Below are 144,179 nucleotides of genomic sequence, written 5' to 3' on the forward strand. Positions count from 1 at the left end.
TGTCCTGTTCTCTATCAGATTCTCAAGATATCCAGGAAATATATCTTAAATGAATGAATCAGTGCTAGGCAGTGGACTGGAGGCCATGAGAGCCAGTAGGTTCTCCAAGCACAACCAGTCATGAGGCAGATGCAGATAGGTGGGTTTGCACCCTCTGCACCTGGAGGCAGCCCTGCATGTGTCTTCCAGAGTGAGCCACTGGATTTGATGTCTGTGGTGTAGCTGCCTTTGTGTTTGCTTACCTGGTGAAGAGAGATGGGGAGCAGAAGTAACTACACAGGCAAAAGTACTGGGGCTACAAAGGACACAGTGAACATCAATTTCCGTAAGTTATCAAGGTGCAGCCTAAGAAGTCAGGTGCCTGGGAGGACATGACTGGAGAGGTAAGATCCAGTCATGAAGGTACATGAGGTCAAAAAGTTTGCACTTCATTCTGTAGGCAATTGGAGACTCCTAGGCAGTTTGGAAGCAGATAAATGATGTGACCAGGTAACTGTGGAAGCAGCATGAAAGCAGAGTCAGAGAAAAGGAGGTCATATAATTAGGGAGGCCAGTTATAAGGCTACTACACATGTCTAGGTAAGAGACGATGGGGGCTTAGACCAGCATGTGGTATTAGAGATGGAGAGGAAGCACTGGGGAACAATGAAAGGAGGTGATGGTTGGAAATGTGGGTCTGAATGTTCGGTGTCAAGGGTGGATATTCAGACAGAAGAGTCATATGGATCCTGCTGAGGCCATGGGAAAAACTTAAAACACCTAATTTGAGTAACGTATTATTTAGAAAATCGGATGAAAGCTAAAGACCCTTCCCCCAGAAAAAACATATACAAACATTTAGATACAGTTTCAGAAGCTTCACATATAGTATAGTCCCCCCTTCCCAGTTAATCTCCTCATGGATATTAATTAAGAATCCATGATTGAGAGAAGCAAGAATAACACAGAAAGTGTCCGGAGGAAGGGCCTCACCCAAGGGGTGAGGTGGGGAAGACAATTGTTCCCAACCAGAGACCTATCAAAAAGGTAGGATAAAGAGAAGAGAGGGTAAATAAGGGTACAAGATAAGAAGTTTGGGTGGCTGGCAAGTTGGTGGAATAGGAAAGGCTCCAGTTTGCAGCTCCCAGCGAGATCAACACAGAAGGCAGGTGATTTCTGCATTTCCAACTGAGTGAGGTACCCGGCTCATCTCACTGGGACTAGTCAAAAGGTGGATGCAGGCGGTGAAGGGTGAGCTGAAGCAGGGTGGGGTGCTGCCTCACCTGGGAAGCACAAGGGGTCAGGGAACTCCCTCCCCTAGCCACGGGACTCTGTGAGAGACTATGCCGTGAGGAATGATGCACTCTGGCCCAGATACTAGGCTTTTCCCACAGTCTTCACAACCCACAGAACAGGAGATTCCCTTGGGTGCCACCAGGGGCCTGGGTTCCAAATACAAAACTGGGCGGCCATTTGGGCAGACATCAAACTAGCTGCAGAGTTTTTTTTCATACCCCAGTGGCACCTGGAATGCCAGTGAGAAAGAACCATTCACTCCCCTGGAAAGGTGGCCGAAGCCAGGGAGCCAAGTGGTCTAGCTCAGCGGATCCCACTCCCAAGGAGCCCAGCAAGCTAAGATACATTGGCTTGAAACTTTCTCTGCCAGCACAGCAGTCTGAAGTTGACTTGGGATGCTTGAGCTTGGTAGGGAGAGGGGCGTCCACTATTACTGAGGCTTGAGTAGGTGGTTTTCCCTTCACAGTTTAAGCAAAGCCACTGGGAAGTTTGAACTGGGTGGAGCCTCCACAGCTCAGCAAAGCCACTGTAGCCAGACTGCCTCTCTAGATTCCTCCTCTCTGGGCAGGGCATCTCTGAAAGAAAGGCAGCAGCCCCAGTCAGGGTCTTATAGATAACGCTCCCATCTCCTTGGGACAGAGTACCTGGGCAAAGGGGTGGCTGTGGGTGCAGCTTCAGCAGACTGGTTAGACAGTGGGTGCAGCCCACTGCCTGCTGTCTCTGAAGAGAGCAGTGGATCTCCCAGCACAGTGCTCGAGCTCTGCTAAGGGACAGACTGCTTCCTCAAGTGAGTCCCTGACCCTCATATCTCCTGACAGGGAGACACCTCCCAGCATGGGCTGATAGTCACTTCATACAGGAGAGATCCAGATGGCATCTGGTGGGTGCCCCTCTGGGATGTAGCTTTGAGAGGAAGAAACAGGCAGCAATCTTTGCTGTTTGCAGCGTTTGCTGGGTAATACCCAGGCAAACAGGATCTGGAGTGGACCCCTAGCAAACTCCAGCACACTTGCAGCAGAGGGGCTTGTTAGAAGGAAAACTAACAAACAGAAAATAATAGCATCAACATCAACAAGAAGAACATTCACACAAACCCCATCCAAAGGTCACCAACATCAAAGACCAAAGGTAGATAAACCCACAAAGATAGGAAAAACCACTGCAAAAAGGCTGAAAATTCCAAAAGCCAGAATGCCTCTTCTCTTCCAAAGGATCACAACTCCTCACCAGCAAGGGAACAAAGCTGGACAGAGAATGAGTTACGAATTAACAGAAGTAGGCTTCAGAAGGTGGGTAATAACAACCTCCAACAAGTGAAAGGAGCATGTTATAACCCAATGCAAGGAAGCTAAGAACCTTGAAAAAGGGTTAGAGGAATTGCTGACTAGAATGAAGGTATAGAGAAGAACATCAATGACCTGATGGTGCTGAAAAATGCAGCATGAGAACTTCATGAAGCATACACAAGTATCAATAGCCGAATCAATCAAGTGGAAAAAAGGATATCAGAAATTGAAGATCAACTTAATGAAGTAAAGCGTGAAGATAAGATTAGAGAAAAAAAGAATGAAAAGGAACAAATAAAGCCTCCAAGAAATATGGGACTATGTGAGAAGACCAAATCTACATTTGATTGGTATACCTGAAAGTGATGAGGAGAATGGAACCAAGTTAGAAAACACTCTTCAGGATATTATCTAGGAGAGCTTCCCTAACCTAGCAAGACAAGTCAACATTCAAATTCAGGAAACACAGAGAACACCACAAAGATACTCCTCAAGAAGCGCAATCCCAAGACACATAATTGTCAGATTCACCAAGGTTGAAAGGAAGGAATAAATGTTAAGGGAAGCCAGAGAGAAAGGTCAGGTTGCCCACACAGGGAAGCCCATCAGATTCACAGTGGATCTTTCTGCAGAAAGCCTACAAGCCAGAAGAGACTGGGGGCCAATATTCAACATTCTTAAAGAATAAAATTTTCAATCCAGAATTTCACATCCAGCGAAACTAAGCTTCATAAGCAAAGGAGAAATAAAATCCCTTACAGATAAGCAAAGGCTTAGAGATTTGTCACCACCAGGCCTGCCTTACAAAAGCTCCTGAAGGAAGCACAAAATATGGAAAGGAAAAATCACTACCAGACACTGCAAAAACATACCAAATTGTAAAGACCATTGACACTAGGAAGAAACCGTATCAGCTAACGGGCAAAATAAACAGCTAGCATCATAATGACAGGATGAAGTCCACACATAACAATACTAACCTTAACCATAAAGGAGCTAAATGCCTCAATTAAAAGACACAGACTGGTAAATTGTATAAAGAGTCAAGACCCACCAGTGTGCTGTATTCAGGAGATCCATCTCACATGCAAAGACACACATAGGCTCAAAACAAAGAAATGGAGAAATATTTACTAAGCAAATGGAAAGCAAAAAAAAGCAGAGGTTGCAATTCTAGTCTCTGATAAAACAGACTTTAAACCAACAAAGTTCAAAAAAGACAAAGAAGGGTATTTCATAATGATAAAGTGATCAATGCAACAAGAAGAGCTAACTATCCTAAATATATATGCACCTAATACAGGAGCACCCAAATTAATAAAGCAAGGTCTTAATGACCTACAAAGAGACTTAGACTCCCACACAATAATGGTGGGAGACTTTAATACCCCACTGTCAATATTAGACAGATTAATGAGACAGAAAATTAATAAGGATATTCAGAACTTGAACTCAGCTCTGGACCAAGTCGACCTAATAGGCATCTACAGAACTCTCCACCAGAAATTAACAGAATATATATTCTTCTCAGCATCACGTCACACTTATTCTAAAATTGACGATATAATTGGAAGTAAAACACTCCTCAGCAAATGCAATAGAATGGAAATCATAACAAACAGTCTCTCAGAGCACAGTGCAATCAAATTAGAACTCGGGATTAAGAAACTCAGTCAAAACTGCACAACTACATGGAAACTGAATAACCTGCTTCTGAATGATTACTGGGTAAATAACAAAATTAAGGCAGAAATAAAGATGATCTTTGAAACCAATGAGAACAAAGACACAACGTAACAGAATCTCTGGGACACAGCTAAAGCAGTGTTTAAAGGGAAATTTATAGAACTAAATGCCCACAGGAGAAAGAAGGAAAGATCTGAAATCGACAACCTAACATTACAATGAAAAGAACTACAAAAGCAAGAGCTAACAAATTCAAAAACTAGCAGAAGACAAGCAATAACTAAGATCAGAGCAGAACTGACAGAGATAGAGACATGAAAACCCTTCAAAAATCAATGAATACAGAAGCTGGCTTTTTGAAAAGATTAATAAAATAGATAGACTGCTAGACAGACTAATAAAGAATAAAAGAGAGAAAAATCAAAGAGATACATTAAAAAATGATAAAGGGGATATGACCACTGATCCCACAGAAATACAACTACCATCAGAGAATACTATAAATGACTCTATGCAAATAAACAAGATAATCTAGAAAAAATGGATAAATTCCTGGACACACACACCCTCCCAAGACTAAGCTAGGAAGAAATTAAATCCCTGAATAGACTGATAACAAGTTCTGAAATTGAGGCAGTAATTAATAGCCTACCAACCAAAAAAAGCCTAGGACCAACCAGACCGATTCATAGTTGAATTCTACCAAAGGTACAAAGAGGAGCTGGTAGCATTTTTTCTGAAACCATTTGAAACAACAGAAAAAGAAGGACTCCTCCCTAACTCATTTTATGAGGCCAATATCATCCTGATACCACAACCTGGGAGAGACACAACAATAAAAAATTCCAGCCAATATCCCTGAAGAATATCTATGTGAAAATCCTCAATAAAATACTGGCAAACTGAATCCAGCAACACATCAAAAAGTTTATCCACCACAATAAGTCGGCTTCATCCCTGGGATGCAAGGCTGGTTCAACATATCCAACCTAATAAACGTAATCCATCACATAAACAGAACCAATGACAAAAACCACAAAATTATTTCAATAGATGCAGAAAAGGCCTTTGATAAAATTAAACACACCTTCATGCTAAAAACTCTCAATAAACTATGTATTGATGAAACATATCTCAAAATAATCAGAGCTATTTATGACAAACCCACAGCCAATATCATACTGAATGGGCAAAAGCTGCAAACATTCCCTTTGAAAGCTGGCACAAGACAAGGATGCCCTCTCTCACCATTCCTATTCAACATAGTATTGGAAGTTCTGACTAAGGTGATCAAGCAAGAGAAAGAAATAAAAGGTATTCAAATAGGTAGAGAGGAAGTCAAATTGTCTCTGCTTGCAGATGACATGATTGTACATTTAGAAGACCCCATCATCTCAGCCCAAAATCTTCTTAAGCTGTTAAGCAACTTCACTAAAGTCTCAGGATACAAAATCAATGTGCAAAAATCACAGTCATTCCTATACACCAATAATGGAGAGCCTAATCATGAGTGAACTCCCATTCACAATTGCTACAAAGAGAATAAAATACCTAGGAATACAACTTACAAGGGATGTGAAGGACTTCTTCAAGGAGAACTACAAACCACTGCTCACGGAAATAAGGGAGGACACAAACAAATGGAAAACATTTTAGGCTCACAGATAGAAAAAATCAATATCATGAAAATGTCTATACTGCCCAAAGTAATATGTAGATTCAATGCAATACCCATCAAGCTACCATTGACTTTATTCATAGAATTAGAAAAAAGTACTTTAAATCTCATATGGAACCAAAAAAAGAGTCCATATAGCCAAGACAATCCTAAGCAAAAAAAAAACAAAGCTGGAGGGATCATGCTACCTGACTTCAAACTATATGACAAGGCTACAGTAACAAAAACAGCATGGTACTGGTACCAAAACAGATATATAGGCCAAGGGAACAGAACAGAGGCCTCAGAAATAATGCTATACATCTACAACCATCTGATCTTTGACAAACCTGACAAAAACAAGCAACAGGGAAAGGATTTCCTATTTAATAAATGGGGATGTGAAAACCAGCTAGCCATATGCAGAAAACTGAAACTGGACCCCTTCCTTACATCTTATACAAAAATTAACTCAAGATGTATTCAAAACTTAAACATAAGACCTAAAACATAAAAACCCGAGAAGAAAACCTATGCAACACCATTTAGGCATGGGCAAAGACTTCATGACTAAAACACCAAAAGCAATGGCAACAAAAACCAAAATTGACAAATGGGATCTAATTAAACTTAAGAGCTTCTGCAGAGCAGAAGAAACTATCATCAGAGTGAATAGGCAGCCTACAGAATGGGGAAAAATTTTTGCAATCAACCCATCAGACCTATGGCTGATATCCAGGATCTACAAAGAATTTAAACAAATTTACAAGAAAAAACAAACAACCCTATCAAAAAGTCAGTGAAGAATATGAACAGAAACTTCTCAAAAAAAGACATTTATGCGGCCCACAAACATGTAAAAAAGCTCATCATCACTGGTCATTAGAGAAACGCAAATCAAAACCACATTGAGATACCATCTCACTCCAGTTAGAATGGTGATCATTAAATAGTCAGGAAACAACAGATGCTGGAGAGGATGTGGAGAAATAGGAACACTTTTACACTGCTGGTGGGAGTGTAAGTTAGTTCAACCATTGTGGAAGACAGTGTGGCAATTCCTCAAGGATCTAGAACCAGGAATACCATTTGACCCAGCAATCCCATTACTGGGTATATACCCCAAGGATTACAATTTATTCTACTATAAAGACACACGCACTCATGTTTACTGCAGCACTGTTCACAATAGCAAAGACTTGGAACCAACCTGCCCATCAATGATAGACTAAAGAAAATGTGGCACATTTACACCATGGAATACTATGCAACCATAAAAAAAGATGAGTTCATGTGTTTTGCAGGGACATGGATAAAGCTGGAAACCATCATTCTCAGCAAATTAACACAGGATCAGAGGAAACCAAACACTGCATGTTCTCACTCACAAGTTGGAGTTGAAAAATGAGAACACATGGACACAGGAAGGGGAACATCACGCACTGGGACCTGTTGGGGCGTGGGGTGCTAGGGGAGGGATAGCATTAGGAGAAATACCTAATGTAGATGATGGGTTGATGGGTGCAGCAAACCATCACGTCACGTGTATACCTATGTATCAAACCTATTTGTTCTGCACATGTACCCCAGAACTTAAAGTATAACTTAAAAAAACATGACTATTATTCTCATTAGCTACCTTACAAGATTGTTGTATTAAATGATGTATTTTGTGGAAAAAAAAAAAGAAAAGAAAAAGACTGGGCACAGTGGTTCACACCTGTAATCCCTTTAGGAGGCCAAGGTGGGCGTACCACCTGAGGTCAGGAGTTTGAGACCAGCCTGGCTAATATGGCAAAACCCTGTGTCTACTAAAAATACAAAAAATTAGCCGGGTGTGGTGGAGGGTGCCTGTAATCCCAGCTACTGCGGAGGCTGAGGCAGGAGAATCACTTGAAGCTGGGAGGCGGAGGTTGCAGTGAGCCAAGATCGCACCATTGTACTCTGGCCTGAGCAACAAAAGCAAAACTCTGCCTTAAAGAAAAAGAAGAAGTGTGTTCTTGAGGTCAAAGGTGCCTCATATAATACCAGGGAGACTAAGCACATGGTCGATGATGAAAAGAGACATAGACAAACTTCTCATTTTTTAGATGTTTGGAAAAGACTTATTACTCAAGTAGGAGTAGCCAGAAAACCTCAGAAAAGAGCTCTAGGGGGCCCAGAAGCAGAATCAGATGGAAGTGAAGTACAGAGTTCTCAGAAAGTCCAAGAGAAAAACACTTGCTGGGTATATGGAAGCCTCTTTCTTTAGAAAACTTAGCAAGATTCATTTCTTGAATGAATTAATAACCTCAATTTCAACCACTTGTATACTGACTGTAGGTGTGCAGATGTGTGCAACTGCTGACATGTGCATTATGATGTGTATATGTATATTTACATATAAATACAATGATGCATTTATATAAAGGTATCCATTTGGCATACATACCTATGCATATGCAGTATAAGTCTGGATTATTCTCCTACCATATACAAAGATTTTGCTTTGCTGTCTAAAGGCTCAATGCAATGAATGGCATGGAAAGGGCTCTATTTTCAAGGGGGAAGCAATAGAGAAATGCTGAAGGCCTTGAATAACCTGTGATGGGGTCCCATGAAAGCCACCGGGGACAGCACCAGTAAGCTTATTACTCCTGCCTTAGACAAGGGACTTCAAAGAAAAACTTAAACCCTTTCTCCAGAAATAATCAGGAAGGATCTTATTTTATTCTTTGAGGTTACCACATTCTGTTTTTCAAAATCAAATCCACAGCAGTTTATTGGTAATGTCCCACATTTGCTGCCCCACGTTGGCAGCTGTGAAAGCCAAAGAAGCATAAGACCTGATTCTTGACCTCAGACAATTTACAGTTTAGCTGTGGAGGTAAGACAGGGACACAGAGTATAATGTGGCAATTGAAAGTGTAAATATTATAGATGTACGTACTGAAGAAGAGAGCGGTAAAGAGCTCATTCTGGAGTACAGGAGTCAGTGAAAAGTAATTGTTCACCTGGTAATAACAGAAGGTCTCTGAGCAAAGTCAAAGACTACAAACGTAGGATGGCTAGGAGATAGACAGATTCATAGATACGAATCTTTACCATCCTCAGACATCCACCAACTTGGTTGTTTAGGTTGTAGGGCTTACATGAGGAAGAGTGTTTAATAGATAACTCTGAAAATGTTTGAGCCTTAGATTCAGTGAGTGAGGAAGGGTGTCATTATTTAATATTCTCCTGACTTTCACCTACCTCTTCTGCAGCTGCAGCTGAGGACTTGGCTGTTTATATCACCCAGTATTCATAAGGATTCTCTGGAGAAATTTCTTGTTGGTCTCAGTATCAAGAAAGGGAGATCTTTTGAGCAGTTTTGTTTTTGGTCTTGCATGTGATAGGAATTGAATTTTAGACCAGGCCTCTCTTTAAACTTGACTGCTAGAAATGCAGGAGACAAATTTTGGTACCACTTGTAGCAAGGGTATTGGACCCTAGGAGATGCATTTATTTTGAATGATGTTCATTTTTGGCTCCATCTTCTGTGCCTCATTTTTCATTTCACACTTCTTTTTGTAGGTTATATGCTCTTGTAAGCTATCTTGAATTCTGTTTTAAGGACAAGGTAGCATACAAATATAAGGAAATATATAAATGAAATAGAGGAAGGCTTTCAGGTCCAGAACATTGCGGCAGGGAAGACAGCTATGACTGTGGCTAGAGTGATGATCTGTGGCCGTGATAATGAGTGTGTTATTAGGGCGGTGCAGCAGTGATTACAAGGAGTCAGACAGACCTCAGTCCAAGTCAGAGCTCTGTCTGCTGTTTATTAGTTGTATGATCTGAGGCATATTATTCTCTAAACCTTCATTTTCTCATCTTTACGACAGCGATATCTTTGTATCAGGGAGGGTGGATTAAATGAGGTAATGTATAGAAAGCACTTAGCACAACTGCACTCAATCATTAGCTACTGAAATTATCAGCACTATCATTTGGACAAGCAGCGGGTGGGCCGCCCGTCTTGGCCAGGTCTTCTGCGCGCACTGACGTTGTAGGAAAGCTGTCCCCACGTCTCCCACATCCACCGACGCCAGGCGGCAGCGTCTGGGCCCCATTCGGTTCACGCCTGCAGAGCGCACCTCCACACGGGCAGCCCTCGTACAGGGCGCAGGGCACACGTCTGCGGCCCAGTCCTGAGAACCGCTACCTAGAGACCCCAATGCGCAGGTTAAGGCAACTTCACAACTGTCTTTTTGCCCCTTTCCCCGGCTGGACTCCGCGCTCTGATACATACAGGAGAGGCCCGCGAGGCCACAAGGCGTCTGCACTGCAATGTGTGGAGCAGCGGCCGCAGGCAATGGGGTGGAGGCCGCGGGTTGGCTGCGAGAAAAGAGGTCCCTTGGGAGCCGCTAGGCGCAGCCCGTTTCCCGGGCTCAGGTGGAGGTCGTCGGGCACAGGTGCCTTGAAAGGCGCGGGCGGGGTGGCCGGGAGCCCGCTCCCGTCCCAACTATCCCCTGAGACTCAACCCTTTGGCCGAGAGAGGTGGACGGCGGGTCGGGGTGAGAGAACCGCGCGAGGCGCAGGGTCCGGGCGCCCGCGGGAAGGGGCAGGTTTCGGGGAAGCGGCAGATTTCGGGGAAGCGCGGCGGGGCGCTGCACGTTTCCTGCAGCCGCCAGCATCAGCGTGTCAGGTGGTTGCCGGGCGGGTGTGAGCGCGCGCGCGAGGCAGAGGGGGCGCGCTCGCACAAAGTTTGTGCTTGCGGTGCGCCTCGGTCGGGCTCGCCGGGCTCGTGGGCCGGCGGGCGGCCGGAGCGGCGAGGCCCGGGGGAGAGGGCCAGCAGGCGGCGGCGGTGGCGGCGGGGGCGATGCGCCGCGCCCCGCCGAACCCGTCCCGCTGCGCTAGGTGAGCCGGCTCCGGGAGCGCGGGCCGCGGCCATGGGCACGCTGGGCAAGGCGAGAGAGGCTCCGCGGTGAGTAGAGGCGGCCGTGGCCCTCGGGAGCGCCTGTGTCCTTTCTTGGGAGAGAGGACCCCGCCCGCTGCCCCACATGCCGAGGGAAGTTGAGGGCGGAGGGGGGCCAAGGTCGGCCGGAGTCCGGGGACCCCAGCGCGAGGGGCGGACGTGTCAGGAGTGCCCGGCGCGCTGCGCCCCAGGGTTTTGAGGAGGGAGCTGGGGCTGAGGGGTGGTGGAGGGGCAGCCGCGAGCCCAGAGTTCGCTCGGCTAGATTGGCTAGGGCCGAAGCTCTTCGCGGAGCCGGCGGCCGCCCGCCGACCTCCTCCCTCACATCTCGCCGCCCGGCATCGGGACTCCCACTCGCGGACTTTCCGCGCCGCCCGCACCTGCTGGGGCACGGGGCTCCGGCTGCGCCACCTGGCGGCCCCTCCCGGCCCTGCCCAGAACGGCCGACGGCGCTTGCTGGGAGCCCGCAGAGGTGGCACCGCTTGGTCGCCCTTGCCCTACGGAAGTTTCCAGATCTGTGGGTCGGCGAAACATATCGCCTTCCGGATGGGAAGCTGCACTCCTCTGCCCCTCACTATGATTCCAGAGAGGGTCCTGGATAACAGAAGTTGAAGAAAGAGGGGCAGTGAGTGAAAGGGCTCTTAGCCAGGCAGCTTTGAGTTTGTAACGACAGGACCAGAACTGGGCACCTGCCTGGACAACGGCCTGGCCTCGGCGTAGGGCTGGACAAGGTGTGCACTTCACAGCTCCATTCACATCGACACTGATGGGACTGCGCCTTGCACCGCCATGCCCAGTAGCGGCAGGAAGCTTGCGATGCTGGACTTTCCGTGCTTACCATCCCCAGAACGAAGGGTTCTTGGCCCTGTATGCACGCCCTGCCCCTCCCCGTCCATGTATCCCCTGAGGGTCCACCACTGTACTTGGAACTAGATTTAGAGGGAGGAGTTCAGTACATTAAATGGAGTATAAGGGGGAGAGGACGGGACTGAGTCCACACTAGAAGCCAAGAGAGTCACCTTCCACTGCAAAGAAAGTCATGGAAGTTACAGTTCCCTTACTCCTTTTCATGCCTTACTTTTCTAGGCTGGATCTTATAAAAAGCTCAGCCTGAAACTGACCTCCACTGAGATACCTGTGCCTGGAGAGGATTTCACCTAAACCAGTTTAGACAGTCTCCTTCAGCAAACCTATGGGGCTTTGGTCACTTTTAGGCTCGGAAAACACCTTCAAGTTAATTTGTTTCTGTTGGGGTTTTGTTTTTTAATTTGCAAGAAAACATTTGGCTACTTTTTTTTATATGCCTTTACAGACTTAGAAGTCATTTATTCTATGGATTGTTAAAACACCCTTCGACCTGCCTGTAATAAAGCATTTATAAATCTTTGCCTGCCACCATTTCACCAGAAAAGCCAGAACGACTTGAGGATTTTTTTTTACAAGGCAACCAGTCAAGAGACTGTACACCAAGAAACCCAGGTTTCCTAGTCTATGATGCAAATAATCTCCATCTTCTTAGAACTCTTAGACTGCACTTTGGCTTTTAATATTTTCTCTTCTCCCTGATTTCTCATGCCCTAGCCCTCTGAGTCTCTCTGGGCTCCATACTTCCCACATAGCTTTTGTCACCCTCTCTTCCCTTTTACTAGCCTGTACTTCACCCTAATCCCTCCTAGCTCTGGTAAACGCATCCACCCTCAAGAATCCCGCTTATAAAAGTGATTTCTCTTACTGGTGACACTAGGAAACATGACCATTTAGAAAACAGGGCAGGATGAGGAGTCTTGAATGGTCAATGAGACCAACCAAGAAAGAAAATGGAATTTTCCTTGGATCAGTAGCCACCTCCCCTCCACCCCTAGCAGGAAGAGTTCTGTCTGTAGATACAGCCTCTAGCTGCAGTTGCCTCCAGGATCTGGGGAGAGGTATTGTGAAAAGTCTGAGAGAAAGACTTCCATAATGAATGACATTTTAAAAAAAGTCTTTCCCCTACTCTGCCTTTGGTGGAGGTCTTAATGGTGACAAAGGCAGCAGCTGGGGCAGAAAGCTGACTAATCCCAGCCGTGGATATGTAGCCCCAGGTTTAGAGAGTTGTTAGTGCTTCCAGGAAGGGAAGGGAGCTCACCTGGGGAGCACAGCATGGGCCACAAGGGGCTGGCTTCTAGCCTGTCTCTGCAGTGGTGAGCAGGCACGTTGCCCTTCTGACTCTGGACCTCCACACCTATGGAGGAGGGGTTTGGAAAATGACCATAAGGAATCTGTCCAGCTCTGGGGACCTGAGGACAGTTCTGAGGGCTTGCAAAAGGAATATGGGCTGAGATTCAGCCTTTACATTATCAGCTGTGCTTTTGAAGGATTTTACTTTCATTTTAAATTGAATTGGCCTTTTCAGCCTCTCTGTGATGGTCTACAACTAACCCTAATGTTGTGAAATGTGCAGAGTTCCAGGCACAGTAAATATTTATTAAATGAATAAAGCCAGAGAGGTGCTGAGTACAAATCTCAGATTGATGATATATGAGTTTTATCACCTTGCCTATGTTAGTTACCCTTTTAAGGTTCAGCATCATGAGATGGGAATAACATCCTTCTGAGCTGTTAGCCTACGTGGCATAGGCACTCAATTCATGTCACCATTATTATTTTATTTTCGGAGACCGATCAGATTCTGGGGCTATCCCAGGGCCAGTAGAAAATCAATTATGGCCAGACAGTTGAGTCCTGTTGACTTGATCTTTCAGTAGTTACTGCCTAGGGTTAGCAGATGTCCAGTAACCAATTGTTGATTCAATTTCACTAGATCTGCACCAGGTCAGAATAGAGGCCAGCGGCCACGGCACACCAGCGCTCTGGAGCTAATCTGAAACAACCTGAAGGGCCAGAGTGCCCCTGCACAGGTCCAGCTGTGTACAGAGTGGCCCCATAGTTAAGTTCTACACCATCTCTTAGCAGGCTGGTTTCCCAAAACCCATGTGTGCCTAGGATTTTATTTTGATCTAAGCACTTAGCCCCTTTGATGGAGATTCTATCTTGTCAGAGCAGCTTCCTAGGCACTCTCCCTCAAACTGCCTCTTTCTCCTCTGGGAACAACAGGCTTCTTACTCTTGACACTCATAGAACATTTATTTAACATTTATGTGGCTGTATTTTTATTATCTCGGTCTGATTTCTCAGAGTTTTGTATTAAGGAACTTCTAGACTACCTTTATGTAACAATAGCAATTAATATGTAATGAGTATATAAAGTATGTTCACCTGGACTAGCTCACTGTGGTCCTCCCTGGCCAATCACAATGCCTTACTCATGGAAAAAGCTCTTAGAGGTTAATTGATGACATTATGCATTTATAATAATATATAGTGAGTAAAGTTATAGTTCTGAGGTATATATTTTTTCTTTTTCTCTTTACTGCTTTGTTAGTAAACTGTGAAATAACCAAAGCCACAGTAGAGAGAGGAGAATTAACTAAATGCCCAAAAGAGTTACTAGCAATACTCATCACTGTTAAACCACAAAGATTATAGATATGGATGTGTGTATGTGTATTTTTTAATGGAGAGGACAATAAACTTCCCAAATCGTTTTGCAAAATGATTTGTACAGATGAGGTCGTGACCAGAGATAAAGCTGCATGTGAGTAGATGAAAGCCCGCTGGGCTCTAAGCCATTGTTAGATCCAAACTTGCTTTTTTACGTTGGGTTCTGGAACAACACTCTCACAGCTCTGCTCTCTGTTTTAATCATTAAGGACCCAAGAAAGGATTTGAAAAAATGATGTTTAGTAACAAAAATGACTCATAATGGTTACCTGTATTATCAGCCGTGAAAAACAAGATCTTAAAATCAACCAAGATTTGTAAGAAAGGCAGGACTCAAAATGTAAACACCACGACCATCACCCCTCACTTCCTTCACATGGGTCCTCAGCCTCTGACTTCTCCCCTAACGTTCTTAACGGTGATTCTGAGGCTGACTGACCTTGTGTAGTATCTCAGGTATTGCTCAAAATGAAGTTAGCCCAAGTTGAGACCAGTGTAAACAATTCTTAAGATTCAAGTCAGTGGCTTAGAAGCTGAAAAAATGTATATATTGCTGGGAGCTCAGGACTTCCAGGATAGTCTTACCTCTGCCATTCCCCCTTCAGGAACCGGGAGACAGTAGGACAGAGCAATCCTAATGCCAGGATCAAAAGTCCTAGTTGCAACTCTGAAATCTCACCTTTGCTGGGGAGATGTCTCTTTAACAGCCAACCAGTCTGTTTGGTGCATTTGCCAAGTGGGAGGGGTATGTCTTCTATCAGCCCAACTGAGATTAATTGTCTTATCTCCATTCCCTTCCACTCCAATCTGCCTTCAGAGTGTGGAGCTGCCAATTTGTCCCCTCACTGCCTTCTCTCTTTCCCCAGGAAACCTTCCCATGGCTGCAGAGCTGCCCCTAAAGCAAGACTAGAGGCAAAGACAGCCAATAGCCCCTTCCCCTCCCATCCCAGCTTGGCCCAGATCACCCAGTTCCGAATGATGGTGTCTCTGGGACATTTAGCCAAAGGAGCCAGCCTGGACGATCTCATTGACAGCTGCATTCAATCTTTTGGTGAGTTGGCTAACTGCCCACAGGCATAAAAATCACTCTATTATTTTGTTCTTTAAAAGTGCTTTACAGAACAGCAATCTAGATTGTATTTTGGCTTTAAAAATAGCTTTTGAGCCTTTGAAATGTTGGAGACAGTCTGCAGAGCCTATGGCACATGACTATGTGGGTGTAATAGGTCGTGATGAGAAGTACAATTTTAAAGTGAGAGAAGTTACTGAGGAGAGTTTGCATTTTCATTTTTCTTAGGATGGAGGTTTTTCTTGTGATGAAGAGTATCATAAAATGATATTGTACATCTGGTACTTTGAACCTTTTCTGTCCTAGCATTCTTCGGGCACATAAAGACTGTTGAATGAGCAAACTTTGTTATCAAACAGAAATTGGAATCATTTGGAGGAATAAAGTCCCAGTAATTCTCCTTGCAATCTGGAGGGTAGCTGTGGTGGAATAAGAGAGGACAGGGTAAAGCCAGGAGACTTGTGGCGAGAAGACATTGGTTAATAAACATTGCAATGCAGGGTCAAGGAGCTGGGAAATAAGTGTGGACACAAACATTTCAGAGGCCAAACTCCGTCAGCGCCTTTGCTCACCACGAGGGAGGCACAGCTTAGCATAGCCATCAAGCAGTTATCTGAAAAGATTTTTCAAAATGTTAAAAGCGTGGTCTTTTTTTGGATTTTTATTTGTGAAATAGCGATTGAAAAGTACGAAATATTTCCTCCCTTCCAAAAAAATGATTAAAATTGATGGATTTCAGTGAAATCATTGAATTCAAAGATTTCCAGCTTCGTGTTCCTCCTGTGGGCCCCTTTTCACATCCTTGTGTCTCCTGCGATGAAGCAGAGGAACCTGTGTGGCTCATCTCAGCCATACCAACCCCCGCCAGCCCACCCCAGCCCTGGGAGCTTCCTGGGAAGCTAAGGGGAGGCTTAATCAGATCCCAGGCAGCTCAAAATCCATGGGATCTCAGAATGATGGACTAGTGACTGTGTGTGTTGTGTTTGCTCAGACCTTATGTATAGAATTGAGAAACATTTGACATGTTAGGGATATTCATTTAGTACAATTTAGTACAACATTGAACAGTTTAAACTATTTCAAGATTGGTTTAAAGTAATGGTTCTCAAACATTAGAGTGTCAGAATCACATATGGAGCTTTTTTTTTTTTTTTTTTTTTTTTTTTTTTTGCATTGCTGGGCTCCACCCCCAGAGTTTCTACTCTAGTAGGTCTGGGGTGGGGCCCAAGAATTTGCATTTCTAACAAGTTCCCAGGCGCTGCTGATGCATCTGACCCAAGAGCCCCACTTCTCGAGTCGCTGCTTTAAAGTGCTGTTTGTTGTCGACTTTAACTTGGAAAAGAGGAAGCACTTTTAGCATTACTAGTTTAGCATTAAATTTTCATTAGATCTTTATTTTATACTTCAATCTTATTTTACACCTATTTTACACTTTAATCTTTCAGTTAAGATGGATTTGGGAGCAGAATGAATGGCTTTCTATTTGAAAATAATCTCCTTAGAAAATGTGCTGCCAGGAGATAAACTAGAGGGCAGTGGAGACCAGAGACCAGGAAGGCATGGCCAGTGTCCAGCTGTTGTTCATCATGTATCGGGCTTGAGCTTCCCTCCCAACTTGTATAAGCTGCAAAGTTCCTTACACTATCTCAGCAGTCAGATTTACTGGGCTTCAGCAGGCTGCTGTGACTATCTCCTGAATAAGGATTTTTATTCTTTCTGTTTCACTGTTGAAAAAAGGGGGACCAGAAATGTATTTAGCATACTCCTTCCATGCCAGTTGAGCAACTGTCAGCTGAGTTGAAGACTGTTTTTTTAATCTTCAAAGAATCGTGATATCAACCTCAAAAATACATGACTGATTCTGAAGTCCGTCCCCACAAATAACCAAGCCTAATTCGATCCCCTCTATAGATCCTTCAAAGGCAGTGACAGTATACTGTGTTCTGGAATATGTTGAACTGAAAAAAAGTGGCTTAAAATCCCAAAGCCTTAAAAGTCCCATTGAGTCTAGTAGTCTTTTATCCATTATCAGGCAGCATTGATTAAGCCCTTAATTGTATCTGATGCTGTGCTAGTCAGTGCTCAAGAAGAATTACAGAGACCAAACTGCCCCTTCCCTAAGAGCTCACGACACCTGAGAAACATACTATTCAGGAAAAAATACATACAAAGGACAGGGTGATAAATACCAAAGGCATGCAGGAAGAGTAAGTTTTTAATACCATGTAGAGTTTGACTAAGTGCACTTCAAGGGTGAGGACACAGGTTAAGGAGAACAACCACCATTTGTTCAAGTCCCTCATGGGCCATGGGAATGCTGTGGGAAGTCAGTAAGGTAAGACATCAGAGTTTTGTGTATTATGTACTGCAGAGTTTCTCATCACAATACATGAAAGAGGCAAAAAAGAAAAGACACTCTGTGTCTGGAAGGAACAGAGGCCAGAACCTTTTGTCTGTCTCTCTTCTTGCTCTTTGGTTATCAGTTGACCCATCTATGGGGCTGGGGCATGGAAACTGGGCTGCAGCGGAAATGGAGCCAGGAATTAGCAGCAGACTTTATGACAGAGAAAAACCCATTGCAAAATACTTATCAGTGCTTCTGTAGGTCTCTTTGAGAGGTGATATGACAATAGTACAGAGTAAGGCTAATGCTTCTCCTGAACCTTACCTTACTGGTTATTTTCTTGGGTTTGCATAGAAAAGTGTTGCTTTAGATTAAAGCAGTCTAGCTAGCTTTTTGTTAATGAGTTTAGATGTCTTCTCATTTTAAACCCATGAAAAAGAAACAGTTCAGAAATGTTGTGGGGAATATTATTATCCAATTATTATTGGCACTCTTTTGCCTCAGACCGTAATTTCAGCCACTCCTCCCAGCAACTTGAATAAAAGAAGGAAAGAAACCTTTAAAGAGGAAGACTGAATAATTGTTAATTTAATTTCTACTGCCTCTCAACCTTACCTTCTTGCTTTCAGGAGGTTTGAATTGGCTGTAGCTGTGCTGTCCAATGCACCAGCCACATGTAGCTATTTTCATATGCATTTCAATTAGTTAAATCAAATGTATTTAGTTTCTAAGCCTCACCAGCCGTAGGTGAAGTGTGCGGTAGTCACAAATGGCACCTACTGCTGGACAGAGCAGAGAGCATTTCCATTGTTGCAAAAAGTCAGTTGGACGGTGCTGGAGAGGGCAGATGGTTGACTCGAAGGAAAGAAGAATAGATTTTCTGGAAACTGTGGGATTTGCATTTTGCTAGCATTTCTAGATAAGAGTCTGAATATTGCTTAAAGCATCATGGGCATTCAGAAGTCTTACTGATGGCTATCTCTTTAGCGTTATTAACCTTTAATTACCACCCACATTGTTTTCAGAAGAAGGACTTATATTGCTTTTAAAGTCAGTGGCAAGTGCGTATAAATTAAAAGCACTTTTGAAGGCCTCTAGCAAGCCTCTCAGTGTCACATACAAGGTTGCAGATCTGTGACGAGAAACTTAGGGCCTTGAGTCATAGTTCACTGCTTTAACCATGAAACATCTCACTCCCACCCTCTGTTCTAATCAGAGGTCATGCTTTACATTCTCAGCCTATTATTGCTAGTTAATGCCCTCTTCAGCTGAGCATAATAAGGGGAATCATCACAACCTGGTAACACTTATATCAAATGTATGTGAATCACACCATCTGTTTCAGAGGTAGAAGAGACCTATGAGATCATCTGGGCTTTTAGTTTTTTTCCCTTTACAAGAGGGCTGCCAGCATTTGGGGCCACATGGAAGGCTAAATTAACTGTCTAAATTAACAAAGCTCTTTCCTTGTTTCCCTCTCAATGCAAGACAACTTCTGACAGCACCAGAAAGAAAACTGCACGCCTCCCTCAGAAAGGGATGCCCCCCCAACTCCACCCCAGGAAGGAGACCTCCTACTCCCATTGAGATGTAGGAAGAAACTCCATGCTTCATGTAACCTGTTAGTGTGAAGGGAAATGCTTCCTAATATCTTCTATTTATGCACTATCTTATTTTTTCTTAGAGTTCCATTTGTATTGATTTTCTTTTATACTGCGAACAGCTCTGAAATAGGCAGGTCAGTTATTACTGTCTTCGTTGAACAAACAGGAAAATAAACCTTTGAGAACTGAAAGAATTTGCTTTGTGCCCCCAGTCTCAAGAGGGGACGTGCTGCTCCTGTTCTCCTTCCCCTACCCCTAGTGGCCACTTGCAACCTCGGCTGAGGCAAGCCTGGATCTCTCTCCTAAGGCAGGTCTTCCTATACTCAGGGGAGACTGCATGCCACAGAGGACAGGCCTGCACCCGGTGCCCACCCTTCTGCAGTCCTGGTCTCTCCCCAGTTAGAAATGAAACTCCATTCAGTGTGAGAAATATTGATTGGACCTCATCTATATACCAGATGTCTGCCTGATATTCTCTATTGAGCAAAGTGTGAATCAGTAAATTCCTGTATGAATTGTACTAATGCTATCCAAAGACCTTCCAAGCTAGAAATACCCCAAAACTAATAGGTATGTTTTCTCTGCCATGGAGCAGTTGGATGTTAAAAGCATTTTATAGGCCTCAGCTTATTGAAGGTAAAACGTTCCATATGTTTGTAAAATTGGAGCCACAAAAGGCAAACACACACTCAGGGCCATGGCACTCTCTGTGGCAAAGGAAAGATTAGGTATTTCTTGGCACTCTGGCAACTTGGTCTGTATAGGAAAGCAAGGTGCCCAGAGGGCAACAGGAACATAAGATCAGAAGCCAACGGCCATGACATCACTGGGCATGTAGACCTAATAACAGGCAACACCAAGGAACAAAGTCAGTTGTAGTGTCAGGAAGGGCCCGAAGCCTTAGCCACTGTTGACAGGCCCTGTGGGAAGAGCACAGCTCTCTCAGAAGCCTCCTCAGTGGAATCCCCCCAATCGCTGGGAGTTGTGGCTACAAGATTTCATGTGTAAAGGATGGTTCTCAGGGGCACTTGCATCCTGAGGCTTCTAGTCATCAGAGCAGCTCCCAGGCTGCTCTTCACCTTCTAGAATGAATGAGCATTATTATAAGACTGGACACTATTTATTCCAAGGAGGTCTTTGCTGCATCTTTGAGGAACAGACATCACCAGTGTCCCAGGCTGGTTTGCCCTCTCATGAGCATGAGTGTCAGTGACTGCCAGGCCTGAGAAAGGAGGAGATGGGAAATCCCCTTCACTCATATCTGTGCTCTCCTGCTTGGCAGTGTTTATGGCAGGCCACTCTGTAGAGAACAGAGACAGCCTTAAAAATGCTTATACATAAGTTAGACAGTGTCTGAGGAATTCTGAGCAGTTTAATTCAGTAAATCCATCCAGAGAGATGAGTTTTACTGCTGAGAGAGCTGGAGACAGGGAGGCAGACAGACAGTGGACTGACAGTAAACATGTACTGTAGACTCTGTAGGGTACTGAGCCTTTGCCTGACTTGACCCAGTTAATTCTCCCAACAACTCTATGAGGTGGTTGTTATTTTGCTCCTTTAACGAATAGAGAATTGAAACTCAGGGAAGTTAAATGACCTGTACAAAGTGGTTCAGCTCATTAGTGAGAGAGCTGCTGAGATGTGAACTCTGGTCAGTTTTTCTCGGAGGTTCGTGTTCTTACTGCTCTTCAAGAGATTCTCTGACTTTGGCATGAGGAATAACCATCAGGGAGTGTGTTGAACATTCAGATTCTTGACAGTCAACCCTAGAGACTGCCATTCAGCCAGCAGTCACTGGTTTTGATGGAGGTGACCCATGAACGGATGTTGAGAAATACTGTCCTAGAGCACACATGCTTCCTAAACATCCCAGATCATGTTCTCAGGCATCCTAGGAAAACCTGAAGGGCACAAATCTTCAGAGAAGCAATAGAGCATATGGATTTTTCAGCTATGTGAACTAGAAAAGCACATGGTGAAGCCAGCCTCTTGGAGATCTCTAGAGCAATCCAGCCAGATCTGATGAGATGCCCTGCCTATGAACAGGTCTGAAACCCTGGGAGTACTTCTATCACATTTTCCTGCTTTGCTGTCTCTTCTCAACTGTAGTAAGTCCCGTATAAAACATACAGCCTGTCTTTTGGCTATGTAAATAGAATGTGGATGTCTGTTAACAACTACAGTTTGATTCTTTGCATTCAAAGGCCATATTCCTAGAGTACATTTCCACCTTTATTCAGCACTCCAGTTTCCAGGGGTGCTGTGAAGACCTACTCTGTAACTCATGCCCCTCCCCCATGGGTCACAGGGCTATGGTAGTGGCTTAGCAGGGGAGGAACTGGGGAGTGCTTCCCATGAGTACTCACTCAAAAGCGCTAACAGATTATCTAAGGCAGTATGTTGATCTGAAGTTCATGAAGTCTGTAACGAAAACACCTTGGGAAACTGTGTGAAAGCAGAAACAGTCTGTTCAGTAATTGACAGAAACAGCTGTGTTGGACCCTGAGACTCCTGGAGAAGGTCATCTACAGTCCAAGCCCCAGCCCCAGCCCACCTGCTGATATTAGAACTTGTCCACTCCTGCCTGGAACAGTTAGAGCTGCTGGACTCTGTGTCTTGTTCTGGAATTAAGTGAGCTTTGACTGCAACCTAGTTGGGGTTGCCCTAGAGTGGCTGGAAGGAAGAGAGCAGGGAAAGAGTCAGAATGTAGCAGGGCCAACTTCCTGGGTATGCTGCCTCTGAAGGCCCACAGGTTCCCATGCTTGCTTTAATGCTATCACCATCTTGAAATTTTTAATAATTTTTGAACAAGGGGCCATCATTTTTAATTACACGGGGTCCCACCAACTATGTAGTCAGAGGTCTGGGTAAGAGCCACAAGACCAGAGGGCAAAAATAATTTGCCATGTGTTGAACACACAGAATGATATGAATTTATGTCTTAATTTCTTTCTTCATGGAAAGAGGTAATTGTAAAAAAGAATGTTTCATTATCTTCTAGAAGTGGTGTGCTGGGCTTATACCAGCTCACAAGAGCAAATTGTTACATTTTGGGGAATTTTGCAAGCTAGTTGTTAAACATAGCCATGATTACAAATGAAGTTGTACACACTTACAATTATATTAAAGACACAGATAAGAAATATTCAAAACTCACCACTTCCTAATTCATTACTACATTTTAATATTATCTTTGCTTTTGAGGTTATGTCTGTTATGTCTACATGGTACAAATGCTATTCAATGGTATGCTAGCATGCCTCTTTTCCCAGCTCCATGTTCAGTGAAGTCATGTCAGTAGCTTGTTAGTAGTCTGTTGGGAGTATTTACATCATAGAAATCAACAAACACTACTAATTGGGGCATCCTCTTCAGTCCCTCCCTTGGAGAGCCCACTGGTAAACATTCATGAGCACACCACTGTCTTCCAGATACAGAAGGTGCTTACATAACAAAATATTGAGGTGGGAAGGGACCCTAAAAGCTGGATTTCTATTTTTATCTCTTGAGAGAAAGTAATAATTCTGCCATTGTTTGCTGCTTTCATCTGTGTATCTTATAAAACAAACTCTCTGTGTTCTTCAAAGGAAAGGAACAATGGACGTTAGCAATAAGGAAATCATATATCAATGCGGTTGAGAAGTTTTCTTAAAGAAATGACAATGGAACATGAAAACACATGAGAGATTCTCATTCAGGAGTCAAAGTTATTATTATATGTTGTTGTTATAATTCACCTCTAAAATATCTCTAAGATTAACCAGCCCTTTTTTCTGACCAACCAAACCTCAATTTTGTGAGCTTTGGTTCTTCACCTATTATATGCTATCTCTATTTTGATTTCTGATTCCATCTGCTTAATCATTTGCCTTCATTACCCACTGCATGGTAACAGGCACTATTGGTGTGTATAACCAAGCTTTTGTTGAGTGTGTTTTCATAAGTTTGTTTGCCTACTGTATTTCCAGTTTTATGAACGGTCTGTTCATATCCTTTGCCTTTTTATCACTTGCTCCTTAATGCTTTTATTATTAGAGGCATGCAAAAGCTTTTTATATAAAAAGCTGTTCCGAATATTATTTACTATAAGCAATTTTTTCCAATCTCATTTTCATGTTGGTTTTGGTATTGTAATGTATAGAAACTTTATATTTTTATGTATTTAAATTTGCCCATTTATTTTTTTAAAATTCTAAACTTTACAAAAATTCCTATTCCAAAGATTTGATTAATATTCCATTGTCATTTTAATCACAGTTTTACTTAATCCAGTGTATAATTATATATCATAGATGTAATTGTGGATGATCAATAGAAGCTTGTCAATAAGTCAATCCTGGAGAAAAGAAAGCCTCCAGTTTTGTTTCTGAGATTGTCATTGGCTTAAAACCACAGTGCTTGGACTGGTCACTTTATAACTCAGAACCTCCTTTTCCCCTTCCTGTGATGATACCGTTGACATGATGTTTGGGACTAAAAGTGTCTGGGAGAAGGTGTAATGGGGGTCTCCATCATGATATTAAACTTGAAGAAAGTTCTTCAGGAATTTGCATATTTTAAGAACGTGCTTTTTGATCAATCAAGAATATTGATTGAAGAGTCAATATTCTTAGCATGGAGTCTTAGAAACCCAACCAAAATTTTAAGCCAGTCTTTTAAAGTTAATATAAACTGAGTATTTCTTGTTCTTACACAGACTTTGTGAGATATACCTCAGATCAACAACTAGCATAGACTTTAGAAATATTATTTTAGTAATAGCTAACTTTTGAGCATTTACTATGAATACCACAGTGTTTATGTTAATATTTTACAGATGTATTCTCATTTAGTTCCCACTATTTTATAAGTTCTTGTATTGACAAAGATCTAACTCTCCCTCAGCTCTTACACTTACTTTTTAAATGTTAATAACTTTTAAAATGATTCATGTTCACCATAGAGAACATAGAAAATACAAATGGGCAAAAAGAAAACTACAGTAACCCATTTTACCACCAAGAGCAAGATGATCACTGTCAACATTCTTGGGTGTGTCTTTCTTGATTCTGTTCTATGGCTATTTACAGGTATTATGATCACATTATTTTTTGATAATAAACTCATTATAACTGCTTTCCATAATTTACATTTTAAACAATTTTGATCTTGAATTCAATATTATTATTTATAAAGAGGTATGCTAGCACACAGGCTTGCTATTCTATTTTAAAATTGATTTTTAGAAAATAATTCTGCTTAGTCCCTTCAAATATAGGACATAAAAATGAAGGTTGCTTGGCAACTGAAATGATGGTAATGAGGAATTAAAGACATTACAAGAAAAGAAGAGCACTCAGTTCTTTTCAATGCTACATGCTGATTGCAGTAACTATGGCTGATTATAGTTGTAATAAATGAAGGAAATACAAAACTTCCATTAAAAATTATTGATGTGAACTTTTGTTTTATATTATAGTGAAACTGAGATGGAGTTTGTTGAAGAGAAACTTTACTTTCAGAAACAAGAAAAGATCTTTTATCTGTATTAACTTACTTTTTTTCCTTTTGAGACAAAGCCTCACCCATGCTGGAGTACAGTGGTGCCATCTTGGCTCACTGTAAACTCTGCCTCTTGAGTTCAAGTGATTCTTGTGCCTCAGCCTCCGAAGTAGCTGGGACTACAGGTGTGCACCACCATAGCCAGCTAATTTTTGTATTTTTAGTAGAGATGGGGTTTTGCCATGTTGCCCAGGCTTGTCTCCAACTCCTGAGCTCAAGAGATCCACCTGCCTCGGCCTCCTGAAGTGCTGTAATTACAGGCATGAGCACCCAGCCTACATAACTTTCTAAGGGAATATTAAGAAGTAACCACTGAGTGAGATTCATAGCAGAAACACAAAGATGCCACAATTTGGTACATCTCTAATTCTTCAGCAGCACAGAAGAGATGGTGGGCAGTGGTGTGAAGGAAGCCATGTTGTCTACTTGGTTTTTTTCCCAGAGTGGTCAGGGGCCCTGCAGAGATTGCTTGAAGACTCTAGTAAGAACTTTAGCAGAAGATGCTGCTTAGGATGGAGATGAACTTAGAAGGACACCAATGATTCATTGAAATGGACAAAGGGAGTAGAGAATAGAGGGGGAAAAGGGAAGCAGAGAGGAAGAGGAAAGCAGGGATTGCTGGTTTTGTAACAAAAGAAATAATGCAGTCACCAGAGAAGTAAGGCAGTTGGGAATGAAGCCATCCGAGAACTTATCAAAGCTATGTTCTTGCCAGAAAGTGAGGATTTCTAGTTGGAGGAGCAAATGGAGCTATGTCTGTCTCCTCTTCACTCATCTGTCTGAATCATGGTGTAGGACTTGGTTTTGTAATCTTGTGAACAGCCTCTTTTTAAGGGGGAACCCACCATATTCAGGAAGCCAAGAAATGTCCCTGTTAATCATCTATGAGTCTGTCTTGCTAGAATATAGTTACAGACTATGGAGTATCCTTAAATCTGATGAGCAATTAATCATTGGTTAATTTTGCATTCACTTATTAAATGCCAGATACATAGGGCATTTTTTTTATACTTTTTCATACTTCCTGCCCTTCCTCCTTCCCAGTTCATGAGCACCACAATTGGATTCTACATTTACTTCATCCAAACCCACCTTGGTGGGTTCACCATTTACCTCCAGTCCTGGGGAGTTCAGGCCAGACTGTGAGTTACTGCCATTTCTGAGGTGTTACTTCCCAGGTGAGAGCCATAGGACCGTCACCTCTGGCCACTCTTCTCAGCCTTCATTTATTGCCAAGGACGAGCACTTGGCCTCAGGGACGGATGCTGGGGTCCACCTGACTGTTTGGCCTTGCTTTAATCCCTAAAGGAAAAGCTCCTTACATTTATTGTGTCTGTGGTCCCCCAACCCTGTCTGTCTCCTGTGACTTAGAATCTCATTACCTTGTGAGCAACCACCAGTGTCTATCTGAGATGGACTAAGCTTCATTTAACTGAGAAAGCGCACCCTCAAAATCACACGGAAAGATGATGGAAGAGGACCCTTTGGATTAAAAGAGACTTAAGAGGCATTTCAACCAGTCACAGTATGTGAACCTTTCTTCTAAACGTTATGTGTGTGTATACATACACACATAGGAATATAGATGGATCCAAATCTGCTAAATGCTGATCATTGTTAAAGCTGGCTGAGTGCATGGAGGTCCCTTACGTTGTTTTGTTCACTATAGTATTTATGCTTATGATTTTCCATAATCTTTTTTTGAGACAGAGTGTTGCTATGTCACCCAGGCTGGAGTACAGTGGTGCCATCTTGGCTTGCTGTAGTCTCTGCCTCCCCAGCTCAAGCGATCCTTTCACCTCAGCCTTCTGAGTAGCTGGGACTATAAGCATGTGCCACCATGTCTGGCTAAATTTGTGTGTGTGTGTGTGTGTGTGTGTGTGTGTGCGCGCGCGTGCGCGCATATTTTTTTGTAGAGACAGAGTATATGTTGCTCAGGCTGGCCCTGAGCTCCTGGGCTCAAGCAGTCTGCTCACCTCAGTCTTCCAAAGTATTGGGATTACAGGCATGAGCCATTGAACCTGATTCCTAATAAAATATTAAAATTAAATGTGTCCTCAAACCTAAGAAAAATAGATGATTTGGGATTACAAAAAATTCAAAGGGTTTAGGAAATTTCTCTGAATTTTCTTAGGTGGCAAAATAGAGTGGCTGTGTCTGCTTTAAAGAAGGGAGAAGAAAATAAAGAAAATGGTTACTTTGGTTACACATCATGAAAATAACTCACCCTTGTCACGTGCTTGACATCTGATGTCACAGCCCATTCCCCACTCAATGCTGAGATACTCAATTCCTGAGTATCCAAAAAGACAAAAGAAAGGAAAGAGAAAGAGAGAAAAGAAAGAAAAAGGAAGGAAGGAAAAGAAAACAAAAGGAGGAAAGAAAGAGAAAAACTGGAAACTTGTCATCTTTATTGCTGCTGTCAGAGGTGGGAGTTGGAGTTGAGTGACTGAGAGAATGTGATACTCTCCTGCCCACCCTGTCGCGCGTGCACACGTGCACACACACACACGGACGCACGCACGCACAGTTTTGAACAGGGAGATGCCGTGACTGTGGCACAGCTGACTTTGGCTAGCAGTGAAAAGATTACGGAGGCCACATCACGTGGCGGTGTTTGGAATCTAAAACTGATTCTGCCATTTACCACATGTGGATCTTGTTTGCTTATCTTCAAAATTGGAGAATAATGGTAAAAAAATTTAAAGGTGGTTTTACTTTGGGTGAAAATTTAACGAGATTGTCTTAGTTTGAGTTCTCCCAGGAGCAGATTTGAGACAAGGATTTTTAAGTACAAATAATTTACTTTGGAAGATGGTCCTTGAAAAAACTGGTAGGGGAGTAGAGAAGGCCGCTCTTGGAGGGTGTGTTATCAAGTTACAACTCTGGGAGTCACAATAGAAGTCTCTTTTCAGACCGGTCTTATCTGAGAGAAAGGAGCTGGAATATTGATGTACCAAGTCTCATCAGTCATTGGTTGAGGGCTGCTTTTAGAGGGTGTTAAGTTTCCAGCACGTTCGGCCTGCCCTGCACACGGGTGGGGTGTGAAGAGCTTCCAGAAACCTCTGAGGCGGGTGGAAGTTGAGGTGGCGTACATTACAATGGTAAGGTCTGAGAGTGTGTGTGTGGGGACTTACTGGCTCTGCTACAAAGTCAAAAAGTAAATGTTAGATGGTCAAATGTAGGCTACATGAAAATCCAGATAAACAGAGTCAAAGCTAGTTTATAGTCATACTCAAAGTGTATACATATAAATATGAGTATTGACAGATGTCATTCTGTAGGGAAACCATTTATGAGTGGCTCTGGACATTTTCAGCAGATGTAAACACTGTGTTTTTGGTTAGACACACTGTGGGAAATAGTATGATTAGATAAGTCAGAATTCAAGAATGAGAATAAAATAGCACAAAGAACTTAGGCAAACAGGACTTCAATAAAAATAAACATTAAGTCTTGCACTTAAGTGTAAAAATAGTGTTTCCTATATGTTCTAGATGGGGGGAAACTGTATTAACTGTAGTTATTATGAAAAATACCAAGAAGTTTTAGTAGATTGTAAATTCAACATGAGTCAGTAGTGTCATGTGTCTTCCCAAAAATATTAACTTCCTAAAAGTTAAAATAGTTGGAGATTGCATCAATAGAACTAGCCTTTCCATGTTAAGAGAGTAATGCCTCCATTCTATTCTGAGATCCAGTCCTAATGCTGACCCATAGTAACTTTATTCCCTTAGCAAGTTTCTTAATATTTCTGAGACTCAGTTTCTATCAACCTGAAAGTTAGTAGATGCTTCCCTGGATTGTTGTGAAGTAGATATCTTACTAGAAAGTTAGAATTTGTGTAAAATGTTGTTAAAATTCCATTGCATAGTGGATGCTCAAAAACAGTAGTAATCATTATTAGTATAGACTTGTTAAGTGTTAGTATATGGCTTTTTTCAGGTTAATAATGCAGCTTGCCAGAGGATACAAAATCACTTCATGGAGATACAAGATTGTTGAAATAGCTGTGTCAGAAAAATTACCAGGATAGTATCATAAGAGACACAAATAGCTATGAGCCTGGAAGACAGTGTTATAATTTAAATTTTTACGTGAATTTGAGCTATATTAATGCCGTGTTCAATAAAGAAAACCTGAACAATCTCTCGTTTTTCAAAATATTAATCAGGACAATGACAGAAATGCAACCAGAACTATCTTTGGGCATTTACTAGAAATAATACCGGGTATTTCATGTGTCTAAAACACAGGAAGAGTACAGGATGCCTGCAGGTCTTAGAAGTGCCTGAGATTAGGGACATAATACTTTCAGGAGACTATTGCATATGTTCTGTGTATGTTCGCGTCTCTCTCTCTGACTTGCGTCTCTCTGGTTGTCAGCTAATCATTTGTTTTTGACATGGCACTAACAGATGTAAATCATGCCTGTCTCACAATTAGAGATTTAATGTTTTTTTTTCACTCAAGTTCAATAAAGAAAACTGCCAAGGAAGAACTTTGAGTGGTTCAGATTTGGCAAGGTGGCTACTGCTTGAATCAGTTGCCTGTGGTCACAGGGTTAGAGTCATTTAATAACCCAGCATATCTCTCTAGAACCACATGATCGAATCTGGGGAAGGAACGTTTCCTAAAGGAAGGCTATTTTGCTGGACATACAAAGCAGCATCTGTCATGACCAAGATCTGACCAGACACTAGGGTGCAACATGCTGTTAGATTCAAGTTTAGTTTCTGGGTTTTAAGATGGGAATGGAAAGGCTAGAGAGAGTGCAGAGGAGATAAATAGTTAAGAAATTATACAGAAATAACTTTGATGAGGATATAAGGTGGCAGAACCTGAAAAGAAGACAAATAAGTGGTTTTCCCTTTTTGTTTCCTTACTAATGTTAAGAATATGTATGTCTCAATAGTAATAAGCATAGAAGAGCTAGTATGAGTTAGTTACCTCCGGTGGGACGTATAAAACGTAAACAAATTTAAATCTACCAAAGAACTGGGACTTCCCTTTTAAAAAAAATTAAACCTCAAAATGGGAACAAAAAACAAAAACAAAAAACTCCTCTTGGCTTTCTGGCTGAGACCACTTTACAGATCCTGGTACAGGAAACCAGAGCCCAGTGAGAAGCATTTTGCCTTGCAGACTATCTTAGTTCATTTTCTGCGGCTGCAACAGAATACCAGACAGGGTAATTTATGAAGAGACTTATTTGGCTTATGATTCTGGAGGCTGGGAAGTGCAAAATGGAGGGACAACATTTTGTTATGTCATAACATGGCAGAAAGCATCACATGGAGAGAGAGAGAGGTTGCAAGACAGAAAAAGGGGGCCAAACTCCCAAGATAACTAACCCTCTCCCAAGTTAAGGAGTTAATTCATTCATGAGGGTCAACCCCTCATGACCCAATCACCTCTTAAAGGCCTCAACCTCCTAGTACTGTTACAATGGCAATATTAAATTTCAACAAATTTTGGAGGGACATTCACTCCCTAGCACAGAGAGAACAGTTTGTGTTCAGGGATTCTGGGATGGCTGGCATTTGTCGGGTAGCATGCAAGAGGGAAGGTATTTCCAAAGACTAAACTGTGCATGGATATGATGAGACTCTAGGACCCCAAATAGTTACTGGGGGTCTTTGAGTTAAAGGTGGTCTCATGGTCTAGGAAATAATGCAGTTCCAGCCAGCCTAAGTGGAGAGACATAACACTTTGGGCATTCAGCTGGGATGTGAAAAAGACTGCAACGCAGGAGTTGGGCCACTTTAGCCCTAGAATAAGAGCTAATCTTGACTCACCTTAATGAAGCCTGAATCCAAACTTTGACAGGATTGATCTAAGGTCCCATGAATTAAATACCTCTATAAAGAAACATATTAATAATTCAAATTCTCAGTATTGCATCCACAATGCCCAGCATGTAATAAAAATTGTAAGATAGAAAAAGAAGCAGGAAAATGTGACTCATAACCAGAAGAAAAAAGATCAATAGAAATGAACTCAGAGATGACACAAATGCTGGAATTAGTAGATAGAGAATTTAAAGCGGCTATTATGAATAAATATGTTGGAGGATTTAAGTAAAATGAATAGATGGGTGACCTTGGCAGAGAAATCGAAACAATTAAAGGAGCCAAATGGAATTCTAGAACTGAAAAATAAAATATACCAAAAAGAAAAATTACTTGGATGGGCTTAACACTACAATGGATGCCAAAAAAGAAAGAGAGAGAGAGAGAGAAAAGGAAGAAGGGAGGAGGAGGAGGAGGAAGAGGAGGAGTGAGGGAAGGAAGGAAGGAAAGGAAAGAGCAGTGAAGTCAAAGAGAGGTCAATACCTCAGAAAAGGCTGAAAAAAAAAAAGTCTGGAGATTCAGATGATGTAACCAGAGTTTATGTGGAATTGAAAGGACCTGGAATAACCAGAATCTTGAAAAAGAATGAAGTAGAAAATCGACACTAGCTGTTTTCAGGACTTACTTTAAAGCCGTAGTAATCAAGTCCCTGTGATATACATATAAGAATTGACATATATCGGTGGTACAGAATAGCACATTTAGGAAGAAATCTACATATATGGTCAGTTGATCCTCAGCAAAGGCACCAGAGCAGGTCAATGAAGAAGGGAGTGTCCTTTCAATAAATGGTGATGGAACGAGTTACAGCCATTAAAAAAATGAACTGTGACCTGTGTCTCACAACATACACATAACAAGATGAATCAAATTACTTAACTGTAAATAATGTTAACCTGAATGTAAAGTTAATAAGGCTTCTAGAAGGAAATTTAGGAGAATATTTTTGCAAACCTAGGATATTTTTTAGGACTAGACATAAATATTTAACAAATTTATAACCATAAATAATATATTTAACAAATATATATAATATATAAGCATTAAATAAAATTTCTCATCAGATGTGTGTGTATGTGTGTATATATATATACATACATATATATGATGAGAACTTTTATTTTATGTTAATATACAAAGGGAATTTCCCTGTAGCCCAGATGAATTGCCTTTATTATGACCCTCTGGTTCACAGCAGATTGATTTCTGATCATGCTTTTGAAATTAGAACTAAGGAAGCCCCACCAGGAGTCCATAATGTAGGCACCAAATCACCTGTGTGTTACATACTTCCTGTCCATGATGCCCTGTGAACAGGCGAAAGACTTCACAGCTGATTTCTGAAATTGGAAGGGTCTTCTTGGGGTATTTAGTATAGCTTGTTGATCTACACCGGGGCAAGGACGAACTCAGTGGTCTAAATCAGTCTAATCAAACTTGACTGATCATTTGATTCCTTGGGAGCCTTTTTTTTTTTTGAGTCGGAGTTTCGCTCTTGTTGCCCAGGCTGGAGTGCAATGGCGTGATCTCGGCTCACCGCAACCTCCGCCTCCTGGGTTCAGGCAATTCTCCTGCCTCAGCCTCCTGAGTAGCTGGGATTACAGGCACGCGCCACCATGCCCAGCTGATTTTTTGTATTTTTTAGTAGATACAGGGTTTCACTATGTTGACCAGGATGGTCTCGATCTCTTGACCTCGTGATCCACCCGCCTCGGCCTCCAAAAGTGCTGGGATTACAGGCGTGAGCCACCGTGCCCGGCAGGCCGGGAGCTTTTTAAGAATGCAAATTCTGTGCTCCATCCCTGGATCTCTTGACCAGTTTTGGTTTTGCTTTTGTTGTTATTTTTTAGTTTAGTGGGTTTTTTGTTTGCTCGTTTGTTTGAGACAGGACCTTGCCTCTGTGAAGCCCAAGCTGGGGTGCAGTGACAGTATCAGCTCACTGCAGACTTGAACTCCTGGGCTCCACTGATCCTTCCATCTTGGCCTCCCAGAGTGCTGGGATTACAGGCACTTAATGGGGGAGCTGCCATCCCAGGCCCAGCCTTAGTTTTGTTGTTAAGCTGCTCAGGAGGTCTTGAAAAGTCTCACCTGCATCTTAGTTTGTCAGACTTTGACCCTTCCTTCAATGCCCATCTCAAATGCTGCCATCTTTATGAAGGTTTTGCCATTTCTTCAGTCTAATCTGACATTCCCCTTCCTCTGAACTGCCCCGGTGTTTACCTCCCTCTAGGCCCTGACTGTATCCTGTAGTATAGTATTGCCTGTAGCTTCTTGAGGCTGGGACAGCGTACTTCTTATTAACTGAAATCCCATAGTACCTGTCACAGAGCTCTTTGAGTAAAGAACTCTTGGTCTTGTGATGAGGAAAACCAAGCCTGGATACCAGCTCTGCCACTTGATGGTATTATTATCCATGTGTTAGTGATTTATCCAGGGTGGCATTCAGAATATTTATGTGTGTGTGTGTATATATATATGTGTGTGTGTATATATATGTATGTATGAATATATATGTATTCATTTATATGTATGTATGTACATGTGAATGACAGTGTCTTGCTCTGTTGCCCAGGCTGGAGTGTAGTGACACAATCATGGCTCACTGCAGCCTCAACCTCCCTGGCTCAAATGATCCTTTTACCTCAGCCTCCCAGGTAGCTGGGACCGTAGTCATGAGCCACCATGCTAACTAAATTTTTTTTATTCTTAGTAGAGATGAGGTCCTGCTATGTTGCCCAGGCTGGTCTCAAACTCCTGAGGTCAGGCGATTCTCCCACCTCAGCCTCCCAAAGTGCTGGGATTACAGCCACCACACCTAACCTTCAAAATATTTAATAACCAGCATGGCACATGTCACATCAATCAGACTCCAGCTGGACAGGCTGGGGACTAGCCCTGTCTTTATGCCTTTTCATGAGTAAAATGGATACAGTTCCTACCCACCTCACTAGGTGGCTGTGATGGTCAAAGGAGGTAATGCATATGAAAGTTCTTTGTAAAGTACAAAGTGTTATGCAAATGTAAGTCAGGGTTGCTTGCTGGTTTTTCTGGTGCCTGGGTGTGGGTTTGGTTGCCCAGCCCTCAGCGTTGTCTCCTGCTCTGCTCTACTCAGAGCAGTCTCCCAGAAGCAAACCAGGGAGTTGTTGAGTGATTGAGCAGGACACTGCAAATATGAGAAATTCTGGAATCAACCTGTTGGGTCCTAAGGAAACTCAGAATATCAGCTCCTTCAAGGATGGCCCCTTTTGGGGCCTGAAACATATGAACTTTTCGGTAGATACATTTAAAATCTAAATAAAAACCTAACAAGGCTTTTTGAATTTTAAACCTAAGTTTTCTTCACTTAAGGACTCCTTGTTCTATTGCACAATGACCTTAAAATTCAGAATCCTTAAAGATATCTGGGAATTTCAGACTCATCTGACTGTCACCATATGGCAAGAAGCTGTTCTGCCTAGATCTGTAAATGCCAGAGACATTAACATAGATTAAAGGGACAGTCGAAATCTTAGTCCCTGCTTTGTCCTTATAATTTCTTGCCTCCTCTTTCTACCCTTTTATTTCCTTGAAAACTGTCCTAGTTTCCTCATCATCACCTTCCCACAGCCCTCAGGTCTCCAGATCCTGGAGACAAAAATCATCCTTAGCTCTTTCTCCCTTCCAAATGCATTTTACCCTTTCCTCATATTCAGTGCCCAGTGACTGTTTTGTGTTTATCAGTAGTTGCTAGTCAATGGCTGTTCTTACATTCTTTGATTTAAATGAAGGAACTGGCCCTAGTATAGTGTGTACAGCAGAGAACCAGAGACTGTAGGGAATGGACAGAAAATAGATACAACTCTTTTACTTACTCTTGAAGGATTCCCATTTAAAAGGCAGTGCAAGGATGGGCACAGTGACTCATGCCTATAATCTCAGAGCTTTGGGCGGCTAAGGTGGGAGGATCACTTGAGCCCAGGAGTTCAAGACCAGCCTGGGCAACATAGCAGGACCTTGTATCTACAAAATATAATTATAAAAAAGAATTATCCGGGAATGGCGATGTGTGCCTATTGTTCCAGATGCTTAGGAGGCTGAGGTGGAAAGGTTCCTTGAGCCCAGGAAGTCAAGTCTGCCGTGAGCCACGATTATACCACTGCACTCCAGCCTGGGTCACAGAGTGAGATCATCTCAAAATAAGTAAAACCAGAAGGCAATGCAGGACTATGGTAGATATTAATAACTTTAAAACCTTGAGTCGTAATGATAACATAACCAGGATGATAATTAGTAGCATCTTGCTGCTTCCTAGCTGTGGGACATTGACTAGTTATTTTTACCTCTGGAGCCTGTTTCTTCATGTGTGAAACAGAGAAAACATCTATCATGCAGAGTTGTAGTAAAAATTGAGAGCATCTCTGTAACATGGCTTGCTGCACACTTGGCACACGGTAGATGGCTCCGTACTGGTGGCATTTATTGTATTCTCATTGAGCATGCAGGCCAGCTCTGGAAACCCTCAATAGCCAGGTAGAGGATGTGCTTTTTATCTTTACGCCTGTCAGGGTGAGAGGCAGTGGTGTCTGGTGGAAAGGGCAGGGTTTACCTCAGTACACTGGAACTCAAGTCACAGCACTCACCCATAAGATGGGTGACTTTAGCCAGGCCATACCGCCTTACTCTCTGTTTCCTCTCCTATAAAATAATGCATATAATACCCATCTCTGAGTTGTGAAGCTCAGATGAGACAACATGCAAGGAGAGAGTGGTTATTCATAAAACACTGATAAATACAGGTTATTAGTACCTCAGCAGCAGGGTGAGAGTTTCATGTGCCTATGTGACGGTTGTCAGGCAGCCTAACTATTTGGGACCCACAAGTTAACCAGACATCAGTGGTGTGAACTGAGTTCAGAACCTTGTTCTCCTCAAAGGTTATTAATATTCTTTTCTTATCTTGAGTGATCTCTGGATTCTCTTTATGCTGGGAGGGGTGAGGGTAGGACAATGTCAAGCTCTCATTCTGCAAAGAGCAAATTGAGGCTCAGAAACAATGAGGGCTGTCCCAGAGCCAGGCAGCCTGGGTTTGAATCTTAGGTCTACCACTTACTAGTCGTGTAAACTTGGATGAATTACCTTACATCCTTGCCTCATTTTCTTCATCTGTCAGATGGCAATAAAAGTACCTATCTCACAGGGTTAATATATGTAAATGCTCTCTTGAAACAGTGTCTGGTATACAGGAAGTACTCCAAGTATGTTAGCAAAAAGAGAAGCAGGGGGTGGCTAAAACTTGAATGCAGTTTGTTTCTTTCAACAATCCCAAATATTTCTCCTGATCTTCCCCATCTTCCAATAAGTAACAACATTGTGAGTTTCAGTGTTGTATTTTGGCTGTTTCTGTAGAACAGTGATACAACACATCAGTTTATGACTTAGGATGTTTTGAAACACATTGTTTTTTTGTTTTGTTTTGTTTTTGGAGACAGTCTTGCTGTATCCCTCCAGGCTGGAGTACAGTGGTGCAATCTCGGCTCATTGTAAACTCTGCCTCCCAGGTTCAAGCGATTCTCATGCCTCAGCCTCCCAAGCAGCTGGGATTACAGGCGCCCACCACCACACCCAGCTAATGCAGGGTTTTGCCATGTTGGCCAGGCTGGTCTCAAATGCCTGACCTCAGGTGATTCACCTGCCTCAACCTCCCAAAGTGCTCGGATTAGAGGTGTGAACCACCGCGCCCGGCCCCTTGAAGCACATTTGGATTCAACTCCTGACTACTGAATAGAGACCAGTTTCTTTCTTTCAGGTAGTAAGAGATTCTTCACTCACGTTGCAATTCTTGCTTTCAGAGTGGCTCTCCAGGTCCTCCTGCACACTTCTCTCTAGCATCTCTGTAAACTCTTAAGATTGTTTTAAGGGTTCTGGGGCTGGGGGGATGCACTTAAAACCTGGGATTGAAAGGAAGCATGGAAGGCCAGTGATATAGCTTGGATGTTATTCCTGCCCAGATCTCATGTTGAAATGTAATGCCGGAGGTGGGGCCTGGTGGGAGATGGCCAGATCACAGGGCAGGTTTCTCATGAATGGTTTAATACCCTTCTCTTGGTACTGTCCCCATGATAGTGAGTTCTTCTGAGATCTGGTCATTTAAAAGTGTGTGACTTGGTGCTTTCCCCCTTTCCCTCTTGTTCCTGCTTTCACTACATGACATGCCTGCTTTTTCACTATCTACCGTGATTGTAAGCTTCCTGAGGGCTTCCCAGAAGCAAATGCTACTACGTGTCCTATTCTGCCTGCAGAACCGTAAGCCAATTAAGCCTCCTTTCTTTGTAAGTTGTATTTTCTTCATAGCAGTACAAGAACAGACTAACACAGCCACCAACTAACTGCCAAGGAGGACCCCATGCTTGAGGGAAACCAAGTTCAGTCTTGCTGGCACAGAGTGATGAACCACAGTAGACACTCCTTGAGTGGTGGTTATTGTTAAGTGACAAAAAGTCATGGTCCCAGTCTGGAATATCCAAGGATGAACCAGAACAAAGAAAAGAAAATAGTGCTTAAATCTAGCCAGAGAAATCAGAAAAATTCATCACTGTTATAGTGCTTCACAGTTTACTAAGCATTTTTATATATTTAATCAAACATCATAGAATCCTACCCACAATCCAAGACGTGGAGAGGAAACTTTCAGAATAATTTCTATCTGATTTCAGAAGACTGTTCAGTTACTTTTACCCTTCATGGTGATGTGATGTTTTTGTGTGTGTGTGCAAGACTGTTCGTTGCAGAGAATTATAAGCAATTAGAGGACAGTTTTTCTGGTGAAAAGTGTATTTTACAGTGGTCAGTGGATTTCTGTTTTATGTCAGCATACACTGTTTGCCACCATTTAATTATGCACCGGAATGTGGCTATCTATTATTTAGGCTTGTGGGTCTGATAGGACCAAGTCACTCATTGAGAAAAATTTTCTGAGAAAGGCTGAGGTCATGGCTAACCAGTAATTCTCAGATGAGCCTTATATTATTTTATTGTGTAGTATTTGGGAAGTTCCCCAAGTTGCTTCTAGTGCCTTATTGGGTATGTCTGAAAATATGCAAAAAAGGCCGAGAATTTAACAGACAAAAATGACATGATAGAAATATGCTCCAGTGAACAAGGTAAGAGCCTGCCCCAGATTTTCTTCCCAGTTTGTTTGTTTCTTTTTCTTTGGATCCACTGGCCCTTTGCCAGCCCTCCTCCCAGCAAGCTGATGGCAGCTCTTGTGTCCCTCTGGGAAGCCAGGACAGAGCCCCACTGCTCCTTCTTCTCTTGCCTGACTCATTCCTATAGTGCTGCATGGGAAGGGTCAGTGTCTGTGAGCCATGGGGTTGCAGACATGGCAGCTCACCAAAGAATCAAACTGTAGCACACCTACCCAGCCAGATAATTCAGTTGTTCCTAGAGAGTTTGATGGGGCCCAGAAGTAGTAGCCACTCGGTGTATTCAGTTGGCAGTAACTTCAACAAAAATGCTCTTAGAGTCTGAAGTAATGGCGTTGTCCCAGAGTCAGCTCACTCTCGGTCTACCCAGGACTTGCGGTACCTCCTCCCTGCCCTTGTGTTTATTTGCTAGCCCCAGTCCTCAAACCCCACTCACAGAATTGTGTCCAATTTGCAGAACTGAAGAGGACCGACTTCCCTCCTGACTTCTCAGACTCATGATTCTTCAGACATGACAAATCCAGATCGAGACGGCCATCCCCAAGGAAGGCCAGCTGTCTTGCTCAGCAGAGACAATACAGCTAAAAGCTCTTTCTCACTTTAGGCAATTCATGCACTTGGTTAGACATTTATAGACTGCAGTTGCTCATCCAAAAAATCTAGGTCATTCTTTACATAGAGCTTCACACTTTGGAAGGAACGCCATGCCCAGGGAGGAGCGTTTCTGTTGATGTCTGGTGTGGCTGAGGCAGTAGAGAGTGCTTCTGCTGTGGGAGGAGGGAGAGATGGGCCCCTGCAGGCACTGTGGGCTCTTAAGGGACCTGGCATTTTCATCTCCTGGCCACTGGCTCACAGGCTCTCTGAGTTCTAATTGTCCTAAATGGTGCCAATAATAACTGCTTTGTGTTGATGTCATGAAAAGTGGTGGGCGTAAGGGTTAGGCTAAGGACATTTTTAGAGTATGTACTGTACTTCCAGTGAGAAGGGCTGGGTGGGTCTGTGGGGGTGTAGAGCATCTTGGGGAGGAAGGAAGAGTAGAGGTGCGGCCAAGGGGTTTAGCCATGTAAGATGGATGGCCAAAATGGTAGAGCTCTTCCCGGTATATTCCCACCTGCCTCCTAAACCCTGAGGAGGAGATGCCAAGGAAAGAGCCCTGGGCTGGGCGTGCGAGGGCCCTGCTTGTGGAGATGCCTATACTCACCATGGCTGAGGCATGTTGCTTTGGTTTTCTCATTTTTAAAATGGAGCCCTTGGTCCTGCTGCTGCATGGAGCTGTGGTACAATGCAAATGTTCAACACAGGTGAAGCTGTTTGTTGAACCTAAGTGCCACAGAAACGGAACTTACCATTACCAGGTGTTCACCCTTGAAGTCTTTGTCTCCTCCAGAAGAATTTGTTGATCTGAATTGACTGTCCAGTCATGAGGCAAGGCCCAGAGGGCATGAGATGAGGAGTGAAATGGGTTCCGGAATGCCTGGGGAGCAAAGAGACCAGATAGGAAGGAATAATAAGGAAGTCCAGCGAGCACCAGCCCTCTTGAGGAGTCTTGCAGCTGGGGTGTGTGCATGCTGGAGGTGGCCCACACCTGTCCTGAGAGCTGGCCGCAAGCATCTCTTCCTAGCTCCATGTTCAGTGACTGCATGTTAGCAGCTTGAAATTGGCTGTAGTGGAAATATTTACACCATGGAAATGTATGAACACTACAAACCAGGGTTCTTCTCACTTCTCTCCCAGGAGAGCTTTTCATTAAACTCTTACAAGCATACTGCTGGTGGTAACCATAATGGATTCTCAAACTTTTTCTGTGATGTAGGACTTAATCCTTAGCGGATCTCTTGCTGTGTCCTGAGTGTTCTCCTCCCTGAATCTTGAGGGGCTGGGGACTAACAAGGACCAAAGTGGCCTTGCTTATATGTGTGAAGTGGCTCAGGTTGGAAAAGGTATACAAGGTCAAAGTTTGTATGACCACATTCTTTCTTCACATGCACTTCCTGCCTACGTTGCGCCTGACAGCTATAAAAAACTGAACAACCACCACGAAACAAACTAGTGAGCTTATTTTCACCTTGCTGATTTTTATACAGTCTCCAAACAGGATTTAATGAATGTAATAGTCTTGCTGATACATAGGTCTTATTTCTTTGGAATATTTATCACAAAGTTATTTATTTAGAATTTTGTGTGTATACCTATCAGGTTTAACCTAGACCCAGCCTGTCCATGTTTGTGGAGATACTGACCTCCATTATCAACCTCAGCCTTACCACAGGCTCTGCTTGAACCTTGCCCCCAGGTTTTCTGATCCCGGCTTTCCCATTACTGCCCTTGGTCCCCTGGTTGTGGCACACGTGTTTTTTCATGTTAGGCCCTCGATGCTGACAGCTTGCCTTTCCTTCCTATACCGGTCTGCCTCTGGTACACTCAGAATCCCTTCGCACATCGAGATTTCCTTGGAAACCAAAACAAAGGAGAAGAAATGACTGTTCTGAGTTGCTGCCTGGTGCTGGGCATTTGTTTTCATGTTTCATGTTCATCTTGCAGCGAGGCATTTGCATCTCATCCCCCACACAAGCCTTCACTGTAGGAAAGCTGTCCCCTACGTCTTGTCAGCTAGGAGCAGGGGCTGCATCGCCACCCTTTGCCAGTTTTCTCTCACGAGACTCTGATCATGAGGTCTTCTCTCTCAGAGGCACGCAGCAGCCATGACGGCAGTTTTCATGTAGTTCTTCAGATCTCCTTTACTACCTAGGACAGTGCTTTCCACTGGGTAGATTTATTATCAGTGTTGGTTAGTGGTGTCAAAACATTATTTCTAATTGAGGAGAATGAACAGTTGCTATGCAGAATACTTAGGAAGTTGTGTCCTGTCATTGGAGGGGTCCAAGTACAGGCTGGACAACCACTTACCTGTGATGGTTGTAGGAGGGAATAATGCATTTGGATAGAGAGAAGAGGTAGAAGATGGCTAGTCTTTGACACCCTGAGAGTCTGTGATCCCATAAACTGTGGGATGCCAGCACTGAGTCTAATGGTGGAAAATAGGCTGTTGGCTCTGAGACAAATGATGCTCCAGAATCCACCTGGCTTTTCTGTTTGTTCTCCTGAGCAAGTGGTCTGCAGGTTGGGTGAGTGTTTAATTAATATGCTTCTCTAGCAGCACACATTACTCCCCAAGTCAAATGGCAGAGTATGTAAGATCAACATTGTGTACCCCACTGAGGCTTCAACCTCTTAAAGAAGTCTTTTCCTGTAAGTGTAAGGCGAAGCAGATGGTAATGAAAAAATATGCACATTTTATTATGCATTGCACATTTTACTTATTAGAATTTTTAGTATGACACCCTGCATTTTAAAAAGCTTAAAGATGAAAACAAAATGGAATTATTCATTGAAATATTTAAATCAGCTTACAGCAATTATATCAAAATATGAAAATAAAATCCAGCAGCCTGAAAGGTAGTTCTTCCTTGACCACTCACTTTGAAAATCTTGTCTTTCAAAGGGAACCTCTTCCTCTCAAAAAGGAAGAAGTGCATGCTATACGGAATGAGGGCAGGAAGGGACGCGTCCTCGATGAGGCTGTAGAGAGGCTGGAGGTTGTGTGGGGAAAGTTGGTGATGGGAATGAGGACAAGTGACCACAGTGAGCCATTCACTCATTGAAAAGTAGAACTAGGACTGGAGAGGAGTTACCTCGGAGTTCTGGACTGGGTGTGTAGAGATAGTGTTTCTGTCTGCTCTTTCCCTCACCCCATCTCTGCCTCCCTTTGCTGAGTGAATCACCCCTTCCCGGCCTTACCATTTGCCAGCACTCACTCCCACTTAGCATGTGAGGATTAACAAGCCGCACTGTGGGAACATCACTGAACTCTGTGGAAGAAGCGATGCAAGGTAAAAGTGGAGTGTGAAGATGATTGTGAATCTTAAGCACAGAACCCTGAGTTTTTATCTTAAAGGCAATTTTTAAGATTACTGTCAATCAACCAAAGCTCACAAGAGTTTTTCAGAAATCACCAGAGTACAAAAGTGATTTCACCAAATGTGCAGTGGCTGTGATCTTAGTAGGATTTCTTAGACTTGTCCATAAGGACTGGAAGAGTTTGTAAATCTCAGCTCCCACTTTATTCTTGAATTCCTTATCCTGACAAATGGTCATTCAGCATGCAGTCAGGTATAGAGGAAAGAGAAGGGGTTCTGGAATCAGAGAGACCTTGGGCCAGGTCCCAGCCCCTTCACCCATTGCCTCTTTGACCTAAAACAAATTACCTAATCTGTCTATGCTTGGATTTCTTCAGCTGTGAGTTGTGAACAATGCCAACATGGCAGGGGGGTAGTAATTAGAAAGAACATGGTTAAAGTCTTCAGCACAGCTCCTGGTATTTAGTAGGGCTTCCATAAATGACAGCTGCGATGCTAATTACAGTAATGCTTATTAAGAGTTGCTCTTCAGGCTCTTTTTGAATATCTCTGTGATGGCAGTGCTTCCATAGTCAGTGCTAATGGTTGGAATTTTCTGCCACATGTTGTGCCCAATCCTGTTTCCTATAATTTCTAGCCATCTACTCTGGTACTGCCTTTTGTGGCCCCACAGAACAAGTCTAAACCTACTCCCACAAAGAACACTTCAAATATTGGAAGACAATTTTAATCTCCCACGCAAGTTTTCTTCATGGTAAACCCTTTAGTTCCTGGAATCCTTCCATAGGTGACTTAGTTTTGGTCTCATCCAGGATACGTATAAGCCCCTTTCCCTCATATATGAGCATCCTTGGGAAGATGCCAGCCAGCCATAAAGGAAAGCTGAGATAGCAGGTTTTAGATGCTATCCATACTGAATCATATGAACATTCTAATGCATACCCTACAAGTATATTTCACATTTTCTTCTTTTCACTGTAGTTTCACCATAGTGTTCAGGAATATGAACACTACTACCCGTGAGGAAGGGTACATTGTAAAGACTATATTGTCAAATGCTGCACTGAAAAGTCACCCCCTATAACTGTGGTAGGTTTGATTGCATTATTGACCCCAGATTTTTACCTTCTGTATGTCAATGATGTGTTCCATGTGACTTTGAAGTTCCTGTTCTTTGATTTTATATACAGTAGTGTGACTTGCTTTGACCAAGAGAGTGAGGCAGAAGAAACAGCATGCCAGCTCCAAACCTAGGCTTCAGAGGCCTTGCGTATTTCCAGTTACCCTTCAGTGTTCTGCCATCATCATGAGATAACCCACCCCTACTAGCCTACTGGCCCAAGGAAGCTAGGAGGCATGTGGGCTAGGGCTCCCAGCTGCAACCAGCCTGCACTAGCTGACTCTGACCAATTCATAGAAACTTGAGCAAAAACAAGTGATTACTCCTTTAAGGCACTGAGTTTTGGGATGGTTGGTTATACAGAATTTTTGTGGCAAGAAATAATTATTATGGAAATTATGTGGGCCAGAAAACATAGAGAAAGTAATACTAACCCCACCTGAACAGAGTTACAAGTTTAGAAGAACTGATGAAAGATTTGTAAAACTATAACCAGGCTAGATGAACACCTTATAAAAATGATTTACCAAATTTTAACTTTGAGTTTCTTTTGCAAACTGTGACCAAGAAGAAAATAAATGTGTATATTGTATCTCACCAATGAAATAGGTAATGACAAAAGCAAACTCAACTTCTAAATATATGTGAAAATTTAAGGTGTTTCCTATTTGATACAGTTCACTCATTTGCTCAAGAAATGTTGAATGAGTTGTGTGTCAGGGCCATTCTAGGCCCTGGAAATACAGTGTGGAAAAAATGGACAAGGCCCAGGTCTTATGAAGCTTGTATTCTATTGGACATTTAGAAAATAAAAAAAATTAAATAAAGCAGGTAACTTCAGATAATGATAAGTGCTATGAGAAAACTCTGGCAGGGTAAGGGATACCTTAGGTAGTTTAGGGAGGACTTCTCTGCGGATGTGACATTGAAACTAAGACCAAAATGACATCAATAATTCAAGGGAAGAAAGACTACATTGAAGAGAATAGCAGATGCAAAGGCCCTGAGGTAGGAATATGCTGGGAGTGTTCTAGGTATAATTAGAGATGTGGAGAGGAGCCATGTGGTATGAAATGAAGTGGATGATATTTAAAGAGGCCAGGACATTCGGTGTTCCTTTGGCTAGAGTAAGAAGTCTCTTTTATTCCAAGGGGAATGGAATCCACTGAAGTGTGCTAAGTGTATGACTTGATTTATGGGTTTTAGGAGCTCAGTCCTGGCTGCTGTACAGGGAATAGATTGTGGGTGGACAAGAGCAGAAGCAAGGAGGTCAATTAAGTCATTGCATCATGGCGGCTACAACTAGCGTGAGGGTAAGGATGGAGAGAAATGAGCAGGTTTGAGATATATATTGGAGGTAGAATCAAGTCGTCCTGGTGGATTGGATGTGAAGGAACATGAGAAATGAAGGATAATGCCTAGGTGTTTAGTTGGGGTAATTGAGAGGATGGCTGTTGGTGCCGTTTCTGGAGATGAGGAAGAAGCGAGGAACAGTGAACTGGGGGGAGGGAGAGGTCAGGAGTTTCGTTTGAATGAGTCAAGTTTGAACTTAGACATTGAATTGGATTTGCCCAGTAGGCTGCTGGACATACTAATTGGGTAGTAAAGGCTGAAGATACCACTTGGGCAGTCATCAGCATATAGATGGTATTTTAGCCAAAGGACCAAGTGAGTTCATCTAGAAAAAAGAAGTGAAAGTATTTTATCTCTAATTTTAAATTTAAGAAGTTTTAAATTTTAAAAACTGTTTAAAAATAAATAAATAGAAGAAGCAGGAGGACTCAGCCACAGAGCATGCTGACATTTAAAAGCTCAGCAGAGAAAGAGGAGACAGAAGAAGAGCCTGAGAGAGAAGCTGAGAGAGTGCGATGCTGTGGAAGCCAAGAGAAGAAAGTGTTCCAGGAAAGAGAGTCATCAACTTGGGTTGTGTTGGTTGAATGCTGCTGAGTCATAAAGTAAGATAAGGACCAAGGAGTAACTATCGGCTTTGGCAGTGAAGAGCTGATTGGTAACTTTGACAAAAAAAAGATTTAGTGGACTACGGGACGCAGAAGTCAAATGGAATGATTGAAAAGTGTCGAGACCATCCTGGTCAACACGGTGAAACCCCGTCTCTACTAAAAATACAAAAAATTAGCTGGGCATGGTGGCACGTGCCTGTAATCCCAGCTACTCAGGTGGCTGAGGCAGGAGAATTGCCTGAACCCAGGAGGCGGAGGTTGCAGTGAGCCGAGATCGCGCCATTGCACTCCAGCCTGGGTAACAAGAGCGAAACTCCGGCCCCCCCCCCCCCAAAAAAAAAAGAAAAGTGAATGGGAGGAAAGAAACTGATAATAGTGAGGTTTTGTTAAAAATCGGAATGGAGAAATAGGTAGCTGGAGAGGATGAGAGTTGAAGGCTCTGTTTTGTTTTATTTGGTTTTGAATTGGAGATACAGAGACGTATTTAAATGACAGTGGAAATAAACCCACAGAGAGAAAAGTTGATATTGTGGGAGAGAAAATGGACAGATGCAGGATCAATGTCTTTGAGAAAGGGGGAGACCCAGAGTACAGGGAAGTGTTGCCCTTCCATGCTAACAGCGGAGGTAAGGGCAAGAGAGTGTCAGTGAAATGGTGGGTTTGGTGATGGGAAGATGAGAGACACTGTCAGTTTACATATATATATAATATATATTTTTAATTTATATAAATATATGTGTGTGTGTGTTTATATATATATATATATATATATACATATATATACATATATATACATATATATACACATATATATACATATATATATACACATATATATATACATATATATATACATATATATATGTGTGTATATATATATGTATATATATATATATATATATATATAAATATAGAGAGAGAAAGAGAGAGAGAGAGATAGTTAAGATGGCGTCACGCTGTCGCCCAAGCTGGAGTGCAGTGGTGTGATCATAGCTCACTGCAGCCTCAAACTCCTGGCCTCAAGCGATCCTCCCATCTGGACCTCCCAAAGCACTGGGATTATAAGTGTAAGCCACTGTGCCCAGCCACTTGTATTTTCTCTATGAGCTCTGACTTCAGGTCATCATTTGAGGAGCCAAGACTTCTGAATCCTGAGCCCAAAATCACTGTGTTCTTCATACCATTTGGTACACTTGAAGCAGAATGGACATGATTACCCCTTTAATGTATTTTCAAGAGCAATTCAGATGACAAAACAGTTCCTGTATATTCTTTCATTTGATGCTCTTATCCTGAGTAATTCCAGTCTGGAACAGAATTCAGCTTATATAAATGAAGACACTGTCATGAAGGGACTGCTTGCAGAGATCAGAGTGGAATTAAGAGATGAAACTATCAACAGTCAGGAGTCATTACCCCCCTTGGGGCCACCGTGTCAAAGGAGATTAATAGTGTTAGATCCAATGAGAGCTGGTGCCATGAAGGGAGGACCAAGCAGCATGGTCATTCATTGAAGGGATATGTAGTCACGGTGAGGAGAGTGGTGTCAGTGCAGAGAGGGAATGAAAAAACAATATCCTGACTTCCCTCCACTCCCATCTCTTGCTGGTGCTTCCCAATGGCTAAGGCCAACTGGAAGCCGGCTGGCAAGTGAGTGGGCGGATATTTTTCATGGTGAAAGAATTGATCTGGCAGTGAATAGCCAGCACAGTTCCTAACATTTCATGCCAAAAATGTTGAAAACCTCTCCAAGGAGAATCTTTTTACCCAATGCCAGTGTATAAATGCATCTTATTTGATGCCAGCTGGGATTTGGAAAACCTAGCTAACCGTGTTCTTTAGTACAAGTCATCATGAGTACTTGTAATCCACTTGCAACCTGAAAATGTAATGTTTGCCCATAGTCTTCCTTTATTCCATCCAGAGGAATGTTAACCACACAACTGGAGAAGCAAGTATTTCAGGGCCTCCACTTGCATGAGCCCCTTTCAGTGGGACTCAAGTGTGCTGATGCAGATTTTATCCCTTTCCTGGTTTTACCACTGTGGAGAGGGGTCACTAATGAGCATCAGAATGGACATTCTGCATGGGGAGAATGGTGCTAGGGACAGTGGGAGAAAAGCACTGTGCTTGAAGGATTGCCCCTGAGTCATGGAGGGTTTGGTGTCTGCAGGTGACTCATTTCTCTCCAGGGCCTAACTCATGTGCTGCTCTCTGTATTTTCAGATGCAGATGGAAACCTGTGTAGAAGTAACCAACTGTTGCAAGTCATGCTGACCATGCACCGAATTATCATCTCCTCCGCAGAACTGCTCCAAAAAGTTATCACCCTATATCCTTTTACATAGTGACCGGCAATCCCAAAATGGGAGCCACTAAAAAAGTAGCTTGAAATTTGAAGTGTGCTTTTATTTTTATTGGTTCGGAATAACCCTGAGTGGTAAATAGCTTCGTATGTCCTTTCAGGGGTATGGGTGCCTGTGTTGGGGGTGTATTCATGTATCCTCTGTTGGGAGGGGCAATGTTATTGATGCTGATTGCTCTGGGGGGTGGTCAAAGAAATCAGCATGCCAGCACAATCTTCTTCAGTCTTTTAAAAGTAAAAAATACTTTTTTTCTGTAGAGTGGTCAAAATAGATATTCATCCTGTGCAAATTGACAAAGGTGCAAGTATGACTCAAGGAAAAATTTCTTTCTGGCTTTCTTGTCCAATACTTTAACTTTCTCCAGTTTCTGAAGGAAGATTGCAGGTGCAGCGTCTAGAGAATCTGCTTGTGCCTTATTGCTTCAGGCAGGAGGATTGGCTATATGCCATGCAAAACCTACTGGATTTTAACCTTATAATGGGGTGTGAATCAAGTAGAGTGAAGAAAGTGCCTGCTTTCTTCTTCTCTCTGATGACACTATAAGCAGCAGCCCCCACAAAAGAGGAGTTGTAGGTGGAGTGAGACCGTTTAGCACCCAAGGTGCAGGTCCCTGGTACTGAGCGATGACTTGCAGCTGTTCTAATACTTTCCCACTCTCTTAACTCCCTGCATTTCATCTTATAGCACACAGAGAGAATAAAAATCGTCAGGACTGAATCCCTTCTCTGTACCTACTCATGAATCTTTACCTCTCATTTGAAAGGAGGTGTTTTTCAGTAGCATACCAAGGGTGGAGCATTGGGAGAAGTGCATATAAATAACAGGTGCAGGTAGTAAGTGGGTGCCTCATCTGCAGAGAATTTTAAACCTTCATGAAACCAACTTAGCATCTGCTTTTTATTGACTTGATGTACCAGTAATTGTAAACAATGTCAGTGATTATTCCTCCCTAAAAACTTGTTTGTTGGCCTAGGGACTAAATTGTACCTGGGGTGGCTGAGCATGGTGGCGCACACCTATAATCTGAGCACTGTGGGAAGCCAAAGCAGGCAGATCACTTGAGGTCAAGAGTTCAAGATCAGCCTGGCAAACATGGTGAAACTCCTTCTCTACTAAAAATATGAAAATTAGTGGCTCACGCCTGTAATCCAAGCACTTTGGAGGCCAAGGCGGGTGGATCACCTGAGGTCGGGAGTTCAAGACCAGCCTGACCAACATGGTGAAACCCTGTCTTAAAAAACACAAAAAGTATTTTTAAAAGAAGCCAGGTGCGGTGGCTCACGCCTATAATCCCAGCTCTTTGGGAGGCTGAGGCGGGCGGATCACCTGAGGTCAGGAGTTCAAGACCAGCTTGACCAATATGGTGAAACCCCATCTTTAAAAAAAAAATAAAAAAATAAAAATTAAAATTAAAAAAGAAAATTAGCTGGGTGTGGTAACACATGCCTGTAATTCCAGCTACTCATGAGACTGAGGCAGGAGAATCACTTGAACCTGGGAAGTGGAGGTTGCAGTGAGCTGAAGTGAGACTCTGTCTCTAAAAAAATAAAATAAAATTACACCTTGGGGTTCCTGCCTTAGTGCACTACTGGGTGCCTACACAGTGGGGCAGAACCCCTCTCCTTTTCCCATGATTCCTCGTACTTCTCACAGAATCTTTCTCTACCAGCTGTCACGTCTCCTATACTTTCAGACCCTACCTCTTCAATGGCATCTGCCCCTCAGCCTAAAACACATTCAAGTCTCCTCATCTAAAAATCAACTCCTAGCCCTGCCTCCCCTTCGTTCCATTGTTCGGGTTAAAAATTTGATGTGAAAGCATCTTAAAATGGTCTGTAGTCCCTGTCTCCAAACTCTTTACTCCTGCCTGCTTCATAACTGTGTTAAGTTGGCCTCCAGTATTCGAACTTTCCTCTGATGACATTAGTAACCTCCTAATTGAAAAGCCCAATGAGTTTTTCTCATCCTTATTTCCACTGACCTCCCAGAAGCATTGGGTGTGGCTGACAACGCCGCTCTCCTCGCAGCTCTCCCTCCAGTGTTCCCAGAACTGCACCCTCCTGGCTTTCCTTCCTCTTGGGTTGTGCCTTGTCCAGCTTTTCATCCAGAGGCTTCTTTGAGCTCTTCTTACATCTGGTGGTAATGTTCTGGTTTTCCTCTCACTCAGCTTCCTTTGTGTGGGTGATTTTGCCCCAGAATTTCTACCACTGTTTCTACCATTCTTCTGTGCTGATGGTGACTTTCAGGTCTCATTTCTCTGACTTAAACCTTTCCTTTTTTTTTTTTTTTTGGAGATTGGTGTGGGGAGAGAGGGTCTGACTATATTGCCTGGTCTGGTCTCAAACTCCTGGCATCAATTGATCCTCCCACCTCAGCCTCCCAAAGTGCTGGCATTACAGGCATGAGCCACTGCGCCTAGCCATCTAACCTAAACTGTTTTTCTTAGGTTTATACCAGTTTGTCCTGTGGACACTTAAGGCTTTAATATGATCATTAACTCACTGTCCCCACCCCCAGCCACTACCTCATTAATTCTGCTTTGACACCGGTACAACCATGTTTTAGCTAACTAGGATACATTCTGAGAAGTACATCATAGGTCGATTTTGTCATTATGCAAACACCATAGAGTGTATTTCCACAAACCTAGACGGCATAGCCTGCCACACACCCAGGCTAGATGGTACGGCCCATTGCTCCTAGGCTACAAACCTGTACAGCAGGTTACTGTACTGCATACTGTAGGCAATCATAGCACCATGGTATGTATTTATGTATCTCAACATAGAAAAAGTACAGTAGGCCGGGCGCGGTGGCTCACGCCTGTAATCCCAGCACTTTGGGAGGCCGAGGTGGGTGGATCACGAGGTCAAGAGATCGAGACCATCCTGGTCAAAATGGTGAAACCCCGTCTCTACTAAAAATACAAAAAATTAGCGGGGCATGGTGGCGTGTGCCTGTAATCCCAGCTACTCAGGAGGCTGAGGCAGGAGAATTGCCTGAACCCAGGAGGCGGAGGTTGCGGTGAGCCGAGATTGCGCCATTGCACTCCAGCCTGGGTAACAAGAGTGAAACTCCGACTCAAAAAAAAAAAAAAAAAAGAAAAAGTACAGTAAAAATAATGGTTTAAAAAAGTAAAAAATGGCACACCTGTGTAGGGCACTTACCGTGAGTGGAGCCTGCAGGACTAGAAGTTGCTCTGGGTAGTCAGGGGTGAGTGGTGAGGGAATGTGATGGCATAGGACATTGCTGTACACACTGTAGACTTGATACACACTGTATACTTAGGCTGTTCTAAATTGATAAAAAGTATTTTTCTTTCTTCAGTAATAAATTAGCTTACTCTGGCTTTATTTTATAAACTTCTTAATTTTTAAAACTTTTTGACTACACAGTGTACAGCTCTGCAAAAATATTTTCTTTATATTCTATAAGCTTTTTTTTCTGTTTTAAAAATGTTTAATTTTTGTTTATTTTCTTTTTAAACTTTGTTGTTAAAATCTAAGACACAAATACCTACAGCAGCCTAGGCCTGTGTTGGGTCAGGATCATCAAGACATGACCTGGCATTAGGAATCTTTCAGCTTCACTGTCGTCTTATGGGACAACTGTCATGTATGTGGTCCATCACCGACCAGCATGTTATGCAGCACATGACTGTATTTTCATGTTCAACTTCAGTTAATAGTGTTAATATCTATTCTTGCCTAAACCAGTAACATCAGAAGCACTCTTGACTTCTCCCCTGCCTCTCACCTCCTACAGAGTCTGTCACCTGATCCCAGGGTTTCTACTTCAGAAATGAGTCTTGTCTGGTCTCTGCTCTCCATTCCCATGCCATGCCTTAGTTCATGGTCCTCTCCTGGACCACTGTCCCATGCCAGTCATTATATCTACATAGTTCCCTACCCTGCCTCGTGATAGCTGCCCTTGAAATTCTTTACTACAAGGCAAACTGGGCAGGCCATTGCTTCTGAGCCTCTGCAGACTACAGAGTTATTGTCAGCTCCTTGGCTTGCCAAGAAAAGGGCATCCTCAGTCTGTCCCCAGTGAGTTTTTCCTGCTTCATTCTGTAGCTCTCTGAGAAACCCTTTCCCCTCCACACTGAACTTCTCAACACACTGGATGTAACGGGGCCTCTTATAATTCCTGGCCTTGAAAGCCGTTCTCCCCTCTTTGGTTAGCAAACTCTTTCAAGATCCTTCTGGGAAGCTTTTCCTGACTTCTGCAGCCCTTCTCCTTTTTTAAAAATACTTCTAGTATTTTTAAATAGTATTCTTGATTGAAAATCTATTTAATTCCTTTGATTATAGTTTTGTATTGCTGAAGTCAAAGTGTGTTTCTCATATCTCCGGCCTGGATATAGTCTGCATTGAAAAACTCGCAGAAAATGTGAAGTGTTTTTATTCTGCTAGCTAAGTAAATATATCTACGTAAGCATCAGTCCTTAAGTTCTGCAATGTAATGCCTGTGTACTCTGGTCTCTGTAGATGACCGTCTCAGGTAAACTACAGAACCTTTGTGTCTAGCTGCTGTGATTTGAATTTGGATAATAATATAAAGGATTGCAGGGGTACTGAGAAATTGATTGCATTACAAGTTACTTAAAGATACAAATATATTTTTGTATTTTAAAAGTACATGTGCTCTATTGTAACTTACCTATTTGTGTGTCATCTCCCCAGCTAGAGTCTGTGTCTTTCAAGGGCAGGGAGCAAGGTTTGTTTATCTTTGTATCTAGAACTTAGCTTAGTGGCTGTTTCATGGTAGAACACAATAAATGTTGCATTACTATGGCTGCAACACATTGGGGTACTTTTTTATATTTACAAGAACTTTTATGTGTGATATCTGGGCTTTGCCCAGGTGAAGATGTAACCTGGGGTAGGGGAAAGGGATTCTGAGAGTATGACATAATACTCCTGTAATGGAAAGCCGGGTTAAACATTGAAGGCAAAATTATTTTCTTTCTTTACGCTTGGTTTCCCTGTTCTCTGACCTGGAAGTAATAGAATTTAAGCTCAGATGGTCTCCTGTTTGCCATTGTTAAAAGAAGGGAGGGATACATTTGAAAACATGCTTTGAATAGTTTAGATGCCTGAAAAGTACAGTCAGAACTATACTGGTACTTTGTAACCACAGTACTAGCTATGAAGAGAAGAAAAAGGTATGGGGTCTGAGGGTTCCAGCAAACACTGAAGTTTACCAAGATCAGCAGACGCCTCAGCCTCTTACTACTTAGCCTGCATGTGCTGGTGTTTGTTTCAGTTCCCAAATGAAGTGAGAAAGTGGGTGCCCTGCCTCCCTGTGGGGGCAGCCTTTGCCACCATGGCATAGGGGCTCTGAGGACCTCTGAATGGCATTCTGAATGGTCCCAAGGCTTAGCACGTATGTGTGGACTGCCTGGATTTACACCATTGATGCTGTGCCACATGCAGCCAACGTACAATGTCAGAATATACTTTTAAAGGGAAGGATAAGGAGCCACTGGGAGAAGGTGATTGATTTGATGTTGATTTGATGTATACTTAGCTTTAAAACAGAAGTGTGGTTTTTGTGCCTTCCCTTTTAAAATAAAAGAATAAAAATTTCAACAGGTAGAACAAATGATAAAAATATAAAATCTGAGAGGTGTTTATCTATGTGCCTTATGCCTGAATCTCTTTGCATCGAAGTGATGCATTGTCTTAGTGGCATGGCATAAAGAAACATAAAGCCCTCTCATTCTCACTTCTCCCTTTCCACCCAAAGAAAGGCAGGCAGAAAAACTGTCTACTTCCTGAAGTCTGCCAGTTGTCTGCCCTTATTTTTATGTCGATTACTTTGGTTGATATGTAGGGTTTTGTGGCTTTTTGTTTTGTTTTGGTGCTCTGATCGAAAGGACAGACTTTATAGGCAGTCAATGTGTTAAAATCTGATTTTTAAAACTAGAAGTCATTTTATTAAAATTACAAATTTTATAACCATAGTTCTTGTTTAGGGCTTCAAGATTAGCTTACAAATCTTACTGTTTCTGTAAGTGTAGCATGTTTCAGCAAACATTTTTAAGGGACCTTGAAAAATGTTTGGTTAATTTGAATAATGTTAATTAAATATTTCCAATGGTTTTAAACTACAATTCTGCATTTTATATCTTAATTTTTAAGTGCTTCAGAGACCTCACCGAATTCTAAATAGTTTTTTAATAACTCTAATAGATTAAATTTATAAACAGTGAAGCTAACATTATCTTGGATGTTCCAAAGCTATGCATAAACTTAAGGTTTCAATTTAAAACCACAAGTCTAAAGCACTTAGTTATATTGCAAATTGAAGTTTCAAGGCCATCATTCTAATGGGCTTTTAAACATTACAAGCATATACAATTTCAAAATGCACAAAATGATTCCTTCCTAACAAAAAAGATCAGTACTGTGATTTTTACTGTGTTTTACTTTTCTATATTTAACTCTAAATTTTCCAAAGGTTAAAATATATACACCCACAGAAGGAAGACCACTCCTGTCCCAGTTAATTAAGATTTTTGCTGGGTTGTTCACTGGATTCCTCTCACGAGCCCAGCTGGAATTCACTGAACCTTATGTTGGAGTCATTATCCACAGTTTTTAGAAGGAAAAGAAGGCATGACCTTTACAGGCACACAGCCCGCATTGCCTGATGCCACCGTCTGTTGATGGGAAACAGCAGGACCTACTCAGGCTTATCACTGGAGTTCTCATTTCTTTGACTCTTCAAATAAATGAATTATTTTTTTTCCATTTATCTTTAAAGACGTGAACTTGGTGAGATCTTGCTGTTCTTTCATATTCTTGGAATATTCAGAATGAAAAGGATCCTTGAGGTGATGTCCGGTTGTATTTTAGATTATTCATATGGTTTGTCCGACTTGCCATTCAATTTATGAGGTCAGTCTACTGACATCCTCTAGGTGGATATATTGTCACTTTCATATTATTGTTCTTCATTATCATGACATAGCCACATATATATTTCTTCCTCTTCTTATTCACTGCATGCATGTGTATCAGGTATGAGAAACATTTTAAAAGGTAAATGGGGCTGCTTTTTTTTTTTTTTCTGCTTCGTTTTTTCTTTATAGGGGCTGCTTTTTTAAAAAACTTCTTTCAGTTGGGCTTTTTGTCTTTTGGGCACAGGCAAGGGGTCATTTGCCCCATCTTCACTTTTTATAAGTCACTTGTCCTGGGACCTGTTTACATGATTAACTTTTTAAAAAAAATATGTATTTTATTGCATTTTAGGTTTTGGGGTACATGTGAAGAACATGCAGGATTGTTGCATAGGCACATACATGGCAATGTGCTTTGCTGCCTTCCTCCGCATTAGCAAACGATTAACTTCTTAGTTCTGCAATGCTGCTGGCTCCTTCCGTAAGCCAGGTCGACATGGGCTGGAGAGGAAATCACCGTCATCCCCCTTCTAGGTGATAATATGCATACAGCTCTACATATCAAGTTGGTTTTTGTGTTTTGGCCAGAAAGATAAAGCATCACATTTTCAGTTTTTAGAAAAAATATTTTGGGAGGTAGTTGCAGCAAATACTTGCAAAGATGAAAAGTCGTTTGTTTTCTGTAACAGAGGTCTCCATTTCCCTTAACCACAGCCCTACCTATAAGGATGCTTTGGCAAAGAATTCACCAGGACTTTGCCTGAAGATCTGCTATTTTGTAAGGTAATGTTTCCCTATGTGTTTCAAGACTTTGGGGAGCAAGGTGAAATGAAGGGTGAAGCAAGGGACTTTCCCTGCTTTTTTTTTCCCTGATGGCTGCAGAACACCTTTGGACAGACAGAAAAGGGTAGTCCTTAATACTGGAAATTCCTCAACACAACACAGCGAATTTTCTCTGGTGTACCTGAGCTTAATTATTTTCTACCAACCTTTTTTCAGTCTTTGGTATCAAATGACATAAAGGAGGGAATACAGAAATAATGAATGATCTCTTTGTTACTTTATTTTTATTCTTAATTATACAAGTAATGTAGCTCATTATAGAACACTTTTTAAAATGCAGAAAATAATATAACTATAATAATGATCATTCATGTCCAGTAACCCATTTTGGTGTATTTCCTTTGTCTTGTTTTCATGCCAATTTTTTGAGATGAAAATATATATAAGGCTTGATACCCAAAATTTTCACTTAACTTTATGGCATGAGAATCTTCTCTAGTCATTAAAGACTTTTTGTAAACATCATTTTTAATAGCCATGTAATGGTCTAATATAAAGCATAGCCTATGAATAGACTGCCTCATTTTGGACATTTGGTTTATCTATAGTTCTCTCCTTTATCATCATCTCTGACCCACATGATTGTGCCTGAATCTTTGTCATGCTCCTTTGATTATGATATGCCTTATCCATTTTATGTGGAGGGAAAGAAGATTTTCAATCGATGGGGTTTCTTCCCTCCCTGCTCCCACCCCAGCTCCTTCAATGTACTAATAGACAAATTAGACTTTGTCTTTTTCTGAGTTATCTTTGTGGCAGTAAATTCCTTTGGGGACCCACCAAATCGTGAGTCCTTGGTGTCAGTTTTGGATTGTGTTTTTTAATCCCCTCCTTGTAGGTATTGGATAACAGAATTCTGGGTCATGTTTAAAATGGATGCCAGCTTGACAGACACTATGGAGGAGTTTCAGGAACTGGTGAAAGCTAAGGGTGAGGAGTTACACTGCCACCTGATTGACACAACTCAAATGTGAGTGTCAAGGTTTTGACTTACCTTTCAAAACCACCTCCCTCCTGTAATATAATCCCAGCTGCTTGCTATGTTTCTGACCCCCCGCGGTGACTGCCATTCTCTTTCACCACTCTGAAAAGCCCCTCAACTAGGCAGGTTCAAATTGCCTCACCAAAGTGAAAGCTTGGCATTTAACAGAAAAGCAGAGGCGCCTCATGGTGATGAAGTGGTTGGTGACTTATATGCAAGAGCAGAAAAAGTCCCAGTCAGAAAGAAATCAGTCAGCAAGATATTGACTAAAATTAATCCAGATCATGAGAAACTGAAAGTGCAAATGACAGAACTCACGCTTAATGCCAGGAGGCACCCCTGAACTTGTAAATGGGGACGGGACTGCTAAAAAATGTATTCAGGAGAGGGCTTATAACATACATGAATGTCTGTAAAAGACACTTAGATTTCCAGAGCTGGATGGGATCCCAGGAATGTTTTAACTCATTCCTTGGAGTTCTTATTTATAAGACTGACCCATTCTGGGAAAATGAGTGCCTTTCCTAATTAGCGGGAGGGGAATCATGCATTCTGTATGCTAAGGTTTTCACAGTGTGGCGGCTTTATTTTTAAACAGTCTAAATCCCTAAGAAATAGAATTCTATAACTGATACATATATTCTAGAGATCATTTCATCCAACATCCTAATTTTTCTGACTGGGAAATTGAGGCTCAGCAAGAAGGTGACTCATCTGGGGTCCAGCTAGTTAAGCTGGTGACAGAGCAGTAGCTAGCCTCTGAGGCCCTGTGCATGGTGCACTATGGCCATGCAGGAATGACTTCAAGATCGCATTCCAGAGCCCCAAGTAAGTCTGTTTATCAGTTTGGATTCTCTCTACTTCCCTGCTTAGAATTACATAACTTGAAAGGTAAGAGATTATTCGAAGTAATAGTTTCTTCATTTTAAAGATGAAATTAAAGCCCAGGGCACTTCTCAACCCCAGGTCTCCTTGTCCCAGTATTTCCTAGCTGACTTTTCTTGGTGAAAATTTTCAACAGTATATTCTGTGGGAATTTTTAGTCTGTGAGATATCATTTGTCCAGATATAATTGAGGAATAATGGGTTAAACGTTACTTTTGCAGTGCTTTTTGGAGTGTGTAATATGCTCAGTGGCCAAAGAGGCTACAGAATTGATAGCACTTCCCAAGCTCATTGACCACAGCATGCTTTTATCAAGAGACAAGGTTCCCAGGAATACCACTTTGGAAAAGACAGGCAACCTGCTGTCTTTCAAAACGGCACTGCTTCCCTTTGCTTGTTTAGTGAAGGAAATTGAATAAGAAACACATGGATTGCTTACAAGAAAATACGGGGGCAGAGAAGACTCTAGGGTCAGCTAGGCTTCCTTGGTCATTTCAGTAGCTGAGGACATTTGAGGAAAATGACACAACTCTGCCAAAAGTGACCACATGTTTGTACAGGTGATTCCCTCTACCTTTACGACATCTTCTCTCTGTGGTTCTTTGAGCTTTCTTCCTGGCATGAAAACTGTCTCACTAACCTTGGGATTTCCAACCAGATAGAGTCCCTATCATTCACATGCAAATGAAGGAACACACAAGTGGAATGGAGGGAGCAGGCACACCAGAGGACACACAAAGCAGCCGGGACCAAAAGCAAGGAAACTGACCGATACCTCAGACTCTTTCCTTCCTACTGCCTTAAAGTAAAACTCATTTATCCTGTACCCCACTGTACATTTAAAAGGCTCATTGAAAGCTGGCAAGACCTCTTGGTTGCTGCCATGGAAAAAAGTGATAATGAGAAACTCTATGAATGCACTGTTTTGGTCAAGGAAAGTCAGCTAATGGCGTTTTGTATATTCTTGTGAGAAATGTTAATGGATTTACTGGCAAGAAGCAATTTATTCCTTTTCCCTGTTTTTTCCCTTTCACCTTTACCCACAAAAGCAATGCCCGTGACTGGTCCAGGAAACTTACTCAACGGATAAAATCAAACACCAGCAAGAAACGGAAAGTCTCCCTGCTCTTTGACCATCTGGAACCAGAAGAGCTGTCCGAGCATCTCACCTACCTTGAGTTCAAGTCCTTCCGAAGGATATCAGTATGTACCGAGGGGCAGGAGAAAAATTTCCCCTGGGATAGTTCTGAAAATAAGATGAGAATTCAACAGCCCATCCACTTCATAACCTTAGAGGCCTCCTCAGTATTGGCAGGCTTTCCTGCCAGACATCAGAGAGTCTGGAAAATCAGTACCATCTGAATTCCTTTGGTTGTGCCTCCTGTGCTTCTCCCATGACCCTTCCTCCGTGCCCACACCCCATACCATCCCTCCACTCACTCAAGCTACCATACTGTGGGGACACGACATGCACGCACACGCGTGCACACACAGACACACACTTCTCATACCCCTGATAATCATTAGGCTTCAAAAACTCTTTTTTAATTTTCCTCAAAAAAAAGGGGGAGGTGGGGGCGGTGGAGAGGATATGTCCTCTCAGAGTTTGAATTCATTCTAGGGTAAGCTTTGAATGGCTCTGGGAAATCCCAAAGTAAAGTAGATTCTACTGGCCTAGCCCAAAACATACCTAAATCCTTGAAGTGGTTCTGGCTCAGAAGTCACCATGATTCTAGAGGTAAGCTGTGCTGACCCAAACCTTACGATTGGGGCAACTGAGCAGAGGCAAAGGGAGAGAGATGTCAGTTGATTATCAGAGACAGAAAGAATACACAGGTGCAACCTATCCTCACTGCAGTCCTTGAAACTCCATATGTGATCCCAAAGAATATTAGTTCTATACAAGAACACTGGTCAACATGTCAGATGTCAACAGCCCCTCACTGGCCAATATGGTTTCCTGGGAAGTGAAACCCTTATTCCACTTAGCCCCCACCCCTACCAGCAAATACCGTCTTCACCTTTGTGCTAAAAATAGAGAACACCTAGTTTCTGGGGTCATTTATTAAAATGACTGGTATTCTCCTGGTGAGGGAATGGAGGCCCAGAGGGCTGACTTAAACAAGGTCAGCACAGCTGATCACAGTCACAGCTGGGGCTAGGACTACATGCCTCTCTTGGTCACTCAGCACCCATTTATTGAGTTCAGTTGTGTCTGGAAGGAGACCTGCAAATCGGGTCACAAAGGTTATTTCACATTTTCATTCATAATGCTGACATCCCTTCTGTTTTCACACAGCTGTTTGGCTAGTCAGCCAGGAAACTCCCAGCTTCCATTTGGAAATAACTTTTCCAAGCATTAACTCTCCAGTCTCTGTCCCCCTCAGTACCCCAGACCCACATTGAAAGGCTCCACCTGGGGAGTTCCCATTGGCAGTACCTGCCCAGTCACCGGGGCAGGACAGCAGTCAGAGCTAACAGCCACTGAAAAAAGCCATTTATCACACAGGAAATCTGAGCTCTGCAGGCGTCAAACTGGCAGGGCTGCTTGGTCAGGCCTGCAGGATGTCTGCTTGATGCCAGTGCTCACATCAGTGGAGGCAGAAGTGAAAAATCAGTGCAGAACAAGGAATCCCAGCCAGTGTCCCCAGGGGTTGAGCAGTGCTCTATTTGCAAGTGAAAACATCAGTTTCAACCTTCATTTATTTTGAACGGTATGGTCCCTTCATAGAAGACTATTTCAGGAAATTTTATTTGTTTGTTTTTCCTGTACAGTGCTAAACAGTTTTACCAAACACAAATTTTATCTTCAACATGAGGTTGGAGGGAAATTTATCTCTGCTGTGAATTGAAAGACATTTGATATTTTCTGTTTATTACAAAGCTTTGCGGGCAGTGAGGATGTTACCGGGATAATTCTTTAAAAAAAAAAAAGAAGTGGATTTAATGTTACATTTATAGTGGGAGGTGTATATTAAATATATTCATTGGAATATACTAATCGAATGAATGTGTTCAAAATACATGCATTCAATGAGTTGTGACTACTTTCTTTTAGAACCATTAAGATGTTTGCTTTATATGTCTGTCTTAATTTTGGTTCTACTCATAGGTTTTCCACCCATCAGCAGTCATAGCACAATCAAGTGGCTTAATTTGTGACTATTTTATTGGGTTGTGAATTCTCATCTGTATATTTACTACTTAGGCAGGACTAAGGTGTACTGTAGTAGCAACCCCCCATCCACCCACCTCCTGCACAGTCTCAGTGGCTTAACTAAGCAAAAGTTTATTTTTCACTCACACTGCGTGAGTGTGAGCAGAGGCTGATCAGAGTTCCCCAGGAACCCAGATCCAGGAGGCTTCATCTTGTCAGGAATTTCCATGATCTCTGCAGCATTGGGAAGGCAACATGGCAGATCATTCACTGGGTCTTACATGTTTCCCTCCAAAATTACATCATGTCTACTCAACATTCTTCTGGGTGATCTGTGTCATATGGTCACATCTTCTTTCAAAGGGAAGAGTTCAGAAGGGAAAAGTTGGAAATAATTGGGAAACAGCACCAAAGACTTCCATAGTAATGTTGAAGAAGAACAGACTGTGCCTCCCTCTTGATTATACAATTTGAGCAGAGGGATTCTTTGTGACAGGGACACAATAGCTACAAACATCACATAGACTAGATTTTTATAGACTGGTGGATTCCAGTACCAGGAGGCATTGCATCTCTCTCCCTTTCTTGTGGCTGATCTGTGGACCACCCTCTAGATCAGTGCTTTCTTAGAATCACCTAAAGTATTTGTTTAACACAGTGGTTTCTGGACCAAACCCAGACATTCTGATTACCTGAATCTGAATCTGGGGTTAGGCTTGGAGAGCTATATTTTAATATACCATTAGTTAGCATCAGAGCAGATGATCCAAAGTCAGAGCTGTTGACTCTGAGAAACACTGGTCTAGACCATCCAGAGTTGGAGAAAGATATTAAGTGTAATCTTTTATTTATTTTATTCCACCTTTACCAGACTCTTATTTTTGAGGGTAAGGACATGGTCTTAGTTTTATACATGCTGTTTCACTGTCAGCCATAGTCAATGCTATTGTCAAGTTGGGAAACCATGTCAGCAAACATACAGCTAACCAAGTTTCATGTGCTCCATTTGCTTCTGCTCAAGTTGGTGAGAAGAATGAAATACAAACAGGCTTGTATTGGCATGAGGTTCATAACTACTCCATTAGTACCACCTAACATATATGTAGGACTTTAAAAAGTTAAAGCTTCCACACTTTTTCTTCTTTGATCTTTATAACAATTCTACATCCTAGATAGGGCAGATTTTACAATCACATTTTTTAAGGTAAGAAAGCAGCTGGGGAGAGAGAGATTTGTTTTTGTGAGGGGAATTACCTTTTATTCCCTTAACTTTAGCAGCAAAACTGATCTTTATTCTGTACTGTATTCTTTAGAATTTAGAACAGTCAGTAACAAGATCTACTGAAATACAGTATTTGGATTAAGTAATGTGTCTACACATCCACTTATGCCTAATGACTTTCAATGTAGAGATCACGCTGTGGGTAGAAGAAGAAAGACTTCCCTCCCATCATTCTTGGCCAAGATCAGAAGAGGGCCAGGAGCTCCTCTGCCTCATTGTAGTTCCCAGTCATCAACTGAGACCTGACTTGCCCCTTAAATCTTCTGGAATACCAGAGTACAGTACTGATGTTTGTTTGTTTTCTTTTCCTGCAGTTTTCTGATTATCAGAATTACCTCGTAAACAGCTGTGTGAAAGAAAACCCCACGATGGAGCGATCTATTGCTCTGTGCAATGGCATCTCCCAGTGGGTACAACTGATGGTTCTTAGCCGCCCCACCCCGCAGCTCCGAGCGGAAGTCTTCATCAAGTTCATCCAGGTGGCTCAGGTGAATAACTAGTTTAAGACTTTTGGCTTGAGCTATGAGGTCAACTTTCTATCCACTTTTCCTCCAGCTTAGTCTATTAATTAGAGCGGTTTTTTCCCTTCTGAACCATGGCAGGGGGTGGGGTGGTTTATGTGCCTTCAACTAGATCTTGATATGGTGACTTGTCTATTCTTCCTTACAAGGAAAATGTGGAGGGGGGCCATATAGGCTATATCAGGGGTTAGGGTACAGTTGTAGATCTGTTTTGATCTTTTACATTTTTCAAAAGATGCTTACCAGCCTACATTATTTTTCCGAGTCTGGCCCAGATAGCAAAGGAAAGGGCAATTGTAAGATCTGCCAGAGCTGGACCAGCCTGGATTGTCTTAGGTCTTTGAGCCCATGCCATGCTGAATGGCTGCATTTAATGTTTGAAGGGCAGAGCTGAAGCATTTTATAGGAGGAAAACAGGTACTATGAACCCATATTTGAAGTTCCCCAGAGATTCTAGCTTCCCTGTCCCAGTTACTGTCCTACATATGTACTGGCATTGCATAGGAAAATAAGACGATGTCCTTACCCTCAAAAATAAAAGTCTGGTAAAGGTGGAATAAAATAAATAAAAGATTATACTTAATAATATCTTTCTCCAACTCTGGATGGTCTAGACGAGTGTTTCTCAGAGTCAACAGCTCTGACTTTGGATCATCTGCTCTGATGCTAACTAATGGTATATTAAAATATAGCTCTCCAAGCCTAACCCCAGATTCAGATTCAGGTAATCAGAATGTCTGGGTTTGGTCCAGAAACCACTGTGTTAAACAAATACTTTAGGTGATTCTAAGAAAGCACTGATCTAGAGGGTGGTCCACAGATCAGCCACAAGAAAGGGACAGAGATGTAATGCCTCCTAGTATTGGAATCCACCAATTTGAATTAAGCTGAAGGGAAGAAATGGACAAGAAATTGCAATGCCTCATAACTAGTCTTCAAGCAGTGGAAGGGAGACTCACGGCAAAGAGACGAGAGGCAGCCTCTAAGCTCTCCATGTAACTGACATGTACAGTGACTCTGCTGTCATCTGTCTTCTGTGTCACAGAAGCTCCACCAACTACAGAACTTCAATACACTGATGGCGGTGATAGGCGGGCTGTGTCACAGCTCAATCTCAAGGCTCAAGGAGACAAGTTCGCATGTCCCAAATGAAATCAATAAGGTCAGTGCTACTGTCTTCTCTGGGGCCCTTAGCAGCATTGTCAGAATGCATGCCAACATTTTCTACTTGGAGGGCAACCCAGAGAACATTTCCAAACCACACCATCCCTTGTCAACTGGGCTGTGGCAGGGAGGCAAACCTTAAGGGAACCCATAGGATGGGGAAGTCACATTTTTGAGAGTAACCATTTTGTCTGGCCTAAGACAGTGTCACTGCAAACATTCCTGCTGGACCAGTTGAAACAATGTGTGCCTCTTCCCATGTTCATAGGCCACTGAATATTCAGAGTTTAACACTGATTCCCCCACTCCAGCGATTTGCTCTAAAATGTGTTTTCAAAAGGAATAGTGGTTCAGTTGACCATAGGTCAGTTTGCCCATTGAGTATAGTTATATAGTGATATGTTAAAAACCTAGCTATCCAGAACCCTTGGAGAATGATAGTTGAATTTTACCAGATAATTGGATATGAGTACTTCACATACCATTTTGTAATATATAGTGTTTTATTAATATTTTTCTTAAATGTCCCGTGCATTTTCCTGCATTACTAGATTTTATAAAATATACTTTAATCTTTTATGACATAGGGCTGTTTTGCTTGTTTGGTCCTTTTTTTTTTTTTTTTTTTTAAATAGAAACAGGGTCTTGCTCTGTCACCCAGGCTGGAGCGCAGGCTGGCATGATCATAGCTCACTGCAGACTCAAAGTCCTGAGCTCAAGAGATCCTCTGACCTTAGCCTACCAAGTAGCTAGGACTACGGGTGCGCACCATCAAGCCCAGCTAGTTTTTAAAATTTTTTGTAGAGATGGGGGTCTCCTGTTGCCCAGGCTGGTCTCCAACTCTTGGCCTCAAGGGATCCTCCCACCTCAGCCTTCTAAAGTATTGGGATTACAGGCATGAGCCACTGAGCCCAGCTGGAGCTGTTATAAATATAAAACCACTGTGATATACTGAGGATATAAATGTATGGCATGGGCTAGATAATGACTTGTCTTTGAGCACTTTCATCTCATGTAAAGAGGACCTTACGATACTCAAGACCCGATTCTTCCAAATTGGCATGAAGAGTAACTCTCTTCTTAGGGAGAGATACTTCAGCTCATTGCCCCATCTGTTTTTCCCAGGTGTTCAGCTCCTTTTTGGGGAGTCTTTTATTATCTGTTATCACAATAGTGAGCCTCTAGAAAGGCCCCCCCACTTCCCAATGGTCTGATCAAAAGGGCATCATCTTTAATTCACTTTTCATTCCTTAACAGTTCTGCTGAAACCACGTGGAACAGTTGAAAAGACTGCCCACGTCTCAGAGGTGACAGAGAGAAACAGTCACAGGGATTAATAAGGCTTCCTGTCATTTAGCTTACAAGATAGAGCTTGCTCCTCTTAAGCCTGGGGTCCCCCATGGCAATGCTTCCTGTCAGTAGCTACTTGACCCTCAGGGTGGTCTGCATAGTGAATTAGTAAGTCCAGGCTTGAAGCAAAAGTCCCCAAGTTGTTTTCACCTTCTGAGGGGAATAAAAATCTATCATTTTTAGTGTTACTCTCTTGTTTTGTGAGCCCCTTCCATACCTAGGGCACCTGCACCATTGGTAGAGGTTTATGAGGAGGCTCTTTTGCCATGTCTCAGTGATTTGAAGAGGGCCGACTCCAAGAATTCCAAGTTATTCATTGTGGAGAAATGGTATTTTTTAGGCCACAATTTTATTAAAAGCTTGGGCAGTGTCTAAAAGGGGTATAGCAGTCCCCCCTTATCTGAGGTTTTGTCTTCTGTAGCTTGTTATCCAAGGTCAACTGCAGTCCAAAAAAAAAATTAAATGGAAAATCCCAGAAATAAACAATTCATAAGTTTTATTTTATTTATTTTTTGAGATGGAGTCTTACTCTGTCACCCAGGTTAGAGTGCAGTGGTGCGATCTCAGCCCAGTGCAACCTCCGCCTCCCAGGTTCAAGCGATTCTCCTGCCTCAACCTCCCAAGAAGCTGAGATTACAGACACATGCCACTACACCCAGTTAATTTTGTACTTTTTAGTAGAGATGGGATTCCACCATGTTAGCCAGGCTGGTCTTGCGCTCCCGACCTCAGGTGATCTGCCCCTCTTGGCCTCCCAAAGTGCTGGGATTACAGGCATGAGACATGTTTTAAAATGCATGTTGTGCTGAGTAGCATGATGAAATCTTAAGCCATGCCACTCCATCCTTTTGGGACTCCTTAGAATCAGTCACTAAGTAGCCATTTCTGTCATCAGATTGACCATCATGGTATTGCAGTGCTTGTGTGCAAGTAGCTCTTACTTTAATAATGGCCCCACATTGCAAGACTATGATGTTGGCAATTTGGGTATGCCAAAGAGAAGTCCTAAAGTGTTTCCTCTAAATTCTTAATAAGAAAAAAAATAATATGCTGAGGTTGCTAAGATCTAAGGTAAGAAGGAATTTCAGCTACAAAATTGTGAAAAAGAAGTTCATTCTAGTTTCTCTGTTGCACCTCAAACTGCAAAAGTTATGGCCACAGTGCATGATAAGTGCTTAGTTAAGATTAAAATTTGTGGGTTGAAAACATGCACATTTGTGGATAGAAAACATGAACAGAAATACGTTCCAGTTGACAGCAGTCGGGTTGTTACTACGCACAGTTTCAGGCATCAATTAGGTGTCTTGGACTGTATCCCCTGCAAGGATGAGAGGACTCCTTATGTTGTATGATAACATGATTGGCATACAGTCACTTCATGTCTTTGCTTCTGAGAAAGCTGGTTATCACTAATGGGGAATGGATTCCGTGAACTGCTTGCTGACTTGAATGACATGTGATTGAAAAAAAACCGGATCTGGCTGATCTCTTTTTGTGCTGGTGAGCAGCCATTCCCACTTCAGGGATGAAGCAAGGTGTAACCTCTAATGTCCTCTTTCTTGTCCTTTGCTCGGAATTATCTAGTCTATTCAGTCTTTTTAGTTCAAGGTTTTAGTCTGTGAATGGACCATCACTTGCTTTCTAGATATACATAGGCCCATTTTGAGAATCTTGAAAGGCCCACCAAGCACCTCATAGAGAATACCACACAATAGACTACTGAAGCTCTACTCTTTAAACGCATGCTTTTCCCCATGCCAGTGACGTAGTCAGCATTTCCTGACGTCGCATGTCAACTGCTAATCAATGCAGTGTCTCTGGAGGCATTCAGAAGACATCAGGGAAAAGAATCACATGGCTTGGGTCGACAGGAGTTAGAGGAATCGTTATTGTTCACTATATACTCTTAGAACTTTTTAGTTTTTATATCAGCTCCTTATTTTTGAAAGGAAAGAAATTTTAACATAAAAGTGATAAAACCCCCATTTACAATGTTTCAGTTATGGAATAGATTCAAGTAAAGCATATCTTGTGTTTGTAAATATATTCTGTGATATTTGACATAGCTGAGGTTTTAACTGGGGAGTCATAATCTGTACCTTTTACATGAATTACCCCCTGCTCAACAAATTCTGGATGGGATGAGATCATGACAGGGGAGGCAAATATGCAAGGAGGTCATTACAGACAATACACATTGCCCAGCGGTTACCTGTGATTGGTTTGTTTTGCTTCGTAGGTTCTTGGTGAGATGACTGAGCTGCTGTCCTCCTCTAGAAACTATGACAATTACCGGCGAGCCTATGGGGAGTGCACTGACTTCAAGATCCCCATCCTTGGTGTGCATCTCAAAGACCTCATCTCCCTGTACGAAGCCATGCCTGACTATCTGGAGGATGGGAAAGTGAATGTCCACAAGCTACTGGCCCTGTACAATCACATCAATGAATTAGTCCAGCTACAAGAAGTGGCCCCACCCTTGGAGGCCAACAAGGACTTGGTACACTTGCTGACGGTGAGGCTCACACTGGAGAACAATTACTAAGCACTTTCTGTGTGCCAATTGCCATTCTATACACCTGACCAAATATTAGCTGTTAATCCTCATAAAGGCTCTATGAGGCAGATACTATTATTATTGCCAACAGATAGCTAGGGATACTAAGGCATAAAGATGTAACTTGCCAGGAGACCACACATTAAGTAGCAGAGCCTTGATTCAGACCCAGGTGGGGGGACTCTAGAAGCGGTACCCTTCAGACTTCAAGGACTGTTTCACTACCCCTACTAAAGCAGTCCTAAGCTCTCTGGGAGGAGCAGATGGCAAATCAGGATACAAGACTTGGTAACAGATGGAGAGAATGTGCTCTCATAAAAAGGGCAGGCAGTAAGTAAAAAAACAAAAACACCCAGGGTTATTTGGTTCGTGGCTTGGATCTTTGTTCTTGGAGATATTCAAGAAAAGGGTAGTTGTCAGTGGTATTGGAGACCAGGATTTGCATCTTGAGCGTGGGGTAAGATCAGATGAACTCCCTTCCAGACGTGCGATTCTGTAGTTCACCAGCCTTATGACTATGGGCATATAATCCTCCAAGTTTCCTCTCCTCAGAGGGATCAGTCACTGGGATGACTTGTAACTTCTCTTCCAGTTCTAAAGTTACACAGTTTTTAACCTGCTGTTTCTGGAGAGTGGAATTATGATCATAACTTCTTTCTGCCTCACAGCAGGATTTTGATAGAGCCCTGGGTTTCACATCAGCTGGTTTGTGATCCTAGACCTTTCACTTAACAGCCAGGTGACCTTGGAAGGTCTGTGCTTCAGACATCATCATTTGTAAAAAGATGCACTGAATCTTAACATTATAAATCGTGTGATGAAAGCTGTGAACCTTCTTCCCAGAATAATGTACACAAGCCATATATTTTTAAATATGCATGTAATTTCAAGGAGTTCTGAACTCCTTGAAGCCTATGCATACACTTAAGATTATTCCTAAGACTTTTAAGACTTCTCTCCTAAAAGTTTATAGTTCTAAGATATATGAAACTCATGAACCTTATTTTATTTATTTATTTATTTATTTTTAGACAAGGTCTGGCTCTGACACCTAGCCTGAAGTGCAGTGGTGCAATCTCAGCTCACTGCACCCTCTGCCTTCCAGGACCAAGCCATCTTCCCACCTCAGCCTCCTGAGTAGCTGGGACCATAGGCGTGTGCCACCATGCCTGGCTAATTTTTGTATTTTTTGTAAAGACAGGGTTTTGCCATGTTGCCTAGAGTGGTCTCAAACTCATGAGCTCAAGCAGTCTACCTGCTTTGGCCTCCCAAAATGCTGGGAATATAGGTATGAGTCACTGTACACCCAGCCTCATTAACTCTTAATAACAATTAATATGTCTTACCATTTAAACTGGATTTTATTGCTGGACTCAAAATTTAATAGTCTCAGACCATACACATCATCCTACCAGATCATCTGTCTGCTTTGAGAGAGAACAATTGATGTACTGGTGATCTGTCCAAACAAAGCCTTTAGCCTAAGCTCTATATAGAGGCTTAGATTTAAATCATAGTTAAAAAGAGGGCATCCTAAGATATGTCCAAAATTTAAAAACATTTTAATGAGAAGGAATTAATGCTTGCCCTATTGTAATAGTGACTGTTATAACTGTTTTGTGAATTTTAAAAACAAACTTCTTAGATCCTAGAAGAGTAAACTACTGGCAAGGAGAACCAAGAAAGAAAGAAAGAAACATCAGCCCTGGGAGAGGCAAACAGCATCTTAGCAATGAACCCTGTTCTGCTTTGATCTGCAGTTATCCCTGGATCTTTACTACACTGAGGATGAAATCTATGAGCTTTCCTATGCCCGGGAACCAAGGAACCACAGAGCTCCAGTGAGTTTTTCATGTTAAGACTCCACATGTAACAGGTGCTTTACAAGTTTCTCCTCAAGTTCATTCATCTTCAGGAACAGACTTTTGGTTCTGTTTAAGTATACTCCTTTTCTTAAGTGCTCATCCTTATGCTAGGAACAGAGAAAGCTTTTCAACATATGTGTGAGGAATAGTTCCTGTCCATTAAAAAGCTATGATCTAGTTGAAGGGGTAAGCCTAATGTGTGACCAGTGAATAACTATGCCATCAGAGTGTCAGGTGTGGTGGAATCAGTCAGTGGTTTACAAAGTAGAGAAGGAAGATAGTATTGTGCTCCAGAATGACATCGCCCTCCCATTAAGAAGTGTCCCCACGTAAATTTCTTTTCTATGATTCATTGATAATGAGAGTAATACGCATATTAATCAGAAGCTAAAGTTTTGAAGATTTCCAGGTTGGTAGATACAAAGGCCCCATTTTCCTGTAATGTTCTGGGTGAAAAGAACAGTTTGCTGAGTATTTTGACCTCTTATGCTGAGAAGTCCTCACAGTAGTACAGTCCTGGCCCTGCCTGCCGTAGGAACTTCACAGGTTATCTGCCCTGTCTCTCCCACAGAAAGATCAATTTTCCAGCTTTCAATTGTAATGAAAGACGTCCACTGAAAATGTTTGGTAGATTCCATTTTCAGGTGTTAGAGGCATTTCAATGGAAAGGGTACCTTCTGCTTTTGAAAGATTTTAATTTGGGCTGAGTTTCAAATACAGTCATGCACTGCATAATGACATTTTGGTCAGTGATAGACCAAAATATGACAGTGGTCCCTTTTAAGATCATAATGGAGTAGAAAAATTACTGTTGCCTAGTGACAGAACAATTACACATTTTTTTTTTCTCCTAAGTAGAAAAAAGGTTACAATATTACATTGTAACATTGTAGTGAAACACATTACTCACTATGTCTGTGATTACAGTGGTGTAAACAAACCTGAGCTGTAAAAAGTCTAGGTCATACAATTATGTATAGTACGTAATACTTGATAATAAATGACTGGCTTATGCACTTACTTTACAATACTTTTCATCATTATTTTAGAGTGCATTCCTTCTACTTAAGAAAGTTAACTGTGAAATAGCCTCAGGCAAGTCCTTCAGAAAGTGACAGCTCTATGCCTGTTATTTCCCCTAAAGACCTTTCAATGGGACAAGATGTGGAGTGGAAGACAGTGATATTGATGATCTTGACTCTGTAGAGGCCTAGGCTAATGTATGTAATTGCTTGTACCTTAGTTTATAACCAAAAAAGTTTTCTAAAAATTAAACATTTTTAAAATAGAAAAAGGTTTATAGAATATGGCTATAAAGAAAGAAAATAGGCCGGGTGCGGTGGCTCATGCCTGTAATCCCAGCACTTTGGGAGGCCGAGGCGGGTGGATCACGAGGTCAAGAGATTGAGACCATCCTGGCCAACATGGCAAAACCCCGTCTATGCTAAAAGTACAAAAAATTAGCTGGGCATGGTGGTGCGTTCCTGTAGTCCCAGCTACTTGGGAGGCTGAGGCAGGAGAATTGCTTGAAACCGGAAAATGGAAGTTGCAGTGAGCCGGGATCACGCCACTGCACTCCAGCCTGGTGATAGAGCGAGACTCTGTCTCAAAAAAAAAAAAAAAAGTTAAGAAAGAAAATAACTTGTACAGCTATGCAATGTGTGTTTTAAACCAAGTGTTATTACAAGAGTAAAAGTTAAAAAAAAATTAAAAGCTAAAAAAAATTAAAAGCTTTTACAGTAAACTAAGGTAATTTATCACTGAAGAAAAGAATTTAATAAACTTAGTATGGCCTAAGCGTACAGTGTATATAAAGTGTATAGGAATATACAGTAATGTTAGGCTTTCACATCTACTCACCACTAATGACTCGCCAGAGTAATTTCTAATCTTGTAAGCTCTATTCGTGGTTAAGTGTCCTATACAAGTATACCATCTAAAAAAAATTCTATACCACATTTTTACCTTTTATATGCTAAGATAAACAAATACCATTATTACAATTGCCTACAGTATTGAGTACAGTATTGAGTACCTGCTGTACAGGTTTGTGGCCTAGGAGCAGCACGTTATACCATCTAGCCTAGGTGGATAGCAGGCTACACCACCTAGGTTTCTGTAAGTACACACTGTGGTGCTCACACAATGACAAAATCACCTAATGACACATTTCTCAGAACATAATCCAGTCATTAAGTGATGCATGACTGTATTTAGAAAAGTGCTTGTCCAGGCTTCAGATTATTTTTCTGTGTCTTCCTGCCTTTTAGCTCTGCATTTCCTTATTCACATTTCTACTACAGTGACTAGAGAATAGAGAGGAAACATAAATGATCCACTTTACTCTTTGTTGATAGCTCTGACAAAAGGTTTAATGGAGAGCGAATTGCAACTCAGGCAGATTGAGAATTTCAAATTATCTGTAGTTGCCGATAATGTATGTGAAGAGCACTTTAGAAACCATGAAGCACAATACCTTGTTAGCCAAAATTATTAGTAGTGATTTCAATTGCCTGTGGGTTTTCTGCTCCTTACCACTGAACATAATTGAAAATTGTCCATAAATGTAACTGTCAAGTAGTGGGTAAAGAAAGAGAGGTATATAATGTTGGAATGTAGTCATGAGGATTTTTCTGAATATTTCATTTTAGCCACTAACACCTTCAAAGCCACCAGTAGTAGTGGACTGGGCTTCTGGAGTATCTCCCAAACCTGATCCAAAGACCATTAGCAAACACGTCCAGAGGATGGTAGATGTAAGTACAGCTGTGTTTCAGCATGCAAAAGCAAGGCACTGCCTGGCTCAGTTTTGTACGTGGGGTAAAGGGAGAGGAGAGCATAATGATGGAAATGTAAAGGTAAGACACTTGAAAGGAAGCACTTACTTCTCTTACTGTGGCTTTAGAACAATTCAAAAGTTATTTTGACAACACACTTTGGCCTCATATGAAGGCAGTTGTGCCTCTTAAAAGACCTAGCAGAAGAGCATGTTTAAAGGTTGTCATTTGATTTAGGAGCAGAGAAGTATTGGGATATATTTGACTATAGTAAGGGTAATAAGGTAAACCTAAAACTGAAAAAGTTTGTACTGCTTGATTCAGTTCTCTGTGCTAATTGCTGAGGAACGGGTATATATTCTCATATGTCTGCATTTTCCTTGTGGGCAACTCCCATGTAAACAACAGAAAACTAAGAGCAGAGCAGTGAGAAACAGAAGGTTAAGAGTTGGGACAGTGTACTTCCAACTGGGCTGTTTACAGAAGTTTCTCAAAGAAGGGGAAACTGGAGCTGAGTGATGAAAAAAGGGCAAGAGTGAAGGGGGAACATCCCTCTGTGCAGTGAACTAGAAGTAGCCGATGTGATGGTATAATTGATGTGCTAATGACTGAAAGGACCTGGATACCCTCCAAAAGCTGGTACCAGCAAAGGCCTAAGATGTGACCGGCCACATCTTTGCCTCAGCGAAAGCAGGTTTCCCTATTCCTCTCATTCAGGCTGTTAAATGGCTTTTATCCAAAGGCCCCAGCTCTTTGTCATTTTACTAAAGGCAGAGAAGACCGGTTTCTCTTTAGTAATCACCCAAAACACTCCTTTTTCACAGTCTGTCTTCAAGAACTATGATCATGACCAGGATGGATACATTTCTCAGGAAGAATTTGAAAAGATTGCTGCGAGTTTTCCATTTTCCTTCTGTGTGATGGACAAAGACAGGTGAGGGTTTGTATACAGGAATATGTGGTTATGAGCCCACTGGTGAGAACAGGTTTATGGATATGTCACTAGAAGAATTTGAAAATTCAAAGGTGTTGCTGCTGTGATCACATAAAGAACCGACCATGAAATATGCATGCTTTTATTCAGGGCTGGGCATGGTGGCTCACGCCTGTAATCCCAGCACTTTGGGAGGCTGAGATGGGTGGGTCGCCTGAGCTCAGGAGTTTGAGACCAGCCTGGTCAACATGATGAAACCGTGTCTCTACTAAAAATACAAAAATTAGCTGGGTATAGTGGTGGATGCCTATAATCCCAGCTACTTGGGAAGCTGAGACAGGAGAATTGTTAGAACCCAGGAGGTGGAGGGTTGCAGTGAGCTGAGATCATACCACTGTGCCCCAGCCTGGGCCACAAGAGCGAAACCTGTCTCAAAAAAAAAAAAAAAAAAATCTGAATTGAATATTCCATAAATCTGCCACTTTAGAAACAGCCAACTCTAAATAAGAAAAAGGTTAGCCCACCTTCTTGCTTTATCATTACAGATTCTGGGAAACAACTAATACTTAATAATATTTGCATATTTACTTTTCGCAAGGTTAAATACTATCTTGGTTCTCTATAGGAAACCAATTGTATGGTTAGTGGATTCCAGTTGGGTGCTGTTTTAAGTCAGAAACTGTAGCATAAGACATTTCTCTCCCAATATATGTGTACATTTTACATTGTTTCTTTTGCAAGTCTTGTAGATAGTGGTCAAGTTAGTTAGGAAAACCTAGTTTGGCTGAAGAACAACTGTGGAAATGAGTAACGCTGCCTCACCTACTTATTATATGCCATCTTGTATCCTTGTTAAGAGTAGGGCTCATGGAAGTCATCATGAGGTAGCACATACCATATTACCACTGAAGATAAAAAGAAAGGTGAGTTTCTAAGGCTAGAAGCCACCCTTGCCCCATGCCCCTTAAACTCACATCCTTGCCTTGGTCATTTGCTGGCAGGGAAGGCCTCATCAGCAGGGACGAGATCACAGCCTACTTCATGCGAGCCAGTTCAATCTACTCCAAGCTAGGCCTGGGCTTTCCTCACAACTTCCAAGAGACCACCTACCTGAAGCCCACGTTTTGCGACAACTGTGCTGGATTTGTAAGTTGTTCGTAGGGTGCTTCAGGGTTGAATTTGGGGAAGGGTATGGGGCAGTTTAACTAAGACACAGTCCTTATAAACCCATCCCAGCTTAGAGCCCAAACAGACTCCTAGAATCACCTAGGGCTCAAGTGTGTGGTTTTTACCTGCACTCACTGTCTCTCATTTCTTCCTGATTTTTCTTTTCCATGTATGAGGCCTTAGATAAATGGTACAGAAATGCTAAATTAGGGATATACTTTTAATGTGTTAAATTCAAAGACATATGAGATACCTTCTATCTTTAGGAGATAACCTGGGCTGTGCCCCTCCTCTGTTCCGCCCCTGACCAATAGTTTCCCCCTAAACCCGGGTTCCTGATGCAAGGCTCTGTATCCTTCTCAGTTTGGAGTCCTGAGGAACCTGTTTGCCCTATGATTCATCAGTTCCTGGAGAATGTCTGGGTCATAAAGCTGCTAGTGAGGGCTAGGCGTGGTGGCTCATGCCTGTAATCCCAGCACTTTGGGAGGCTGAGGCGGGCAGATCACTTGAGACTCAGAGTTCGAGACCAGGTTGCCTAATATGGCAAAAACCCATCTCTACTAAAAATACAAAAAACATTAGCCAGGTGTGGTGGCACATGGCTGGTAGTCCCAGCTACTTGGAAGGCTGAGATGGGAGAACTGCTTGAACCCAGGAGGTGGAGGATGCAGTGAGCCAAGATTGCACCACTGCATTCCAGCCTGGGCACGACAGAGCAAGGCAATTTAAAAAAAAAAAAAAAAAAGCTGTATCTTCTGCATCTTGAGAAACTTTGATCAGCATAAACTTTTCTCATGTTTAGTTAAGGTCAGAAGGGACAAGACATGAGAGATAAATAAGGTTTTCATCCCACCTGAGCTAGAAAGTAGAATGAAGGAAAATAAGGCATGTCACTTTGTGCCCTCATATCAGATAATAAATGACATGTGGTACATTCTGTCTCTTGTTTTGTAGCTCTGGGGAGTGATCAAACAAGGATATCGATGTAAAGGTAAGACTCAGCATTGTTGACTGTTTTTTCTGGTGTATCAGTCCATTCTCACACTGCTATAGATAACTGCCTGACTGGGTAATTTATAAAGGAAAGAAGATGTTTAATTGACTCACAGTTCCACAGGGCTGGGGAGGCCTCAAGAAGCTTACAATCATGGCAGAAGGGAAAGCAAACACATCCTTCTTCACATGGTGGCAGGAAGGAGAAGTGCCGAGCAAAAGGGGGAAAAGCCCCCTATGAAGCCATCAGATCTCATGAGCACTCACTATCATGAGAACAGCAAGAGGGTAACAGCCCCCATGATTCAATTACCTCCTATCTGGTCCCTCCTATGACATGTGGGGATTATGGGCACTACAATTCAAGGTGAGGTTTGGATGGGGACACAGAACTAAACCATATCACCTGGTCTTGGAGTCCCTCCTCTAAAACATTTTTTACCCATAGTAGTTGTCCAGTTAGTCCACAGCTTCTCGGCAGAGTTCAGAGTCTCATCCCCAAAGTGGTTTCCCTAGAACGCCCCTTGTGAATGACCACCACACCAAAAACAATGTCTGGTTAGGAAGTTAGCCAGTTTCCCTTTATAAAATCCTCTTTCTGTCTTCGTTGGCCTAGAAACAGGGATGGCTGGTAGGAGATGGTGATCTCATATAGTCATGAAGGGTAGGTCCCCAGTGAAAAGGACAGAATCACTTCTGGAACAGAAGATAAATGATTACTTAAGGCCCTTGTCAGCCTTCCTTTATCAGTAGAGACCTCAGGACATAACTGTCCTTCCTTGTGACTAGGAAGATTCAGGAGTGTAAGAGAGGCGACCCTTTACTGCAAGGAAGAAAATAAGACCTAACAGCCGATCATTTCTGGAGGGTTTCACTAGAGTAGGCAGAATGTGTGGGATACCAGGACACCATGTCTTCCCTCCAAGATATCAGGATGCTGCTTCTGATGCTGAGACTCACCGATAAGGGCTACATCTAGAGTGTGAGCTCTGGGCTTCACCAAGTGAGAAGAATGCTAGGTTCATTAGGAATGTTAAGTGTCTTAGCTCCAGAAGATAGAACAGACAGGTGTCACAAGAGAGCACTGCATGAATTTGGTTGTAAGACACACTGGGGAAGAGAGAAAGTGAAAGAAAGATTTCTTGACCCAGGATGTCTTATCCACAGACTGCGGGATGAACTGCCACAAACAGTGCAAAGATCTAGTTGTGTTTGAGTGCAAGAAGCGGGCCAAGAACCCAGTAGCTCCCACAGAGAACACCACCTCCGTGGGGCCCTTGTCCAACCTTTGCTCACTGGGAGCCAAAGATCTGCTCCATGGTAAGTAGGCACTGGGAACATTCATCTTGGAAAGTAAAGTAGGAAGGGAAAAGTTTTAGAGGAGGAAAGATGACTTCATGACTCTATGTTTGAGTTTCAATTTAACCTGAACAGCTAGGCCAGGGCTGAACCCTCCCACAGCTTTGGATTTTAGCTCCATGCCTATGTCTCAGACTTAAGAAGGTGTGAGAATAGCAGAGTCCAGTTAGGCATAAAAACCAGCAGGTACTTATTGAGCACCTACACCAAGCATAGATGCTGACTTCAGGCCAACATAGTGCCTCAAGTTAACACTGAAGTATCCCCACCCCATCCCCGGCTCCAAACCCAAAACAGTGATAGGGAGAATATGTATGTACATGGGTATGTATGTGTGTGTATATAACGTAAATTAACATATATAGTATGTAAATAATATTAAAAGGCATAGTGCATTCAAAAACAAAGACAAAAATATCACAGGTCAGATATGTACTAGAAGAAACACAATGCAAAGAGTAGAAAAAGCTACTGGTCTGCTTGGCTGCATGTGTAGGAAGCAGGTAGAGGCAGCTGCGAATTAGATTTCTGCATAGTAACAGAGACCACGGTGGTCTATGCAGGAAAGGTGACCAGAACCAGACTTACTGCCTAAAATTGAGAAGGAAGGCTAAAAAAAAAAAAAAAAAAAAACCAAAAAAAAAAACCTGTGACTATCACTTACCAGCAAGAAGCAGACTTAGCCATAGGCATTCTTCTACTAGCTGAGTGACTGTGATATCCCAATTTTTCTCCAGGACAGGAGCCCCAAGCCATTAATTTAAGACCAGGTTCTTGTCTGGGGGACCTTGAGGGGCCAGGTGGGAGATATTTGTCAAAATTCTAGAAACAGAGGGCTAAATGTAGAAAGGAAGAGGGAGAGCAAAACTCCTACCCAAGGGGAGCTTGCAGATTAAAATTCCAAATCATACAAAGAAAATCCTAGGACTAAGCCAACACATTCAACATTCAAAAAATAAACTAGCAAATTCACTTATATTAAAATGCAAACAGCAGTACAATAAGGAAATGATTTTAAACTAAATATGTTTGGGATGCTCCAGGTCTAAAGAGAAAAGAAGCAGAATAGACTACCTCTGTCTTCACGGAGTAGTTCTAGTTCGGGGGAAAGATAATATACAACTATAGAGCAGTTTAGAAACAATGCAAGAATATATGCTAAGAGCCAAACAGGTTGCAGAGACACCAAATGACAGGAGGACATAACAGAGATCACTCTGCTGGGGCTGTTGGGACCTTATGGAGAAGGTGGAATCTCAGCTAAGTTTTGAAGGAAGGGTAGAATTCAGTTAAGAGAGGAGGCGGAGCACATTCCAGATAGGATGTACGGTCGGAGCAAAAGGCAAAGGGCAGAACAGCTTTAGTGCTGTTGACATAATGGGTGAAAAAGGTGTTACGGCAGAAATGAAGGTTTGGGTAAGAGACAAAGTAGAAAAACAAGACACTCTAGAGAGTCTTAAATGACAGGTGTCTGTCTATATGATAAAATGAGCTACTTAGAAAAGAGTGACATGAAGGGTTTGCTGGGGAGGGTTGGGGGCACAAGGCTTCATAGTGCTACACTAGGCCCTGCTCTCTGGGCCAGCTGGTTAGCCAGCATGTCAAAACACTCATCACCTTGACTAACTAAAGAACATATAGGTATTGGGCAAAAATCCAATGCTTATTAGGTTAGTGCCAGTTTTATATAAGAAGTCATGTGACTGACTTATAATTAGAACCCAAAAGGGAAGTAATAAATGAGTTTATTTATATAAAGCACTTAAAATCAGGCCTAACACATGTACCATATGCTAATATCATGACTCTTTTGAAATAAGCTCCCTAAAGTGGTAAGGCCTCTATAGTTGCAATAAATGCCTAGAGAAAACTTGAACTCCACATAGTATATATTCTGCATTTAAAGCACTTCTAATGTTCATTGGTAAATATCAATATGCATTTACTGATCAATTAGATCAAAGCTTAAGTGCTTACGTCCATGCAAGAAATGCATATTCCAGTTTATCACATCAGCCAAGTACAAATTTTCTGCTGTGTTCCTAAATCCTTCCCCATACTATCTATCTAAACACAGGCTGACTTGAAACCTTTGGAGTGTTTTGTACTTAGGGGGAAAAATCCTCTTACAGTCTTTTCTAAGAAAGAAGATGCTAATCAACTAAGGATTTGATGTTCAACTTTTAATAGAAATCACAAGCACCATTGTGAAAAATAGGCCTGTACCCCCATATTTCATCATGAACTCTGTATTTTCAGTTACACATAACCTTAGGGCACTACAATTCTGTCACATAAAATGCAGATTTTCAAGTGGAAAAGGTAGCAGAGAGCAGCCTGAATTTCAAGCCTCAAACGGTAATCCCTGAAGGGTCTGCCGTTAAGAGACTTTTCCTCTCCAGGCCATCTCTCCTCTTTCTCCATACCCTGCCCCACACTGGTAAGACAAGCACTTTTCAGGAAGTAGACCAGTAAGTAGGATAAACACATATGTATCATGGGCAACAAAATGATAATTACTGTGTTACTATAAAGTTGCTAAAAGTCAAGGCCTATTTGACTTTTTCCTTTTAGAAAACTATTAAGTTGCTAGACGTCAAGGTCTATTTCTGCCTAGGCAGAAATGATGATTGGGTATCATCCATTCTAGTTGTTTCCACCTCATTATTATTTCGGATGGTATCTGCTTATCAAATCAAAATTTGCAGTGATTTAGCCCATTATTGTCTTTCTCAATTTCATCAACTTTCACTTTCGTGAAACTTATACCTCTCCCAATTTCTATACCAGTGTGGTCTCGGACTCTTCCTGCAATGTTAAGGGCTTTCTGTTGCTTTTTGTTCTTATTTGCTTTCTGCCTTTAGCTCCCCAAAGTGTACAGTACCCACATTTCTTATCTACTTTCTGCCTTTTGCTCTATTTTGTTATTTGCTTTCTGCCTTTTGTTCCCCAAAGTGTATAGTGCCTATGCTCCCTGTATGTCTAGGAATTCAACCTAAATCATAGAAGGGATTATATTCATAATTTGGCAATTTAGGTTGGTAAAAAGAATATATAACTGTATTACAGAAAAGTTGGAAAATGGAGATATAAAAAATCACCCATAATACTCCTCCAAAAAAGACAGTGTAATTATTTTAGGGTGACCATAACAATTTAAATATTTGAACATTTAAATAACTATGTAATTACAATTTTGAGCTTTCTTGGATAAATATTAAATGTTAATTTAAATTATGTTCTCTTCGGCAAGAATTAAACTAGGAACTTTGTAAAATTTCTAGTTTTACAACTGGTTGATTCTGGTCAAATACTAATTAGAAAACTTTTTTGTTTTTTAAAGCCATCTTGACTATACTAATCCAATGTCTTCAAGGTCAGACTATCCAATGTTTTAATCACCGCTGAGTCTTTCCAAAAAGCAAACTTAGATGATGCCGTTTATCTTAAAGCCTCTCTGTTACCCATCTTAAATACATCTGCTCTTACTCTACTTTTCCAGGAAGTTACTCCTTATGGTTGAAATTATTGGCTGGGTCCTGGGTAGTGGGTGGGTCTTAGATGCAGAAGAAAACCAGAATAACTTACCTTTTTCCTATCAGTATCAAACAAGGGCAATTCATTTTAACGCACATTTCTTTCTAATGGTTAAGCTGTGCCCACTGTACAAATGGGTCCCCAGAGAGTTCTTATCATTTGCTTGAAGGTGCCTGTATTAGGACTGAGACATGAATGCTGACAGCTCCCAAATTTCAGGGTCCAAGGGACTATTTATGGAGCATTTCTGTCTATATATTATTCTTGTTCTCTTTAATTTATGAAACTATAGCACTGAGGCAGGGGCTTCAACTTACCTCCAAAAACAGAAACCCTCTAGGCAACTTTTGTGCAAACAGAAGATGCTCTTTCTCAGGGTGGATGTAGCTTGACACCAGTGGCCATGTCTTGGCCAGCAAAGCCCCCGATTTCAGCCCTCATTTACCATCTAAACTGAGTGCCTGAAAATGGGTCCTCTTTCAACATATGGAACGCCTGTAACAATAAGAAAGGTCTCATTGAAACGAATGGGTCAGTCTTGAGTCTCTGCTTTCCTGAGCTAGAATGTCCTGTATTTTCCTACAGCACCTGAGGAAGGACCTTTTACATTCCCTAATGGGGAGGCTGTGGAACATGGCGAGGAAAGTAAGGATCGGACCATCATGCTGATGGGAGTGTCCTCACAGAAGATTTCTCTTCGGCTAAAGAGGACTGTTGCCCACAAGGCCACCCAGACCGAATCACGGCCTTGGATTGGCAGTGAGGGCTCTTCAGGTCCCTTTGTGCTGTCTTCCCCAAGGAAGACAGCCCAGGATACTCTTTATGTGCTTCCCAGTCCCACCTCTCCATGTCCTAGCCCAGTCTTGGTCAGAAAACGGGCTTTTGTCAAGTGGGAGAATAAAGACTCCCTCATAAAATCAAAGGAGGAGCTCCGTCACCTCAGACTGCCTACCTACCAAGAGCTGGAACAGGTACCTTCCTTTTCATTTTCCTTTTTGTCACACTATCTTAGAGAAGTGGAGCCAAACCATGAGCGTGTGAACTCAAGTTTCTGAAGATTCACATCAGGCTGACTCCAAGCAGTCTTGAAAACAAAAAGAGAGGGGAGAAACGGAGGGAGGGAAGGAAGAAAGGATGGATTGATTCCAGCTTTCTCACAACCCCGGGGGGAGGGGGGGCTTGCTTCATATTACACAAGTAGCACAGGCTTTACAGGGCTCCCTATCACCACACAGGTGGCACTTCAGAGTGCTGGTGCCAGTGCCCAAAGCACTGTTTACTAGGCTCACGGAGAAAAACCACAGTATCTACTGGTCAGCTTTACTGTTCTACCACTCCTTTTCTAGATGGAACTAAAATGAACGTGCCTAAATCCTCCTTCCCTAGAGGTCTCTTTAACATGTTCATCAGGGTTATGGTTTGGGATCATGGTTACCTAAGAGAAGTTAGTGATTTTAGTTCTACAGCAACAACAAGAGAAAGGTGAGTGTATTGTGGCTCACCATAGAAAACACCTACTTCCTAATATAAATGAGGAGAATCTTTTCTGACACATGAGGAAATGTGCTGATCTTTTATACATAGTAGAACAGTGAAAGCGATAGTAGCAGCAAATGCATGGCTGAATATAATATAGGGCAATAGAATCTATAAAATGTTTACAATTATGACAACAGGAGCTGCTTTTTAATGTTAGGTTCACAATATCCTAATTATCAGGTACCTAATAGAGACAATGGAAAAGACAAAGTAAAGTTTACCAAGAAAAGAAGAACAAGAGTTTGGAAACATGATGACAAGCTTTGAGAGAAGGGAACAATGACATTAAAAACAGGAAAAAGTAGGGCTGGGCATAGTGGCTTATGCCTGTAATCCCAGCACTTTGGAAGGCAGAGGTATGAGGTTAGGAATTCGAGACCAGCCTGGCCTCAACATGGTGAAACCCTGTCTCTACTAAAAATACAAAAATTAGCCAGGCATGATGGAAGGTGCCTGCAATCCCAGCTACTCGGGAGGCTAAGGCAGGAGAATCACTTGAACCCAGGAGGTAGAGGTTGTAGTGAGCCAATATGGAGCCACGGCATAACAGCCTGGGCAACAGAGTGAGACCCCATCTTTAAAAAAAAGAAAAAAAAGGAAAGTAGGAAATGGGAACAGCAGAAGGAAGAAGAGCCAACAGGCAACTGTCGAGACACTCAATTCTGTAGGTTCAATCACTGATATACTTCTTTTTGTTTAGACTCGAGGACACAACTCACAGCGCTGTCTCAAGAGGTTACCTTTAATTGGTAATAACCTGTAAATGGTAAGAAACTCTGTCCTACGACAGTAGTTTCCTTTCTTTTTCTTTTTTTAATTTAAGTTCTTTTTTTGAGACAGAGTTTCGCTCTTGTTACCCAGGCTGGAGTGCAATGGCGCAATCTTGGCTCACCACAACCTCTGCCTCCCAGGTTCAAGCCATTCTCCTCCTTCAGCCTCTCGAGTAGCTGGAATCACAGGCATGTACCACCATACCTGGCTAATTTTGCCTTTTTAGTAGAGACGGGGTTTCTCCATATTGGTCAGGCTGGTCTCAAACTCCTGACCTCAGGTGATCTGCCCACCTCAGCCTCCCAAAGCGCTGGGATTATAGGCGTGAGCCACCACGCCGAGCCCTACTATCCTATGACAGTATTTTCTTACCACTTATAGGTAACTAAGCCATTTTAAAGACAGGGAAGCAAGGTTACATTAATATCAATCAACATTATCATTCAGTATATTAGAGGAGGAGGAATGCCTTTCTGGCTTTTCCCAAAATCATCAAGGTTTGCACTGTGTGTCTGGAAGCCTGTCAGTGCAAACACAAAACCAGTATCCAGCTAATAGAATTCCTTATATAATTAATTCTACATTCTGCAGAGTGAAAAACTGTCCATGAGGGTTTCAGGATTCCCTGCATTGTCCTCAATGCTGTACCTTCCCTGTCAGACCCCAGAAATTGGATTAAAGAAACATTTGAAGAAACAAATTAGATAATGTATGTGAAACTCTTGATTTGGTGCTTGTGGACAAACTTATGGAAAAAGAACAGATTTTCTGGATGAATGGTACTCTACCTGCTCAGAGTTATTGTTAAGATGTGTTACAAAAACCAAGTCAATCAGAAGGTAGCAAAACGTAGGTTACACAAACCCCTTCCTCTTCAGGGATAGAAACTGCTAAATGCAACCTTTAAAAACCAAGAAAGAAACCTCAAAAAATGAACTCAATAGACAGAACTTTGGTCTTGGAGGCAAAGATTTGTGTTTTCAGTCCCAAATGTTTCTTACACCAGCTGTTAAACTCTACGGTCTATTTGGTCCTTGTGAAATACAAGGCTGGGATTCCATGTTCTGTAAGGTTTGCCTCAATGACATTTTACATGCCAATGAAAAGGAACAATGTGGTTGGCAACAATGCTTTGAGAGGTGGCTTGTAGAAAGATTAGAATTCCTACTCAGCAATATCAGAGTCAATAAACTCTCTTTGTCCACTGCCTCTCTTAACTTTTTAGGCTTGTCATATAGACCTAAGCGCCACAATTCACTGTGTGCATTTTAGAGGAAAATTATGTGTCCCACTTTCCCATTACATATAATCCTTACAATGACTAGTCTGTGTAATTCAACAGTCTTATCCATAACAACTAGTCAAATTAAATCAGTATTTACAATAATACGTAATATATATTAGTAAGTATTAATGTTACATATTATTTTAAGTATAATGCACCTCTGAACCAACACAGGACAAAAGAATAAGCAAATAAAATCTTTTAGGTTTAGATAAACCAGAGTTCAACTCTGCAGTTTTATACTATATGGCAACATTTTCTTCTGTAAGAGTGAGGTATACCACCTATTTTCAAGGTGTTTGTGAAGGTTAAGGCATTCCATTATCATATAACACAGCACAGACACATAGCAAGTGCTCAGTATTGTATGGCAGCTAATACAGCTATCTAGATAATTCAGCTTGAGAAACAACCCAGTGTATCCCAAATTAAACAGACATTGTATATAGTATTCTCTTGGAGTAATCAGTACAGGATAAGAATATAAGAACACTGGACTCAAAATTGGAAGACTGGAAATCAGCTGTTGGCTGTATGACGATAGCAATACAAATTAGATCACTAAATCTCAGTTTAGGGGTGGGGTAAAATTCTTAGCTTAAATTAGCTATGATACCTCATATTAAAGAATTCTCCATTATGCTTTCATGGCTCAGACCTGACCAGAGACTCTGTTTATGCCAAGTTGAGATCTCCTGAGAGAAAACATCCAAAGGTTTTGTCATTATCCACTGATTGCTCCAAAATGGGTTATTCTGCCCACTAACCACTCACAAACTTTGATAACAAAGACTAACTGCTGCTTACAAATGCTCGTTTGATATTTAACTTGCTATTTTCTATTCAGGGCAAAATAACTATCTTGAAAATAGTTTTTAATTCTCAGCCACAGTGAATAGGAGATGCCAATCAAAAGTGGCACTCTCCATTCGTAATTGATTTGCTATTCATTGCTGCTTTATTAACATACCTCATTCTCCTTTCCCTTTAGGAAATAAATAATCTGAAAGCAGATAATGATGCCCTAAAGATCCAACTGAAATATGCACAGAAGAAAATAGAATCCCTCCAGCTTCAAAAAAGCAATCATGTCTTAGCTCAAATGGAGCAGGGTGACTGTTCTTAGCCCAGAAACTCAAGGAGCACAATCTGTAGATGAGTATATAGTGGAGATCTCATTTCCAAAAGTGACTGTAACACACAGACCTGAGGAACTTCAGACTGACCAGCTTTAAAACAGTACTTTAAAAGGAAAAGCCTCTGTTTATTTACCTAAAAGAATCCTAATGTGCAGCATTGTTTTCTCCTTCAGTCAGTTGACTCAAAGGGGGAAAACTAAAGAATACAAAACTTTTGCTATTCATACTGCTGACGTTTATCAAAAGTATGTGATCTAAAACATGACTGTCGTTTCCTGACGAGGGGGCATCTCAGTGGCCTGCCTGGCTGGTTCTTCCTTAAAACTAAAATCTCTGGAAAATGTATTTGCTTCCTACCCTCTGTTTTCTGTCAACAGACTTATTTTGTTCCAGCCAAAGCTTGCTTATAATAGAGAACTACCCATATCCCAAGAGTAGATTTCCTCTATATCCCAGCATACCTTGTAAACCCGGCCCCTTCTTCACTACCTCAGATCTAATCAATTAGCCTATGTACCCTCCTTCCTCACTACACTCATACACATGAGCATATCTACCTATGAGCGGATTTCTACCAATATAGCCAAAACATTTTAGAGGCCTATTAAACAAGACATTATCCAACTGCAGGTCAACTCATAGTTGTAGCCTTACAACTTACAGTCGTCATAAAATAAGTAGTCAAATTAGGTACCTGAAAACATAGCTATTACCATCTCATATTATTGGTTAATTAAAATAAACATAATGCAAACATGTTTGTCCTTATATATTATACAGTGGACAGAATTAGGAATTGATGGCTTTAAAATAAAAAAAGTCTATGAAGAGTCTAACTCTTCATGTTCCATCTTCTGAAGTAAACTATTTTGAAAGTCCTCTTTTTGAACTGAATTTGTGCTGAACTGTCTTCACTATTACTACTCTTTAGAAATAAGCTAATTGGATCAGTGGCTTAAATAATAGCTGACTGTGTGTACATATGTATATAATATGTATATACAATATCAGGCATGTATGTGGCTTGGAATTTTGTTTCCTCCATAAAATAATGTGGAAGTGAATTAAACAAGTTTTAGTCATTTATACAAAGTCACGAATATAAAGTTCAGTTTGTCACAAGATTAGACTGCTCACAAGGTAAAACTGTATTGTTTGGTAAAATCACAATCCTGTGAGTTTTCTATTATGAAGGTTAATAATAAATGGGCTCATTTAGTTGCTTAGGCAACTATTCACAAATTCCTTTGTCAGCCTCTTTTTAGTTCTCTTAAAAAAAAAAAAATCATACAATCATTTTCCTTTTTCAGGGTACTTGGTTTCCGTGCCTGAAAAGTCTGGTACCAGACTGACTTGAAATGCATAAACAAGCTGTCCAGTTGCCAAGAATATAATGTTAACAATTAAAAGTTCCAAACCTAAAGCCAAGAACACCACGTCTTCATAGGAATACAAAGTATGTATACAGCATTGCTTACCTGGAGGATTCAGATCATCTAAGAATTCTCTTTGATGAAAGACCAGTTCCCATTTGCGTTCCTCCTTGCACTGAGTTTTAGTGACATAGAACTAGGTTGTAGTTAGTGTTTCATTCCATTATAAAGAAACATTTTACACACATATTTGCCCTTTTCTAAATCTAAATTCAGAAATACCCAAAGCAGGCCTGCTTAGGCCCACAAACTGGCATGTAAACTTATAGTAACACTTTGTTACTTGCTTTTTATAGGACAAACATGAGTTAGGACAAACTCTAAAATTCATATTCTTCACTATTTTCCTTTGATACAGACCAAAGATGGAATACTTCAATTTTTTAAAACAGTCACAGAACACATTTTTTTTTTTCATTCTTCCTACTTTCCATCCAAAATAAAGATCCCCACTGAGTTTTTATATAAATAACCTATAATCTATAGGGATTCAAAAGGTTACAGCCCCTTTAGTCAAATTAGCAATGGCTAACAGTATCAAGTACTGCAGAATTTACCACTGAAATGGACAAGAGGAAACAGTTTCACCACAGGTCTTTACAGTCCAGCAAGGGCCAAAGAGGTATAGTATAGTATACAAGTTAACAATGTTTGTGTTGAGCAACATGGGGCTAGTGGGATCTACGGAAATAATCTGAAAAAAAGGTTTTGGTTTCTCAATCCTAGTAGAAATTTTTGCTTCTCACACTGACTTTAGTTTGGCCAGGTATTTATCTGCCAAAACAAGGACAAATCTTGTTTTACTAACAGCAGGGTCACTCCTCATTTTCTTTGCTGACTCACCTTTTACTGACCAGTTGTGAACTTCTGTCTAAAAATGTATAATACAGAACTGCAAGAAAAAAACAATTGTACATATATTGTAAAGTTTTTTTGATACCTAATGTAAGTTTTCTTTGTGTAATATTTATATGATAAAAGACATTAGGATCCCTACAACATAAATGTCTTGTGCTTCTTCTATTTCGTGACTATGTAAACACTTTACGTGAATTTTTACTATAATCCACAGCTAAGACCATTCCCTTATTCTGTTAATCAAACTGAGTTTTCCTGGAAGGAAAGGCAAAGCAGCTATTCAGTTTAAATTTTTCTAAATCTTTTTACAACACGAAGAAGTAACAGTATAGGAATATTAACCTCTTTCCATCTTATTCATAACTTACAGTGGTCACTAAATATTAAGTCTATAAATACTTAACATTAAAGGAGACAGAATTGAGGTTGTCAATTCTCTGTGGCTTTTAATTCCACTGTTCATCTAAGCAAACTAGCAAGTAAAGAAGAGAAACTTTGAAGCTATGGATAAAATTGGTAAACGATAGTTCAATCCAGGTAACAGACCCCCAAGAGGAATTTATTTGTGGTCATGATTATTTAGAGTGATCAGAGATAGCCACAATTTTCCCTTAATCCCCAGCTAAATTTTTGTTTAACCAAACCAATGAAGAGAGAGGAAAAAATTCAGTCACTCAGATTCCCCTGTGGAATGCATTCTAGAACATTTAGATGTGAGTGTATTTATCATTTGGACAGTTCATAATACTTCATACAAAGTAATGAAGTCATATGGACAACCTGGTCCTGAAGGAGAGATTAAACTGCCTGCTCACCTCCCCCAGTTTTCATCCCCCAATTTCTCTAACCTGTGCTCCCTCCAAGCTATAGATAGTATCACTGCTCAGGACATTTTTCTGGTCACAAACTTTTTTTTAGGTTGTTGTGCCTCCTTTTGTCACAAATACAGGTAATAAGATGTTTTTTATTTAAAATGTTTTCCCTTTTCTGTTTAATGAGGGAAAGTTTCCCTGATCTGCAAAACAAAAGTAAGTTAGTTCAAAGAAAACCCTTGTTTCCCTTTTGATGCGTGCTTATGAGTAATAGTGTGGTGATTATGTATAGACAGAATACATGCTCTTTATATGGTCCAGAGGAAAGGTCAGTGACAACTTTAATCCAGAAACTCCCAGTAAGATCGTGTCTATACATCCTAGTAGGTACTAGGCTAGACAAAGAAGAAAAAAGGGAAGGACAATGATGTAGTAAAAAATGAAACTGAGAACCAGGCAAAAAAAGAATGAAAAGGAGATATCAAAAAAGTGTTAGATTTTAGGAATCAGAAGAGTGCCATTCATCATACTCCATGTTGTATTGCACTCAATTTATAAAACATTTTCACACTATGGCCTTTCACATTAGGCCCCAAATCCCCTTCCTGCTATTCTAGATACTGCTCAGCAAACTGTTCTACAAAATAAATTTTTACTGAACAAATATGAAAATCCCACTTTACAGGAAAAAGTAAAATATTAGATTCTACGTGATTCAGCTTTTCATTCAATTAAGCTTTATAGGAATGTGTACCTATGAGTGGTTTCAGCTCCAACATGTTTCCAGGAGCAAGTGCTAAACTTTGATAAGAAATAAGTGACTGTAGTGAATAGCTCAAGAGGCACTCCTATAAAGGTACAAAGAAATCTTATTGAAAACCTTATGAAACTGATAAACTATTGTTTCTGTCATAGTTACCACAAATCTTTAGTGGCAAAAAAGTTGAAGTAATTGTAAATCCCCTTTATCAGAAACTAATGCTAGGAAAAAAAAAGGCAGAAATGTAAAGGTTTTAAATGCAGATTTTTAAACAAATAACTAGAAATATTTTACTCAAATAGCTTTTTCCTTATATAGTTTTTAAAAATTATTTTTCAGAGTTCATAACTATTGATAAAGGCATTTTCTTAATTATGGGAAACCTTTTAGCTATCACAAATGAAATTAAGTCTTTTCATTAAACATAAACACACAAAAAATAAATTTACAAATAACTAAAAAACTTTATATTTTCCTACCTTGAACACATTTCTTCAAAGGGTTAGCTTGAAAAATACATGTCTAAGATTACAGAATATTCAATATTTACTTTTAAGGTTTTAACATTATTTTAGATTTTACCACAGAGATAACCAAAACAACAACAACAACAAAAAACCTGCTAAACATCTAATACCACTTGTCCACTGGTAACAATTCAGCTTTCTATCACCTGAGTTGGTTAGATCACAGAAAGTTGTTATGCAGAGGTATTGACCAGAAGCCTACAATGAGATACAGATTTTACACTGAGATGGAAAACATTTATGTTACCAGCTCTTTTTCTTTAACTCTTTACACTAAGGAAAATGCATTACTTGGCCTACATCTTAAAGCATTCAAAATTGGCCCTCTGTAAGTTTTTAACAAATTGCATTTGTACTTAGGTCTTTATGAAACAACGTGATATGATGGTAAGTGTCTCATTCCTCATCTGACAAATGAGGACAAATCGCTCCTTGAGAACTAAGGTCATTTCAACCCACAGCACCCTAACCTAGTGCCACGATTCAAATTCACAACTCTTGATAACTAAGACTTTGTTCCAACTAGCAAACCACATATAGCCATTCCCTAACTTTGTGTTTCCCAAATCTAGCTGTGAATCAGAATTACCAACGGATGCCTTAGCCCTACCCTTGATCTATTGAAGCTGGAAATTACTGCCTTAATCCCGTGTGATACACGTCAGCCTGCCTTTTAATATTTGGATGTCTAAAGTGAGAATATAAATCATGAAGAGACCAGTTTATAGGACTATTTCTCACACCATCATGTAAAGTTGGTAGGTGTCTTTGCTCTGTTAAAGTATTTCTGACCTCAATCTTTAACTATGCTTTGTCAGTCAAACAAGATCATGAAGATTTCAAATCCAATTAGACAATAAATATGTATAGTGAAAAGTAAACTTGGGCTTCAATTAATGAAACTTTAACAGAAACATGGCTAGAGAGGAATCTCCTAAGAGAAAAAAATGATTCACAACAACTGCCTACTAAACACAACTGTAAGTGCCTTTCCCTATTTTGTAAAATCGAACGAAAAAATCCACAAAACACATGCACAGCAATACAGGTGAGGCAAGGGTCTATATTCCTTTCCATTACAGGTGGGTTCATTTAAGTCTCAAACCTGAACAAAATACAGGTAACAATCTAAATTCAATCATGACAATAAAATACTTTCCATTTTCCAAGTTTGATGGTAATAAATATTTACAGTTTAAAAAATAATTTTTGTTCTTTTTTGTTTTTTAAAAAGACACAACATGCTCAAGGGTACACAGAATATGGAAAAAGTCATCACTTCATTTGAGAGATCAACTGGTAGTAAAAAACATTGTTCTTACATATTAACCAATTCAAGAATGGTATCACCAGGAAGTCTAACATGGTGTTTACCTCAAAGATGATATTCAAGTATGTTATTTAGAACACTATGTCTAACATATCTATAAAGAAGCAAGCACTGCTATCTAGTTTTTGTAGTTTTTAGTATCTTCTATATCCACCCCCACCACCGCCACCACCACCACCTCCATATGGATCTCCATAGCCTCTTCCACCATAGCCCCCCCCTCCCCCACTACCCCCCCCCCCCCCCCCACCTCCACCTCCCCAGCCACCTCTTCCTCCCCCCCCACCACCACCACCTCTACCACCACCACCACCACCACCACCCCAACCACCCCTCCCACCGCCGCCTTCTTGTCTCTTTTGCCAAGGGGGCATTTCTGGGGGTGGTGGTTCAATTTCATTCGGCCGGCCTCCCCTGTCAGGCACTCTTCCCATCAGCACCTGTGTGAAGAAACATTTTCTTTTAGTTTCTAGTATTCTAAAAGTTAAAGTTTACATCAAAGTTTCAAGTTATATTATCCTTTCTAGTAAATAGAAGCCAATATTTAAGGACATCAAAGTATCAGACATGACAGTGCAAATTAATATTAAAAATATTAAGTGCGGAAGGATAAGGAGAAATTTGTTAAAGGATACAAAACGACGGCTAGATAGGAGGAATAAATGCTAGTGTTGTATACCATTGTATGATGACTGTAGTTAATATTTAGCTTCAAATAGCTAAAAGGAGGATATTGAACATTCCCAACACAAAGAGATGACAAATGTTTGAGATGAGGGATATGCCAATTATCCTGCCTGATAACTATACATTGTATGTATCAAAACATCACTGTGTACCTCATACATATGTACAATGTGTTTCAACTAAAAAAGTAATGTTACTTCCTGTTTACCAAGTCTGAAGAAAAATATGAAAAAATATGAAATATGTGTGATATATGACAAATTCCTTAGAATGTTATATTATTTCTAATCTGAGAGAGTATTTCTGAAACTTAAAGCCTTAATTTTTTATCACTTAAATCTGTTTAGCAAATTCTGTAACAAATGTAGTACTCACTTCACTAAGAAATTTTTTTTAGGAAAACATTTTTTATGTATGTAACGACATACCTTATATTCATTAACTTAATATCCATTTATACAATAACAACACTGGACTTTCTATTGCCATTGATTTGGTAATTGATTATCCAATAAAAGATTATATTCCTAAGCACATTTCATTTCAAAAACATATTAAGTATATATGATAACATGTGGCCTTAATGATGTCAAAGACTGATACAAAAACTGTAATTCCAGGTGTAACTACAAAGAGAGAGAAGGATTCTCAATGAACTACTTCTTTTAAGACACTTAAGCTCACGTACTTGCAGTGATGATACTACTACCATATTACTATAAGGAAAACAGAGTTGATGTAATTCATTTACTAATAAGCTTTACAATCCTTTCAAAAATAAACCAGGGAAGTTAAACTTAGTTTAAGTATCCAACCTTCTGTAGAAAGTAGGAGCTTTATATGACACAAGCAGAGGAAAGACAACAATAAGAAATGTATCATCTGCTCACCACAGACAAGGGGAAGTCAATAGCTTCCTGCGAGTGTCTTTCAGGAAAGAAAATAAAACAGCAACTGCCTCAACCAAAATGACCAATGAATTATACTTCCATTGATCCTCTAGTCAAAACCAAGTTTAGGAATTTATGGTACAAATGAAAGATAGAAAGTACAGTATCCTCAATGTGAGACAAGGCTCTAAGTATTCAACATTCTTTCAAAGATGGCAATGATGTCCTAATTACCAAATCCAAAAAACTGCTTTTCTTGGTTCTTATTCTCACTGGTTTCTCTACCAAACATGATATGTTGGTGGACATATGGAGATGCCAGAACTGATCGTAAGACTACCCTCAAATAATAGGACCATAAATTATAAACCCAGAAGAATGGCCAATGTTACTATATAAATAGAACTCTTGATCCAGCAAGACTAAATTATAACCCAATGCAAGATATTAGGTAATAGATTTAAAGAGAGAACAATTTCAGAAGACAGGGTTGAGCCACAGTGGTGCAAAGAGGCAAACACTAGTGATGCCTAACTTAGCAATAATTAGTAAAGTGACTTTAAAAACAACCATCTCTCTGAAAAGGTATCTTATCTCATGCTACACTGACTGAGAAGCGATGCTTTAAAATCATCCAAATCCCTTATTTCTGAATTTTTGCTATTTTGTAAAACATTTCCCATGGAGTGCTCTACCTAAATGAAGAGGACATACCAGTCAACCTGACATAAACATTCTAAATTAGTTTGTTGTTGTTACTGCTGTTGTCAAAAATTCAGACTCCTTGAGCTTAAGACTACTGTCAGAGAAGTGGATGTATACTCTGAATCAGGAAACAGAAGCTCAAAGAGGTTTAGTAACTTGCCCAGGGTCATTTCTGTAAGTAAATAACAGAGCTAGGATGGGAACCCAGATTGGTTTGACTCTAAAGCATAAACTCCTCTTCCCTTTACACCAAGGATCTAAGGAATCTGTCAGTACTTGAAACAATTCCTAAAGATTCTTACTGACAAAAACTGTTACTTTTTGGAAAGAAGGAAAATAATTCTTGCTACAGCTTCAACAAAAGCAATTCTTAATTCCTCTACTTCAGGCAATACTTTTATTTATGAATACACAAATTTAAGAGAACAAACACACACAGAAATAACCTACCTAAGCCTAGACTGAACCCCCTCTGCAACTTTTTTTCTAGGCATTTACCAGGACGTGAATGAAAAATAGATTAAAATCTGTAAAAGCATTAAATTGGATATTATCAATTCACTCTCCACTGTGCTGAAAGAAACACCAACCTTATTAATGGCACATGCAGTCTTCTCCCGGCTGGCACCACTACTTGTCCTAATGATCTTGGATAGATCTTCACGAGCAGCAAGTAGATGCGCCATTGTAATTGTTGTCTTGGGTGACAGAGCATAACGCTTAGGCTGATAAATTCTTGCTATATCATCTGTTTTTACCTAAATGACCAAAGTTAAAGAAAAAAGGAACGAAAGTAAAGTTTAATGAAAGAGCAGAAACAATCATAATCTTAGGAAAGAAACAGAGATAACATATAACCAAGGAAACAGAAAAGAGCAAAAAACACCCAAATATCTGATAATTTATGAATTATTTAGAACAAATAAAATAGAACAGATATTAAAAATATGTAACTACCAGCAACTTACTAAAAAATAACAACAAACAATTCTATTCATATTAACAAAAAATACCTAAAAAATGGTTCTACCAAAACCATACACAGGATGTTTAAAAGGGAAACATTAGTAAATCTTGCAAAAAAACAAAAAGAAACCTTGTCTAAATGGTCAGAAATACCAAGTTTCTGCATGGGGACACTAAGTATTACTGTCAGTTTTCCCCCAAATTTACTTACAATTCTAGAGAAATAGTTTTTGAGAGAAAAAAAAAAAAAAATCTAAATTTAAATCCAGAAACTCAATATGTAAGAATAAGTAACAGCATTTTGAAAAAAAATCCTACCAAATAGCAATATGAAATTATCATCATCTTAACAGTTAACATTTAATAAGCATTTATTAAATATGCCAGGATGCTGTTCACTTATTAAGGCATTATTTATTTAATCCTCAAAACATCCTTTTAGAGTGGTTTTATTATCCCTTTTGCAGATGGGGAAAAAAAAGTGAGGCATAAAAAGCTTAAGTTAGTTTCTCCAAAATATAGAGAGAATCCTAACTCTGCCTACTTACCAACAAAGGATTACGTGATCCCCAAGCACAGGTCTAGTATAGGTAACGGTGTGCTATTCTACCTCTATCTAACTAGAACTTGGGGAAAAAAAAAGACTGATGAAATAGTATATTGAGATTCAGGGCCTCAAAAATCTATGAAAGCAACCAATGATAAAGGAGACATCACAGATCAACAAGAAAAGGAAAGGATTATCTTTAAACGGTACTGAAATGAACTAGTGGCTATCTGTAATAACAAAAATATGGCACACCATATAACAAAGGGAATTCCAAAGAGAATAAAGAGTTTACTGTTTGAGGTTTAATTTTAAAACAAGTACATTATAAAAATTAAAATGTCTATGCTTCAAAAGATATAAAACAGAATCTAATGACAACTGGGGAGAATATTTTCAACAAATAAGTCAACCAGCAAACTTCCTTTATATAGAAAAAGCTCAAACAAAAGGAAAACAGAACTCTACAGGGAAAAAAAATGACAAGATATATAAATAGAAGGTTTTTAAAAAAAGGAAATTCAAATGACTAATAAGCTTATGAAAAAAGTACAACTTTGCCAATAGTAAGAACAGACAAAACAAGTTAGTCTTTTTAAGCATCAAGTTAACAAGAAAATGGATAATGCCCTAACTATTAAAGAGTCTAAGGTGGGACAAAATTTCATTTACCTTGCTGGTAGGAGTTTAAATTCCTATCAACTTAATGGAAAACATTTGGCCATGGGAAGTGAGAGCACTAAGAGACATAATCTTCAACACAGTAAATTTCCTTTAAAGAATCCACCATAAGATTTTACTTTGAAATTTATATAAAAAATTATACATAGAAACATGCCTGGTATTGTTAATACAGAAAAAAATCTATAAAATAAGAGAATTAAATTATTGAATCACTAAATGATAAAACATAATGCAGCCATAAGGATACCAAAAGAAATTTAGTACTGCTACATGCTGCAACATGGATGAACGCCGAAAACATTATGCTAACTGAAAGAAGCCAGATGCATAAGCCACATATTGTATGATTCCATTTATATGAAATGTCCAGAATAGGCAAATCCACAGAAACATAGAGTATATTATAGTAATGGTTGCTAAGGCATGGGGGTAGGGAGTATTGAGCATGACTGCCGAGGGGTAGGTATGTCCTTTTGGGAAATGTTATGGAATTACATATAGGGTTATATAACACAGTGAAGAGACAAAGAAACCACTGAATTGTACACTTTAAAGAGTGGGCCTAGAAAGTAGTGAAGCGGCCAAGGATAGCCATACAAACAGCCCAAATTGCAATAAGTGGTACAAGTTTCTGAGAGAAAAAGTATACAGAAAATGAAGAACTCATTAGAAGACCTAATTTTTCAAAGTATAGTTTTTTTGAAAAAGCATTTTATCATATTGCAGAAATGCAATGCAAGAAAAAATAAAATTCATTGAGAAACCTCTATGTAGGTCAACTAGCCCTCCAAAGATGTCTACATCCCAATTCCTGGAACTCTTGAATGTTACCTTGTGGATGCAGGTGTGATTAAGTTAAACATCTTGAGATGGAGAGATTATTCTTATTATCTTTGTGGGCCTAATATAATCATGAGGATCCTCATAACAGAGAGACAGGAGTGCCAGGGACAGGATAAGGCAATGTAACAATGGAAGCAGAGAGAGACAGTGAGAAAGGCTGGAAGATTCGACTGGGCTACTGGCTCTGAAAAGAGAAGATGAAGCCAAGAGCTAAACTATGCAGGTGGCATTTAGAAGCCAGGAAATGCAAGGAAACAGATTCTGCCCTAAAGCATCCAGGAAGAATGCAACCCTGCCAATACCTTCACTTTAGGACTGCCAATCTCCAAATTTGAAGAGAATAAAACTGTATTACTTAAGCTACTAAATTTGTGATAAACTTTCACGGCAGCCATAGGAAACTAATATATCACATGGAAAGAGACACCATGTGAAAGACAAGAAGGTAACAGAAGTAACACAGCAGAGAGTTAGCCCCAAAAACCCTTGTGAGACAGCCATCTTGGATGTTTCAGTACACCCCAGGGACCAGCTGAATAAAGCTACATAAGTAAAGAGTCCTCAACCCCCAGGCCGCAGACTACTGGTCCACTAGGAACTGGGCCACACAGCAGGAAGTGAGCAGTGGTAAAGGAACACTGCCGCCTGAGCTCCATCTCCTGTCAGATCAATCTTTAGGAGAAGCTGATGCCAGATGATCTGAGGTGGAACAGTTTCATGCCAAAACCATCCCCCTGCCTCCCCACCCTTTATGGAAAAACTGTCTTCCATGAAACCAGTCCCTGGGGCCAAAAAGGTTGAGGACTGCTGGCATAAGTGACCACAACTGATCTAACATGGGGCAGAAGATCTAACTGGGGAAGAAGGACATAATCCAAAATATGTAAAAATAATACCTGAAATTCCACATGTAGTCAAGTAGAGTAACAGACACCAGATTTACTCTCCCACCTGAAATAACTAAAAAACTGGGGAATCCATGTGATGTGAACCAATGATGGTCAGACAGTGGACACCAAGGAACATAGAACAATGATCCCTGAATGAGGAGAAGCCATATAACTATCTCAGCTTACTGCCTGGAGAGTTTGCAGGGTGGGGAGATGCAGGGTGGGGAAAGCAGGGGTGAGGAGTGATCCCAGACAAGGCAATGGATACAGATTAAAGGCATAAAATGGGAGTGATGGGAGACAGCTCTTTAGAAAGCTATCTGAAGAGATTCATATTTGGAAATGCCCTCACCTCCCAACCCCCTCTTCAACTGAAACACATTCCACATTCATTCAGCCTTAAGATACTTTAAAGACCTGTTGGCATCAGTATTACCTGTACCTATCCCTCCTGCTTTCTTGTTATGTTGCTCACTATATCTATCTCATTATCTCATATGATGCCCCTTCTTTTATACAGATTCTGGGAAATATCAAAATAAATGTCAAATGTGGGGAAGAATTAAGTTATATCCAACAGGCATTTATACAAGACCAGGATCATCTTATAGGACCAGTAGTTGGCCTGGGCATGTGGTTGATGAAGTGCAAATGTGGCATGGTTACATAAACAGACAAGCATGCCAGAAGAGCTGTTATAGGCTACCACCTACAGGACACATATGGGAAAACAGCTTTACCTTTGCTCTATCAGACCATCCAAATGACTGGACTGTCACGTCTAATCGTTTCATTAACATTCGCCGGCGGCACTCATATTCACAGCAGAGAGCTTCATTGATTCTTTCCAGTTGTTCCTAAAAAATGTGAAAGCAAAAATTATTAACTTTAGATTCTTTCACTCTGCAAAGAAAAGAAATCTGAAAACTGTGCTAAGTACTTCCTACTGAGTCAAAAGATATTGTACTTACTGACCATTTTCTGTTCCCATGAGACTTTATGGTAAACGATTTAAATACTAAAGCATAATTGAAAGCACATTTATGATATCCAGAAGACATTACACATACAAATTAAACTCTACCTATTGGTAGAGTATACATTATCTGTAATCAAACATGAAACATGATAAAGTAAAACATTTACCTGCTAAGCAGTCTGGACCAATAAGTAAAGAAAATACCAGTAACTCATCTTGCTGGCTTTGTGCCTCTGTTCTTTTCAAATCACATTTGTTCTATAGTGCTAGAACATTGAGCACTATAAATATTCTGGGCCAGGTATTTTTAAAAGTTACTTAATAATTTAACCGAAGAAATGTTAGGACATATACTCCAGAATATCAATCCATTTTAATTCTACAAAATAATGTATGCATGCTACGTATTGCAAAATAGATATTCATTTATAAAATTAAGTCATATTCACTAATTTAATTACAAAAAACTAATAACAAAAAGGAGAATTTACCGCCTGTTCCGATTTTAAATCAATTTTCAGCAGTGGTTTTCCCACATGATTTTTCTGGACTTTTGAGAGAATATCTTTCACCTAAAAGTAAATACAAAAGATGGTAAAAAATGTATATTCCTAATTTAAAACAATCTTATTTTGGCTTAAAGTATTGCTCAGAACATTACGGAATAAAATATTAAAGTGAAATAATTAAAACATACCATCACACAGAACAATACCACTACATTACAGAATATCTACTTTAAAAAAGCACATTGTATTCATTCAAGCTATAGAACACATTCTTTCCCAGCATAAGAAAGAATATACACAAACAACTAAAGGATTACCTATTAAAAGGTTCTACTATGAGAATCTGTTAGTGAAATAACTTTGGAGTTCCTACTTAAGAGATAGCACTTTCTTACTTCCTAGTAAATTTTCAAAAAAGTTACTAAAACCTTTGACCAGCACATTGATTTTTCTCAAATAAATGCTATGTACACATTCCAGTTCTAAGTATTCTCATTACATTGTTCAGCAAGAAAACACATGGGACAAGCCATCTCTCTCAATTATAGCCATCACATATATATTTTCATTACTTTTGCAAAGCCCCTAATTTAAATTACTTGAAACATTTTTATTTTGGTAAACAAGATATTAGGCACTGACTTTTCCTTTAGCAGTATCAGGGGTCATTCAGTAATTTATCCTACTAACGACAGGATTAATTCACCTTCCTAACTGGAGAATCCATCATTAGCTAAAGGAAATATTTACAAAACCAAACGAAATATTTACAGTTTCTTAGTTTTAAGGTAACCAGAGGAAACAATCTAGAGCAGTTCAGATGTTGAGGGGCATGAAGCTTATTTAGTATCAGAAGAACTCTTTAAGGAAAGAATTCAAAATCAGACTGGAAGCAGGGGTTGTAATGTGGAGTAATGTAAATGGGCACAGTTGAGGTTTCTTCTGAGGGTGATGGAAACGCTCTAAATCCGAGTTTGGTGATGGCTGTTCAACTCTGTAAATGCAATAAAATTCACTGAACTATATAAATAAACTTAAAATGGGCGAATTTTATGGTATAATTACATTTCAAAAATGGTGTTTTTAAAAAGCTTAGAAAGAACCTGTGCAAATAAGAGACCCCGAACTTCAGCTTCAGTAGCTTCACAGCAAATCTACCTCTACCATGATACAATTTCTATACTGATATAATTTGTACATATTTTAAAGAAATTATTATTTTCTTAAAAGGGACCATTTCTGTAGATTCTCCAACTATGGTAAATATCTCTAATTTTAGTTTTTTTTCATACATTATAAGAAGTATGAGTTGTAACTCCTCACTCCAGAGGAATTCTGAATGTATACTTGTAGTTTGTTATGTGTAATCACATTCGGCTCCATTCCTAGGATTCAACATTACATAATAGTCTTAATAAATTTGAAAATTACTTGTTATAGAATAAGTTAAAGGCACAGGCTCTGGAGTTGGACTACCTGGGTTTAAACTTCAGGCCTACCACTATTTAGAAACTTGCTTGTTTAACTTATATCCTTCAGTACCTCAGCTTCCTCGCAGGGTTGTTGTAGGTAATACAACACGGGGTGGTCTAATACCCATAACCATAAGTGAAGTGAGAATTGAGTTATTACATGTAAACATTCAGAATCACCTCACATGGGTGATGTGAGAATTAAGTGAGTAATTACATGTAAACATTTAGAATAGTGAATGCTATACATTTGCTGTTATTATACCACCACTATATATTTCTTGTAACTATACCATTATAATTACACATCTGAACAACTTTAAGTTGGAAAATAATACTTTCCTTCCCCCCAACAAATCACATGTAGAAGAAAGAAAACATGAAAATTTTTATTTTTGATAAAAACTGAGTAGAGTAGGAAGACCTTTTAGGTGAATCTTTGGCCAAGATGGCCACAGTAACAACTACCTTATAATCAGTATGCCAGTATTTGAACCTAGGCATTATAGCCTGCTTCAAATAGGGAAAAGAGGTATTTGAGAATGTTGTTAATACTAAATAAAAACCATAAAAGGGAAAAGCCTCTTTGGGAAGCACTAGAAAATTATAAACTCAGAAATCTATCTCAATTTGAAATAGTCCCAGAAAATATAGCCAACCCCAGATTAGTCTTCATCCAGAGAAAAACAGAAAAAAAGTTCTGAAGAGTAACTTGTTAACTCTGTAAGAAAGTTTTTGAACTGAGATTCACAGACTTACTCTCTGGTTTGCAAGTTCTACCAAAAAAATTTTTTTTAATATTCTGTTTTTGTCTTAGTAATACTATAATTCTCTTACATTCATTAAGACAAACCTTATTTTTCATTTCATAAATTATCAATGCAAAAGAGATCTTTACTGAACAAGGATTTATTTTAAGGCACTGTGTCTAAAAATGGAGTTAGGTACTTATTCTTGAAGGTTAGGCAAAAATTTTCTTTTCCTTTAAAATGAATCCTGTATTTATTCCACTAGGGGCCTACATATTTAACAAATGAAACCCAGGAACTAGGCCAGAATATGGTCTGTGAGGGTAGCATCTTCTCTAATATATGGCTTGACTGGGAACAAGAGTTGTTTAGTAACTGGAAAAAAAAAAATACAGGAGCCATAAGATACATAGTTTGTTGTTGTTGTTGTTAACTAACCCATCAGGGTACTAATTAATTCACTCTTCCATTCATTATATAATGCACTTACTCTGACTAAACATTTATATACCAAAAACTGTGCATGCTCATTGCCAAAGAAACCACACTGCAATTCTATTAACATCCATTTCTTAAAAAGTTTAGTTGCCTGTGACTTTGTAGGTAACTCTCTTTACCTCTTTCTTTCCTTTCCTTTTCTTTACCTTTCTTTTTTTTCTTTTTCTTCCCTCTCTCCCTCTTTCCTCCCTTTCCCTCCTTTCCTTTCCCTCACTCCCTTCCTTCCCCTCCTTCCCTCTCAGTCTCTCCCACTCCCTCTTTCTCTTTCTTTCTTTCCCTTTCTCTCTCTCTCTCTTTCTCTCTTTCTTTTCTCTACATTACATCCTTGGTTAGGAAAGTCACGATTATATTTGCTAAGTGATTTCTATCATGGCAAACTCTGGCACAGCTAAGGGCAGTAACTTATTAAGATTTGATTCCTGAATGTTAGCCATTGACCAATTAGGTCACATGCCTATTAAGTCCAAATCCAAAATCTGGTTTACATGAAGATAAACTTTTGAAATAAAATGTATATCTTAAAATTAAAGGGAACAGTTTCATTTTTAATATAGCACTTACATGTTAGCATTCAGTTGAATTTGGGGAAAATAAAAAAACCAAACAAACATAATACCTTTGATTCCACTTGGCTCAGCATAAGCGGAATGTCAGAAGTTGTTGACTTGGGTATACCAAGTATATCAAACATAGCTTGAACTTCCTGATAAATTTCACTATTTTTATCTAATTGAGAATTTTTATGTTTCTTGTTCTGTAATATCTGTGAAGCTTGAAGTTCTGTACTTAAAAATACTACAATGAAAAAGAGAAAATAAATGTTAATACATGCACAAGAATCTCTTAAGGTATTTAACTGAAATTATTTATTCACTTAAAGTGAGTATCAATTAATACCAATAATGCCTAGCTTCAAAGAGTATAAAATCCAGTAGTTGAGACCCACCAGCAAATCAACAATTTAAGAACAGATAAGAATGCGTAAGATGCTGATAAATTATCTGTCTTATATGTACAGAGCAGGCTGGTCAGAGAAGAATATATAGCTCTAACTGATCTATAAGCACAAAGGGCAATTTGAGTCAGGATAAACCACTCCAAATATTTACAAGTCCCTTTACTTTCACCATTACATCTAGTCCTTTCAATAGCCATATTTAAGAAAATTACTCAAAAATCTTAAATGGTTATAGTCTTGTTTTAAAGTGACTCTTCACTACAGTAGTTAAGACTTTTGTTTTGGGCTGGGCGCATTGGTTCACCCCTGTAATCCCAGCACTTTGGGAAGCCAAGGCAGGCAGATCACCTGCAGTCAGGAGTTTGAGACCAGCCTGGCCAACATGGCAAAACCCCAACTCTGTTAAAAGTACAAAAATTAGCCAGGTGTGGTGGCATGCGCCTGTAGTGCCAGCTACTAGGGAAGCTGAGGGAGAAGAATTGCTCGAACCCGGGAGGTGAAGGTTGCAGTGAGCTGAGATCATGTCACTGCACTCCAGCCTGAGCAACAGAGCAAGATTCCATCTTGCGGGGGTCGGGTGGTGGGGGGGGACTTTGTTTTTATTTGTTTGGTTAAAATTAGACATAAACACCACAATTTAATATAGAAGTTTTAACTTCAGCTGAGCAGAAAATACATCTGAAAAACAATTTAAAAGTACAGGTATCAGAGTCCCATCCTCTGAGATTCTGAACAGTAGATCTAGAAGCAGCAGTTGGGAATCTGTGTGTGGTGTGTTTTAGACTCAATGTGATGGTCAAGGTCAGGCAAGATTGAGAGCCACTGCTTTAAAGACTTCTCCAAGCAGTCTACACACAACAGTTTAGAGAGTCAAGTACCAAAATATTAAGACCAATTATTAAACTTTAAGACCAATATTAAGCTCTACTTATGAGGGCTATACTAAGGTCCCTCTGACTTAAAAACTTCATTAAGACCAAGTGTGGTGGCTCAGGCCTGTAATCCTGGTATTTTGGGAGGCTAAGGTGAGAGAACAGCTTGAGCCCAGGAGTTTAAGACCTACCTGGGCAACAAAGACCCCATCTTTACAAAATGTTTTTTAAAATTAGCTAGGCATAGTGGTGCATGCCTGCAGTCCCAGCTACACAGGCTAAAGTGAGGGGTTCACTTGAGCTCCAGAGTTTGAGGGGGTGCAGTGAGCTATAATCACACCATTGTACTCCAACCTGGGTGACACAGTGAGACTCTGTCTCAAAATAAAATAAAATAATAAAAACTTCATTAAAACACATTACCAGTTTTTCAAAAATTTGTATTTTAGACAGAACCTTGGGTGAAGTCTCCCTTCACTTCCATGGAAATCTAACTTCTCTATGTAATAGCACAAATAAGCATTTAGTATTTACAATGCTAATCCATGCAGATGGTAAGCAGTACAGGGAAAAGTAAGCCTTCTTCCTTTTGCAGATCCTTAGATTTCTCCCTCCCCAGAGGCAATTACCATTAATTTCTTGGGTATTCTTTTAGGAGTGTGAGCGTGTGTGTGTGTGTGTGTGTGTGTGAGCGAGTGTGTGTGTGTGTGTATTCAGTATATACATTCACCATCTACGCATTTTTGTTGATTTTATATAAACAAGAACATGCTATACATGTTCTGTATATTTATTTTGTATTTACCAACATCTCTTAGAGATCATTCCATATTGACACATTTGATTTATTTGCATTCTTCCTACTATCTCTCTTGTGATATCACTGCATTAATGTACCATTTCTATTTATCTATATTTATGGACACTCTGGTTTCTGGTTTTTTGCTACTACCATGTCATAATGAACATGCTTTTCACATGTCTTTGTACATTTGGGGAAACAGATATAAATTCATAGACAAAGAACTGCCAAATCAAAAGAACCGCCAAGTCAAAAGGCCATGTGAATATTAATGAGACATTGAAAACGTGTCCTCCTAAGGGGCTCTACAGGTTATTTTCCCACCACAGTCTAATGTCTGTAGTACACAAAAAGGCTTACTCCCCCAAATTTCTATTATGATTTTTCAAGTGAAAAATGGTATCCTGTTATGAGTGATATTGTGCATCTTTTCATGCTTAGAAGCAGTTAAAAATTTTTTTCCGTAGAATGCATATTTATGTGTTTTATACATTTTCCCAGTGAATTTTTATCTTTTTCCTCTTGATTTATAAAAGCTCTTTACATATTATGGAATTTGGCCCTTTTTATTTTATACATGTTGCAAACACTTTCAAAAAGAACACAAAGAAGCTTATTATGTCAATATGATTCAAACAGTCAACTGAAGAAAGAATAGATGCTGTTAAGACTGTGAATTGGTATAACCTTTCTGGAACAAAATATGGCAATATACATCTAGATCAGAGACTATTTTAAATGTTCACAATCTTTGTCTAAGTAACCAAAAATACAAACAAGGAAATCATTTTAAAATAGAGAGAAATACAAATTTGAAATCTGTTAACAAACATAAAGTTATTTGAATAGAACAGTAGCCAATTTATGTTTTCAAAAAATATTAAGTGATAGGAAAATAAAGAGGAAAACAATATATTAAATGAAGACGAGGAGGAGAAGAATCTGTAACAGGATCTTAATCTTATTTAAGAGTGATTGAGAGTGTGAGAGTGTGTGTGTTTCTGTTTGTGTACATAGAAAGACAAAGGAAATAAACCAATATCCTCTCTGGGGAGTGAAATTATAAATGTATTTCTTCTTTATACTTTATGTATTATCTAAGATTTCCATAATAAGCATGTAATTTTTGAACATATAAAATTTACCATTTTAATCATGTTTTAAGTAGACATCATCATCCACCTCCAGAACTTTTTCATCTTCCCCACTGAAACTCTGTACCCATTAAACACTAACTCCTCAGCACTGCCCTCTGGGCACGTATTTTTAAAATCAGAAAGAACAATATACTTCTCTTAAATCTCTTCTTTATTCCTACTTGTAACAGAAACCAGTTATCACTGCAATTACTGAGCTTCTTAGCAGCTAAGGAAAAAAGGGAACCATGATAGATTTCATAATTCTCATTAACTGACATTAAGAATATCCAAGTTCCTCTAGTTAGCGCTTCTTAGGTTCCTTTCTGTCCCAATATACCTAGGAGTTACTGTGACCTCTGATTAACAGTGGTTCATTAAATCAGTGACTCACACCAAATGGGAGGAAGATGGAGAACAGTATAGTGGGAGGGAGGGAGAGGGCACATAACTTCTATTCCTCCTCAACACACAAGACAATTTCAATGCCAATACTTCTATCACCACTAAACATGCACATACACACACACACACACACACACACACACACAATTTCATCTCTAATGAAACAAACTTTACTAACGCTAGTGCCTAGGAGGAATATATCACCTGTAATCTTTTTATAAATGGTATAATCTGAAATAGAAATCTTTCATAATAAAAGGTATTAGAAAAATTCTTACAAATGGTCATTCTTTATAGAAATTTAAAAAATTATAAAATTAAGCTAAAGTAAAACAATGTTGAAAGGATGCAATACAAACATGGATGTATACTCCAAATCCCTCCCTGATAAAACTAGGTACATTTAAAGTATCTTAAAGGCACAAATTTTATCTTTAAAAAAAAAAAAAAAAAAAAAACCCTCATATATTCCTAGAGCAGTTCCTGGTATAAGAGTAAGTGATCAATAAATATTTTTAAACAAATTATCATCCAGTGCCTAGTTTCAGAGAGTTTTAAGATTAAATAGGACTTTGGAGATTATCAACTTTAGCCATATAGTCATGAATAATAGCAGACAGACTAAGATAAAGAAAAAATTACTAAAGTACTATATAAATCACAAACACAGGACATTCTACATTGGCCAAATAAATCACAAATGTTAGAAGGTATTGCTGGTAGAATGTATACTGTATTATATGAACATTTCTGAGACAGCTTTGTATTTTAAATATTAAAACCTTTTTAATATACAAAATATCTAATGCTTCATTAATAAATCTTGACTTGAAAATAATAAAAACCAGATCAAACACATGCATTTAAATGTTCAAGATAACTTACATAGAAGCTTCAAACAGTCTTCCTTCTTTTTTAAACGATCTTTAATGTCTCCCGATATGAGTACAGAATATGGACATGCCATTTCTTTTAAAAAGCCACTTATCTCAAGCTGGAAGCTCTCTAGATCATCTCTTCCTTTAAAAAAGAAAAATTACAAAACATTTACTGAGCATTTATCATATAATCCAATACTATAAAATCTACTTGTTTATTTCCACTTTACAGTCAATTCTAAATTTTCACATTAAATCCTTAAATGTGTGATCATGAAGCTTATTTTAACAACTAAAATAGTAAAAGCATTATTATGGCTATAATTATTAATTCACTTCAGAACCAATGATCCCTTTTTACTGTATTTCTATATACTCAGAAAATAAATGCAACCATCTAATTAACCCTCAGTGTTTATCTTTATTTCATAATACAATTATGTAGGCACTTGTATTTTGTGTTTAGAATTCAAATTATTTTACTTTGCATCAAGTGAACTGTTAAAAAACAATAGAAAAAGGATAAGCTGGGTGTGGCAGCCCGCACCTGAAGTTTCAACTATTTAGGATGGTGGAGTAAGAGAATTGCTTGAGCCCATTCAAGTCCAGTCTGGGCAACACAGCAAGACCCCCATCTCTAAAGAAAAAAATATTATCTTTCAAAGAAAAAGCTACTTTGACCCCTAGTGAATGCACAATAATTTTTACTTTTTCCTTTTATTATACTATTAATATCTGAAATTCTTCCGAAGACCCACAGGACTCCAGTTACTAAGATGGCGATGAATTAAAGAAGCTTTATGAGCTAGTACAGAAGTTTTTAACAGAAGTATTCCTATGTGAATCCATATCCTCCTGAGCTACAAGCTTCAGAACACAATTTAAATTAGGAATTACACACACATATGTATAATATTTTAAGCCTTAATTCAACATGAGCACCATTCAAAAATTAAACTTTTAAATAATCAAATTCAGACTCTACTTTTTCTAAAAAATAATACTAAGGTTTACACAGCAGACATCAGAGCTGTCAGGAAGAAAAAAAAATAGCAGATAAACAGTAATTGCTTATAGTTTGATAGCAAATTTAAATATCAATTTTGGATTAATATAAATTTAACCCAAAAATGTTTACTATCACATACTGAAGTTCTTTGCAATATGTGATTTTTCTTCGTACAGTGGGCACATTATTGATAAAACTATAAGCCATAAGTTACTGGTTTATTTTACTATTAAGCAGAAAGGTAAATAAAACATAATGTGGCAATACCAGCAGACGTGATACTTTCTTCCAAGTTACATAACGATTTTATTTGAGAGCCTAACCAAATACAGAGCTCTGAAAATTCAGGTGAAGATAATCCACCCTCTGCAGCCTTTGTAAGGGCTTGTTCTTCTAACAATGGTCCTTTATACCTAGAAAGGAAGACATACAAGTTAAAAAAAAAAAAAAAAAAAAAACCCAAACAAACAAAAAACCCTCCTATACTCTGTGTCAAAGTCTACTGCATGTTTTTGTAAATAAAATTTTATTGGAACACAGCCAATAAATGTATTAATTTACAAACTGGCTATGGCTGTTTCCACACTACAATGGAAGAACTAAGTAGCTGTAACTGAAAATGATGACTATATTGCCTTTTAAAGAAATGGTCTGCTCATTGCTGCTCTATATAATCAACATTTGGCTTTTTTCCTATATTTTAACATGTTACAGTAAAATTATCTACCAATTTTAAGATAAATACCATAGACATCACAAAGTCAAATACAGCATAAAGTCTAACTTTATATTAATTACAACAAAAATAGTGAGAAAAGCAGATACAAATTACAAATTTTAAAAAATTAAAGTTGAAAAGAACCTATTAGATCACTTTAACCTAAACCTTTTATTTTATTTTATATATATATTTTTGAGGCGGGGATAACTCTGTCACCCTGGCTGGAATGCAGCGTCACAATCTCGGCTCACTGTAACCTCCGCCTCCTGGGTTCAAGATATTTGCTTGCCTCAGACACCACAGTAGCTAGGATTACAGGTGCCTGCCACCACACATGGCTAATGTTTGTATGTTTAGTAGGGAGGGGGTTTCACCATGTTGGCCGGGCCGGTCTCCTGAGCTAAAGCGATCCGCCCACCTCAGCCTCCCAAAGTGCTGGGATTACAGGTGTGAGGCACCGTGATTGGCCCTGTTTTTTTTTTTTATAATTTTACTATTTTAAACATTTCTGCAAATTGTATTTCAGAAGAAACTTACATTTTCAAAACACTTTATATACTACATTAACTGAATTAGATGATCAGTCTTCTACTTTTATGACTCTTGCAACTGAGCTTTTGTTAACACTATACACTTACAGATAATATATTTAATGTGTTTTAATCCATTGCAGTTATTATTCTTTTGATACTCAAATTCTGCTATCTCTGGTTTGTAGTAGCCCATTCATGTAGGCCAAAGGAGCCCTTTAGATTATTCCCCCATACTCTCTGAATGCTTTCCTTGCTTTCCACAACATGTTCCTGCCTTCATCTTGGAATCAGACATTTCTCCAAGGAGCCCTGATTCTTTTTAATGGTATTTAGAGTACAAAATCTGGTACCAAAGGTTGGTCACTGTTTCTATGCCTTTTTAAGACACACTCTATCAGGAGTTCATATTGCTATTTCCAACTGGAATTTAGAATTGTAGGGGTTTTACATATTTTATTTTACATTTTCATTTATCTTCTCTCACAATGAAAATTTTTGTTTTAATAACATTTACAAATTCCTAATATATATTAAAATAGGTATAATTACAGATGGCTTCAGAATAGGAAATCCAGTATACTATTAACAACAAAATTACAGTTTAATTTTTTTATATTTACAAGGTATTCCTGTAAGGATATACAGAAAAACAATTCCATTCCATGTGATTAAACCACCTACTTGATATATCAACAGAAATTTATTTCATTTAGCTTTTAATTTTTAGAGATTTGTTGCTTTTGATTTCATTTTTGTCTTATAATTATGTAAAACATTACTATAGTTTCAAAGTCTAACTTAAAAATACAAGGTACATCAGAAAAATCTAGTTTGCAATTTTAATCTTGTATCCTCCACTCTGTTCCCTCCCTTCCCTATAGGTGACCATATTTATTAGTTTGGGGTTGTCCTTCCATCATGTTTTTCAATATAAATATATGCATTTTTGTCTCCTTTTTAAGATAAAAGGTAGCCTGCTATATACTGTTCTAGTCCTTGCTTTAAACACATATATGCTCACATGCACACATATTTACATATAGTAGAGATCAGTAATTAGAGATATTATTTAACCATATTTACAGTTATATACTACCCCACTGTCCAGGTGCACCATATTTTATTTAATCAGCTTCTACTAAAGGGCACTTAGATTGCTTCTAGTGTTTTGTTAATACAGTTTGGCAAATTTTTGTCAGTTTATATCTGGAATAGATTCCTAGAGGTGCGACTGTTGGTTCAAAGGGTAAATAGATAGGTAACTTTGCTAGATACCATTAAATTCTCCTGCAGAGGGGTTGTACCATCAAGGTACTGGAGTACCCATTCCCTCATAATTCACTAAAGTTGTCAAACTTTTGGATTTTTGACCATCTGATAGCTCAGTAAAGTTTTATCTACATTTCTCTTCTGAGCAAGGCACAAGGCATCTTTGCATATACTTAACGACTACTTGCATTTCTTTTTCTTTGAATTATCTGGTTATATCAGATGAAGGATGAGTCCTGGTATTTTCAAATCCTCATTTTGTAGGTAAAGAAACTAAGACTTCATGACATTAGGAAACCTGCCTTATATAGCAGGCCGGACAGAATTCATTTCATCTTTACAGCAATGCTTTAAGGTAGCATTATCCTAACTCTATCAGAAGACAGCACTAAGATTTAAATCCGTATTTAATCCAAAAGCTCCATCGTTCACACAGGTCTTGTTAGACCTCTGTCTACAACTATAAGGAAACTAAGGAAATAACCTGGTCCAGCTGACATAGCCAAGTAAAGGCAGAGCTGAGACTAGAACATTATTTCTGCACCCCCAGCTCAAGAGTGGTTCTTCATGGGGTTAGCCTTCCTCCATGTCTTACAATGTCTCTCAATGAGATTTAATAGTAAACACCTTATTTCCTCCTACTTGCTTTCATTTCTGCAATAAAGTAATACTCATAAACTCTTGAAAAAATTTAAGTAATTCATACTGGTGTAAGTTTTTTAAACTGAAATGCCAATGATTAACACCAACAAATACTGCTCAAATCACAAAAAATACTGAATTTGGAAAAAAAAAATCTAATCTTTAATGCCTTAGCTCATCAGATGAGGTAAAAATAAAAAAAGGAAAAAATAAATGCATTTAACGTACTTGAACATCTAATAACAATCAAAATCACAATAGTAGCTAACATTTATAAACTGTTAATTGTATGTTAGGTCAGTGCTAAATGATTTATACAAATTGCCTCATTTAATTGCCACAATACCCTAAAAGGTAGATACTACTATTAGCTTCATATTTCAGATGAGAAAGTTCAGGAAGATAAAGGTAAATAAATTCTCTGGGATGGCCATAATCATAGCTAACGGTTGTCTGTAACTGAGTCACACAACCTATCTCCATAGTCCCACGCTCTTAACCCTTATTGCTCTGTCACCATCCAGAAATATATCTAATAGTCTTATGCAATAGAAGTGTCTAAAAATATTCTGCTAGATAACTGAATAAGAATATAAAAGTGGCCGGGCGCGGTGGCTCAAGCCTGTAATCCCAGCACTTTGGGAGGCCGAGGCGGGTGGATCACAAGGTCAAGAGATCGAGACCATCCTGGTCAACATGGTGAAACCCCGTCTCTACTACAAATACAAAAATTCAGCTGGGCATGGTGGCGTGTGCCTGTAATCCCAGCTGCTCAGGAGGCTGAGGCAGGAGAATTGCCTGAACCCAGGAGGCGGAGGTTGCGGTGAGCCGAGATCGCGCCATTGCACTCCAGCCTGGGTGGAAAGAGTGAAACTCCGTCTAAAAAAAAAAAAAAAAAAGAATATAAAAGTACTTTTCTGGCAAGAACAGTGCTTCTGAAACTTTTATGTGTATATGAGTCTCCTGAGGGTCTTGTTAAAATAAAGATTCTAATTCAAAAAAAAAAAAAAAAGATTCTAATTCAGTAAAGTTGGAATGTCTGGGATTCTGCATTTCTTCACCCCATGTGATGATGATGCTGCTACTCCACCAATCTCTCTTAAGCAGCTTAGTACTTATTTTTTTACTTTCATTAAAAAACTCTCAATATTTATCATCACTCTTTCTCCTCTTGCAGTACGTGAGAAATTAGAATGGGCATTTAAGAGTCTATTTATGCTACATTTAGCAACAATTTAGTGTTTATCGCATTTATTTCGTACTTAGTATGATTTCCAATGCCATTCTGCCTTTACTTCCTAGTTTGTTCTACATATTCTTAGTTAATCATCAAAGTGCTAGTGTTACTCCAAACACTGGGAACATCTCCCCTAGGCTTAGGCCGTCCCCCATAGCCTTATACCCTGGAACCATAGTTGCTGGTCTAACACTGCTTTAAGCTGGGCGATCCAAATCTTCAGTCCATTAGGGCTGCTGGCAACTCTCCTCAACAATATAGCCAGGGCCTAATTTACTATTTTCTTCAGCCAACAGATAAAATATAAGACCCTTTCTTTTCCCATCATTTACCCAACCTATTGCCTTTGCCTCTCATCCACCTCTCCGTGCTACCCCAGAATTTCCACTATCTTCCATCCACAACATAGTGGATATTTTGCTATACTGTCCATCTCTTCTCAGAAAGATTAACCCTCTCATTTTTACTCTGGATTCTCCATTTTGGACCTAAACTAAGAAGCTCAGAGCTACTGCTGGGAGATCGGAGCCAGGGTACCCAGGGGAGCCCACGCCCAGGCCACCCACCCTCGGTAGAGGCCACCTCGCTTCCCAGCCCAGGGAGGAAAGGAGAGAGGGTATGTGAACAGCTGTGGGAATTGGAGTCTCAGGAGTTGCAGCCAGCCCAAGCCCGGGCCCCCCAGTCCAGCCGAGACCGTGGGTCCACTGGTTCTTCCACCCAGCCAGCCTGTGTCTGCAGATACGATGCCCTGAGTTTGTTATCTGCAGATAGAGGGAAGATGCCCTGGTGCTCACCAAGTAAGGCCTGGTCTCCAAGCCCTCCTTAAAGAAGCCTCATGGATATAACATCTTCAAGGCCCATTTCTGCTATTTTCACACCCAGCACGTTGGCCACTCAAGCACTTCCACTAAGCTGGTGCATATAAGGAGGAAGCCAATACCACTGCTAAGTCGGATCTGCTCCAGTGTCTCCAGTACCAGTTTTATCAGATCCCAGGGACATGACTGCTCCAAAGGTGACAGATGAAGGTCAAAGGATATGTGTGGTCACTGATCCAGATGAAACTCTTGTGCATCTGTAAGCCCAGCAACAATGCTGGCCTCACAGTATCTACAGAGATTGAGGAGGCCATCAAGCAGGTGTATGTGCTCAAGAAGCCTCATGTGGAAAGAGACGAATGAAGAACTCTTTAAATGTGTTCTCTTCACTGCCAACCTGGCCAAGTATGCCGATCCTGTGACAAATCTCCTGGACCAGGGTGGGGTGTTCTGGGCTCACTTATTCCATGAGTCCTGAGTGTTCCACCAGGGCTGCTAAGTCAGGAACCTCAGCTGCCTGGGGAGGAAGCTGAGGAAAATCCTCATCCTGGACAACTTGTCTGCTTCTTACATCTTCCACCCAGAGAATGCAGTGCCTGTGCAGTCCTGGTTTGATGACATGGCAGATACTGAGTTACTGAACCTGATCCCAACCTTTCAGAAGCAGAGCAGACAATGTCTATCCCAGTTTTGGGTAGGTGTGGGCCCCATAGCCTTCCCTGCTTCCAAGCAGCGGTCATCCCAGTAGGGGTCTTTACTACATCGTGCCTTTATGATGGTCTTTACTACACTGTGCCTTTATGATAATCTGACAGACAGAGTGGAAGCTGGAGCACCTCACCACATGGGCCTGGAAATAGTGAGAAGTGATTGGAAAGAGGTTTAGGACAGCTTAGATGCCAAGCAGGCAAATGCCAGACCAACAATACCGAGAGCTACCTGCTTCCGAGCTGTTGGGTTTCTGAGATGTGTGTGTGTGTGTGTGCTCTGCCATGAACTGAGCCGCAGCATATAGTGTTTCAGTGGGGGAGAAGCTGAAAGACCTAGACTCTTCCCAAAGTAGCTCATCTACTCTCCTGCCATCCTAAAAGCCACTGAGCTCTATACGGAAGACTATTGAATATTCCATCGCCAAACCATGGCCTTTCCTCCGTGTTATAAGGCCTATGCCAAGGAAAAAGGACGGGTATGCCTTTGGGTGCTCCAGGTACACACCTTTCCAAAATCTTTCTCTAGCCAGCTGCTGCAGAGAAAAGTAAGACATTTCTGGGAAGATGTAGACTTGTTTCCAGGCCAGTATCCCAGTGGCCATCAGGTCTTGTGGCCCAAAGGCTATGCTTGCCTCCTGCCAAGTGCTTCGCATGGGCCCTTTCTGTGTCTCCCCAAGGTTGGGTGCTGAGCTCTAGCTCTAGTCTTGAACCTTTTTACCACCTAGCCATAGTCTCGAGCCTGTGAGTAAGGAGGTTTTCTTCCCACCCTGGAAGAGAATAGATTACTGATTTCTGTTATTTTTACTCTGTTGGAAAATTCTTTCTCAAAAAAAAAAAAAAAAAAAAAAAGAAAGAAAGAAAGAAAGAAAGGTTATTATCCCTACCATCTCTAGCTTTAGTTCTTTTTATTCTCTCAAATTCCTAAAGATCAGATAGTAGGGTTTTTGTCCTCTGTACTTACCAAGACAGCATCATTATCACTGCTGTCCCATTATCTTATAAATATCTCCTGATCTCTTGAGGCACAGGCCACTCAAATTTGCCACCCATTCACTTGTGGTTTTCACCTATTACCTCTTGGACACTCCCCAGCATCCCCTTTGCTCAGTTTTCCTCTCTACCTCTATTCTTGCCATTATACTGAGTTCCTTTAAAGTCTGTATGTATACCCTATCTCACACCCTGAGCTCTCCATTCCAACCTGCAACAACATGTCATTCAGCACCCCTTGCACTCTTGCCATTACCTGGAACTACTCCACTTCCAAAATCACTAATCCAAACATGTGGCTCTCTGACCACAGCCTCTTATCTATTCTTCCAGCTTGCTTCTTTGACCACTCACCTACAACTAACTATTCTTTGATATCATCATTACCTCCATTCCTTTGATCCCTCTGCATTCAACCTATTTACCAGCTCTCTCCTATCTTCACATTCTTCTGTATCCAATTTACATTCTAAGGTGTATCATTTCATTTTGGTGCTCAATAAATACCAACTGAAGAAATTAATCTGGTGGGGTATGGTGACTCACACCTGTAATCCCAGCACTTTGGGAAGCCAAAGTTGGAGGATCATTTGAGGCTAGGGATTCAAGACTAGCCTGGACATCATAAGACCCTGTGTCTATTAAAAATTTTTAAAAATAAAGAGAAATGAATCCTTGAATTTTAACATCCAATCAACCACTGAGTCCAGTAATGTAGTTTTTTCTTTAACCACTGCCACTAAGCAACCATCATTTCTTTCCCAGACTATTAACTAAATTCTCCAATCCATTTTCCACCTTGCTGACTGACGTAACTTTCAGACTAGACATCAAATCACTCCCTTTTTATTTAAAATTCTTCAGTCACATCCCATTGCTGTTATGATCAAGAATAAAATCCACAACACAGACTAAAAGGGGCTTCATGTCCTGATTTTCACCTAACTCTTAAATCCAATTTCCCACCACTCTACCCCTCACATTTTGCCTTCCAACTACATTAGCCTACTTCTAGTTCTTCTAATATATCAAGCTCCTTCCCACTTCAAGGTCTTCACATTTTCTTCTCACTCTAAGGGTGTCTTTGTCCCCCTTTTTCATCCATGCAGCCTAAACTAGTTAACTTCTATTCACTCTTCCTATTTCAACTCAAATGTCACTTCCTCAGGAATCTATCACTAACCCCTAAGACTTCTTAGATCCTCCTGTTATATCACCCTGTTCTTTTCCTTTGACACATTTATTATAGCTTATAATTATTTTTGTGATCATGTTTGTTTCTCAACTAGACTGTAAATTACACAGGGGCAGAAATCAAGTCTATTTTGCTCACCACTGACTCCTCAGAACAAGATCCAATATACAGCTGTGTTCAACAAATATTTAAAGGAAACTTCTCTCCATAATAGTGTTTCTCAACCAAGGCTGTGGATCTTTTTAAAAATATACAGGTCTGTACTATATCTCTGAAAATTATGATTCAATCAGTCTGTGGTATATACCAGGCTGGAACAGTTTTCACAGGTTCCACACAATTCTGTGTACTTCCAGCGTTGAGATCTACTATTCCACAAAATCAGAGACTATCAGAACAGAAAGAGACTTCTAAAATCATCTACTCCAGCCTGCTCTTTTCACCGATGAGAAAACTGATTGACTCCTAGCCTAGCCTGTTTTCACCTGTATCACTAAATTGTCCTTTCATATATTTTCCCTTTAAATGCTTCTCATTAATTTATTTTACATGACAAACTCAAGTACCTTCACTTATATCCTAAATATCTTACAACAAAAATACGTTATTCACTATATACATGGATATTTGAAAACAGTATCCCATTACAACACATACTGCAAATAACTACCTTTTTCACATCTTATTATCACAGGGAATTCAAACTTCAAAATTTTGCCCTCATAGTTATTCCAAGAAAAACTAATTTCAGAGTGTGTCAACTGTTTTACTTTCCATGTTGAATAATGTGAAACTAATTTTCCTTGATAAAAATCAAGATTATAGCAATGAATTTTCCAAACCACCTATAATATGAACAATAAGTTCAAGAAATGAAGAAAAAAGAAAAGCACTGCCTTTTCCTTTTTCCTAATCCATTTATGAGATCCCAATACTCTTACCTGAAGTACTTGGGAGCTCAAACTGTTTGGAGCCTAAATAATTCTACTAAGTATTTTCAGTTCTTGTTTTGGTTCCATCTTAACCAAGTTAAGTGAGAATTTCCAAGTGATTTCACAGAAGTAAAAGTGCCCCCTAAATAATCAATGGCACTGTTCTTTATATATATTCACCATCTACTAAGTACAAGACTCTCAAACACTGGGTCACTGTAAAGTAAATATTATAAGGGTCCAACTAAAGAAACAGATCATAGAGGGGCAAATGCAGTTTTAGAAAAAATAAAAATGGAGTGTGGGATTGGTTTTATTTTATGAAGCTTGCTTCATAAAAACACTGCAAAGGCATAGCTTTCCCTATCAAGAAACAACAGCATGTAGCAGGGCAAACACATGTGCAGATGGCTCCAAGCTCTTTATTTAATGTGCACTGTTTGAGTAAACTATCTGGTCCTATACTTAATGCTGTGGAGTCGCCTCTCTATGCTCTGCTTCATTCATTTACTCATTCTTTCAACCACTATTTACTTTAAGAGACTCCATTCTAGAGTGTTGGTGAGAATACATTAGTGAATAAAATATGGAAAGCATCAATTTTCCAGGAGCTGACCTGGGGAGGAGGAAGAATAAAACGTGGGAGAAGGAAAATTCAAGAGACAAATCAATGGGCAGGGAATGATAATTTGGGCAGGAACAAGGGCTGTGTGGAAAAACAGGATGAGGTTGAGGGTGAGATTACGAACCACCACACCTGCTAGTATTAAAATTACCCCCACCTCCACCTGAGAGTTCTCACAGCACTTACCAACCTGCATTGTAAATTCTACTCGGCAGCAGACTTGTAGCCTGCACGACTATGTAAGCCTAGAGTAATCTGAAAACTGTCTTTTTCCCCTGCCTTGGGGAAATTTACAAACGTAAATATGCATAAATGAATACACAATCTAATATATATATTGACGAACGGATGAAATGGTTGAATGTATGAACTCGCAATGAACTAAAACACTTTCTGCGGTCAAAGTAGAAGCCCTTCACTCCAGCCCCCAAGTAAGCCACAAGTTGTACACTGTAGCAGCCAACAGTCCTTAACAGCAGTTCAGGTTCCAGCACCTCCCTCCGGGCGCCACAACTACGTCAACACAAATATCACCCGCGGCCGCGGGATCGCCCAGAAAACCGGTGCTAGCAGGGCCGCTCCACGCCACGCCGCAGATTCCTCCAACAGAGTTTCGAGGCAAGAAGTTTGGAAGAGGGGGCCACGAACCCCAGCTCTCCGGCCCTGCTCCACCCCCCAAGTAGATTTCTCTCCCGCCTCCCGCTTAACTCCGTCGGCGCCGGAGGAATCCAGGCAGGGAAGGAGGCCTACACATGGCCGCCCAGGCCGACAGAGGCCCAAGGGAAGTAGGCTAAGCAGCCAGGCCGAAGGAGAGGTTACGTTTTCAGGAAAAAGGCGTCTCCAAAAGCCCTCACCCCAGCGCCTCCAGTGTGTCCAGCACGTCTCCCTCCATCGTTGGTTCAGGAGCCGCCTCCGGCCCTCTCATGGTCCTTTGGCCCAAAGCTGTTCTGCGCTCTAAGCAGCCCGCCGGAAACTAGCGTCACAGCGCCAAAGTTCCGGTCCGTGTCTCGCCGGTGTCTGCCTAAGAGCACTTCTGAAGACGGGCGCAAAGGTTCCCAGCGCACAGGCAATGAACGCTTGATAGTGCCTAAAACCGCTGTGTGTAACGATAGTAATTTTTTAAAAGAATAGTAGAAATAATAAATAAATAATAGTAATAAAGAGGTCTCTTTGTGTTGGGTCTTTTCTGTGATTTCAAGTAAATTTTAGCAAATATTGTGTTATCCAGTTAATCTCAACCTCCGATTCCAGACCTTCCGTTTAATAACAGAAATCTGAAATGAAATTATAATCTTCAGCTAAAATTAGTACCTAATATCACATGCATACAGATATAATTTTTTAAATCAAGATACACGATGATGCTTCAACTTTAAGGAAAAAATGAAGGGAAGTAATTTATAATAAAGTAATATTTTTTCCTTATGAAATGCAGAAGACCAATGAAGTGATCAGATGCTTGCATCTATCTGTGTAGAATTTCCTCAAACACATATTCAGATTATGTGCCTCATTGCTAACAAAATATCAGTTGTATAAGTAGCAATCATAGCATAGGCAGAGTAAGACAGCTGGTGTGATTTTCTGAAATTGTGGCTAATTCTCCATAAAGTTCCAAACAAACAAAGCAGAATATACCCTCTGTGCACTATCCGTGGAGAATTCAATCTCTACCTAACAGATTTAAAATATATATTTTGGGGTTTATGTGTAAAAGGTAGTAAGAGTATAAGGTAAGATCATTATTACAGCATGTCACCTACATGAATATTCCAGCAAGCTGTTGAAAGTCCTGTAAGAAGCATAACTATCGATCCCTTGTAAGGAACTGTCCCTTGCTTTGCAGACTACATAGCATCCCTAGCGCCAGTCCAATAAAGACAAGGAATGCTCTCACCTTCTTAATCATTGTTACAAACAAAAAGCATACCCATAAATTTATAAAACATTCATAGGTAAGCTGTCGTAGTCTACTGTCACATTGCTATAATGATATACCTGAGACTAGGTAACTTATAATAAAGAAAAGGGGTTTAATTGGCTCATGGTTCCACAGGCTGTACAGGAAGCATGATGCTGGCATCTGCTCCACTCCTGGGGAGGCCTCAGGAAACAGATAATTGTGGCAGAAGGGGAAGGGGGAGTGCAAATATCACACGGCTACAGTAGGAGGAAGAGAGAGGGGGCAGGGAGGTGCCACATACTTTTAAAAACCCAGATCTCATGATAACTCAATCACTATACAGTGCCAAGGCACAGATGGTGTCAAACCACTCAGGAGAACTCTGCCCCATAATCCAATCACCTTCCACCAGGCCCCTCCTCCAACACTGGGGATTAGAATTTGACATGAGATTTGGGCAGGGACACAGATACAAACCATATCATAAACTCACTCATAAGTTTGTGTGACTACTATTACTACATATTTTAGTGTTGTACAAGCCTTAAGCATAAAATTACTTGCAACTTAATGTATCTGAATTCATCTCTAAATAAGAGATAGGAGAATGTATATTAGTGGTTACTGCCTCTCATCAAAGAGTTGGAGTGTCATAGAAGGTACTAGTCTAAGTAATCTTGGCAAAAGTGTCTGTAAAAATCAAATAAAAATGAAGTAATCTTTCTTTATTATTGTTGATCTTGAGTGTTTTGCTGATGATTTTCTATAAAAATTTAAATAAACAAATAAATAATAAAAGTGATGAACAGAAAAAGAATTTTAAAAAAAAAGTGTGACTGACCAAGCATGGTGATCACTTGAGCCCAGGAGTTTGAGACTAGCCTGGGCAACAAAGTGAGACAACATCTCTACAAGAACTTTAAAAATTAGTCAAGTATGGTGGTATGCACTTGTAGTCCTAGCTATTGAGGAAGCTAAAGCAGGAGAATCAGGATTGCTTGATCCCAGGAGGCCGAGGCTGCATGAGCTGCAATCAGATCACTGCACTCCAGCCTGGGCAACAGAGTGAGATCCTGTCTCAAAAGAAAAAAAAAAAAAGCACGACAGATATATGAAAAAACTAAAAAGGTCTAACATAGTAAATGGAATAATTGGACTCAGGACCATTGAGAAAACGAGACAGAAGTAAGAAGAGACTCTGTTAAAAATTTCCGGACAAAACAACCACTGATTCAAGACCACTGTTAATGCCAAACAGGACATATACAAAAAAATTCATGATTTAGGAAAATTTCAGTAAAAATGCTGAAAGCAACTGATAAAAGGAAAAGCTTAAAAATAGCTTGAGAAACAAATCAAACTTTAACAGTAACATAAGCTGACTTCTCGAAAGAAACAACGAAAGCAAGAAAATAATGGAATAACATCTTTTATATACTTTAAATAATCACAGATCCAGAATTTTACACAGTGGAAATACCCTTAAGAAATGAAGGCAAAATAAAGATGTTTTCAGATAAAGGAAACTAATGTAAATTGTTTCCAGCAGACCCATGTCAAAAGAAATAGTAAAGAGGGTTCTTCAGGTTTAAAAACATGATGCTAGAGGAAATCCAGCATCATTTCATCTGGATTTTTTAAACCTGAAGAACCCTCTTGCAGGTAAATATGTAAGTAAAACTAGATAAATACTGACTATTCAAAACAGTAATAGTAATGCCTTCTAAAATCTAAAATATAGAGAGAATTCGGGGGGTGAGAGGCTGACAAAGAGAGTTTAGAAACTATAATGTTCGGCTGGGCGCGGTGGCTCACGCCTATAATCGCAGCACTTTGGGGGGCCAAGGCAGGTGGATCACGAGGTCAAGAGATCGAGACCATCCCGGTCAACATGGTGAAACCCCGTCTCTACTAAAAATCCAAAAATTAGCTGGGCATGGTGGCGCACGCCTGCAGTCCCAGCTACTCAGGAGGCTGAGGCAGGAGAATTGCTTGAACCCAGGAGGCGGAGGTTGCAGTGAGCCGAGATTGGATTGCACCATTGCACCCCAGCCTGGGTAACAAGAGTGAAACTCCATGTAAAAAAAAAAAAAAAAACTGTAATGTTCTTCCATTGTCCAGGCAGTGGTAAAATAATGAATTTACGATAGCAAATCAAGGTTGCATATTGCCATCATTTAGGTAATCACTAAAGGAATTATGAAATAGTATATAACTAACAACTAAGAAAAGGGAGAAATTGAATAATGAAAAATACTTATTAAATTTTAAAAAAGGCAAATACGGAAAATATAACTCAAAAGATAACTGGGTAGCAATATTAATATCAGAAAATACAGCTATTAACACAAGAAGTATTATAATAATACAGACAGATAAATAGGGATATTACATAATGATAAAAGGGTCACGACAGCAGAAAACTATAAGAATTCTAAATGTTTATTTGCTTAATAACCAGCCTCAAAATATATAAATTTTAAAATCCAACAACTTAAAGGAAAAACAAAGTCACAACCACATTAACTAATATAACAAGCAGTCAAAAAACAAATCAGTAGGCAGAAAATATTCCAGGTCCATAAGACTTGGAAAACATAATTTATAAATTTGAGCTCACTGGTATACATAGATCTCTACCCCCCAAAAAAAACTTCAGAATATGCATTCTTCAAGTGCATATGTAATTTATAAAACTTAACCCTAAGTGGATCCTAAAGTAAGTCTCACCAAATTCAAAAATTGAAATCATAAAGAGCATGATCTCGGTCTAAAGAGGAATTAAAATAGGAATTAATTCTCTGAGTACGAGATTCTAACCAAAAAAATAATAAGAAGAATTTAAGAAGAAGACTAAAAAATCCCTTAGCTAATTAATTGGAATTTAAGCAATACACTTCTAAATAACCAGGCATGAAACTAGAAATTACAATGAATATTAGAGAGTTTTGAACTGAGTGATAATAAAAATAGAATACAACAATTCATGCAGGATTCAACACATGGGCTCATTCTTAAAGAAAAGTATATAGCATTATATGTGAATATTAGAAATGGAAAAAGATTAAAAATTACTTAAGTATCAATCTCAAGAAGCTGAAAAACAAATTGAATTCAAAGAAGCAGATAAATAAAAATAATAAAGAGTAGACACCAATGAAATAGGAGGAAAATGCAATAGAGAAAATTAAGCCAAAATCTGACTCTGCAAAACTAATAAAACTGACAGATCTTTAGCAAGGCTGATCAAGGCAGGGGGAAAGGCCAAACAACCAATGCAAGGAATGAAAAAGATCAGTACTATTTATCAGACATGAAATAGTTGATAAGAGAATGTTATGGACAACTTTATGCCAATAAATTTAAAAATTTAAATGAAATTGATAAATTCCTTGCAAAATACAATTTAACAAATATCAAAAAATTAAAATATGAATGGTTCCATATCTATTAAAGAAACAGAATCAATAATTAAAATTCATCCACAGGCCAGGCGCAGTGGCTCACACCTGTAATCCCAGCACTTTGGGAGGCCGAGGCGGGTGGATCACGAGGTCAGGAGATCAAGACTGTCCTGGCCAACACGGTGAAACGCTGTCTCTACTAAAAATACAAAAAAAATTAGCCAGGAGTGGTGGCACATGCCTGTGGTCCCAGGAGGCTGAGGCAAAAGAATCACTTGAACCCAGGATGTGGAGGTTGCAGTGAGCCGAGATTGCGCCACTGCACTCCAGCCTGGTGACAGAGCAAGACTCAGTCTCAAAAAAAAAAAAAAATTGATCCACAAAGAAAACTCCAAGCCTAGATTGCTTTCCTGATGAATTCCTCCACGCAAGTAGCACCATTCTTATACAAACCTTCCAAGAGATTAGGAAAACCTGGGGCATTTTCAATGTTTTTTATGAGAACAACCTAATCTTAAAACAAACACCAATAAGGATATTACTAAAAAGGGAGTAGTAGACTAATGTCCCTCATGGATATAGAGCTGCACTTCCACAGTCACCTGAGTAATGACCAAGTTGCCATTGCAGTTCAGGCCTTTTCAACATATGGTGCTGGGTCAATCAGATATCCAGATCTTCACTTCGACCTCATGCTATACACAGAAATTAATTCCTGATAATGGTAGATGTAAATTAAAAGAGAAAACAATAAAGTTTTAAGAAGATAACATAAACTATCTTCATGAACTTGAGATAAGCAAAGGTCTCTAAATATACTGGTTAGGGCTTTTGTTTCCTATTTAAGAAATCTTTGCATATTTTACAGAACATGATGATATTCCATATTACGTTGGCAACTTGGTATTTACTACATTAAGTTCATGAAAAAGATTTCATTAAGAAAGCCAGAATACAGGCTACACAAATGAGAGAAAAAAGATTACACTACATATATTTGACAAAAGACTAATATTCATATTATGTAAAGAAATCTGCCGGGCGCGGTGGCTCAAGCCTGTAATCCCAGCACTTTGGGAGGCCAAGGCGGGTGGATCACGAGGTCAAGAGATCGAGACCATCCTGGTCAACATGGTGAAACCCCGTCTCTACTAAAAATACAAAAAATTAGCTGGGCATGGTGGTGCGTGCCTGTAATCCCAGCTACTCAGGAGGCTGAGGCAGGAGAATTGCCTGAACCCAGGAGGCGGAGGTTGCGGTGAGCCGAGATCGCGCCATTGCACTCCAGCCTGGGTAACAAGAGTGAAACTCCGTCTCAAAAAAAAAAAAAAAAAGAAAAAGAGGTTTAGTGGATTGACAGTTCCACTTGGCTGAAGAGGCCTCACAATCATGGTGGACGGCGAAGGAGGAACAAAGGCACACCTTACATGGCGTCAGGCAAGAGAGCGTGTGCAGGGGAACTGCCTTTTATAAAACCATTGGATCTCGTGAGACTTCAACCTTCACTGGATTAGGATAACGTAAGTTTATGCCTCTCTTATGTGATAGTACAGCCAAGTGTTTGGTGGGAGAGTATGGCATATTGTATTTTTAAAGATGATCGTGACAATGCCATTAATACCTTAGGTTCTTTTACAATGTGACTTTACTACTCCTCCATCAAATATGCAGTTTATGTTTGCCTTGAATAATGGAAGGCCCTGTGACTATTTTGATCAATATAATGTGGTGGAAATGATGTTGTACCACTCTAGGCGTAGTCTTAACTGCGTCCAGTTCTTAACTCTTGGAATGCACATTTATGGGGTTCTTCCTCTTGGAACCCAACCAGCAGGCTAAGAGGATTTCACGCCACATGGAGAAGTCATGTGTAAGCCCTCCAGTTGACAGCCCAGTTAGGTTTTCAGCACATAGCCAGCATCATCTGCACTCCATGTGAGTGGACCTTCTTGGTCGTTCATCCAGTTGAGCCATCAGATGACTGCAGTCACCTGTACTACCTAATAAGTGCCCTCAATTGCAGGAGAGATCTCAAGCAAGAGCCACTAGCTGAGCCCAGTCAACTCATAGAGTCATAAGATATAATAAAAGATAGTTGTATAAGCCACTAACTTTCGGGATGGTTTATTATACAGCACAAAGGCCCTTCGTGTGGTAGTTCAGGAACCTAACAATATTCTTGTGACTCAGCTACTTTTGACACATGGCAACCAAAGTTAGCACAGAAAGAGATATGAGGAATACGGAGGATTATACAAAGAGTTATACAGTATGGTCTGGAAGAAAGCACATTATTTCTATCCACCTTGCACAGATTAAAACTAAGTCATACTACCCTAACGTAACTGCAGAGAAACTGGGAAATAGTCTAGGCTGTGTGCCTAAGAAGGAAAAATAAATGGTTGATGAAGACATTGCATTTTCTCCACTAAAATATCCCCTTAAAAGATTTATCTCCCCAGTAAAAGCCATACAGAACTTTGACATACACGAAATTTAACTTAAAATGGGTCAGTAACCTAAATGTAAAGCTTAACAAAGGAAAACTTCTAGAAGAAAACATAGGAGAAAATCTTTGTTGATCTTGGGTAGGCAAAGATTTCTGAAACAAGACACTAAATACAAAATCTGTAAGATGAAAAACTGATGAATTACACTTGATGAAAATTTAAAACTTTTGCTCTCTCAAAGACACCAGTAAGTGAATGAAAATCAAGCCACAAGCCTGAGAAAATATTTGCAATTCATATATAATAAAAGACTTATATTAAGAACATATAAATAAATTCTAAAACTCAAAAATAAGAACACAAATAACCCAACTTTAAAAAATGAGCAAATGATTTGAACAGATACCTCACCAAAGAAGATATGTGGATGAAAGATAAGTACATACACTATGCTCGATTTAATTTGTCATAAATGCAAATTTAAATCACAATGAAATGTCACTATATATCTATAACACTTATAACAGCTGGAAAAAAAATTTTTTTTTGAGACAGGGTCTCACTCTGTCGCCCAGGCTGGAGTGCACTGGCGCCATCTTGGCTTACTGCAACTTCTGCCTCCTGGGTTCCAGCGATTCTCCCAACTCAGCCTTCTAGCAGCTGGGATTACAGGCACGTGCCACCATGCCTGGCTAATTTTTGCATTTTTAGCAGAGACAGGGTTTCACCATATTAGCCTGGTTGGTTTCAAATGATCTGCCTGCCTCAGCCTTCCAGATTGCTGGAATTACAAGTGTAAGTCATTGCACCTGGCCGATGGCTGAAATTTTAAAATCTGATCATACCAAGTATGAGGAAGACATGGAACAACCTAAACTCTCACATACCACTGTTAGGAATGCAAAATTGTACAATATTTTGGAATGTAGCATGATGGTTTCTTAAAAGGTTGAACATACATCCACCATATAACCTTGCATTCCAAAGGCAGACATTTACACAAGAGAAAGGCAAGCATACATCCAAACTTGTTTGCTAATGTTTATAGCATTATGTTTAATAGTGTCAAACTAGAAATAATCCAAATGCTCATCAACATGTGTATGAAAGGGATAAACCTATTCTGGTACTTCCATACAGTAGAATACTACTCAGCAATAAAAGAAAGAAACCAATGATATACATAACAATATGATTAAATCCCAAAATAATTATAATGAATGAAAAATGTCAGTCAAAAAAGGCCACAGAGTGTACGCTTCTATTTATACAAAATTCTGGGGGGTCTGATTCAAGATGGCTGACTAGAAGCAGCTAGTTCATGCCTCTCTTGCAGGAAAGAAATGAAGTTGCAATTAAATGCCAACTCTTCAAGTGCATTGTATCAGTCCATTCTCACACTGCTATAAAGGCACTACCTGAGACTAGGTAATTTATAAAGGAAAGAGGTTTAATTGATTAACAGTTCTGCATGGCTGGAGAAGCCTCAGGAAACTTACAATTATGGCGGAAGGTGAAAGAGAAGCAAGTACTTCTTCACAAAGTGTCAGGAGACAGTGCACAGGGGAAACTTTCACTTTTGAACCATCAGATCTCATGAGAATATTCTCACTGTCATGAGAACAGCATGGAGGAAATTGCCCCGATGATCTAGTCACCTCAAGTCCCTCCCTCAACATGTAGGAATTATAATTCAAGATGAGATTTGGATGGGGACACAGAGCCAAACCATATCATGCATCATCTAAGAAATCACTCTGGGATTCACAAAAGAAGCTACCAGACCCATGAAGAGCAAAAAGGACTGAAGCCAGGTAACTGCCTACCCAGGACTGACAGGAACCTGGAGGAAGCTCCCTAACTGGGGAAAAGGATGAGAAAGTGAGGGTCTCCAGGGGATCCACACTGCTGTCATGGGCTTTTGCAACCCTGGACACACAAGAGACCATCCTTGACCACCCCTAGGCCTCTAGACTAACTAAGAGAGCCTCCTGGAATCTGTGCAGAGACACTACTCCAGCTCACATGGAACCCCACAGGCATTTGATCTCTGGGAAACCCAGTTCCAGCTACCCCTACCCCACTAAAAAGAGAAACAAGGTTCTTTTGCACACCCTGGAATAGATGCCAAAGCTGCAAAACCATGGAGTGGCCAGACTGCATACTACATTTTCTCCAACTCTACTGCTCCTTGCCAGTCAGGACTTGCTGGCTTGGGCCACCTGCACAGCCACCCTGCCCCTGCCTGAACATTGTAGTCAGAGTTCTCCATTCCTCTGGGTACAGAGCTCCCAAATATAGCCTACAAGCCCTTTGTATGGCCATTGTTGTTACCTCTGCCCCTGCTACCCCCAAGCAAGAAAGGGCCAAGGAGTCTGGGCACTTCTGTGTGTCTCCAGCATGAACATAACAGCTGAGAAATGGAGGAACAGTGGGCATACTGCACACTCCATAACCCTTCATCTCTGCTTCTCCCTGCCAAATGGGGCTTGCTACCTTCCGTCCCCCAGTGCACATATGCAGTCCATGCCTGGACTCAGCTGTCGCAGCTCTGTGCTCATCTGAGTGCATAACTCCCAGAGGTAGCTGACAGGCCCTTTTCAATCACGGCTGCCACTTCCTTCCCCTCTGCTGCTCCCAGGCTAAGAGCGAATGAGGAGATAGGCCACTTTCATATGCCACAGCTGAGAGGCAAAGGAACAATAAGTAAACTACATAACCCAAGACTCTTCACCTCTGCTGCTCCGCATCAAATGGAGCTCACTGTCTTCCAGCCCCCAGTGCAGCCTTCTTACCCCTGCCTGGGCATCTGGCTGTAGCTCAGTTCCTCTGCAAGCTCAATTCTCTGAGGCCAGCAACAAGCTTCGGGCAGTTGCCATGAAGCCTTTGCCACTACCACTGCCTCTGCCACTGTCACTCCCAGGTCAGCACAAGAGTGAGAAACACTGGCACCCTTGTGTGCCCCCAACAGTGAAATCCAATGTCACTTATATAGTAGGGAAGTGTGAGTGTGTCACACACCCACAGCTGCCAGTCTGCATTGCTCCAGCTGAGGGGTCCTGTCCTTCCCAGTTGCTCTATCTCTGCCTGAACATTTCAGCTGCGGCCCAGAGCTCTCCTGAGAACACAATCCCCACAGACCTGTGATCTTCCCTTGGGCTCCCACTGCCTGCGTGTTCTGCCTGCCCCCACCTGAGAGTTTTGCGAGTGACCCAGGGACCAGTCCACCCCTCCCCATCACTGCCAGCACCTTAACTCTGGGCTAGCTCAACTCTTGTCCAGCCCCATCAGGACTCATACACTCACACACATTACAGTGGGCCATCTAGGAGCCTGGGAATTGCGAAACTACCTAGCCTATTTCAACACAGTGGGCACCTGATCAGCTTACCAGGGCATGAGATTGGCTTGACACAATTAGCTGACACCACCACAACCAACACCCTCCTGCACAGGTCCAAAGATGGAGCCCATACCTCTATACAAAGCAGCAACATTACCACAGCAGAGAACAGGTGAGCCATAAAGCTATCTGTGTCAGGCTGAGTGAGGAGTTACTGACCTGATGCCACTCCCTTGGAGAGTCGCAAAAAGGTTTTCCCATGGCTGTCAACCACATTGTGGTCCAGAGATAGACTTTAGTGTGTTTATGAACAGGAAGTCAAGAGCCCCAGGAGGGGGTCATGATAGGAAACAGATTCCCATCTATCCAGGATGTGGAGCCGGTGCAGCCCTCTCACCACCTGCAGAGACCTCAGCACATTTCACCAGGAGCTCCTCCGAGCTACCCTCATCAGGGCTGGTGTCTGTTTGCCACTGGGGAATTGTGGGCAAGCCAGGAGGTCCAGTTCCCAGCTGTCTCCACACCTTCCCCCACCACCCTTACTGCAGAACAGGAAACTCAGGACATCTGGCACTCCACTGTCCAGTCTATCACCTGAAACAGCAGAGAATACCTCACAGGAAACAAAGATCAGTACATAGGCATCTACTTGTGCCACAGCTGACTTTTACCCACAAGCGCCGTCTACTGGCCAGTAAATGGAACTGCATAGCTCAATATGAAACTTGCTGACAGAAGGGCAGAGGAGGTACAGAAACAAAGCCCCAAGGGCCTACACAACACACTCTACAGTCACACTCCCTAAAGAGGCTGGAGAAGGAGAGAAAAACATTCTATCTGAATGATATGATTCCAAAAATTAGAAGTGGTAGCCCCTCCAGATGAGGAAGAACACGCAAAAACATTCTGACACCATGAGAAATCTGAATGTTGTGACAGCATGGAAGGATCACACTAGCTCTCCAGCAATGGCTCCTAACAAAAATGGAAATTCAGAAATCACAGATAAAGAATGGATTCAAAGGAAGTATTAATTCATATTTTACAATTTAATTCAAAGTATGGATTACATGGAAGCTCAATAAGATCGAAGACAAGGTCAAAAATCAACACAAAGAAACTATAAAAACAATCCAGAAAATGAATGCAGATATTTTTAAAAATCAACCAGAAACTTCTGGAATTGAAAATTTCACTTAAGTAATTTCAAAATACAGTTGAAAGCTTTATCAATAGAGTAGACCAGGCAAAGGAAACAATTTCAGAGCTCAGACACCAGTCTTTTGAACTAACCTAGTTAGACAAAAGTAAAGAAAAAAGGAATTAAAAATTAGTTAGGCACGGTGGTGCATAGTTGTGGTCCCAACTGCCTGTGGGGCTGAGGTTGGAGGATTGCTTGAACCTGGGAGTTTGAGGAGGCTGCAGTGACTAATGCACTATATCCTGGATGACACTGGAAGACCCTGTCTCAGAAAAAGAGAGAGAGAAAAGAAAAGAAAAAATAATTTTTAAAAACAATAAGAGGTCTTACAGGAATATGGGTTTATGTAAAGTGACCAAACCTGTGAATTATTACTATGCCTGAGAGAGAAGAAGAAAAATTAAACAACTCAGAAAACATATTTGAAGGAATAATTCAGAAAAATTCCCCTAATCTTGCGAGAGAGGTAGATATCCAGATAAAAGAAATCCAGAGAACACCTGCACGATACTACACAAAACAAACATCACCAAGGCATACAGTCACCAGACTATCCAAGGTCAACACTAAAGAAAAGAATCTTAAAGGCAGTTATAGAAAAAGCCCAAATCACCTACAAAGGAAAACCTATCAGACTAACAGACAGACTAGTAGACAGACTTCTCGGCAGAAATCCTACAAGCCAGAAAAGACTGGGGGCCCATTTTTAGCCTCCTTAAAGAAAAAAATACCAACCAAGAATTTTATATACTGACAAATTAAACTTTATAAGTGAAGAAGAAATAAAATCTTACTCAGATAAGCAACTGCTAAGATAATTTGTCACCACTAGACTGGTCCTACACGAACTGTTCAAAGAAGTTCTCAATATGGAAATGCAAGGATGATACTCACCATCAGAAAAGGAAACATAAGTACAAAGCTCACAGATCCTATAAAGCAACTACACAATAGAAGCTCCAAAGCAACCAGCTAACAACACTATGTCAGGAAGAAAACCTCACATATCAATATTAACCATGAATACAAATGACCTAAATGCCCCCATTTAAAAGATATAGAGCGATAGTTTTGATTAAAAAAAAAAAGACCCAGCCATCTGCTGCCTACAAGAGACCAATATACTGACTAAAGACATATTTAGACTCAAAAGTAAAAGGGTGGAAAAGATACATCTTGCAAACAGCAAAGAAAAACAAGTAGGAATAGCCATTCTTAAATCAGATAAAACAACTTTAAATCAACCACAGTAAAAAAAGACAAAGAAGAAATATTTAACTATCCTAAATAAAGATGCACCCAACACTGGAGAACCCAGATTCATAAAATAAATACTACCAGACCAATGAAAAACAGATTGATAGCAATACAATAATAATGAGGGACTTCAACCCTCTCACTGACATTACTAGATAGATCATCAAAGCAGAAAATCAACAAAGAAACTCTGGATTTAAACTGGATTACAGACCAACTGGATCTAAGAGACATCTAGAGAACATTCTACCCCAAACTACAGAATATACATTCTTTTTACCTGTGCATGAAATATTCTCCAAAACTGACCATATGCTTGGCCATCAGGCAAGTCTCAATGCACTTTAAAAAACCAAAATCATATAAAATATCTTCTCAGACCCCAGAGAAATAAAATTAGAAATTAAAACCAAGAGAAACTCTCAAAACTATGCAAGTATATAGAAAATTAAAAAATGTTCCTGAATGACCTTTAGGTAAACAGTAAAATCATGGCAGGAATAAAAAAATTCTTTAAAATGATTGAAAACAGAGACACAACATACCCAAACCTCTGGGATATAGCAAAGGCAGTATCCAGAGGAAAGCTTATAATATTAAATGCCTACATCAAAAAGATGGGAAAAATCTCAAATTAGCAACCTAATTAAACAAGCATGAGAAAACCAAACCTAAAATTAGCAGACAAAAAGCAATAATAAAGATCAGAGCAAAACTAAATGAGTTTGAGACCAAAAAAAGATGCAAAGGATGAATAAAATGAAAAAGTTGGTTCTTTGAAAGGAAAAACAGAATTGAAAGACTGCTAGCTAGACTAAGGAAAAGACAGAAGATCCAAATAAGCATTATTAGAAACGATAAGGATGACATCACAACTGATACCAGATAATGCAAAAGATCGTTAGAGACTACTATGGATACATTTATGCACATAAACTACAAAATTTAGAGGAAATTGATAAATTACTGGAAGGAGGCCAGGCGCAGCAGCTCACACCTGTAATCCCAGCACTTTGGGAGGCCAAGGTGGGCGAATCATGAGGTCAGGAGTTCAACACCAGACTGGCCAACATGGTGAAACCCCATCTCTACTAAAAAATACAAAAGCTAGCTGGACATGGTGGCTTGTGCCTGTAATCTCAGCTACTTGGGAGGCTGAGGTAAGAGAATTGCTTGAACCGGGACCCTGAAGGCAAAGGTTGCAGTGAGCCAAGATTGCACCACTGCACTCCAGCCTGGGCTACAGAGCGAGATTCCATCTCAAAAAAAAAAAAAAAAAAAAAAAATCCTGGAAAGATACAATCTCCTAAGATTGAACCAGGAAGAAATAGAAACCCTGAACAATACCAATAACAAGTAATGAAACTGAATCAGTAGTTAAAAATCTCTCCTCAAAAAAAAATTTAAAAAAATAAAAAATAAATTTAAAAAGCCCAGGACCAGATGGATTCAGAGCTGAATTTTAAAACCAGAAGTACAAAGAAGAGCTGGCCCCAATCTTACTAAAACTCTTCCAAAAATTTAAGGAGTAGAGATCTCTTCCTAACTCATTCTACAAATCCAGTAACATTCTGATAACAAAATCAGGCAAGGACACAACAAAAAAGAAAACTATAGGCCAATATTCATGATGAACATAGATACAGAAATCCTCATCAACAAAATACTAGCAAACTGAATCCAACAGCACATTAAAAGATGATTCACCACGATCAAGTGGGCTTTCTTTCAGGAATGCAAAGATGGTTCAACATACATAAATCAATAAATGTGATCCACCACATAAACAGAACTAAGAACAAAAATCATTTAGATCATCTCAATACATACAGAAAAAGCATTCAATAAAATTCAACATTTATTTATGATTAAAAAAAAAACCCTCAACAAACTGGGTATAGGTAGAACATACCTCAAAATATAAGAGCCATCTACAACAGTCCCACAGCCAATATCATACTGAATGGGAAAAAATTTAAAGCATTTCTTCTTAGAGCTGGAACAAGTCAAGGATGTCCACTTTCACCACTCCTATTCAAAACACTATGGGAAGTCCTAGCCAGACAAGAGAAAGAAACAAAAGGCACCCAAATTGGAAAAGAGAAAGTAAAATTATCTTTGTACACTGATGACATGATCATATACCTAGAAAACCCTAGAAACTTGTCTAGAAGATTTCTAGACCTGATTGGCAACTTTGGTAAAGTCTCAGGATATAGAAACAACATATAAAAATTAGTAGCATTTCTATATACCAATAATGTTCAATCTGAGAATCAAATTAAGAACTCAATCCTATTTATAAGAGACACACACAAACATAAAATACGTAGCAATACATTTAGCTAAGGAAGTGAAAGATCTCTACAAGGAGAACTAGAAAACATGGATGAAAGAAATTGTAGATGACATAAATAAATTTTTAAAAATCCCATACTTGTCCACACATGATGGTTCATGTCTGTAATCCCAGAACTTTGAGAGGCTGAGACAGGAGGACTGCTTGAACCCAGGAGTTTGAGACCAGCCTAGGCAACATAGTGAGGCCTCATCTCTACAAATCAAGACCCTGGCAAAACAAAAAACAAAAAAAAAAAAACTCAAACTCATGGATTGGAAGAATCAATATAATTACACTGACCTTATGACCAAAAGCAATCTACAAATTCAATGCAATTCCCATCAAATTACCAAACTCGCTTTTTTAAAGAGTTAGAAAAAACAATCCTAAAGTTCATATAGAAACCCCCCCAAAAGCCCTAATAGCCAAAGCACTCTTAAGCAAAAAGAAGAAATCCAGAGCCGTCACGTTGCCTGATTTCAAATTATACTACAAGGCTATTGTAAGTAAAATGATACTGGTACAAAAACAAACAGACACATAGGTCAACGGAAGAGAAGTGAGAACCCAGACATAAAGCCACATAACTACAATCAGCTGATCTCCAATAAAGCTGACAAAAATAAACAATGGGAAAAGGACATTACTCAATAAATGATGCTGGGAAAATCTGCTAGCCATAAGCAGAAGAATGAAATGGGACTGTTATCTTTCCCCATATACAAAAATTAACTCTAGATGGATTAAAGACCTAAATGTAAGACTTGAAACTATAAAAATCCTAGACAAAAGTTGGATAAAACCCTTCCTGACATTGGCTTAGCCAAAGAATTTATGATGAAGAGCCCAAAAGCAAACACAACAAAACTAAGAATAGACAAATGAGACTTAATCCAACTAAAAAGTTTCTGCACAGCAAAACAAATAATCAATGGCTAAACAGAAAATCTAAAGTTGGAAGAAAATATTTACAAATTATGCCTCTGACAAAGGATTAAAATTCAGAACCTATAAGGAACTCAAACAATCCTAAGGAAAAAACGAATAACCCCATTGAAAACTGAGCAAAGGACTTGAACAGACATTTCTTAAAAGAAGACATACAAGTGGCCAACACATACATGAAAAAATGCTCAATTTCAGCTAATCATTAAAGAAATGCAAATTAAAACCACACTGAGATACCACCTTAAACCAGTCAGAATGGCTATCATTAAAAAGTGAAAAAAGAACAGAAGGTGTGGATGCAGAGAAAAAGGAATGCTCATACACTGTTAGTAGGAATGTAAATTAGCTTAACCTCTATGGAAAACAGTATGATAATATTTCAAAAAACTAAAATCAGAACTACCATTTGATCTAGTAATCCCACCACTTGGTATCTACTCAAAGGAAAGAAATCATTATATAAAAAAGACACCTGCATACATATGTTTATGGCAACACTATTTACAATAGTAAAGTCATGAGACCAACTTAAGTGTCCATCAACAGGTGATCGGACAAGAACAATGTGGTACATGGCTACCATGGAATGCTATATAGCCATAACAAAGAATAAAGCTATGCCTGTGCAGCAACATTGATGGAGCCAGAGACGATTATTGTAAGTGAACTTACACAAAAGCAGAAAATCAAATATCACATGTTCTCACTTGTAAGTGGAAGCTAGATAAATGGTATTGATGGACATAAAGATGGGAACAAAAAAAAGAAATAATTTTTTTTGCCAGTCCTGGTGGGCTAAGAAAAAAAAAGAAATGAAAAAAAATATAATGGGAACAATAGAAGACACTGTGACTACTGGAGGGGGGAAGAGGCAGGGGTGCAAGGGGTGAAAATTACCTACTGGGTGCAATGTCCAGTATTTGCAAGCAGGAAAGAGGGATGCACATGAGGGGTGAAAATTACCTACTGGTACAACGTCCAATATTTGCATGATGGGTACACTAGAGGCCCACCTTCCACCATTGTGCATGTAATACCCGTGTAACAAACAAGCACATATACCCTTGAATATAAAATAAAATTTCAGTTTAAAAAACTTCTCGAAAAAGTAAAGTAACCTACAGTGACAGAAAGCATATCTGTGGTTGCCTGGAGACAGGTGGGGGTAGGGGCTGTCAAGGTCAAGTGAGAAGGAAGATTACAGAGCAGCACAAGGAAACAGTTGAAAGTGATTGATATGTTCATTATCTTGATTGCAGTGATGAATGCACATATGTATAAATATGCCAAAATTTATTATATTATACTTTAGTGTCAATTATACTTCAAAAAGCTGTTTTTAAAAATTAATGTATATAACACAGGCATAGCATGACAGCCATCATTCTCCACCTTGTGCATCATAGATTTTTATAGTAATAAACCTTCACTTATTCTGCTAAGCCTAGGCTGGACTTCGTTGTTCTTCTTAATGTGCCTCCTTCTCTGACTCTGTCAGACTGTCAGAGGTGATAACCTGAAAAGGAGAAAGTTTCCTCTGATTTTGCCAGAATTACTTAAAACACTAGAATCTTCCTCAAAAGGTAAAATAAGAACGTTCCAATGTTCCCTCAATAACTCCTTTCCTTATTTCATTCTTATCAGGGACCAGGGCAGGTAGATGGGAGGAAGAAAAGCTACCTTATGTAATATCATATTGAAATATTATGAATTCTATCTTATGAACATTTATATGTAAAGGTGATCAATTCAGCTAAATAATTTGCTCTTTCTTTTACTGAACACTTTAGTCTATGTCACACTTAGGACTCTTAGTTCCACAACTAAGAAAAACCCCAATCTGAATTGGCTGAAGCTAAAATAGAAATGTGTTGGCTCATGTAAATTCATAGTGGAAGAATATTTGTGGTTTTAGGAATGGTTTGATCCAGAGACTCTTTACAAGGCCTTGGCTCTATTGCTCTGAAATCCTCTCAGCTCTAATGTCCCGTGCAGACTTGCTGTTTTTTTGCATATTTACATCACAAAGGAGTTCTGATGATGATGCTGTCAGAAAAAGAAAAGTGTCTGGAAAGAGATCTCCCTCAGTCACATCTTAGTTGTCCTGGGTCCAAACCAGATCTGTGCCCATTCGTCCTGACACTGTGGCCAGGAGAGGCTGTGCCATTGATTGAAGACTACCAAGACCCAGCTCTGAATCTGACAGTAAAATTAGTATCCTCTGAGTACCTGGAGGTAGAAAGGGGATCCCCAAACAAGAGGGGAACTGTTCTTACTGAGAGAAAAGGGAATAAATGTTGGGCACCTCAAACAGCAAAGGTTCACCTTAACAGTATCATATTGACTCTGATGCTGGATTTGAGTGCAAATACAGGATATACGTATGTATTTATACATGAAGGCAACCCTTATATGAGTAAACATTAAATAGGCAATTGTTAACAGCATTACCTGGTGTTTCTTTGAAAAAGGCATTACAAAAAATGATCATATAGTTAGAAGTAGTCTTTGCTGTTTTATTTCACAAGGAATAACTCATTAACCAACTTTGCATTCATTTTTATCCAGTTCAAACCATAAACATTCCCTTTTCTTGATCCATATATAATGCTAGGAGCACAGACTTATTTTAAGTGGTAGGCATGGTAACCCACAGCCATAAAATGCTAAATGCTAATTCATTAGCATTGACTCCATATTTTATTAGTTTCAAGCATTTTATGACAAAGAAGACAGTGATTATGAAATATAAAGTATTTGTGGCAGACTGCACACCCTACTGCACATAAACTGTTTGCGTTCAAAACCTCAAAGCCACCTTTTATGGAGGATAATATTTTCCCCTGCATTGGTTTAAACATAGAAGATCTTCACAGCTACTGTTGTATGACAGGCATCCCACCAGGGGCTTTGGTGAATTGGGATGCCTATCTTGTGAGCAACACTAACAAATAATTAACAAGGAAGACAAATTGAGACATATCTGATCAATTCTGTTTTCCCAGAAGCAAATTATTTGATGATCTTTGTAAAAACCAGAATCTGTCATTTTTCACTCCACCAAATTGCTTATCCTTATGCTAAGGATTCAAAATCTCTGCCTGCTTTCAAATGTTTTGGATGAAGACCAGTAAAATTTTGACACTAAAGTGGGCTCTTCCAGGAAAACACTCCCCTGGGAACCTATTTCTTTTTTGCATTTATTGATATTTTAAATATACTTGGACTATCGAAATGAATTAATCTGATTTTATAAGTGCTGGAATCTAATTTTTTCTCCATCTATTTTTTTGTGTAATTCAAGCATGAAACCACTTATTAACTGGTCCCAACCTTGAAGAATCTACTCTCATTGTCCAGAGACTATTGGGTCAAATTGGTAGTCACTGGCAGGTGAGGAAGTGCTTTTTCTCTTTAACCAGTGCTTTTCTAAAAACAAAAATCAACTTTGCTGTTCCCTAGACTCCACCCCAAGACTCAAGTAAAAACACACTGCATTGGCTCACAATGGAAGCCATGCCATTACACTCATATCCTCAGGTTCCACATCTAGGGATTCAACCCTCAGAATGAACACATTAGAAAAAAAATTGACAATACAACAATAAAAATTGCAGTATAACAGCTATTTACATAGCATTTACATTGTATTAGATATCATAAGTAATCTAGAGATAATTTTAAGTATTTGGCATCTAAAGTGGGGTGAGGGAGGTGACATGGAAAAAATTCCTCAGATACCGAAGGATGACTGGACTCAGATTGCTCTACAGGACAAAACTTCCAGTTTTCCAGTTAAAGTTAGTATGGATTGAACTCAATCCTTTCACGGAATACTTTTCCCAGTAAATTTCAGCTTTAGTTAAATCCAATTAAATTCAATTCAGTTTACTCCAAATGTAAAATTACCCAAAATACGTATGGTATGTCTTGAGAACAAGAAATGAGTTCCAGAAAGAATCCCTGAATGTATATTACTACATAAATACATGATACAAACCACTAAAATACATATAAAGACAGAAAGAGGAAACGGGAAAAAGAAAGAGAGAAAGAGACACAGGAAGGAGTCATTATTTGTGACAGTTTTTGTTTGTTTGTTTTGAGACGGAGTCTCACTCCATAGCCCAAGCTGGAATGCAGTGGCTCCATCTTGGCTTGTGGAAACCTTCACCTTTGGGGCTCAAGTGATTCTTCTGCCTCAGTCTCCCAAGTAGCTGGGACTAGTGGTGCACACCAACATACCCAGTTAATTTTTTTGTATTTTTAACAGAGACAGTGTTTCACCATGTCGCCCTGGATGGTCTCGAACTCCTGAGCTCAGACTAGTTGTGACAATTTTGAAATACGCTCATAAATTATTTGGCACTTCTTCCATGGACGGGTAGGGCCCAAGTACCTTCCCCTCAAATGTGGGAAGGCATGTGACTGGTAGCCCACTAGAGCACAGTGGAAGATGCTATACTACAGGCTAAGTATCAAAGGCAACACTCTTCACAACTGGTCCTTTTGAAGCACTGGCCTTTGGTGCTCTGATCTGCCATGTAAAGAAAGTCTCAGGCCATGATACTAGGGAGAGTATAATCCCCCCGAACGGGCCCTATGTAGGTGTTCTGATGTCCCAGCACACAGCAAACATCAACTGCCAGACATGTGAAAGACAAAGCCTCCAGCTGACATTTGCTCCCAGCCACCATCACTCCCAGTGTTTGTGTCATTGTCTGCTGAGGCCCCGGACATACCAAGAGGAGATCGGCCATCCCTACTGTATCCTTTCTGAATTCTTAACCCAAAGAATCCACAAGGTTGATGAAATAGTTATTTGAAGCTGGCAAATAGGTTTGTTAAGCAGCTTAGATAACATGAACTTAATGGTACAGAAATAAGCTTCTAAAGGGAAGAAATTCAAACAGACAAGATTTATATTGGGCTACTAGCAGTCGCTATCTTGATCTGTCATATTTCCATTTCCATCTTATCTTAAAAAAATTTTTTTTGAGATAAGGTCTTGCTCTACCACCCAGGCTAAGTGTAATGGCATGATCATGGGTCACTGCAGCCTCAACTTCCCAGGCTCAGGTGTTCCTCCTGCCTCAGCCTTCTGATTAGTTGGGACTACAGGCACACACATCACATCTGGCTAATTTTTGTAAATTTTTGTAGAGATGAGGTCTCACCATGTTGCTCAGGCTGGTCTTGAACTCATGGGCTCAAGTAATCCTTCCGCCTCAGCCTCCCAAAGTGTTGGGATTATAGGCATGAGCCACCATGCCCAGCCTCCATTTTACCTTTAATACTTATTTTTTCCACATTGCTATTTATATTAGTTTTGTGTTGCAAATTAGTCATGTGGAATCAGAATTCTTTTTTTTTTTTTTTTTTTTTTGTGTGTGTGCCTCCCACATGCTTCTTTCTCTCTACACTATTTGTCATCAAAAAGGCACCTTCATTCCTTTGAGAAGAAAGAGTGGTGATTATCTGTGGTATATTTTCTTTTTCTTTTTTTTTTTTTTTTAGGAAGAAAGAGAGAAAGAAAGAAAGAGAAAGAATAAAAGAAAAAGAAAAAAAAAGAATGAAGGAAAGAAGAAAGAGGAAGAGGGAGAGAGAACAGGGGTGTTGCTTTATTGCCCGGGCTAGAATGCAGTCTAAAAATGGGTATGCCTGTAATTGTGTTTAATAATAGAGACATTAAAAAAAAATGAGGGAAGAAAATAATTAACAAGCAGCCAACCAATATTTCATTGAAACCTGTAAATAGGTGTGATGTAGTACTGATAAGAGTGTATATTTTGTGTATCTAAAGTGGAGAGTTCTATAAATGTTAATTAAGTCTACTTGTTCCGGATCTGAGTTCAAGTCCTGAATATCAATGTTAACTTTCTGTCTCATTGATCTGTCAAATATTAATGTTGAAGTCTCCCACTATTATTGTGTGGGAGTCCAAGTCTCTTTATAAGTCTTATATATATGGGTATTCCTGTATTGGGTGCATATATATGTAGGATCTTTAGCTCTTCTTGTTACATTGATCCTTTTATCTTTATGTAATATCCTTCTTTGCTTCTTTTGATCTTTGTTGCTTTGAAGTCTATTTTATCAGCAAAAATTGCAACTCCTACTTTCTGTTTATTTATTTTTGCTCTCCATTTGGTTGGTAAATTTTTCTCCCTCCCTTTGAGTCTTTGTGTATCCTTGCATGTGAGATGGATCTGGATGTAGCATACCAATGGGTCTTGGCTTTTTTTGCCTGTCTGTGTCTTTGGATTGGGGGATTTAGTCAATTTAAATTTAGAATTAATAACAATATATGTGAGTTTGATACTGTCATTTAATGTTAGCTGGCTGTTTTGCCCATTAGTTGATGCAATTTCTTAATTATGTTGATGTTCTTTATTTTTGGTATTTTTTAGAAAGGCTGATACTGGTTGTTCCTTTCTATCTGTAGTGGTTCTTTCAGAAGCTCTTGTAAAGCAGGCCTGGTGGTGATGAAATCTCTGAGTGCCTGCTTGTTCACAAAAGATTTTACTTTTCCTTCGCTTATGAAGCTTAGTTTGGCTGGATGTAAAATTCTGGGTTGAAAGTTCTTTTCTTTAAGGATGTTGAATATTGGCCCCCACTCTCTTCTGTCTTGTAGGGTTTCTGCTGAGAGATCTGCTGTGAATCTGATAGGCTTCCCTTTATGGTTAACCTGACCTTTCTCTCTGGCTGGAATCAGAACTCTTGTAGGACTAATGCAGTCTTGGTTTTTGTGTGATGGTAGATATTAAAAGGAGGATGTCCCTGGTGACACAATGTCAAAATTATTCAGATCTATCTGGAACATTTCCAGTGAAAATGAACAGGTGCCACTTAAGGAAGTCAAGGGCACATGAAAATATATGATCAGAAAACATCCTCTAGGGACTAATTTAGGGTAAATGGAATATATAGCAGCTCATTCCTCCCCTTTCTCTGTTCAAGCTTAATTAGCCAAAGACCACAGGGCACCAATGTATAATATGACAAAATCAGATGTACTAATTTTCAGTGAGGGAGCACACGGCAGAAGCACTGTGGCAGACCACTCAGCAAGAATGAGCAGGAAACATCTTCTGTATGGTGTGTGTTTCCTTGAAGGATTCTGAGCAGGATCTAGGAACTGAACATCAGTTCTGGATTGGGTACTGCTTCTGAGGTGGGATCAGGGAAGTGGTGGTTGACTAGGGATTAAGATTGTCATGGGGTGTCCCCTGTAATATATGGGTATAGCAGAGTAGGTACGGGGCATCATTGATAAGAAAGCAGTGGTCACTCATAGAGCAGGTCTCTATGGTATTGGAAAGAGATGCTCCCTGATCTCTCATTGTAAGGACTTGAGGTTATCACTGTGTGGAGAGAATTTGCCTGAGAATTAAATTAACTTGGATTAAAGCAGAGTTGAGGAACACTGGAATCCCTCAGTCTAGCTCTGCCTAAAAAATCCATCTCTTGAATTGTCCTTCACAGAGGCTGATACATTCCAATTTTTAAAATCTACTTTGTTCAAGCTACTTTTAGGAATTACGCTTGACTAATACAAGCCTCATAACATTTTCTGAGGTTCAAGACAGACTGGCTTCAAGATGCTTCCACCTGAACTCCAAAGAGAAGCTTATGTGTAGGGGTGTGTGTGTGTGTGTGTGTGTGTGCATGGATATTCAATAGGGGAGAGCAGGGTACATTTCACATTACCTACTATGCCATTCTTTGATGTAGAATTATTGTTCAAACTCACATACTCTTGACATTTATATAGATTACATTTCTAAGTAACTAATAAATAAGCATGTAATACTCAATACATTGACTTTTTTTTTTTTTTTTTTTTTTTTTTTGAGACGGAGTTTCACTTATGTTACCCAGGCTGGAGTGCAATGGCGCGATCTCGGCTCACCGCAATCTCTGCCTCCTGGGTTCAGGGAATTCTCCTGCCTCAGCCTCCTGAGTAGCTGGGATTACAGGCACGCACCACCACGCCCAGCTAATTTTTTGTATTTTTAGTAGAGACGGGGTTTCACTACATTGACTTTTGTTCATTGAATGCACATTTTGTACAAGGGGCTGAACCATACCCTGAGCAGAAAATAAATAATAATTCAATATCATCCATATTTTCAAAGCTATATTTACTAGTTATAGTCAAGGCCAAAAGTAATGTGTAGGCAGTCAGTCTTCACAGCACCTTAGAGGGAGGAGAGGCCATTGCAGGCAGCGGCAGTGGAGAAAACCCTCCCATCAAGGCACAGAAAGGGAGTGGGGCTTTGACTGGAGAGTAAAATTTCAACCTGGGTGGGAAAGAAGATATTCCAGAAAAGGGTTAAGGTGAGGAAGTTGAAAACAATTATGGAAAGAGTAACCAGGACAGCCTGGGCCAGGAGAAGACCTCCTAAAGGGAGAGGAATGGAAGATAGGTTTGGAAATGTAGATTCAGACCAGTCTTGAAACACAAGCCCTTCAGACTTATATTTTATTTGGTAGCAACTAAAGTGCCAATGCAGATTTCTGATTAAGGGAATATCAAGGCAAAAAAGGTTTTCAGTCAGGCATGGTGGTTTGTGATTGTAATTCCAGCTATTCAGGAGGCTTGGGTAGGGGGACTGCTTGAGGCCAGAAATTTGTGACCAGCCTGGGTTATATAGCTAGGCCAGTCTCAAAAGAGACAGAGAGAAAAAAAGAGAGAGAGAGAAAGAGAGGGAGAGAGAGAGAGAGAGAGTTGTGATTTTCAGGAAAATGTATGTGGCAATTCAATGTTTCTGGCTGGAGAAGTGAATGGAGCATGCTGAATCTTGCTGCTATTCTTTACACATAAGGCGACGGAAGTCTGAGTGAGTCTTTTAGCCAAAGGCAGGATTCAGTCACCCTCACTCTACCCCTACCTTCCCTACCACCGCCTGCCGGAGTAATTCAAGTTGATCCACTTGTTGGTTTCACAGTTTACAGATCAGGCTAACATTTCTTTGAACAGAGATTTCTCAATTAGCAATCACTTTTTGAGAACTGCTGCTGCAAGGCATCATTCTAGTTGCATTTTGGGTCCTAGCTTTTCCACGTTATTTAACTGACACAAAAACACAGGGGTTTGACTGACTTCACTCACAGCTGGCCCAGAAGCAGGGATGTCAGAACCACCTGGAAGACTTTCTAAGCTGACACTTCCAGGCTCCACCCTCAGAGACTCTGACACAATGGAGGGGATGGGATCTAGGAGTCTGTGTATTTTAAAGTTCTTTAGATGACTAAATAAAGACTAAAGTTTGGAAACAACTCTTATACTAAATATTTGTATGTATTTTTAATCTGAACAATAGCACACAGATCTGAGAACTTCTCCCTTTGAACTGTACATTTAAAATAATAATTTTAAGGCATGATAGTGTCTGCCTATAATCTCAGCTACTTGGGAGGCTGAGATGTGAGGATTGCTTGAGCCCAGGAGTTCAAGGCTATAGTAAGCCATGATTATATCACTGCACTCCAGCCTAAGTGACAGAGTAAGACCCTGTATCTAAAAAGTAAATCAATCAATAAAATAAAATATAATGAATTTTAAAAACACATTCCAAAAGTGTGGGAGAGGGATTGGATGACGAGATTCAGTGAAGGACCTTGAATTTCAATCCAGTCTTTTCAATTCTCCTCTAAATATTCTGTGTGTCTACTTTTCTCACCAATAAGTTATCATATGTAGCTTTTATGGCATCCAACACCCACTGTGCCACCAAGCCACCATTTAAAGCGCAGATCTTCATTATGCCTTTCATGTCATCCTCTCCGCAGTTTAAGACTTAGGCTCCTAGGTTTTCTCCAGTCTAAATAACTATTCCAGCAGCCAGGCCACTGGGTGGTCTCATTCTTAGTACCTATGCCAGTGATTCACCTGCCCAGGCTTGATACATAATATTGTATGTATTTGTACAATATATGTGATATTTTGTCACATGTACAGAATGTGTAATGATCAAGTCAGGTTATTTGGGGTGTCCATCACTTTGAGTATTTATTATTTCTATGTGTTGGCATCATTTCATCATTCCTCTCTTCTAGCCATTTTGAAATATACAATACATTGTTGCTAACTATAGTCACCCTATTCTGCTATCAAACATTAGAATGTATATCTTCTATCTAACTGTACGTTTGTAGCCATTGACCAATCTCTCTTCTCCCTTAACCCACTTTACACACCCTTCCCAGCCTCTGATAGCAGTCATTCTATTCTCTACCTTCATGAAATCAACTTCTTTGGCTCCCACATATAAGTGAGAACATGAAATTTGTCTTTCTGTAACTGACTTAATCCCTCCAGTTCCATCCATATTGCTGCAAAAGACATGACTTCATTTTTTTTTTTTTTTACAGTCTTTAAGATAGATAGATCTGATGATCAGCCAGATTTGGGAACTGCAGCCTAATTGCTATTAAAAAAAAAAAAACTCTCAAATTTATTATTTTACAGTTCTGAAGGTCAGAGGTCTGAAATCAGTCTCACTGGGCTAAAGTTAAAGGGTTATCATGGCTACTTCATTCCGGAGGCTTTTAGGGGAGAATCTATTTCCTTGTCTTTTTAGCTTCTATAAGCCACCTGCATTCCTTGGCTCATGGCCCCTTCTTACATCTTCAGAGCCAGCAGTGTAGCATCTTCACTTTCTCTTTCTCCTCTCCTCTCTTCCTCCCTCGCTTTCTCCCTCTCCATCTCTCTCTCCCACCTCTTTCTCTATCCCTGTCCCTTCCCTGTTCTGCTCCTGACATAACCTCATCTTTTCTCACTCTGACCCTCTTGTCTTCCTCTTCTGATTAAATTCGTGGGATTACACTGGGCCCACCTGAATAATTCAGGATCATCGCCACATGTCAAAGTCCTTAGCATTTGTGTGATCTCCATAAGAGCTATTTTCAATGGCTTACCGCAGCTCTTCTGAAGAGTGTCGTATCCCTTCCAGGTGAATGGTCTAGCTTGTATTCTAAAGGAGATAAACCCCTGATTCCTTTGGAAGACTCTGAAACTAATCAACAAAACAAACAATGAGTTTACAAGCTGAAATGCATTTTTTTTTCACAGAGATAGCAAGAAAGCTCTGCCACTATCAAAGCCCT

The 144,179-nt window shown here is 40.1% G+C and overlaps 2 protein-coding genes across 4 annotated transcripts; one reads left to right on the top strand and one right to left on the bottom strand.

Moving 5' to 3' along the window:
• The first annotated feature begins 10,623 nt into the window (after positions 1-10,623).
• On the top strand, positions 10,624-86,783 carry RASGRP1 (RAS guanyl releasing protein 1). Of its 3 annotated transcripts, XM_032261201.1 has the most exons (17): positions 10,624-10,852; positions 15,247-15,431; positions 47,196-47,301; positions 54,963-55,025; positions 55,924-56,055; positions 58,002-58,155; positions 61,706-61,879; positions 62,958-63,074; positions 66,666-66,941; positions 68,744-68,824; positions 71,500-71,604; positions 72,450-72,559; positions 73,561-73,705; positions 74,681-74,717; positions 75,887-76,039; positions 80,201-80,586; positions 84,202-85,730. In XM_032261201.1, exons 1-17 carry the CDS (start codon positions 10,818-10,820, stop codon positions 84,334-84,336), a joined length of 2,394 nt encoding a protein of 797 aa, XP_032117092.1. In that variant the 5' UTR covers positions 10,624-10,817; the 3' UTR covers positions 84,337-85,730. The 3 variants fall into 3 exon arrangements, with proteins under 3 accessions (XP_032117092.1, XP_032117093.1, XP_032117091.1); XM_032261200.1 differs by lacking the exon at positions 10,624-10,852 and having other exon boundaries at positions 11,042-15,431; positions 84,202-86,783; XM_032261202.1 differs by lacking the exons at positions 10,624-10,852; positions 75,887-76,039 and having other exon boundaries at positions 10,930-15,431; positions 84,202-86,783.
• Positions 86,784-88,652: 1,869 nt separating this feature from the next.
• On the bottom strand, positions 88,653-117,205 carry FAM98B (family with sequence similarity 98 member B). Its single transcript, XM_032261203.1, has 8 exons — positions 117,075-117,205; positions 106,816-106,961; positions 105,547-105,681; positions 101,105-101,283; positions 97,752-97,832; positions 97,022-97,138; positions 92,942-93,109; positions 88,653-90,509 (listed from the first exon to the last, which is right to left on the bottom strand). Exons 1-8 carry the CDS (start codon positions 117,143-117,145, stop codon positions 90,204-90,206), a joined length of 1,203 nt encoding a protein of 400 aa, XP_032117094.1. The 5' UTR covers positions 117,146-117,205; the 3' UTR covers positions 88,653-90,203.
• Positions 117,206-144,179: the final 26,974 nt, after the last annotated feature.

This window comes from Sapajus apella, unplaced genomic scaffold, assembly GCF_009761245.1.
Source record: "Sapajus apella isolate SASKATOON/1434 unplaced genomic scaffold, GSC_monkey_1.0 scaffold122, whole genome shotgun sequence".
NCBI classification, from domain to species: domain Eukaryota; kingdom Metazoa; phylum Chordata; class Mammalia; order Primates; family Cebidae; genus Sapajus; species Sapajus apella.

Coding starts and splice junctions, on each gene's coding strand:
- RASGRP1 (XM_032261200.1), top strand. CDS start 15,128: ATGTCTTCTATCAGCCCAACTGAGATTAATTGTCTTATCTCCATTCCC. Junction 56,056..58,001: donor CTGATTGACACAACTCAAAT/GTGAGTGTCAAG, acceptor TACCCACAAAAG/CAATGCCCGTGACTGGTCCA. Junction 66,942..68,743: donor ACTTGGTACACTTGCTGACG/GTGAGGCTCACA, acceptor TTTGATCTGCAG/TTATCCCTGGATCTTTACTA.
- FAM98B (XM_032261203.1), bottom strand. CDS start 117,145: ATGAGAGGGCCGGAGGCGGCTCCTGAACCAACGATGGAGGGAGACGTG. Junction 105,682..106,815: donor AGAAAGTATCACGTCTGCTG/GTATTGCCACAT, acceptor TCTTTTTTAAAG/GAAGAGATGATCTAGAGAGC. Junction 90,510..92,941: donor CTGCATGTGCCATTAATAAG/GTTGGTGTTTCT, acceptor TTCTTCACACAG/GTGCTGATGGGAAGAGTGCC.